Raw genomic sequence first — 138,651 nt, 5'->3', positions numbered from 1 at the left:
GGAGAGGAGAGGCACCAGGGCTGCTCCATTACCCTTGGACATCAATATGTCCTGCTAGTCCCCAGATACCCACCCACCTGCTGCTGCTGCTAGGAGAAAGGCATTTAAAGGAGGGGAAAAAAGACCTAAAAATACCTGCCTCTGCCCTGATCTGCCCGGGGCACCCTCATCACCGTGGCACAGCAGCGACAGCAGTGAGCTGCTTTGCTTTGGTCCCCATCAGTGACTTTTCCCTTATCCCCGTACCCTGAGATGTGGGGATGTGGGGATATCGGGTCCTCTCTGAGCTGCCCTGTTGCAGGGACGGGGGTTGTGGGGGTGCCACAGTGATGCTGAAGGTGACAAGGGGATCCCCCACAGGCAAGGGCGCCCCAGGGATGAGCGGTCTGTGGTGGGGTTATCCCTTCAGGCCCCAGGCGCTGAGCCAGCCAGCCGCCCTGTAAAACTCCAGTGAGCTGTTTGTCCACTCAGTTATGTCATAAAATTTCTGTTAGCCGAGAAGAATTTGTCGGGCTTGGTGTTCCCAGCTGGTCTCACCCATTGTTCCTGGTCCTTGGATGGGTTCTTGGGATGGATCAAGAATATTTATCCCAAAGAAGGAAAATGGAACATGGAATAAGTGGTGGATTGGTGCCGATGTCTGAAGGAGAGCCGCAGCTGGGGTGCAAGCCTTCTCCTGGGTGCCTGGTGTCCCTATTCCTCAACCCCAAGTTGGGGGGAGCTTATAGCTCCGTGGCCCAAGGACAAACCCATGCTCCCGGACTAAAGCACTTCTCCCACAGAGGCAGCAAGTGAGTGCCTTTGGGATCTTTGTCTATAATGAAGAGCTATTGTCCCTTCCTGGGCCTGTAACTTCATTTTGGCCTTGTGGAAGGCAATTGCTGTCCCCACAAGCAAGATACCCACCTGCTGGTCTAATTTTACAGCGTGGATGCGCATGTTTATATCAATAGCTGTCTCTAGAAATGCTCTGGTTTGGATTCTGTTGCCTCATGTTTCTGCACAAGCACGGCTGCTCACAAGGAGAGCGTTGCATCTCCTGCTCCATCCCAGCAGCTGGTCCCGAGCGCGCCATGTGCTGCCTCCTCCACTTTCTCTCTACGCCAAGTACTGGCAGGGAATATCAAAAGACAGAGTTAAAAAATAATCCTAATTACACACTGAAATATCAGCTACCTTGAACAATGCGGCTGTTGATTTATAATCAACACTTTTAACAGGCTGGTGCAGTTTGTACCAGCCAAATCTTTCCTTTTGTAAAAGTGCATCAGGAGGGTACCGACCGCCCAAAGAACCGGCTGGGTGCTCCCATCATTAAAGGTCTCATCAGCATGTTTCTATAAGCTAATCAATTTAATAAATTCCATTAATTCCTTGGCACGTTTGTCTCAGCCACACGTGAAGCATTCTCACTAGCACGGGTAGAGAGCTCTGCCCTCTTCTTTTTCTCATAGATCTGGGTTTGAGCAAAGAGCTTGTCTTCTGGGATGCAGCCTTGCCATTCCCCATGCAGAAGTGCCGGCCACTCCTTGTAAAGGAGGAACTAAAAGAAAGTCTTGTCTGTCTCCATAAGGAAAGGGGTCAGCCTCTCCCCTCTCTTTTTAGAAAGCTTTTTGTCCAGGCAGGTTCTACCTTTTGGCCTCACATCGCTTTTACAGGGCTGGACACCTACTGCTGGTCCAGAGCTGACCTCCTGCCAAAGGAAGACATGGACCCCATTCCTGCCTCGCCGGGTAGCACATCTATCCAGCACCCCTTTACTCTCCCCATTGCTAGCGCGTGGCCTGGGGGAGGTGTGAAGTCCCTTTCCTGGTGTGGGATAATGAAATGAATGACAAAAGTACCTCTTCTTGCCTTCACTTCTGCTCCCTGAAAGGTTTTAATCCATATTCCCCTTCCAGCAAAAGCAGAGCCGGAGATGCACTGCTCCCTTCTTGTGCGCCACAGCCTCCAACCTAAATCCCCGCTGTTTGTTTCTGAACTAGCCGACCTTTTAGCTAAGCTGGGCTCGTTTTAATATATTTTGTATGTGTGTGTCTGTGGCTTAAAAAGGGAAAGAATCATGGAAACCAAGAGACGCCTGATCTCAAATGTTACAGCAAGGCATTTACTTAAAATCTTGCAGGAAAATGTCACCCAAAGTCCTCATCTATTTAAACTGCCTGGACTTTGAGCTGAGGGTCCCACAGTGCCCACGATGCGAGGCCTGCAAGTTGCCTCACTCCCTTTTATGTTGACCCAAGTGTTTTTCATCTTTGCTTTTTCCAGTTGCAATTGGGGACCGCGAGGAATTTTTCATATTAATCCTATTCCCGTCTGATTTTGCCGGGTGGGATTTTTCTGAAGGGCATAGAAAGCAGCAGAGAGAAACCTCTGCAAGAGGCAGGTGCTACGAGACAGCATCAACCTTTTTCCCGTTGAGGTCCGAGCACCCACCCCAAATACCTGTTAGAGCAGGTTCCCGAGTCAGGTAACGCTGGGCTGATTCAAGCCTTTAAAATCAATTCCCCGTGGACTCGCTATAGCCAGGCTCTCCCTAAAAGTCAGGAGTGTCTAAAGTGGGTTTGGAAGGTAAAATCCTGGGGTGTACAGGGCTTTTTTAAGGATGCTGCGCTTGAAAAACAAGGAAGTGAGGGAGAAAGGGGTGATAGAAAAAGGGATATAGATCAGCTTTGTTGATGACAATATTGACCGTATCATTACTTACAGGCATGGAAGTGCATCCCTTCCTACGCTCAACATACTGCAAAATAGAGTATTGCTGGTTTGGGTGAGCAATAAAAGATTCCCAACGGCTGCATATTATTTACTGCCTTTGGCTGAACTGATTTCAGGAGAGTATTTTAAATCAAAACAGTGGATACATGGGATATTTATTGCCTCTGATTTTCATAGCAGAGGAACCTGCTGGGACTCCGCAGTGTGAGCACGTTGGTGTGTGGGTTGGCAAAGCGGACAGACCGTACCCAGAGCAGCGCAAGGATCACGCACCCCAGCGTTTGTGTCCCTGGGCAGGTTTTAAAAAAAAAAGGCAACCCAAACATCAGAACACACCGGGATGTGTATGATGATATTGGTAAGAGAATTACCCTGAAGAAGGATCAATCTCTGGGAAGGGACAGCTGGGAAATGAGGTGTCCGGACACCTTTTACAGGTCCTGTCTTCTGTGTGCTGCATGTTCAAATTCAGTCCTTTACTTTGGCAAAACTACTTTACAGTTAACACATGTACTGGCTGATAGACCCCGAAATATTTGTCTCAAACAAACAGAGACTGATACATTAACTGGACACACAGAGGAGATATCAACTGCTTTAGTTTAGTGATAAAAGTAGTTTTTGGATCCCCTGAGTTGTTACTGCAACAAACCCAAATCAGATTCCTCATGGCAATAAAGGCACTTTTATCTTTATATAGGCAATATAAGTTTTCAAGACATAGGCATTCATGCTCACACTGCACATGGGGTTTCCCTTCAGAAATCCTGTTTTATTCCAGGAACAAATACAAAGAGTAGGGACAGAGGAGTCCAAAGGGAGAGTTTGCACTTGCTGCCACTGAGAGCCTCCAAGCACGGTGCTGGCACCCGCGGTGCACATGCAGACAGGCAGTTACTCTATTTCTAAAGGATTTAATCTGCTTTTGCAGCCCTGGCTCTCCGCAGCTGCAGCGGCTTTGCCAGTGGCGCTTCCAACAGCTCCGCTCAGCGGTGCCGGCTCGGAGCACAGGCCTCGCTGCCAGGGATCGCTCCAGCTCCAGCTCCAGCTCCAGCTCCAGCTCCAGCTCCAGCTCCAGCTCCCAGCTCAGCACCGTCCCTTCCCCCCGTACACCGCACCAACATTTTCTAGGAGATCTCAGGAGGCACAGATTAACCTCATTTTCTCATACCCCCCAAATAATTCCTGTTGTTTTGCAAAATTTCAGCATGCCTGGCATTTTTAAAATGCAAATGAAAAAGCAGCACAGTAAAAATCCCTGGCAGCCAAACACTCTTTACCACCTTTTCCCAGTGACCTTCCCATACGTTTGAAATGCTCCCAAATCCTTATTAAATGCCTTGGATTTCAGGAAACACACAAAGCGCCAGGCATGCTTTGTGCTCTTTCCTAGTGTGAGCCTTTTTATTAAATGCTGGAAATACCATACGCTGGTAGGGCTTTCTCCTTGGCCATATGTCACGGAACAACCTGACGTTTGTTCAGACACTCCTCTCTGCCTTGGTCCCTTACCCCCAGGAAGGCCTTTCCCTTATGCCAGGGAGACCGGGGCTGCAGGAGGCAGCAGGGTCAGCCCCAGAGAGGTTCCCAGTGGAAATTTTCCCGGGACACCCTACACTGGCTTCAAGTCACTCTGTGCTGCTTCAGCAGACTCAAAAACTTGGCACTTTGTGTCTTCCAAAGCACGCTGTGACCTGCTCTAAATACATATTATTTGTACTCTGCAATGTGGCTCGTTCCTGCTATTCTTCCCTTTAAGAGCCCACATCCTCCCATTTTTCCCAGCACCCTGGATTTGCCCGAGCCTGGGCTCCTCCCGAGCCCACGCTGGCATTCCTCTCGCTGTGCAAGGAGAGGATGCTAACACTGGTCTGCAGCCTCTGCGAGTGATGAGAAGGTTCCTCCAGATTATTACCAGGAGGAGGAATGAGAGGCTGCAGAAGACATTTGGTCCCTGAGCTCCATCCCTGCCATCACAGGCGAGGGCATTGCGCAGCCGCCGGGGCACAGCCTGACCTCAGCACAGAAAAGTCCCATTTCTGTCCTGCTGCTCCCTCGGTAACGTTGCTGCAGGACCTGCTGCTCCGATGGCGAATGTCAGCCTAAGAGGAAGGGTTTATTCGCACCCCTGTGGGCCAGGGAACTGTTGGGAATGCTTCTCCGTGGGCTCACCTGGGACATTTCTTTCCTACGGCACTGGCTCAGTTGTCTCGCGGACCCTTGCACGGCTCACAGCCCTGTGCACGCTGGCCCAGCCTAACGTCCCCGAACCACAATCTCACAGCTCAGGCTTTGCTGATATTTGTCCTCCTCTTGGCCAGACTTACCCAGGCGATTTCACAGTTAGAGCATCTTGGCTCGGAGACGACAAAAGTAGTTTTAACCCTGATAGAGTGGGCAGAGAGGGATTTTCTTTTCCTTCTTCTGTTATGGCTCAGTGGTTGTTGCAACCACCCCAAGGGAAAAGGCTCCCATGCTTAGAGAACACCCCCTGCCCCAGGCTGCAATGTAGAGCAGCCCTGGGACTGCTCTAAATTAAATGGTAAGAAAAGAGCCAAAGGAGGCAGGAGATGAAAAGAGAAAAAAGATGAAAAAAGAAAAAAACCCTACAAAAAACAGTCAGGGAAGAATTCAGTTCTGCCTGCATTAGAGAGGGAGCTCATTCCGTGCTTTTCGGGATGTTAGGGGGGGCTTGATTGTAGTTGCATTCAGTACCTGAGATTTTCTGTAAATCTGATCAGAGCTGTTCGGGGAACTGCAGGTACTGAAGAAATTTGGAAAAAAAAAGCCCAGCTTGTGTGAAATAAATCTTTGGTTGATTTAGTGGAAAGATGTTTACCGAGAAGGGGAAATCCCTGGACAACAGCTATCTTTCTAAACTTTCTCATAAATCACAAACAAACTGTTCTGACTCCAAGGACAAATATTTCCCACTGTTTCATTGTTAAAAAAGAACTTATTTTTGCATCTGACAGAAAACAATGTCTGCTCTTGCAGCATGTGCTCCTTTTTGCTTCTAGAGAGTTCCTCGCTCTGCTTGTTGTCCTGTCTAAACTGCAAATATCTTTTCAAAACCTGATGCCAAAACAAAGGGGTGATCCTATGGTATCTTTGCTAGAATCGATCATTTGCTCCTCAGGGCACGCTGCTGTAGCTGTGAGACGTGGGAAGGCTTCTCTTGTGGAAGACTGTAGCAGATGGTGCAAAGAAAACATGGCACAAGCTTTTTCTCAAGTTCTTCTAGAATACTTTCTAAAGAAGACAATCCACCTCTTGTCTTCAAATAAAGAGTCCTTCGCTGGTGCAAAGGACATTTAAAATAACCGCTTGTTTCTAGCTCAGACTTTGCAGCATTTGGAGAGTCTTCATGAGGAGCTGTATCCAACCCGCCGTCTCACATAGTCTAATATCACTGAAAAGCCATGAGGATGGATTAGGCTTAATGCAGTGCACAGGCTTACTGGGGGAGGAGGAAAAGGGAAATTCATGAGCGTATTTCATCCCAAAACGTACTCTGTTAGTGGTAATTAATTACTGTGTTTATATTTCTCCAAACACATAGAAATATGGAGATCTCATACATACTGGGAGAGATTTTAAAGGGGAGCAGAGCAGAGCAGTATGGTTATAACCGAGGAAATCTTGAGTGGGTGTTACAGTGAGACACCCAACAGATGTACACGCAAGGTGTATTCCCAGCTCATGTATCTGTGCAAGAACACAGGCTGCATTGTTTCTCTTCTGCTCACAAAGCCCATGTACGGATGTTAAAACCAAAATCAGTTCTCTTTTCGTGCAGTACATGACTTTACAGCAAAATAGAAAAAGCTGCCCACCCAGCCTTGAATCCAGGGCTGAATGCTGGAGGAAAAAGTCTAGAAAATGATTTGGGAAGAAGGGTGCATTCATACAAGAAATTGCTAAACAGCAGCAAAGCCACACTGATGACAGGGTTAGAAATAGGTTAGAAAGATGAGATGGAGTCCTTCTTGCTCAGTAATGATCATTTCATCAAAGAAAGTCATATTTCACTACGTGGTAAACACAGAAGTAATAATGACGATAACTGCCACAAAAGTAGCTGCGAGATGAACTGGCAGACAGCTGAACAGAGTTCAATTAACAAAAAGATTTCTTTAAATGATTTGATTCTCCAGAATTTTCTCTCGTTCTTCAGCCAATCCTTCAGCAAATTTTGCAGCCACCGGTCGGCTTGGCACGGGTGTTGTGTAAGGCGATGGTGCAGAGAGACACTTAGAGTCGCTGCCTTTCCTGGAGCCATGCCGACAAGACAACTAGCTTGACCGCAGTGCAAGGATAAATGTTCCTCTGCCAGTGAGGAACAAGGAGGAACAGAACCCATGAAATTCAAGAATTAAAATCTGAAATCCATGCTGAATTCAGAGTGGCAGAATCTGTCCCCATTTTGTTTGCACAAGTTATAATTCTAGAGGGCAGAAGTACACAAACAGCACTTTCTTTCACCTCTACAGTTTAATTTGTAAAGCAAGGCCAATGCTTGGAAATGCTTCTCCCGTGTTTGGGGCATATAAGAATATGTGGCATATGACAAAATGTGGGGTTTGGACCAGAAATGTCAGGAGCTACTTATAAAGATTTTTAGGAGTTTTTCATTTGTTGTCTCCAAACAGCTTGTCTCCAGGGGTGTCTCGTTTGGGTGTCTTGCTGGAGAAACAGAGGCACCTGAGATGTTTCAATGGTGGATCACCACTGAGAAAATAACTTAAGCTAACAGCATTTTGTGAGCCTCTGAAACAACTGGCAAATGAGCCGAGCAAGCAGCAAGTCCTCAATGCATCTTTGTGAGGACTTATATTTGGATTCATTAGGAAGCTATGTACTTCCCACTTGCTTGTATCTATACATTAATGGAGATCTTCACTTTCCAGAAGCCCCTCCAAGGAGCTTAGAAATATGCCCCTGCCCTCTGCTAGGCTGTCTGCTTTCCTTGATAAGAGTGCAAACGCGTTTTATTATGAGCCTAATATACCAGATAGAATAAGAAATCGACAGTTTGCCATATGAAGAGATTTGAGAATATGCTTGAAAAAGGGCAGACTTATGAGAAATGAAATACACAGCTTGTTGCAGTATGAGGAGACCGCTTTATCCATTCATCTTTTATTGGAATAAAAGGGCATTTGTAGGTATTGATTTAGCTGCATGACATGTCTCAAGCTGAGCTCTAAGTAGGGTAAAGAGAAACATTTTGATCAAATGCATGCTTACTTCAAGATTTAAAAAGGATTATGTTAAGGGACAATTTTTGCATATTTAAGCAAAACTGGTTTAGAACAGATTTTGGACAGCAGATAGAGACAGCAGGCGTGCAAATCCCACCCTCACCAACCAGTCATCCCTCCACAAAACCCAACTGCAGGGGTCCTGTCACAGCTGGTGCCTTCCCTCCTGCTGCCCATGATGAGAACTGAGCCAAGACGTTTAGCACATAACTCTGCTTTAGCCTCTGCAATGGCAGCTCACAGCTTTATCTTGGCTTTGTCCAACCTCGAAGAATGGTAGAAGGAGAAGAGCTGAAGATGGGGAGTCCAAGTGGCCGCTTTCGCTTGAGGGATGAATCCTAATCCTGTTCTGTGGCTTCTGAATTTAATCACAGAGGATCTGGGAGACAGTGATGCTCGTAATCCAGGAGAGATGCGATAGTCTCATGTTCAGTTACTGATGGGGTGAGTTTCTTCTTCTAGTGCTAAAAGTCAGCTAGAGAGGTTGGAGGAAGATTTCTCTATAGATTCTTAATTTGCCTAATTGCCAGCTTCCTCACAAGTGCGATGCTCATGAAGGAAACAGAAGGCAAGAAGCTATCCTCACTCTTCATTTAACTCTTCTAAGCCATTAGCAACTGAGAAGTTGTGATTAGTGCTGTGAGTTCTCCTGTAAAACAGTTATCCAGTGAATCACTCTTCACTGAGAAGCCTCTGCCCACCTTCCCACCAGCCTCACCATGTGATAGCCTACTATTATAACTCCTCCGGGGACCACTTATTTCACAGAAACAGTCTTTTTCTTCCTCTCCTACTTAGTAGGGAGCTGCTCTGCTCGGCTCCATGGCAAAGAGCAGCTGCTGATGGAGATGTCCCTTCCGGACCGTGGTGCATCCAGGGTATCCTCACAGATGGGGCTTCCCCTGTCCCAATCAGAGAGCCATGGGGAACATTCCTGCTGGCTCCAAGGAGCTGATAAAGCTGGAAACAAAGAAATGTGCCCCTAAATTCCTGAAGATCCACTGTCCAGGACATGCAGGGTGATCTGAAGTGGTGGTTCTGGGTTGTGAAGGATGAAGATTCCCATGAGCAGAAGTGTCCCTGCTTGCCTTAGCCAGCTCCAGCTGAATCAGGACATTCCCCCAAAATGAGGACTTCTCTCCAGCGGTTGGTGAATACAGCACTCCTGTCCTCCGCTCTGCCAAAATCAATGAACAACAACGCAAAATCAATGCACGGCAACGTGCAGTGTTTCACACGTATTGTGTCTCATCAGGAGGAGAAGGGAGGAGCAGATCCAGACCTGCTCCAATGCCTTGTCCTTCCGTCCCAGTGGGTGGGCTGGCTTGGGCTCCCCAGGAGCACAGTTGTCCAGAAACACTGTTATTGATCACCATTAGATTGTGCTGGAGAGGAACTGCTAATGACAACAATAATCATCATCATTCTCGCTATCTTGTTTGATCAGGCAGACAGAGCCCCAAAATGTGCCAATAGTAACGGGAACCCGCTGTAAGCATCTTTGATTTTCTCTTCGCGAAATCACAAATTTTGCTGTTCTTCTTGAAAGACATTACATGAAACTCATCACAAGGCAAATTAGGTTCAAATATTGTCATGGAGTTCATGGAGAGGGGATGGAGACGGCCTCATTGAGCAGCTTGTCTCCGTTGTATCCAGGATCAGTGGCTGGGCTCCACAAGTGAACCCCATGCTGCCTCCCTGACTGCCCAGACCTGCTCCAGAAATCAGGAATTTCTGATTTTTTGCCACCTCTCAGCTGACTCCGGGAGCTAACGAACAAGCTGGATTTGGATATCACTACCAATGTGTTTCAACCTTCCCATGCCACCACCTAAATCAAAATGGATGGAGAAATAGCAGGGCCAAAATCCATCCCCTTCCTCTAACTCAATGTACATGTATCTTACTATCTTGAGTTAATTATTACAGCTTGTGTTTATGTGGTTTTTGCCAACCTAGAAAATAGCAGCAAATCCTCACGCTTGGTTTTGGCTTTGAGCAAACACCTCAAACACAACCTCCCTTGAAACGGTCCGGTTCCTGCAGCCCTTGGGTTTGCTGACATCAAGGCAGTGATGTTTGGTCCTAGATGGCTTAAATGGTGTTAAGTGATTTTATGACGGCTTTCTTGTGGCTCCAACAGCAACCCCCATTCTGGAGTGCAATTTCTACCCTGGCAGAGATGAGTGAAGTAAATTTTGTGTGATCATATGCAAAGAAATGCTCTTGCTTTAGAATAAAGCAAGGAGAGAACTAGCAGCTCGGTTTGCAATAAACCTGCAGGTAACCTGCTGTTACTGCTCAGAGCCACCATTACCAGCATCAGGCTCAGCACCAACAGTGCAAGAAGGCATATAATTATGGATGGTATGCATAATATATATAAATACTATATATAATATGGTTTGGCCAACATGTGTGAATTTGGGTCCATGAGAGGAACAGTAGCCTTTACTTTCCCTCCCCATTTCTGTCTGCTGAAGATTTTCTTCTTCCCTACCTTTAGAATGGATTCTGAGCATGCTGTGAGAGGATGTTAAATGTTAAACATTTAAATTAAACACAGTGACTTCTGCTATTCGGACAGGAACCCCCTCCCTTGAGATGCTTTCGGAGGTGTGTGTAATGGGACAATCTTTGTAGCAGCCAAAAGGAACGCTGAGTCTGCTACGAGACGACCCCGGAGCTGAAGCTGAAGCACGTTCGCTCACAGGTTTTGCTCTGAGGTCCCAGTTCAGCCTGTGGTGAGGTGATCTGCATCCATTCCCAGAAACTCCAAGGCAGCTTCATGGTATAGGGATTAAAATTTTCTGAAGTACTTTGTTATAATTATGTGCTTCTTTTAAAATTAGATGCTTGAATAATTCTAGAAATTCGCTTGAACTAGAAAATACTTCACCTATAACTACAATTTGCTAGGAAAAAGGGAAAAAAAGGAAGAGCTCCAGCAATAGCAACTAGTGTGAGCATAAAGAGGGTTGGGAGAGAGGAATTAAGTGTGAATATTTATCATCAATAACTTACATTTATGTTACCCTCACAGAAGGGGGAATCCTGAAAATAAAATCCATGAACAAACTAGGATAAATATTAAACTTGCATTTATGTTCACTTTCACTTTGACAGTGCAAATAGTTAAGTACATTTAAAAAGATTTAGATTTTCTAGATACTCAGAGGTTTTGTAGGCATTGCCAAATTTGATTGAAGTCGATGAACAAGTTTGAATATTATGTATACATACGCATCTTAGTAAGCCTTGTGCCCAGCCTAAAAAGCAAGCATTTTTAAGCAGCAGACTAGAAATGGGATCCATACAATCTTCTCACATTTGCTCTGGAAATTTGAAGAAAAAAGAGGTTCCCCGGGAACCTCAGGAAGGATTTGACCTGGCTGATACATCTGACCAAGGAAGGAGCTGATGGCTGGAGCAATGACATGTCTGTGTGAGGAATTTTCTTGTGGGACAGGGGCTTTGCTTTGGGGGGGGGAAAAAAAAGCCTGAAAATCTTCAGACAGGAGCAAACAAGACTTAAAATGAGGAGATACAGCCTCACGCACAGATGCACAAATCTGGTGTAAATTAAAACAGAGGTGAAAACCCAAAGCATTTTTCTTTAACCTGGAAACACGACCTCTAACATCACCACTTCTCTGGGTGTTTGTGCCTGTTGATTTACTCTCGTTGCTCCCCAATAACCTCTGCACCGTTGAAATACACTCACCTTTTGTTCATCTCAGACATGTAACCACAAAGCTGGGAAGAAACGTGCCATGTCCAGACCCACAGATCACTGAAACTTACTGCTAACACCTCAGGAAGATGCAGATAATGCAGCGGGGGCCCCTGCTCAGATGCTTCTAATGTTATTAGGGCTTTTTTATAGGATTGATGAACAGCAGCAAGACAGACTCATGGGACTGTCCATGCTGCAAACAAGAAACAATTGGTAGGAAGGGAAAAAAAACTATATCTGCATAACAGATGGTGTCCCTCTGCTTGCCATTCGTAAATGAATAAAAATACCCCTAGGCTCACAAAATCTCTTGCTTTGCTGCTGTGTCTGCCGACTGACACTTATTTGAAGCTAACATGAAGATTTTATCGTCAGCCTTGAAGAGGAGAACAGAGAGAATGGCTGAGCGAGTGAAGGGGTTGGCTTGATGAATACCTGCAAAACACCTCCCTGTGCTTGTTCCTGCCCTGGTCCAGCCCCGACGCACAGCCAGAGCCGGACCCAACACCCAGGAAAATGGCACTGGGTTATCTTCTTGCTTCTGCAGCTCCCCGTGGCTGATGGAGCCTCTGGGATGCTTTAGCCCATCTGCACAGCAGCCCAGAGGGCTGGGAACTGTGCGGTCAGGCACTGGTGGAAATGAAGCTAGTGCAGTTTCACATCTGGGACTTCTCCAGCTCTGTTCCAGGATCTGGCTGGGCCTTCCCAGCTCTCCACTGCCATCTCAGCTGCCCCTTGCTACTGGGCATCACCTCCTGCACGTAGAGAAGGGCAGGAGGATAACAGCCAGTTTCTGAAGCAGAGGCTGAGTTTGCTGCGTGATGATGAGAAGCTGCATGAGGATGTGCAGGGGGTATAACCTGTGATGAAGCAGCGGTGGGAGAACACAGCCTTCCCCAGCAGACGAGACACATTTTCGTTGCAGGAGGCTGGAGAAGAGGAGCCCAGGACCAGCCAGGTTGTTTCTGTTTAACCAAAGCCTTTGCTCCATTCTGACATGTTTCTGTGTTGATTCGTTTGAGAATTCAAGTGTGACGTGGGGCTGGAGGTACGGCGCTTGTGATGTTGTGACTGTTGAGCTGGAGAGTATTGAGAGCCCATGGGTGTCTCCTGACCTGTGGGCTGCAACCCCCAGGAGCTGCTTGGCTTTCTCCTGCCCTTCCCATGGCTGAAAGGAGATAAAACCACGGGGGGAGATAGCCAGGGCAGGAGCAGGCACCATCCCCAGCCTGGGGCAGATGTGTACGATAACTGCAAGAAAGCAAACGTGCATTTGTGCTCTTATTTAAGTGACGCTGGCTCCCCGCTGCTGGCTGCCCCTGGGCTGTCGTGGCAGTGCCGTCACCCAGCTCAGGGACCTGGTGTCCACCTGAACACTCGTCCTGTGCAAAGAACTAATGGATCAGCTAGACCCGGTGCAGGACAGCAAGGGCTGTTTGGAGCCATAGACTGCTTTTTATTTGAGAATTAGATGAGTTTAACCCATGCATGACATTGCACCATAGAAGGGATCCTGGGGCAGCTGTGCAGTGCTGCGTGCTCAGGCAGACTCGGCGCAGGGAAAGACATATGTCCACTGAGGCTTTGTCCATCATTTCTGGAGATGGGCAGATGTGACAACATCAGGATTGACCAGGATGTTGATGCTATTTAATTTTCAGACTTGTAAAAGTGGTTACAAACTTGAAACTTTGTTTGACTCATGACTAAAAGCAACATATGATTACTACAACATTTGGACCAAAGTATCAGTAAAAAAGAAAAGCAGCATATGAGGCAACATATGGTAAATATGTATTTACCACAGCAGAAAGTAGACAAACTCATTTGGGTCAAGATTTAATCAGATAATGTTTGGTTTAGACTCAGCACTAATGCTACTTAGGAAGCATATTACATTGGAATCAGTATTTAAAACTCTGTTAAAGGCAAATGAGAATAAAAACGAAGAGAAAAAAGAAAGAGTGGCAAATTTATGGCATGGTAAATTTATATTTCTTTGGCAACCAGAAGATCAAGTCTAATTAATCTGTACGCACTCTCTTTCTCCACATGGCTTGCAGAAAGGGCTAGCCTGGGTATGTGTGTGTATGTAATGCTGTTAATAACTAATTTCCTTTTGGTTTCTTCATCTTTATTCATTAGTTTCCAAATTCCAACTAGACCTATAAATATCATCTTAGATTCTGAAAAAGCTCCTGAAATGGAGAAGAAGGAAGGCTATGATAATACTGGAACCCCTTCACGTTTTAATGAAAGTCCTTGTGGCTCAAGAGGTCCTGCAGGTTTTTAAGCATAACATTTTCCCCCAAAGCCAATGAATCACAAAGCACAATCGGTACTGTCATGGCTTGGGGTAGTGCTTTAAGAGCCCCATGGCCCTGTAGGCATGATATCACCTATTGTTTCTCCAGTGCCTTTATAATTTCCCAGTTCCATCACTATATGTCCTTTGACGGTCTCCATAAGCATATGCATATTGTCATTCCAGCATGCAAACCACACTGGCCACATTCAGATCTCTCTTACTCAGGTGAAGACAATGGAGCAACACCACTGTCTGTAGGGTGTGAACTAAATCAGGATCCATCCAGTCTTTTTCTCAACCAACTAGCTATAGCTTCAAGCCATGGATAACACAAGATGTGTGGGATACAAACATGAGCATGCACGAGACTCGTGGTACATATAAACTGCCTCTGCCTCCTGATGGATGGGGTGATTCAGCTCTGTTCTCCACCACTTCTTTCCCCCCAGGACCATTGCATCGCAGATGGCCCATTGTGGTACTCAGAGCTGCAGCACTCCCTTGCTGCAACACAAGTCCAGCCACCAGCAGAGCCTCTCACGCCTGCTTTCCATCACCTCATGCTTGAAACAGTATATAGTTTGAGACTTTTCATTATTCCTCCATTTGGCCTCATCCAGGGTGTGATGAAATATTCACAAATCTCTCCCCCATTTGGCACAGGGTGCCCTACGCAGCTTGCATTAACAGGTATGATTTCAATTCATTTAGCGAGAACTCAAGTGAGGACTTAAGGACATGGTAAAGATCACGGGAGAGGGCATGGACTGCATAACAGTTAAGGCCCAGGACAAGTGACTTCTTCAAGGTTTAAGTTAGGATCAGGCATCTGATGGAGTCTCTGAATTTCCTACATATTCATGACTCTACACATGAGAAAAGTTGTCAATTTTTATCCTTAGAAATGAAATGAGAACAGTGTGAGGTTTACTCCTCTTTTAACAAAGGCACCAGGTGGCTGGCAGAGAAGCTGTATTACTTAATTAGCAGAGAGCAGAGCAGAAGGCTGCCTGTGAAGGAGCGCTAACGCAGCGGAGCTCTCGCCGAAGGAAGCCAAGCAGATGAAGCTGCGGGATGGAGCCCCTCCAAGTGCTGATAGGAGAAAGGAAGAGGGGCCAAGCCGGTGAGAAAACCTGGCACCTCTTCCTGGCAGTCACAGGGACCTTAAACGCTCCTTTCTTACAACTGTGAAACCATCTCCTGTCAAGACACATGCTTTGCCTCAGCCTCTGTATTTTCTTTCCTAACAAGGGCTGCTGTCCATAGGACAGTGATTGCAGTAACCCCCCCGGCATCCATAACGCGTTAAAACATATGGCTCTGCTCCTATACATCTGCCAGGATACGGCAGCATCAGTTCTCACACAGGATCCTCAGCAAAGATGGAGATTTGCAGTATCGTTCACGGGTACCTATGGCTTTGGAGGAAAAAGTTCCACTCTCCTCGTTTTTGAACCATCTCTCCTAATTCCATCAGATTATGGCGTTAGTGAGGGTAGGAGAGGCAATAAGCTAATGCATTAGCCTGTCAGGGATTTACTACCCTCCTTTTCCTTATATCACAGAGATGCAACATGGTTTGACATGGATATTGAGAGCCAGCCCTGAGCCTGTGTGCAAGAAGCTTCTCCTGAGTCCTGGGAGTAATTAATGTGTCCCTCCATTTTAAAAAGACAAATGAGAATAACAGACTTCTGGGGGGCTTGGAACTTCGGTTATCAAGCCTGCCAACAGGTATTAAAAAGTATATGGCTTTGCTGTCTGCCCAGGAGATCAGCCAAATGAGAAAGGAATATCTCCAATTTTAACCGAGAAGAGGACTCAGAGAAAGGATCACAAAGCTCTCAGACTGCGTGTTGCCTCAGAGACTGCTGTGAATAGCCACAAGCCAGTAACAGCAATTACTAGAACATTTTCCTTTTCCTTCTTGGTGGGGATTCAGGTGAGTCCCGGCAGCACCAGTGGTGACCGCCATTGGCATTAATAGCACGGGAAGTTCGAACACAGTTCTCAGGGCTTCAGTTTTGCTGAACACATCAGAAAGGGTAAGATTTTCCCAAGCAATTGCAACCCCCATGACCTCCACAGGAGATCCAGAAGCTGAGGTTATCCCATGATTTGTTCTAGTTTTGATCGAGTAAGGGTTGCAGCAGGCAATGTCTGGCTGCAAAGCTTTCCCTTGCCGGGCAGGTTGGGTGGCTCCCTCCCTGCAGACCCCTTGGTGCTCTCTGCTGCCAGCTTAGCGGTGATCTTCTGTTTATCCCCTGCCTGTACATCTACTGTGCTCACGCTTCAGAGCTGGCATCTCAGATGGGGTAATCCTCTTTTGGTGCCTTTAATTAAAAAGTCACCTTCGAAACGCAAGTGAGATGGAGCCCGGTGGTCCTTTCTGCTGTTCTCACAAAACAAATTAGACGTGAAGTTACGACTGGGAAATTCAGCATCTCTCAGCAACGATGATAATTAATCACCATTTCACTTTAAAGGACTCTCTCATTCACCCATGACAGCAGCAGCGAGGAAAAGGAAAAAAACTGAAGAACTGTGAATGATGATCTTCATACAACAATGCTATTCTCAAGTCAATGAAGCCTTGAGAACAAGTTAACAGACTTGAAACAAAAACAGAAAAAAAACTGAAAGAGAGGAAAGCTACATCTTCGTGGCAGTCAGGTTCTGCTGCCAGTTTGAACTGGCATGATCAAAAGGAGGAAGGACTGGGAATATTCTTCTTGCATTACAGTCCATGTAACGGTGGTTTGGGGCAGGTCACTTTGAAAGTCACTCTCTTTTTAAACGTTCACGGACCAGGTGAGCTGGCTTTGTAAGTGAACACAATGTAGATCATACATCCTTCAGCAAAACGTCTCGGTTACTCTTCTCCCCCCGTGTGCCACCAACCACAGGGTCTCATCCGTGAAGCCCTGCTCCGAGGCACAGCAAGTCAGCAAGGAGCCTTTCCTGCTGCAATGGGGAGTGATCCTTACAGCCTCTCCTTAGCAGAAATAAAACAGGCAGGGCAGGACTGCTAACGAATATGGCAAAATGAGTAGTTAATGCCACAGGGACAATTTCATGATGTCTCTGGTAATTTGTTGCTGCTAGCTAGAGTTTTCCCTCATTGCTATTTCACAATGCCAGCTGATTAAATTTTGCTGTCTGGTACTGAGTCTAAATAATAATTAATAACTTATGAGGAGGTCTTCTAATGAAGCACGCTCTGTTCCTGTGATTCACTCGGTGCAAAGCGTTGGGATTACTGCCCACCAGACCCAGGGGAGTCAGCCAGGTCTGCTGCCCATTTTCCATAAATTCGGAGGCTGGCTGGTGAGTGTCTGTAGCTGCCACCCCTGTGCCGTTCAGCTGGCTTCGAGCTACCCAGAGCTGTGGGAGAGGGGACCCCAACCATCACCCCCGCTCCCGCAGCACCGGGCATCGTGGCCAGCTCAGGAGATGAGGTGACTGATGAAATCCCCAGGGAGAATACAAAAATGAAAGCCCACCAGCCGCCTTGGAAGCATTCAGCCTGTCCCACCAGCTATTTCCTCTTACCCAGCTTTTATTAGGTTTTCCTTTTCTGCTTAAGGCACAACTCCACCAGAATGAAGCACTGGGCAAGATAATTTGAAATATTTCAAGTCCTAAGGTGAGTTTTAGCTCTCCCAGCTCCCATGCCTGATGGAGGAAGCCAGCAAGTCTGTCCAGAAATGGTGCAAAAATGTACATTGGCTTTGCCTGGTTGAGTCAGCAGGAACACCACCGCCTTGCTCCCCTTACACCCCGCATAGGGATGATGTTTAAAACAATTTGCTTCGATACAAACTGCGTAGCCAGTTCACAAAAGCAGCTCCGAGTTCCCCAAACTGAAATGCACTTAAGCAACTTTAGTGCAACTTTAGCCCTGCTGATCCATGATCAGACGGGTAATGCAAAGTGCCTGTTTCTCCTCCAGACTGGAAGGCAGCTATTTTCTCAGCTGAAGTGCCGTGTGTGTATCTGATATGCATGAAGAGCTGTTTCAGTATCAGTTGCCAGAGCCTGCCAAACAAGAAATAGATTTGCCTTCTACATTCAAGTGAATTTTTATTTTTGTCAATCTTGCCTCTCTTATAACATGCCCCCCTGTGAAATGTGTTGAACGGAGATAACCAGGCATAATGTATCCTCGGGGATTTGCAGTGGCAAGAAAACAATCTTGATATTCACAGTGAAAAATGTCAAGTAGTTTTATGCCACTTATAATATCAAATGATGATGGGTTTTATATCCTGTCCATGGAGACTATGCTTTGGAAAAAGCTAGACTATGCGAATTTATGTACGTGTGTGTTTATTTACTGCAACCACTGATCAGATCAAGAAAGCAATGAGAAATCACTAACAAGCCTCATCATTTTCCCTGCACACCCGAGGATTTCTTTTCTTTCTGTGTTTTTTTTTCCCTTCTAATTACAGTGATGATATTACCCAAATTAGCAGCTGAGAACACAGCTCACAACACCACAGGCAAACACATGGGAAACCTTTGCAGGATCAGGTGCGATGGCAGCGAGTCAAGTGCCACCAAGAACTGGTAGGGTGCTGGCACAGCCAGGAGGACGAAACACATGGGATTTGGGGAATCTCCTCTGTTCCCTGCAGCTACAGGATTCCCTAAATATGTTATTCTTTGTTTCTTTATTCTTTGTAGACCATAATCTAACCACAGCTTGGAATTCAGAGCACCTCTGAAGAGCCCCTGCATAGGGAAGACACAGTGGGAGGAAGGATTACCTGCCAAAGGGGATTAATTAGGAGAAAAGCAGCTGATGAACATTGGATCAATAGGAACTTAAGGGTGTGAATGAGTAAGAATAAGACAAGAGCATTTCTCTCTCAGCTACTGGTTTCGCTATGTGTTTTCTGGTATCTGGCATCTTCTTCAGCAGGAATAGTGCTTAAAAAACCCCAAGTTAGTAAAATGAAGGCCATTTTCCAAATATGTGTTATTGGCCCAGAGGAATGACTTGTGTTAACTCTGTCTCTCTAATGTTAACTTTTTAAAAGACAAATAAAACTTTTCAGTTCCCAGGAGATTTGTGCAGAGACTGCAATTTGGGGGGGGTGGGGTCAGCAATGGGCCTGAGCACTGAGACCCAGACCCCGCAGAGCCCATCCACGCAGGGGGGATTGAACTCAGCGAGCAATGAGATCCAAGATCTACCCCTCCTCGTGTTTTAATTCAGGCCTAATGCTCTGAAAACTAAGCAAAAGCCCAAATGTGTGCATTATCTGATCTGAATTCGAAACTGAACCTGTCAAAGTTTGGCGGCATTTGGGTCTGATACAGTTTTAACTTAATCTACCTTGTCTTCATGTTATATTGAGTAAAAATTTATTTTTGATCTCACTTTGACCTTTTCCAAAGTAACTTCCAGTCTGGGTCCCTTTAATGTCATCATCCAGGCTTTTAACACCTAATTAGCCAGTGGGATAACAAGAGGATGCAATTTCAGGCTCTTCCTATTGTCGATGGCTCTACTAAGATGGGGCTGCAGGAGATGCATTTACCCACAGAGACACTTGCGACTGCACTGTCTGAACTTCATGTTTGTAAAGGAAAAAGGCAGTGAGAAGGAGAAGGCTTGAGAGCAGAGAAAGGTAAGGAAAGCCTGTAACTTTACCACTGTCAGAGCAGTGCACAGAGAAAAGGTTAACATGAATGATTTCTCTCTGGTGTCTTATTAATTGCCTGCTTTCAATTATACCCTTTGATTAGCTGCAGGTAGGAAAGGCTATATTTTCACCACTTCTAACAGCTGTTTAGGAGTTTTAATTACATTTGGCACATTAAGAGAAGCCTAAATCAAATTTGGCATGGGGAAGGTTAAATGTTGCTCTTTTAAAACTGGGTATTGTGTTTATGTTTATCTCTATAAAGAGGATCTTATGGAAGCAAACGTGGCACTGCTTGTTGAGCCCTTCCTGCTTAATCCATTTCAGCATTTGCATGCTCTCAGTTGGATTCTACGGTAATTACATTTCCATTATCTTTAATCAATAACTTGATCTTTCATCTAAAGTGTTTCTTTCTTCCTCTATACGTGTGTATGTATATTCCTGCTCACGGTTCTTGCAACACACAATATAAAGCAAAAGCCTAATGCCAGAGGGAAAGCAAGGTGGATTTTTGCAGTGTGAAATTTCCAAAAGAGGCTGACATTTGAGGAAGGATTCAGGTGCCTGGATATACATCGTGTGCTGCTTTGGACCCCCCACCCCATGATATCTGAGATGACCCCAGAAGGGCTGGAAGACGTGACAGAAGACCTTGGGGACACCCAAGCCCTCATGGGGACCGCGACCCCCAAGGTTGGCTTAATAGAGCACACAGAAAATCACGTTGTCATGGCAATTATTCCTGCCATTGAGCAAATCCAGGAGATGATGAAAACCTCCCATCTGTCATTTCTTTCGGTGATTTCGGGAAGGTGAAGGCAAGAGCTAGTGGCCTCCTTTGCGCTGTGAGAGGGGCAGATGCTTGGGGAGCGTTGTCCCCCACCTCGGGCTGCATGAGGATGCTCTACACTCCGGGACCAGGGGCTCTGGCCCCGCAGCCTGGGGCGTATAAGCAGCTCAGACCTGGTTTTAATCTACTGACAGGATTTGTATAAGAATTCCATGAAAGCTGGTAACTAAAGCTCTCAAGAGGTATAGGATTTGCTGTGATCCCAGGCAGGATAAGCTAAGATGGTATTTGAAAAACCAAAGCTAGCATAGATGCAGGCAGGAACGCCTAAATCCTCAGAAGCTCTGTTTTAGGCTGAAAACACGCAAAAAGATGTGTTTTCAAAGAACTGAGCCTTCAGGTCTGGGGTGTTGTGCTTTCTCCTGAGTTGCAGAGACATAAAGGGAATTTGTCTGTTTTAATACGGCATTGGAGATATTGCTCCATCGCAGGCCGAGCCTCGTGGCTATGGAGAGGTGGCAGGAGGGGATGGGGATGGCAGAGACCCCCAGGGCAGCTGCTCGGACAAGGAGGGTTAATAAAGCACCTCCCAAAGCTACTGCTTGAAACCCATCTGTCCCCATCTCCTAATGCACTAACTATGCTCCTTATCCAGGTAGGAAAAACGTTTTCCCAGCTCTGGGTTTCACTGCAGTGAGCTCCATCACTGTGGGAATGATGAGCCAGGAAAAAGAAAGAATAAACTTTAATAACACACAGCTGCCTCCTGGCACCGAGCAGTGTTTGCAACAGGATCTTTCTTTAACCTGTTGAGCCTTTGGTTTATCTCTCCCGTTGAAATGAAAAGCATGGGCGATGCCAGGAAGGAAGGCGTTGAAGAGGAAATGTGCAAAATGAAAGGAAAAAAAAATAAACAAACGCCAAACTAAAATAGCAGCAGTCTGGAAAGCGAATCCATTGAGCCTTTTATCTGTGAGTCAGATCACAACGTACCCAGTCCTGGTGCCTTTCCCACTGTTTCTCCTGAGAGCCCATGAATGCAAAAATAATCCTGTAAATACAATTATTTGCAAATTCTTCTTGGAAATAACTTTTTTCTGCTCTCAAAGAAACAGAAACAAAATTCAACAACTGTTATGTAGGAAGTGAGCATAAAACTCAATGAATTGCATTAATCTCCTTTGCAATTTTTATAACGTACATTCCTGAAGAATAAAACCACTTTTCACAGCCTGAAGAGGGGCTGGCTGTGGTTGAAAGCTGAAGCAAACACAGGCTGTGCCGCTCATTTTTCACTGTCCCGGTGTGACCCAGATTCACACGGGATTTGTCACCGCTCCCAGGGACAAGACTGAACACGACCAGGGAAGGCAATGCCTGTGCCACGATTATGGAGGTTTTTGTATTGCTGGCCTTGGTCTGGGCTTTCATTTGCCCTGACTGGGCTCAGATGGGCCATGTGCAATTTGTAGACTGTTTTCTGCTGCTGGGGAAAAATGGAGCAGGTAGATATGGCTACAGTTCTCTGGGTAACAGGGCAAAGCAGTCAGAAAAAAACAGCCAGACCCATCTAATATTAAACTTATTTATAGGTAAGCTCCCTAAGAAAGTCTGAAACTCTTCATATTTTTATAACTGCTCTCATCCCGCTGGTAGGACAAGGAAAAGGGAAAGTGCAACCAGAATTTGCATTTTCTTGCTTGTAAAAGGAATAATTTGATGATCTAAATTTATTTATATTTCTACACTAAGAGCAGCTGCTGAAGCCTGGGAAATTGCTCTGGCTGGTGTGTGTCAGGCCCTGCAAGGGGCAGCTGGGCTGTGGCAAAGGCTTCACGGGATGGGCCAAGAGGTAGTGGTTTTAAACTAAAAGTGGGTTGATTCAGACTAGATATAAGGAAGACATTTTTTTACGATAAGGATGGTGAAACACTGGCACAGGTTGCCCAGATAGGTAGTAGATGCCCCATCCCTGGAAACATTCAAGGTCAGGTTGGACAGGGCTCTGGTTGAAGATGTCCCTGCTCATTGCAGGGGGCTGGACTGGATGGCCTTTAAAGGTCCCTTCCAACCCAAAGCATTCTGTGATTGATTCTATAACGCAGGTCTGGGACAGGCAGGGCAGAGCCCGCTGGTGGTAGCAATTGGGAAACCTGCTGCAAATTCCCCCATTGCCTGTGCATTTGGCATCCATGGAAACGATGGTGGAAAAGACATCAAGGAAGAAAAGCTGGGGTTATTATCAAATAGCAGTGGTATCAGTCTGATTAATCTGCTGTCTAATAACAGTCTGTCCGGCTAGAGGGGCTCATTGTGATCGGGGACAAGGAAACGTGCAAAACAGGGATGGCTGCGGCTGCTGTCTGCTGGCACAGACTCTGAATAAACCGTGGGATGGGATGAGATGGGGTGGGGTGGGGTGGGGTGGGATGGAATGGGAGAGCATCAGTGCTCTCCGCTCCAAGGTAGAAAAGGCACCTGACAGCATTGTGAAATGGCTGGGGTTATTTCACGTCAGAATTAGATCTCTGTGATGTAGAAATCTGCATGTGAACCAGTCATGTCCCTAGTCAGTGAAAAAAAAAAAGAGCATTCCTAGGATGCCGGTCATCTCGTCCTACGGCAGAAATTCATGTTGACGCCGGGCTTTGCCTGAGATGAGCCATGCCCCAGGAATACCCGCTGCCCTGCTAGCACGGAGGAGCGCAGGCTGGCACTGCAGGCGCCCATGTCTTAGACTTCAGCAAGAGACATAAATCTTGTCACACTTATCCTTTCATGAACTGCAAATTTCTGGTTTAGGCACAAAATAAATTTTCATTGAGATATTTATGAAACTAAAAAAAAAAAAGAAATGCAAAATGAAAATTTAGAAATCTGATTAATTTTGATGAAAATGAGTCACGTATTTCCAGGTTTTCAGCTCACTGAAGCCCTAAAGATGAATATTTTTTTCCATGCAAAATGGGAAATCTTTACAATTGTTATGGGATAGGCAAAAAAAAATCTCGCTCCCTTTTACTGTTAATGAGGCACAAAAAATAAACCCTCACTTTCCAAGACCCTCTGCTTATTCTGTACTTAGGGCTTTTCTCCTATCATCACCTTCATTTCCCCTCATCACTAGTAGTCATGTAAAAATGCTAAGTATTTTACAAAGACAGAAATGAGGTGCGCCTTCTAGATACGCAACATATTTGCACCTTCAGGCAAAGAGGCATTCGCAGATCCGAAGCTCCACTAATGAGAGCAACCTTGTGCTTAGTGGGAATGCTAATCAATTAGACATGCAGAGCATTAATGTTTCTTTTGCCTAATTAGCTTAGCAAAACATGAGTACAGCCACTTTTTTTCCCTTCCAGCTCTCCAGCTTGTGCCGCCCATCTGGCTCCGGGATGCTCCGGAGGGAGGTATTTCCCCAGGCACCCCCAGGGCGCAGAGCAGCTGGGTCCTGCCTGCACCCACAGCACCCATGCCCACCCTGGGGATGGGCAGGAGAGCATTGCGGCAATGATGTGGGAAGATTTCTAGTTCTCCCTACAGCTTTTAATTTTTTGAGGCTGAAGGCAGAGGTTTAGCAGCTCCTCAGCCTGCTCTGGGCTGCAGCAGGGACCCCCCGGAGCCCCAGCACCCACAGAGCTGGAGCATGTTGTTTAGGTGAATCTCAGGGAGGATCAGATGCTCTCCTGTTTCTTGAGCGTTTGCGGGATTCACAAGGAATGTAAGACCCAACTGGGCATTCCCATGAGCCATCCCACACAGAGCTACCAAGATCTCAACGATAACGATAACAACAGGGCTATGAAAAAATGAGATGAGGCTTTATCTCTAAGAGACAAAGAGCATCATTTGATTCAGAGCACAACAAAAAGCAGATAAGATGCCAGGAAGGCTCACAAGTCCAGAATAATACTGAGCTACAAGGTGTGGGATCCCTGAAAAACATTGATAAACTGTCCCAATTCTTCATCAGTTTTCCTCCTGGTTATCTGATTTATGCGGATGCAGGTAACACGCTGCTTAGTGCCCAGCTCCCCAGCACAGAGACAATATGAAAGAAATACGCTGCAATGTTTTAACAAGGGAATATTCCTAGAGCAGATCCAAATGAAGTGTTAAAAGGATTGCACAAAACCCAAATAATCTTCCCAGCTTGCTGGTTGGGAACTGTGGATTAATATGTAAAAAAAGTGGAAAATAAAGATGTAACATATTGTTAAAGAAAGACTAACCACACATCAGAAAGCCTCAGATTGGGTTTCTTTAGCAGCTTGGGCTGTTTCTCAGGAGAAGCCGCTCTTCTGCACAGGGAGCAGCAAGTCTTTAAACACCGAGTTAGACGGACAACCCCTAATTAATCCTGACTGATGTAAAAAAGCACAAACTTAACGGTGCCCAACAACCTATTGCTCCAAGTCTAAATGTTTCAGTGTAATTCACTGCATTTCCGTGCAACGCCAGCTCTCTGCCAGCAATGGCAAAGGGGCATGATTTAACCTGACTCACTTTGCTGCCTTCAGCGCGGGGTGCAGACCGTGAGTGCCTGCATTTGAGCTGCTATAGACTCCTTGCTCAGTGAAGAAAGCTAATTGCCCCCCCTAGTTATATTAATAATCCACCTTTTTCAGTGCATCGAGATCGACCCTATTGGTTTGGTTTTTTTTTTTCCCCTAGAGTAAAACAAAAATTAGTGTCTGCATCTCCCAAGGCACATCCACTGCCAATCCATCCTTAGGAATGAAGTCATGCAAAGATGATGGGTAATTTACTTTTCCTATTAAAAACGTTTTTCATAGCTATTGCTTAGGTGACAACTACCGGGCAGATTTTATCTGTAATGCCGTAAAGGCTCAGAAACCTCATAATTTTTAATTCTTACCTCTGCCGAGGTAGAAGGCTTTATCTGTGATTTCATTGACTTTCAAAGCGTTGCTCCACTTGGAACAGATTTTGTATTTTTAAACCAGATTGCTAGAATAGTAAGAGATCACATTTTTCTTATTAGTTTGAACCAGGGCACATTAATATGTCAAACATTCATGTCTAGAGCTACAGTTTCTATAGTTACTAGTGCATTAGTGTTTCACTGAACTACTGCAATATTAATTTTATAGTAGCTCTCCTTCCCCCTTACTAGAAGGGTAGGTCTGTAATGAGAGTTTTTGGTGGACTCATCCCATTGTATATACTTTTAGGAGGTTTCTCAGGACCCTGTATTAACTGACAGAGTGTTACTTGGCAATGAAGCAGGAAAGATGTAACACAATTGAAATTCTTAATTTAACATGAGATTTAGTCTTCTATGTGACTCTAGGAAATTGGATGGGGGATCCCTGGCTGGAGAAGAAACACAGTACCTCATTTGAAGGAGCAGAATGGTCTCATCTTCATCTTCTAAAATTGCTTTGTGCAGGTCAATATGAAAACTTGCAGGGAACACAAGAAAATTTTGGCATTTATTCTCTTCCAGAGGAAATTATTTTGGCCACAGAAAATGCCAGCACATTCTGCTCCCTTGAATCCCCTTGAGCTGTTTGATAGAAATCCAGTGCGTTCCCACAGCGGAGCCACAGCCACCCCACACACCTCCTGGCCACCACCGCGTTTGCTGGGTTGACTCTGCCCAGGCTGGTAAAACACATGTGCTTCCTTTAATCTGCCACTCTTCTTTATTGCTGTTAGGTTTTAAAGCAAGAAGCAAGCCAGAGAAGTTATTAATTATGAGCCTGATCCAAAGCCCACTGGGCTCAATAAAAGGTTTTCCACTGAGTTCAGCTGGACCAGAGCTCTGGGGTTATTGCTGTGCTCCAGAACGCGCGTCCCTTGTAACCACAGGAAAAGGCAGGTCAGCTTTTCTGCACAACAAAAACAAACAAGGATCTCCTGTGGGGATGTAAAGATTTTGTCCTTTTCTGTGGTTTAATTATTTTTTCACTTCTGTTCCTCACTCTGTGCTGCTTAGTTAACTTCAGTCAATACAATTTCTGTCCTAAGCAAGAGGAGAGTCAGACCCAAGAAGTCTAATACTGCACAGGCAGAATAACACCGCTTGGTCTTGGCTAGCCAAGGAAAAATTTTGCTGTGGGAAGAAGAAGCTAGGAAATCACCGGTGAATCCCTCTTTGCATCGCCCGGATTGCTCTGGTGCTGCCACGTACCCCTCCGCCAGCTCGTGGCAAGGCAGCGATGCCTTCGCTGCTCCCCTATCACAGCCTTTACTCCCCCTCACAGCCCCTTATGAGCTCTTTGCAAGTTGTGATTTGCAAAAAGCCCAGCAGCTCCACCGCCCAAAGCTTTACCAGCCAAGGGAAAGGAGCTGCACAGCACCAGCCTCCGAGGCAGGGCATTCCCCAGCGCTGGGGGGGTTGGCACCCCCTTAGCCTGCCCTTCACCCCCCAAACCCTCCTCGCTTTTGACTTCCAACACAGCAACGATGGTGTGTGAAGGTAAAGGGGGATCAGCACAGGTTACCCTCCAAACGCAGGTAGATAATCTTTTTGGGTTAAACGCAGGGCGAGTCTGGATGGCTGAGCCACGCACCGCAGAGGAGGGACAGTGCTGCTCCGGGAAGTGGAGTTGTGGGATTTATCTTCACCTCACTCAGAGCGAGGTGAAAGGCTCAAGCTAATAGCGATTGCAGTGATCACATTTGGGGGAAGAAGAATATGAAGATAAAGAGAGAAACTGCCTTTTCATTGACAGCTCAGAGCTCTCCATCCCTGCTTGGGAAAGGAAGCCTTCAAATAAGAATTTATCAACTTTCATAAAAATAATACAGCTGGTCTGTTTGGACCCTCACCTGCTGCATCACTTTCTGTTTACTAATGATATCTATTTTCCCTGGAAAGATCTGTTTCTAGATGCTAAAAGTTTCCCTTGGAACTTATTTGGATTTTATAAAATATATTTGCGGCTTTGCTGCTGCAAATCTGGAACCCAGTGCACAGGTTTGCCTTTCTCCTTTCACTAAAGCGACAAGACCTTGCTCTCAACCAGCACTTAGAGATGCTGGGACGGCCGAGCTGCCGTCTCCATTGCCATCTAGCGGCACCGCGGCCACGGTCCCCACCCGCGCCCCACGCAAAACCCCGACCCACGGCGATGGGCTGCGGCCAGGGAAAGGGTCCGGTGCTCCCTGAAAAAAGGGGGGGGGGGGGCGTGTGTGTCTTTCTTTTGATGCAATCAAAACATGCCAATAAGTTGGGTTTTTTCCTTCCTGAATTATATTAATCTGAGTATAAAAGTGAATTATCAGTGTTTGCTCCTGGTCCCCTCTACAGCACGAACGAAGGCTGGGCTGCAGGGGAGGGAGCGCGGGAAGCCGAAGGGGTGCAGGTGCCGGGACGGGGAGGCATTGAGGCTCTTCTAGAAGAGAAGAGGAGAGGAGAGGCCATAGCAGCAGGAACTGGGGAAGAAGCTCTGCAAAAGCATCTGTGCATGACAGTCAAAGCTTTTATTTGCTGTCATTTTAAAACCCCCAGGAAGCTTCCAAACAAACTCTTCACTAAAGAAAAATGGCTCATTGACTGCCTGAGTTTTTGTCTACAATAAATAACGTTCAGTTCTTCCTGCTTGGACTCCCTTCTGGGTGCTCATTTGGTTTACTTCCCTGTGGCTTTTCCTCAACACCAACCACTGTTTGTTTGTATTCTTTAACATCATAGATCACCCCTCAAACAAACCATAGGTGACGCAGGGCTTTGACCTCATTTATGTATTGTAGGTCTGGGAGAAACTCCACGGCTTTAACAGGGTTGGTCCGTGCATGAAGGAGGGCAGCGAAGGAATTACCTTGCCCTCTTCGTTCTTCTTCCCCAGCGACCAAGAACCTCATTTTGCCTTCAAAAGCAATTATGCTCTGTCTCAGGAGGAGAGGGTAAGTCAGTAGGAGACACCAACCCACAGGGTCTCGATGTCACCTGCTGTCCCACCAGTCAGAGGATGCTGCCTGCAGCTCCTGTATCCACAAGGGGCTTTATTAACTCTACAATTTAAGCACAAACCTAAATCCAAACTCTCCTCCTCGGAGACACCACAATGACCTGCAGTGAAGCCTGGACCCCCACGGAGTGGCCCTGACTCCATTAGCAGGAGGCTCTGCGGCACAGGCATCCCAGGCAGCACGGATCCAGCCCAGCGCTGCCGAGAACAGCAGCTGGGAAAGGGTGACAACTGATGAAAAACATGCACACCAGTACCTGTGAAATACTGATTATATTTCTATGCTTTTATACCAGTATAATACTTCATATGAGACTGGGAAACATACTTTCAAATATGTTAAGTTACCTGTACACCTACATAATCTGTTTATGGAACAGGAACACCTTGCTGCTGCTTACTTAAATCCATGACTTACCAGTCCCACAACATAATAAATGCCCAGAATGCCATGAGCTTTTCTTTTGCTCAGGAAATACCACAGTCAGATAAAGTTCATTTTATAAACACTAGAACTGCATTGCAAAATCCATATATATATATATTAAAAAAAACTTATACCTTTCATAAATACATCATACATAAAATATGTTCCCAAAATACATTCATGCATTTTCCCCATCTAAGATCCCTGCTTGTACCTGAAGTGTCTGCAAACGGGGAAGGGCAATCGCTGGGCAAGGCCTGGAGACAGGCTCCTGTTTGCAGGTGGCTCCAAACCCAGGTGGAGGTTGTGAAGAAGCCTTCGGTGCTTGGGTGGTGTTGGGGTTAACTCCTGCATCAGTGGGTCTAATCCTGCTTCCCTGGGAAAACAGGGCTCTCCTGCATGCTGTGCCCCATCAAAGCTGCACCAGCTGCCCATGTTCAAGTAGCCAAAAGCCACCCTCCATCTCACCCTTAGCACTTCTAGTTTTTCCAGCGGTTACTGGAGATGCTCGAGTCTTTCCCAGTGCTTGACAGAGGCTGGGAAACAAGGGCTTTGGAAGCTGGAAGGTCACCACCTGGCTTTGGTGGAAGGGGATCTGTGAATGGAAGAAGCTGCTTTCTTGACCACCATCGACCTGAAGATCAACCACGCTCCCAGCACCGCCATCCCTGTCTGCAATGGGAATGGCTTCGCCTTCGCTTGGAGCGCCGATCCTTCGCTAACGAAGGAAAAAATGCCCATCTCTATCCGTTTATGAAAGCATACACAAAATATACAAAAACATCTACAAAGTAATTGTAAGTAGCAGCTGGCACAAAAGAAGTGCCAGTTCTGCAGCTCAGCAATGTAGGTCCCATCCCTGTGAATGCGGTTTACACAGTGTAGGACTCCAGGGGCTGGCCACAGCCCTACCCCGGAGCTGTACCTGGAGCGTGTGGCTGTGCAAATACAGGCAGACTAAGCACTAACCTCTCCTGATCCGGGCTGAGAGGGAAGCCAGACATACGCCTGCCCAAATTCCACTTTTCCCCCTCAGAAAGGTCCTGGCCAATATTGCAAGTGCACATTCAAAGGTCATTTTGGGAACACTGCCCTCTCTAGTTGCAAGTGGGCCAGTTACAAGTCAGCATACCCTTTCCACAAGGCAGCCTGTCGTTAGGGCAAGCTATCCCTTATTCTAGCGGTCTAGACACAAATTAAATTCATTCTGACTTTTCTCATCCACCCAAACTCAGTGTCTTTACAGAGCAACCGAAGAGAAGCATTGCATAGATCTGTATCTCATGTCTTCTCGCACCCACCAAACAGCAAGAAGTAAGTTCAAGTTTTGCACAGTACATTACAAAGGGCATCACCTTTAAACAAGGCAAGAAAAAAAAAAAATTGAAGTGTCACCACGGTGTAAACCCTGCAATGAAATGAGGCAGTGAACGTACAGCGCTCGGCAGCTCTCGGGGAAGGCTGCTTGTAGTGTACTGATGAATTTGCTAGACAAATCTCCTCTCAAACCTATCTCCCATTGCACAGTAATATAAATTTGCATAATTAGATAACCTGCTCCGGAACAAAAGGAGCGATGCTGTGTGTCACAGGTAGGAGGTGGACACTGTCGGGGCTGTCTGCTTTGCATACAGTAGTTTAAGGGCCAGTCGTCCTCTGTGCAATGCAGACTGCAGGACTGCAGGGCTCTTTTCAGGCCTAGGAAGTCTCAACAGAAGTTTTGCTACAGTTGGCGTTACAATTGAGATATTAGGGAGCAGATCCTCTGGTGGTTTAAACCCCACGTGCTCCATTGGAGTTACTGGTGCTTATTTCCACAAGTGGAGAATGTGGTCTTTGCTTGTCACAGACATAGAATAAAGCTACAGTAGCCCTTTCTTTAAATAAAATTAAATAACTGCATATGGCATCAGCGCACAATTTTAAATGTGCTTCTGCTGTTAAGAAAATAGCAAGCACACCGGTGGTTAATTAAATTATTTCTCTTGAACTAAAAAAGTGATATTACTATCAATTTAAAAACCCCTAGAGAGACTGCATGACATCTTCTCGTTGTATTTTTTAGACTGAGAAAGTCACTTCTACTGTACAACGCTATATATCCTCTTCAGCTGGCAGCGAAGGTTTGTGTTCCTGGAGGTCACAGTTGCCATTTTTGGATGCATCCGAGCTGCCCGGAGCTGTCTCTGGTGGCGGGGGTTTGTAGAGTAAACAGGCGACTATGAAGAAGGTTGTCCCAAGCACCTGCAGCCATGAAGACATCCCGTTACTCTCTGCTCCCCCCAAAACCAAGTGCCTAGCCCTCATTTGGGATGAGATTTGCTGACCAACCTTTGGGGAGGAGATGATGCTGAAGGCCTGGGCAGCAGACCAGCGCAGAAAGCCAGAGGGGGTAAAAATTTGAATTTAGCCAGCCCCATAGCAATGGGACAGTGAGAATTTGGAAAGCTGTTCAGCCCCACACGGACACCTGGAGCATGGTGCTGTGTGGACCAACACCACCTGAGCCATTTGCTTTTGAAAGTCTCTTTATCACAGCAAGTGCTAACCACCAGTAGCTAGGGCAAGGGCTTGTTTGGGAGCAGTTAAAATTATGGTTTTCAGCTAATAAATAACAAACACACAGCTAAGCTCTCTTATTTTCTAGCAGTGATCAGGGAATAGTTATTTACAGCCTGCCCACAATGCCATCCCTCACTCTCACTAACACACTGCAGTTATATATTTTACTCCATTTCTAGCAAAAAATCGCTTCGGTAACTGTTAGGAGAAGAGGAGATATTTCATATGGTGCAACAGAAGCTGTAAGCCTAAAAAGTAATAGGAATTTAAGAGAACGATGGTTCCTGGAGCACCATTACTTGGCGAGAAGCAAACGGAGCTTTTGCCTTCCCTGAGAACATTTCCTGTGCGAAGGTCTAATTTGGGTTGGGGGGGCAGATCAGGACAACCCAATTTTATAAAATTCTCTCCCAGAGCAAAACGCTGTCTCCTAAAGACCTGCTCGCTTTATCAGAGAGTGAAGTTAACAGGCAGCATCACCTTGTAAACCAGTCCAGCGATGAGTGTGTATCGGCTCATGGCTGAGTTCTGGTAAACGTAGCAAGAACCTTGCTCACCACACTGGTCCTGCCAGAGCAGGCAGGATTTATCGATCATGGACCCAAAGGCGATGGGACCAGGGATGCCTCCTGCGGGAAGAGAGAGCGGACCTTCAGTTTGGGCAGCACCTACGCACCAGCCATGCAAGATGCAAGGTGCTTGCAGAAAAGCATCGGGCTCTGCTGCTACTGTGATTAAGCAAACTCATCCTGCAACATCTACAGCTGTGCCCAGAGCCACAAGGTACCCAAAATACACTGAATTTCAAGATCTGAGAGTCCAGCAGGTCTTTTTACCATCCTGACTCACATGTTGCACAAGAGCCAAGAGACAAACACAGGAACTTCAATGCCTCTACTCCTTTTTTCTTAAAATAAGGACATGTTGCCCAGACATTGCTCTTCAACTCCACCTGCGATATGTTACAGAATCCTTCATTCAGTTTGCAAACCATATGCAAAGGGAATTAGATTTTTCTGAATGACAGCAAAGAAGAAAAAACATCCTCCCTTCAACAGCATGTGTCCCACCCCCTTCTTTTCCAACCCAACATGTTTTAGTCTTAGGCAACAGCTTGGCACATGCTCCACAAAGCCAACAGGCCATACTGATGCAGAGATTCACTCTGTTCCATACCTAGCGTTCGTACTAAAATCCACTGGATCCCGAGTGCAAATGACCTTTGGCTGTCGGAGACACACCTGGGGAACAAAAGGGGCTTGTTTAAAAATGCTGCCAGGCTGCACGGCACCTCCCTGCCCTGTAACGCCACGCACTTGGGTCCAGCACGCTTGGGACCTCCATCCCCTCTGGAGATTGAGGTTCACCCCAGTGCAATGTTCCCCCACCACTGCTGCAAACTGTGGGACACACACGTGGGTGCCTGATGCCAGAGGATAGAGCTGGCAATGCTAAAATTTACTTTCCCAGCTGGACAGGGAAGGGAATTAGTCCTGATGTCTCCAGGCTGCCAGTAACAAGTGGCTCCCATCACACCTTCCCCATGGCTTGAGCCAGCAGGATAAAGTGGAGAGCTTGGATTCTTGCAGCACTGGCAGAGGACAAGGCGATCCCGTGCTTACCGCAGAGTGGCGGTCAGGGCAGGAATACTGCTCAGGAAGGTGAAGAGGATCACCACAAACATGAAGAACAGGAGCAGGGGCCTTTTTGCACAAGAGGAGGTGCATTTCCCTGCCTCTGCATCGCCGGGGCCAGGCAGGAGGGTTTTCTCAACGCAGCTACAGTCATGATAGACCTGGGAAAGAAAGGCTGGTGGGCACTTTGCCAGGGAGAGCACGGTGACAGTCAAAGCTTTAAAAAGAAAGGAATTCAGGGAGGGCAGAAACCAGCTGGTTTCGCTCCCAGAGCAGAGTGAAGCAGAAATTAAGCTGCATTCTCGACACACCTCTGTTTCAAAACAGGTTATTAAATACGAGAAATTAACTTTGCCAGGCAGTCCTTGAACGCTGAATGTCATCATTACCCTTCTTAAGCCTTCGCCTGTCTCTATGAGCAACATGCTGGAAGGATGAGGTGCATCATGTTCATTGAAGACCCAAAAGAAGCATTGGGACAGGAATGAGGTGCGTACCAAGCTCCCTGCCTGCCTGCCTGATTTACCACAGATTTCAGCGCAGTTCGACCCAGAGTGAGGCAAAACCGGTTGGGCACATTGAGAGAAGCAAAGCAGGGTGACCTCAGGGTACCTTCTAACTTCATCCCAGGTGGTGCCTTAGAGCATCCATCCCACACCGGGCTTTTACACTGATTTGCTGCAAAGCTCAGACCTGTGGCCACTTTTGCAGAGCCAGCCAAATCACTCCAAAGATGTGCCACCACCTTGTTAATACACAGTGCTTTCAGACGTACCTTCTTGCCTTTCTTGAGGTTTTTGGACACTTTTTTGCACCCAGCATAGCACGGAGAGTAATACATAATGTCATCGCTCCCGCAGACAGGGCTGTAGGTCTCCTGTAGACAGCCACACTGGGTGTTGCAGGCTGCTGTCAGGTTTAGGTGGCCACCAGGTAAAGCACTAAGGGAAACACAGGAGCAGTCAGTAGGGAGACACTGAACAGCATTTTCCAGGAGGAAATGGGTGGAGCAAGAGAAGGAGAAGGGGGAACGGTAGGAGATGAGGTGGATCCCCAAGTAGCATAAAGCCAGGCTTGGGAAGGGTTTCATCTCGTGCCATTTTAACCATGAACAGGAATCGCGGCCTGGAGCTGTCTCTTTCCCGCAGCTACCAAGGGAGTTTAAGTGACCAGTTCATAGGGAGACACCTCCATTTGGAGAGGAGTTTCCCACTTCTAGTCCAGTTTATCCCACTGGATAGAGATGAGGGACCCTGTGAAGGCAACTGAAGAGCGGAGCATCTCACACTCTGGCACTGCTGATCTCTCCTCCCTCACTAAAGAGGGAGCCTCTTCCATAAATTCCAACTAGATGCAAAAATTAGGATATCTATATTCTGGGTCTCACCCTCAGTATCTTCCTGTAAGACTGACTGGGCATCATCATCCATCACCAGCACATTCACACATGACTACCACCAGCACCGTGTATTTGGAGTTATCTTTCTATTCTGACCAGGGCCACGCAGCACAAGACAGATAGGATGATCGTTATTACCTTCCCTCGTACATCTGAGTTACTCCTGCCATCGGCATGTTAGGGCAGTGAATAAAAAAAATGAATATAGCCAGCAGACTCGACACTGTGCAAAGTAAACACAATTTGATGATTCCTGAACAGCGGAGTTTAAATTTATTCACAAGGAATCCTCCCAGGAATGTGCCTCCCCCTCCAGCTGGCACGACCAGATAACCTGCAAAAAAGGGAAAAAAACCCACAAGCAAGTTTAGAAATGTCAGCAAGGAGTTTTCATGTCTGAATACATTAACTGCAGTGTGTCTGCATGAGAATAACCCCTTGGTTGCTGCGTGGCTTCTTGGTGGGAGTTCAGTGGACTTTGCTACACTAGGGGGTCCTCTGTAACAGCCCAGGTAACGTGGCATGAGCCTGGTAAGGCAGCTTTTCCTATCCACAGATCTTAATATAGACTTTTTGAGGAGCACATCGCGAGTATTGATGCTTGTTGGACACCACCTCCTCGGTCTACGATACGGCAGCTAAGTGAGGATCTTCCCAGTTTCAGGATGCTGACAAAATATGGCCCCCAGTTGAGACATCCCTCATTAGACGACACAGTTAATGCTTCCTGGTAATGCACTAGAAGGAACAGACTACAATTATTTTGCCTTCCTCTAGAGGGTAACAAATGGCTACAGCAGTGACAAATTTCTGCCTGATGTCAGTAGATACAGCTCTGAAAACACACTTGGTACAGATGTGCTGACAGGGATGATGCTATCTAATAGCTGAAGACGATAACCACTCTGTAAATGAACTGCGAAGCCTCTTTGTCTCCATTCTAATGAGCTACAGTGCTCTTGTATTTGTAGGCAAAATGGGAAAACACTGCAAAAACCTGGTTTCCTTACCAAAAAAGGTAGCAGCTTCAGAGGCACTTAAACTAAACTGAGACTCCAGGAACTTCGGTCCAAATGTGGACATCCCAGCAATGAGGGTGGCTTCAGTCGCTCCTGCTAAGCAGAGGAAGATGAAGGTGGGGTTCTTCAGAAGCAGCAGTACTGATCTGGGAAGGACAAACATACTGGAACTGAAACACTGCGGCACATTTTGATTTCAGGTCTGTCCCCTGTCTTCAACTCAGAAGGACCACATGTAAGACAAGGCAGCATCCCATCATGCTGCATCAATTCCAAAGGAAAAAAAAAAAAAACCAAAACGGAGCTAACTGGAGTTTGAAAGAGCAGTGGGCTTCTTCACTTATGCTTATCGAGTTCTACGAGCCAAGGAAGGATGCTGAGGATACCCTCACCTCCCCCTACGTACCTGCACAGAGCAGACGCTGATGCTTTGCAGAGACAGTCTCCATTGCAGGTGGGGATCAACAAGTTTGCCCTCAAACTCTGCCTTTATATATAATGTCTCTCATGTGCCAACCTGCTCTGGCTCTTGTCCCTACTGGGTGTTGTCCTGACTATCTTCAGGTGCCTGACAGATGTGCTTACCCTGGCCATCTTTTATAGCCCCATTAGCTACAGTCAGCCTCCGAGGAAATCTGAGGAACGTCAACCAAACACCTAAAACAGGAGGGAATAATCTGGGACTCTTCTCTGTGGATCTCACAAGGGCACCAGATGGGTCTATCTCATGTGCATGTTCAAAATGGGGACTGGATACCAGCAGTAATTTTCCAACATTTAGGGTCAGGCTGAGTATTTTCCATTCCTAAATGGGGCATTAGTAAAAGAACACTACTCCTCACCAAATCTCAATCATTTCAAGGTTTTATTAGTCCCTGATGGCAGTTATCTTGGGACTCCCGACTCAACCAAGAGCAGGGAACAAAGTTGTGTTACATCGTCACATATGCACATGCTACTCACGTGCACCCATGTCCTCATGAGAATAACGATCTCCGATAACCATGGATGTTTTGCAGCTCAGGGGAAATACCAAGCAAGCCTTTCTATATGGAGGAAACGCCTCCAAGACACCTTATATCCCACTGGAAAACAGAAAGCAATCTTTCTCCCACCATCTAAGTGCAGTTTTACTTTAATCTTAATGTATAAGTTGAGCAAACACATTTTATTTTTGACCCACTGGGATTTAGTAGAGAGCCATAGATATGCCTGAAAAACTGCCAATTGTCATTTATATGCAGAAAGATGATCCAACAACGATTCCATCTCCGAGACACAGAAACACCCTCGGGCACATGGAATGGTCTGAATTATCTCTCACTGTCGCGGATATTGCACTAAGAGGGCTGACACTGCTTTACGGGGCGGGGGGGGGGGGAGGGGGGGGTGGTTATAACGAGCTTGAAATTCTGCCGCATGGCTTTCCCCAAGCCTAGCCCACACCAGTACCACAGATCATCCCATTTGTGAGACAGGCACTAACCCGTCACCCCGCAGCGATGGCAGCGACAGGGATGCCGTGGGATGCTCGCTGAATTGAAAGGCACAGTCACTTACCACATACTGCTTTGGAGGAAATGTGAAATGAGAGAAAACCTACTGTAGTACAACCAAGTGAGAGACGTGCTGAGGCTCAGCATCAGATTTATGCAACTTTACCCACATAGAGCAGAGAATTTCATTATACCAAAAGAACAAAGAAGCTGAAAGACAGAAATACCACACATTCTTACACCTCGATTACAGGGGGATTTATACTAACCATTGTCTAGCTGTTGCAATTAGTTTAATTTACTAAACTATTTTCCAGGAATGATCTTTTTGACTGTGCTTTATTTGGAAGCACAAAGCCTAATCTCTTAGCAAGAAAACACTTGTGGACCTTGTGGCTGATGTAGAAAATGTACAGTGCCTTCACCTTTTTACAGTTCAAGAGAAAAGAGGGGAGCTGTCCCCTGGCACTAGCGTGACTTCGTGCCTGTTGGCCAAAAGTTACAAGTTAGACTTGAAGGTAGGAAAATGCTGAGGAACTCCTTTCAGCACTAACAGTAAGGATTTACTCACGTAATTTAATCTGTTTGTAGACAGAAGATATAGTTGTGAGGAGTTATGCCACATAAAACCTTACCAAAGTCAACACAGACTTTTTCATTGCTATCAGTAGGACCTTAAACACACCCAGAAACCACCTAACATCTGAATAGTCTTGACTGTCCTCAGTTCTTGCAGCCAAAGGGATTTCAGGAGGCTCCGCACTGCCAAGAGAAGAATCCCACCATCTATAAAAGCCTGATTCTGCAAGTCTTTACTGATACGGGCACATATAGGTACTCTTTCCTCATGTAATGGTCCTGCTGCGTAGGTTGGGACCTGTACAATCAGAGCCTGCTCTTCCGAGAAACACTCTCATGCCCAGGACACCCCAGACTGGAACAGAGTACAGCCACAAGCTAATGAGTCATTAACGACAGATGGATATTTATGCAATCTTAGAGCATGTGAACAGGGACTTTTCCACACAAAATGACACCTACTGTCACCACCACCAAGGGAAGGGAGGGCAGTAGGTATGTCCCGCTGGAATGTAAACCAACCTCCCTTTACAACACATGGAAGGCATAGTAAAGCCATGAAACAAACCGAAGCCCTACCCTGCCACCTAATCCAAGAGGGATGAGTGAAATATTGACCGTAGCTTCTCATGTTGAACATCAGGGCTTGGACAGACCCATGAGTGATCCTCACAAACTCTGTCCCGTAGCTCGCTAGGACAAAGCCTCCTCTCCTGGCACAGCTCTACGTGTCTTCTGTTTGAATCCCTCTGCACTGACAGCAGGGGTTATTTCATGAGAGCAATCCTATGGAACCAGAGAAAGGAAAATGCTATTTTATCACACCTTTACAATCCAACTAAGAACTAAGACAGAAGTCTCTTCAGGGCAGAGGATTAAGCTGTATGGGCTGCATTCCTGTAAGCTCCTGCTCTCAGGCAGCACTGTGAATACAGCAATTCATTAAGCTCGCTTAGAAAGGACCTGATGGCATGGAATAGTATTTTATTTCATCAGTATTTCTGCTTATCTTTGTGAGAGTCTTACTGTCTGTACTATGAGAAAATGTGTAGCATCTGATCCCTTACTAAAACAAAAGCAACAGTGTCCTTTGGCCTCGCTCTCCAGCCTGGTCCACGTGTCCCCAAGAGCTGCACGCACGGATGTGATCTCTTTAATGCAAGTTTCTAGAATAGCAACCCTTTAAGGCACTTCCCTTTTATTAGTCAGAAGCAGGGAACACAAAAGTCTGTTGGGTTTTTGCTTTCAAACGAAAACCACAATAAGGTCTGGACTGATCTGAATTATTTCATACGAGTTGCCCACCTTCGGCTATTTGTTCTTCGGGAACGAGGGGCGAAAGAAGATGGTCCCGGAGGAGGACTGCCTCCGTACCTGCTGTCAGACAGCCTTCGCTGAGAAACAGTGGGAGCTTTGTTCCAGATAAGCAAGAAAAGCATCAACCACTGAATCTCATCCCTCTCTGCTACCCTGTTTGTGTTGGTTTTAGTCATAACCTTATCATTATTTAAATGCAGGTTTTGAATTTAATTTCCGTGCAGAGTATAAGCCGTGACCTCAGAAAATGGCACCCAGTCAAGAATGCCATTTGATAACAGTATTGAAATCCGTTCAACGTAATATTCTTTATAAAACTGCCTTAACCCCTGGTAAACTTCCTAGGAAGTCTCCAAAAACTTCAGACCAGCGTGAGTAACTGTGCTGACACAACACAGAGCGACCGCTGCTGAAAACACCTGTACTGAGCTCCGGCTTCAATCCCCCTCTGCCAGCCCAAACACAAACACCACAACTAAAGATCAGAAGCAATTGCTGGCAGCGGCACAGGGTTTGGCAACATCGAATGTTTGCCTTTGCGTGGGGAAGCCGTCACACATGAATGCAAACTCCTCCCTAAGAATGATCCTGGGAGAAAGACAAAAAAGAAAAATCCACTTATTGACTGCAAGCTCCGAAAGGAATTGATACCCAGATATCTCTGCAACATCCAGAGCTTGCACACCAGCTAAACCCAAGCTGTAAATAAAGCAGCACCTCTCCCCCGACCTCCATTTAAATAAAACTCAACACAAAAAAAAAAAAAAAAAAAAAAGCTGGCAGTGTGCCCAAGTGGCCAAGAGGGCCAATGGCACCCTGGCTTGTATCAGGACCAGTGTGGCCAGCAGGAGCAGGCCAGGGATCGTCCCCCTGTGCTGGGCACTGGTGAGGCCGCCCCTCGAATGCTGTGCTCAGCGCTGGGCCCCTCACCCCACGAAGGCCATGGAGGGGCTGGAGCGTGGCCAGAGCAGGGCAGCGAGGCTGGGGCAGGGGCTGGAGCAAGAGGCTGGGGAGGAGCGGCTGGGGGAGCTGGGGGGGCTCAGCCTGGAGAAGAGGAGGCTGAGGGGAGCCCTCATCGCTCTCTGCAGCGGCCTGAAAGGAGGCTGGAGCCGGGGGGGTCGGTCTCTTCTCCCCAGGAACAAGAGATGGGACGAGAGAGAACGGCCTCAAGCTGCGCCAGGGCAGGTTTGGGTTGGGTATTGGGAAAAACTTCTCCCCCAAAGGGCTGTCAGGCGCTGGACCAGGCTGCCCAGGGCAGTCCCCATCCCTGGGGGGATTTAAAAGCCATGTAGATGTGGTGCTTGGGGACATGGTTTAGTGGTGGGCTTGGCAGTGCTGGGTTAACAGTTGGACTTGGTGATCTTAAAGGTCTTTTCCAACCTAAACAACTCTATGATTTCAACGATCCATAGCAAATGTCTCCAAGTTAAAAGACCACATTTTATTTTGGTCACTCGCTTGCTCCCCCCCAGGATCCCTTTAAACCACTTCCTACCAAACCTCCTTTGGTGCCAGCATGCTCGCCCACACCGCAGAGCCAAGTGGTGATTAAGCACATTGTTGTGTCACTGCTTTGCAGGAGAGATAAGAAGTTGCAACACATAAAAGGTGGCTGGAAGATACAAAGGCAAAAGAAAAAAAAAAAGAAACTAAGAATAAAAGAGAAAGGGAACTGAAAGCTACAGTGCAGGATATCTTGTTCCTGGATTTGGAATGGAGCTGTAAGAGTTGGGGGGTTTGTCTCCTCTCTTTTCTCATTAAAAGGACAAAATAGGGATCTAACACAAGCAAAAGTAGAGGAAAGGAAGAAAAGCCCTGAGGGGACAGAGAGGCGGAGGTGTTGGACAACACCCAGTTGGGCCAGGTGTGGCCAGACACAAGCAGACAGGAAGAAATAACGCTGCTGGGGAGAGGGAATGAGTCAGCAATGCCTGTGCGTCTCCTATCACCTAACGGCTGGCACCAGGGCACTCTCGGTGAAACTCAGCCTGTTGCATATGACTGCAGGTGGATCTTCACACGTGGACATGAGCCTCTGAAAACCACACACAGGACCAGCCACTTGTCCCCTGCTCTCCCACATGATCCCTGGCACAATTCCTAGTTCAGCCCATTTGCTGAGAGCCCCCAGCCGCTGACGGGACCAGGTGCTTTGCAGCCTCCTCTGCGAGAAAGTGTCATTGCTATGTTTGAAGACGGGCAAAACCTTTTAACTGGCATCGCAGAAAGCAAGCTCAGTTTGGGCCCATTGCTCTCGCTTCTGGGGAGGGCTCCCTGAACTCAGGCATGGGGTGGTTTTCTCACCGAGGCAGATCTTTAACTGTTTTCCCAAAGTCCGGATCCGACGCTTTTTTGTGGCTCCCATCCTTTAGCTGATGAGCCTCTGACACCCTCATAACAACATACCGCTGGGATCCTGAAAACGAGAGGCAAACGGGAACAAGGAGCATGTGAGATACGGGATGCAGATGCTACCAAAGCAGTGGATTTGCAGGGGGAAAATGCAACGCGACATCCTCCCTCCGCCAACGGCTGCAAGGGAGGAGCAGGTAAACAGGCAGTTGGAAAGCCACAGGGTGAAATCCATGTAGGAATTACAATTTAAACACTGGAAGCTCTTCCTCTACCCCTGTGTCCCCAGCTAAATGCGTCCATAAGGATGCAAGCCCCAAGGCGAGCGTGAGCACCGTGCAGTCCCAGCCCCAATTCCCTCGAGCCGTGGTGGAGCCGCGTACCTGGGAGGCGCTGGGGGTACCCTAGGATGGGGATGGAGATGAGGAGGGAGGCTGCTCCAGCCCCGAGGAAGCCGATCCACCATGCCCCCACCCACAGCGTGTTCTCCGGGGTGATGTCGATCCTGTAAGAAACAAAGCCAAAAGGACACAAGGGAGAGAGGTGGTGGTTTGAAACGGAGCGGGACAGCTTGGCATGCCTCTTGCTGAAGCTGGCAGGGGTTGGGGGGGACACAGCAGGGATGTCAGCGAAGGAAACCAAGCTCTGGCCTCTCCCATGGCGATCTGCTGGGGGTGCCATGCCCACCATCTCTCCTGCCACCCCAGAGCGCTGCCTGCCGTACCAGAGAGCACAACACCTATCGAGCCCCGGAAGCTACATCATTTAATTCTCCTTTGATCTCTGGCTTGCACATTCACCTCTCCCCACTTAATTTGTGCTTTGGGGATTGCTATGATCCTTGTTCCACCCCAGAGCCACCCTTTGCAAGAAAACTGGTGGAAATAACCCATTCCATCCCCTGGAAACCCGCTCCCCCTTTTTAACCCATTCATCTGCCAAAGAGCCTGTAAAGAAAAAAGAATAAATGACAAATACTAGGAAGCAAGGAGGGACTAAGCATCCTGGCTGGACTACCAGGAGAACAAGCAGCACTGCTGGTAGTGTTGTCTCATCAGGGAACTCATTCAAAAACTTCACCTGCTGCCCGTAGCCTCGTTAGCGCAGGCAGTGCAGCGTGAGGAAGGATTTAAGCTGACAGGTTTGTCAGCAATTTTCTTCCAGTGACAGCACTAATGCAAGCCACCCTTCCAGCCTCAGCACCCCTGCAGAAACACTGCTGAACACCAGGGGCACGTTTCCACCCAGCTACCAGGTCATTTCTCCAGATTATTATTATATTTTTACCCCAAAGGAAACATATAGCATAAAGGAAAAGGAACAAGATTATTTTTTAGCGACTTACTCTCTGCCAATTTCAGTATAAATATTTAGAAACATTCCTCCTACCAGATAACCCGCTGCAGGCCCAAGGATTGCAGCAGTGTAGAAAACAGCTGAAAGGGAAAACAAGCCGTGTTAGACAAATAGCAGCGTTTCAGCCGGGGACGCTGCGGAGCACTGCCGGTGCCCAGCATCCCCCGCCCCACCACAGCCTGATTCCCTCCTGGATCCGGGATGCTCAGCCTCCCACCGCCTCGCACCCCACTCCCTAAGCCACCGAGAAACAAAGCCAGACAGTTTTGACAAGTTTTCATCTCACACTTAGGTCCCAAGGAAACTTTTGCATCCAACCTGGGCATTTTTATAGCACAGGGCAGGCAAAATTGGTTCACTGGAAACCCATATCTATGTAGTTACTGTTTTATTATTTAGCAGGGATGTAGCTGACCCCGCTGCCACATCCCAACTGCAGTGGTGTTGTCTCCCCACTGACAACATGCGATGTCTACGCCAAACGTGGCACCCCTGGCACTTATTTTGGTTTGCTGCTGTGGAAAGATCATCAACCTACTGATGACCTCCTTGTGATCTCCTTCTCCCCCTGCACAGCATTCTGATACAATGGTACGGGCAGACTGCTAAATTTTGATATTGCTAAAAGGTCCGCCCTTTCAGCAATTTCACCCAATAGAACTGTAAGTGTTTGGCTGTGATCAGCCACATAGAGCTGAGGAGTGAGCGGAGCCTCTTCTCTCGGTGAAGCTTGGCTGTGCTTTGCACCAGCAGTATCTGAGCAGCCCAGCGACCATCCCTGCTGTGCTGTGGCACTAAAGGGGTGATGTCGCCTCACACGGATGGTGTATGGCCTTATGGCTGTTTGACAGAGATGCTAATGCCATGCACGCACTGAGGCATGCTGGAGGGCTCTCCCCAGCTGGCCCCGTGCCGGGAGCAGAAGGCACCTCCTCATCCACAGGGCATGTGTTGCAGGAGTGAAAATACCCAGCTGCACTTACAGTTCCTGCCTGTAAATAATCAAGACCTCCCCAACAGCTGCCACTTCCCTCTGATTACCACTGTGCCTGTTATCGAGAACAAAAGACTGGGAGCACCTCTTGTGAAAATGCTCATGAGGCCTGTTGGGTGCCAAGGCAGATGGACCGGCTCTCCCGCCCATCACCCAGCTCATGGGTTCGAGCTGCTTCTCCAACTCAACTCACCAATGTACACAGGGGAGTAGTTAGTCTTGACGTTTTCATCTAAATAGGTGACGCCGAGCGTGTAGAGCGGCGTGGCTCCCATCCCGTGCAGGAACTGCCCCAGCATGAAGACGAACCTGTAGCCGGAGATGCTGGAGGCAGCCTGGGTGCAGGGCAGGCTCTGGTTCCCCCCGCAGATGCCCACCTCTGCCGCTGAATGCACCTCGTACCGTCCCGTGGTGAAATGGGGCAAGGCGAAGAGCAGGGAGCCCAAGCCCATGACCAGCACGCCCCAACCCAGCCATCGCGGTTTGTGGCCGGTGCCCCCAAAATAGCTGACAAAGGTCAAGCAGACGCACGCCGCGATGTCGTAGGAGCTGGCGATCAGCCCGCTCTGGTAGCTGTGGAGGTCGAAGCGCCGCTCGATGGAGGTGATGACTGTGTTGATGAAGCCGTTCACCGTCATGCCTTGCAGGAAGGAGGCCACACAGAGGAAGAACAAGACGCCCTTGGATGTATTAAAGGGCTGTAAGCACCCGGGGGTGAACCCCCCCCAGCCACATGCCAGTTCCTCCCCTTCGGCTGACACGTATTTAATCCCTTCATTGAATCGGGTCTCCTCCTCTCCCGGGGTGGTGGAGCAGAGGGGTTCAGCGCATGAGTCGGAGGGGCTGGGCGCAATGGAAGATGCTATGCCATTGCTCAGTGCGGTGCCGCACGGCTCCTGTCCACTCACGGCATCAAAGGTCCGGTCGGCTTCGCCGGGAAGAGGAGATGGGTGGGAGAAGTCAAGCGTCTGAGCAAAACAAAAGCCATTTTCTCCAGTTGAATTCTGGGGCATTGCCATGAACGGGAACGCAGAGTCGAGCAGCAGGTCAAGGTGGGGCTGGCGGCCGGGGCGGCTTCGTGGGGCAGCAAGGACCTGCCTATCTGGGAGATGCAACTTTCAGTGCTTACATAAGTAGGGAGATGGCGAAATTCTGAGCTAAGACCATTCTGATCTGTGAAGAGAGAATTTTTACACACACCTTTATATAAAACCGTGCTCAGAACCCTCAAATACTGTTTGGTTTTTTTTTAATAAATATTAGCATTTCACTGTGCAGTTCATCTGGATGTGTGCCCTCCACCATGGGGGGTGTTGGTACCTCAGGTATTGGGGCACCATTAATATTACAGAAAAAACCCAAAACATTCAAGAGCATTAAAAAACCAAACCAAAACAAAACTCCTCTAAAGGCAGCCTCCCAACCAGCTGAAGCCCCTTATGCCTCCTCTCAAAGAGACCCTGGTTGCCCACCAGACCCTCACTCTGCCAGCCACAACCTCTGTCCCTCTCCTTTCCCCTGCAGAGAACGGCGTGCACGGCTATAAGCTTCCCACTGTTAAGAGTCCTTTGGTCTCTCTTTCACACTCTGCCAATAAAAGTTTATAATTATCCTGAAAAGTTTCCACAGTCAGATTGATTTTATTCCAAGCCTTCAGATCTGTTTACAACTATTCAGTAAAATCCTTCCTATAATTAGACTACATCCCATTTCAGAGCGAGCTGGAGGGCAGAGGCAGCTGACTCTAACTTGATTACCGATGCAGACTGCCGCCTTTCAACTGGTTCCTGTGCATCACAGCACCTGATCATGCTGGCAACCAAGAGTATTTTTCCTTAAATGCCTTGGCTGAACTATAAATATGGAAAAAAATAAGGTTCTCCCTTGAATGCTGGTCTTAAATATGCAACAAATGCTAGGCAAGAACTGTTTTATTAGAGAGCATCTTCAAAGCATCCTGTGTTTCCTGATATTTTTTGTCAATATCTGTTCGAGAGGTTGCTATAAAAATGTTCCTCTTGAGATCACAATAAGCTTCATCAGCAGGGAATGGGAAAAAGGGGCATTTGTTTCCCCAGTAAAATGAACCATGTTCAGACTGCTGTAACCTGGGAATAGTGCAGCCTTTGGTGAATAAATTAATACTCATCTGTGTGTTGCTGGAAAAACGCCATTTGCTTGGTAGATAATGGCGTACACGAGCACTGATGTACTTCCCTGTACCAGCAGGTCTTGCAGGCAGCGGGGCAGGAGGACTTGGCAGAACATGATGCTTGGAGCAGCACCAACGTCCTGCTCCCAGCCCAGAAGGGCAGAGGACAAACCACTCAGTGCAAACAAACTTTAAACACCCAGGTCAGCAGTGCTACAACAGGTCTGGTCCTCAAGGTAAGTTAAACAAATAAGATCCACCTTTCATTTGCAAATAATTCTATCTTAATTACCCCGCCTAGGGAGCAGAGTGCACAGAATATTTCAGGGTTCAGATTTTAGTAGGAACTTGATGACAGTGCAGGGCAGGGTGAGCTTGGCAGCCAGGAGGGCACTGCTTTTCAGGTCCACGCTAGACTCCTCCGAGTAACTTCTACTTTAGCTGGCTCACTACAGTGCAGGATAACTTTGATGTGTAACGTGTAAACGCAAAAACTAACTGCAGGAGTTGAAATTTTGCTGCAGAGACAGATTGTTGTAACGTGCTGGCACAAAAAGCTAATGCCTTGGATGTAACGCTATATTTTTTCACTTTTTCATCCCTCCAATGTCCTTATGACTCTTACAGCTCTAAATCTGTTTTCTCATCTTTGGATGCAATATTGGAAACAATAAATAAGAGTACTTTAGCACTCTAACTTTATTAAAGTCAGAAATTATTATTAGGTACTGGATCAGGCTCTAAGGGGCAGAACCGGTCATGTTACCCTGATGTAAATCAGAAGTGCTTCCCCCACAGCAGCCAGCTGACTTCAGCTGCCTGTTTCCCATATCAAACATAAATCTGACCTTACATTTGACTGCACTTCTGAAGAAGATTGCTTGGCTGGGGACTGATTTTGCTGTCACTGATTTCAGGAGATTAAAAAAGCCCATCTCTGTTAGCTAGCCGATGCAACCAAGAGCCAAGAGCTCCCAAACTGGCACACCTTCACCCTGGAGGAAACGCTCCTACTGCCTGTTTACCAGCACTGGGATATCTCCTTTGATACTTCATGAATATATATTTATACTTCGATATTTCATGAGTCAGGAAAGAGATTACAGCTTTTCATTCAAGTTTTCTTTTCCTTGAAGTAGCAGAAGTCTGGGACAGCAGACCCAGGTGACCGCATCATCCTCCCCTTTGACTTTGGTTACCCTTAGTCCTACGTAGCAGTAAACACAGGGTGAAACATGTCTAAGAAAGCAACCAGTCTTTCGTCCAAGCAGCAGATGTTTCCCCACACACAGAAGCCTTCTTTGCCCCCAAAGCCCACATCATGGCCATCTCCCGACGGACCTAGGCTAACAACTTGTACCCAGGAGCTGTGGGCAGGAACCCTGTTCCTGCTCAGTGCTGTCCGCCAAGCTGCTTTTTATCTCTCGAAGTATTTATAAACTGGCAGTGACACATTCACTGGGAATATTAGCTTTCATCAGAGCCATATGCCACTTTAGAGGACGAAATATAATTTTTAGGGAAAAAAACCCAACCAACTTCACGCACTTCCTAATCATTCTTATTCATCTGAGCCATCCATTTATTGCTTCCCATTCATCTCTGTTTTTAATGACTCAGCTGGTGATTTCTTGCTTACATTGAATCAGTCCCAATGCTATTATCTCCCAGCTATAGATTTACTCATTTTGCTGCAAGATTTTAACTCAATTTTTTTCAGCTGTACAGCTGGTTCCAGACTGCCAACATTACCAAGTCAACACAACAAAAGTAGCAAGGCAATGAAAGCATATGATTTGTATTTCATGATGAAATTTGTAAAGACTGCTCCCCCCCTAATATTTAGCATTAAATCAATAGTAAAACTTACAAGCTTTTCATCAGGTGATCATTTAAAAAGTCACAGGACCAATTAAAAACATTTTGTGCCTCTGCCGAGGACTGCGATTAGATTAATATTACAAATTAACTCATAACTGACATGCAAAATAATCCCATTTGCTGAAGCATGCCCAATAATAGTTAATCTTCCCTTTCACTCTATGGTTTTTGACTTTCATAGGGTATTATTGAGGCAAGTAACATCTATTCATAACTTCTGTTTTCCATAGCTGAGCACAGTTTATGGTTTATGGGCAGACTTAATAATTTTTTCAATTCTATGGCATACATGGAGATATTTGCTAAGGAACAGGGGATTAAAAATGATCAGAAAATGTACTGCAAACCAGGGAGGAGCCGCCCCAGGTGATGCTCGGTGGCTGCGCTGGGCCATCTCAGTTATTCTCCCCAACGTGTGAGTGAGCCTGACCTTACTAAACAGATACTTCGACTTTGGGAAAGTCCACATCCAAGTACCAAGCTCATGTTACTCTAGAAAGGGACAAATTCATCTGGGTTTGTACATTTAATTTCTCTTGGTAACACATACCGAATATTTCTCGGATAGTTTGGCTTCAGAGGATTACCAGTATCACTTCTGTTGTAGCTGATAAACACCATATGGATCACGCGTAATCCACTCGCTGGTTTAGGAATGGGAAAGCCTCCCAGAAGCGAGATAAATCCACATCCTGGTCCTGGGAATGGGGCTTGTCTTCAGGGCACTGATTCAGTTAAAAGAGAGATAAAAGAAAGCACGGGGTGATCAGGTTGTTCACGTGCAACATTGAATTGTTTTCCTGGCAGCTGAGGAACTTTCCTCAGCTTACACAAAGCGTGAGCCTTGCATTTTTTAGCACACTTTTAAAAAGCATCCCTTTGGTTCAGCAACAGAGGATGCTGCTATTGCCGGGAGTGGCACTGGGACCAGCCTGGAGCTTTTCGTAAGCAATTCCTACAGGAACAGCATCGTCCTGCACACAGGGAAACAGTTCAGGAATGAGAAACACACCCAGAGAGCAGCCAGCTGACCGTATATCCAACGCTGTGCTCATCATCATTGCTGCAGGGACAGCTGAAGCGCAGGGGAGGAGGCATCTAGAAGCTGAGGGCGATAGGAATACCCTGGCCCACCCTCCTGTCAGGGACGTGTTTTTACATGATTAGTCCCACCAGAGTCTGAAGCATGGACGCGAGCAATAGAAGCTGGCTTTAAATTATCACGTGAGGAAGGACACATTTATAATTAAATAAATTCCAAATAGCAAAGCTTAGCCCTCACAAATCCTTTGTATGTTTTCCAAGTACTTTCCACTTGCTGGCAAATTAATGCAATAATATGCAAGAAATCAGGAAGGTGGCTTGGATAATTTTCAATTAGCTGCTTGAAAATGCTTTGAAGATAAATCTAGCCAGATTTTCTGAGCTTACTTATTTGTTCCAGCTTATCTGTGCAAATACAATTGGCTGCAGCTGCCTTAGACCATCTTTAAAAACTTGCAGTGCCAATGCACGAAGCAGATTTAAGCGGGCCACTATATTCTGCCATAGCCAAGATTAGACAGACAAAAGGTTCTTTTATGCTGTAACACCTAACTCCCTCTCCCTAATGTCACCCTTGCTTTAATATCTTTTTCCTACCCATCAATCTGATCAATGACGAGAAGGTTTTCATGCTGGCACCGTACTGTGCTCTCCAGCCACCGTTACTGCCCATGGCTCTTGCACACGGATACACCACGAACGTTTTCCCAATACCAAGCCCTGCCCACAGCACGGCGTTATTTCCCATCATTTGGATTCTTACAATCCATTTGAGGATGTTTAATATTCAGGATAATGTTTCTGCACGAGCCATTAGTCAGCTTTTCCCAATGATTACTGGTTAGTTCCTATAGATATCCCTTCTTTGTTTCTATGCAGAAGATGCAGATTCAGGCAAATCCTCTGGGATATGAGAAATGAAACAAAATGAGGAAAACCCAAACGAAGAACATGAGACACAACTCTTTGCTGCTTCTAAAGACAGAAGCCATAAAAATGCAAAAATGCAACATCCTATGTTACACAAGGATGCTGAGTACAGGACAAATATAATAGAATAATGCTGACATCTACCATGGTTTACAGGAACTTACTCTTTTTCTTCCTCCTGGTTTGATTAGTATGGAAGTAAAAACAAAAAGGTGAAACCAGAGGAAATGATAGCATGAAACTTTGTGGAAGCCATACCACAAAAAGAAGGATTTGGTACAAATAATGAGAGGCCCTTCTGTTGTAGGTGGTGTGTTAATATTGTACAGAATTACCACATCATCCTCAGAGGGCAACAGTCGTTGCTGGAGTAGCAAAGCCTCCAAAAGGCTTTCCACAGGCTTTTCTCTTACATGGCTGCTGGATAACAGCCTTTTCATTGAGATACCACCTTCATCTGGCTTTTTTTTTTTTTTTCCCCACTGAATGATCAATTCATGTATTACACCAGGCTGCGCTCCTCTTGCAGAGTATCAGGAATCTAATTTTGGCTTGATCGTAAGAGCAAAAGCAGAAACACAATCGTGCCTGGAGCCAGAACCGTTTATACCCTAACTCTGACCACGACCCCCCTTTCTACTGTCACCCATTCAAAAAAACCTAGAGAAATTTGCACATTTCCACAATTGTTTTTTCCCTTAAAACACCCGTCATGCCTGTGCTACTCCAGACTGTGAGCAAAGAGCTGTCAGAAGTGTGTTTCACATGAACCCTTTATGGGGTCTTAATGCCTTTTTCCTTTCAAATGGATCAAATAGATCAAAATACGGAGATGAAATACAAATCTTAAATCCCCAGTTTCTGCTGCAGCATGGGAAGAAATCTATGTGAAATCCTGAGGCATTACACAGTGCTGTAAAGGGAGAGAAGATCTGGCATGGGACATAGCCTCCATGCTGTCTCTTTTACACGCTGTGGGCAAAGGGGGTTGGAGGTCAACATCCAAATTACCTAGTACTTCACTTTTTCCTGACAAGATTACCTTCCGACCCCTATTCTCCATGGTAAGTGGACTTTCTGGGGAAAATCATGTATCAAGACATCAACGAGTCTTTAGCTTGACCTTTCTATGACAAGTTCTCCAGCTCAATCCCATGTTGGTGGGCTGGATGCCCACCCATTCCTCTCTCAAACACCGAGATGAAGAGAGCACATTAGAAGAGCTAAATGCATCACAGAAAAAGAAACTTGCTGATCATCCGCATCCCCTGCAACATTCATCGTCCTCGGTAAGCGCAAGAGCACGTGAGTCCATGAGATGGGCAGAGGGTGGAAACACGGCGTCAAATGGGAGCACGAGAGAAACACAACCTACAGGAAGGATTCAGCTGAGGGAAGAGTATTTCCCACACAAGCCCACTTTTTTTCCAGATCAGCAAGTAACAGCTTCCCCAAACAGCCCCCGGAGCATAAGCTCACTGGTGCACACCGCTTAGCCTGGATCTTGTTTAACATTCAGTGATGCTCTCTAATCCTCTTAGGTATTAGTCTTGGGATTCCTGCCAAACACGGGAACAGCACAGCTTCCCAGACAGCACTTAAATGAACTCACTGCTTGAAATGGGCCATTTCGCAAAATACAGTAGAACTCCAGCTGTTCATTTTTTGCTTAACCTCGGATTAGCACCTAGGAAGTCACAACGGCATGCAAAATGCAAAGTTAAATAACCCCAATTTCTACGTCTCAGGTGACTCCCCTAGGAAGTCACTCTGCATTAAGACTAGGATTTCTCTCTCTTAGTTACTTGTTTAAAGTTAAGTACCTAATTTGAGTTAGACATTTCTATTGTCTCTCTGTTGCCCACTGTAGATCATCAGATCCAGGTTATCTAGAGCCCTCAAGCCATGTCTCCACAACCACTATTTTGTGTGTTACTGTATCACCCATTACTGCAGATACGATCTGGAGCAGGAACAGGCACATAATCATATTTCTGTTGGATTAGCCAAGCATATTACCCTGTGCTTATTCTGGCCTCATGTTGGCTACCACAACAGAACCAATATTTGATCTAGCACAAAGCCAGATGGTGCAAAATTAACCCTTTCAGCACAAATCTGATGTGGCACAAGGGAGTTCAGACAGGATGAGTGCACAGGCTCACGTACCTGTAGGACTTCTGACTTGGTGTTCGCAGCCTCTAAGTTTCCTGATGCCAAGCGCTCCCTATCTGCCCTCCAAAGATGAGCTCAACAAAAGCATCACCCTTGATTGTATTTCATCCACTTAAAATAAACGTCAGCTTCCAGTTAATTTGCATTTGATCACGCAACACCCTAGATCTCGATACACTGCGGTATATTTGGGGATTTCTTTGAAGAGGGCACGTCCCTATTGTGCAATCGAGAGGAACTGATGACCAGTTTCAAAGGGATGACTTCACTTCATTCTCCGATTCAAAATCCCAAACCAGTACCATAACCACAAACTACAGCTACAACAACTGCAGGATGAAGGGTAGGAACCCAGACCCAAAGGGGAATGGGACAGAGCACGAGATCGGCATGCTGGCAGCGTGCAGGGCTGCTGACCAACGCCACCAAGGATAGGTAGAAGAAGCCAACCTGAAATGACACCTTTTTTAGAAACCTCAGATCCGTTTCAATGGTGAGTCCTCATGCTGCAAGTTCCTACAGTGGCTACAGCAAACGTCTAATGCAGAAAGCACTGAAAATCTCAAGGATGGCCACAAAGAACAAGGGGTTGCAAACGGGCAAGTATACCTTGGCTGTGCTGTCCTCGGCTGCCTGCTTCTTCCGTGGCTGGCTGCATCTAAATAAATAAAAATCCCTGCTGATGGGAAGAGGCGAGACTCCGCTGATTCCTTTGAGAGATGCTGATGGAAAAATGCTGAGCAATACTGTTCTGCATTAACAGGCCTCTCTAAGAAACCCGGCTCGGTATTAAACAGCAATCCCATACAAACACATACCAATATACATACTAATGTACAGAGAAAGGTGCGCACGCAGGTGTGTGCACGCTCTCCACAAGCACCACGCGGTTTGCAAGCTGCCCCTCTTGCAGGCTGGCACGTCTTTCATCTGACGATGCTCAATCAGGTCAGTAATTCGTTCTTACTGCCAGGGAACAAATTGTTGCCAAATGGTGTTTCTTCCTGAGATAAAGGAATAAACAGGCATATAATGTTCCCATTGTCAACCCAAAACATCTGCTGGAATTCAGAGGGGTTTGCTGTCCATGCGCAATGTGGAGACTGCTTCTACTTTGTACCCTCCCTTTTCTCACGCAGGAGGAATCGCAGCCTTAGACAGCAGCTCTTGGATTTACTTGGAAATCTGAAAATTGCCTTCAAGGGATTCCTGCTTCCACACAGGAGCGGAGTGGGGTTTTAATTTCTGACTCAGTAACTTGTTCATTTTCCTTGCTAAAGACCTGCTCGCATCCTACAGCCCCTGCCAAGGTGCTATGAGAAATGGATGCAGCAGGATAACCTCGTTCTTCATTATCAGCTTGAACGAGGTCACCAAGGACTGATTTTGATCAGTGTTGCCTAAGAAGTGATGGGCCTGATCCTGCCACTGCTGCTTACTCGTGAGCAGTGAGCAGGCATTCAAGCAGGGTTCCCAAGGTCTCTCACAGAAAGTAAAAGGTAATTCAAGGGAATAAAAATTGGCTGGTTTGCAGTGGTAGGCAAGGAAATTTTTTATTGCCTTTTGAAAAAAAGGCAGTATTTTAAGTTTTAAATTATTTTAAAACAAGAATATTGGAGACAGATAATCAGTGTACCATAGGCTGGATACCTCTTTTTCACTCCTTTTAATTCAGTTTCTTTAGCAGCTTAAAATACTCTTTTCAAGGTTTTCCAACAAATAAGAGGAAAATACGCACCACTAAAGGCATCACGGGTTGATCAGGGTTATAGGGGGACTCCAGAAAAGGCTGATTCTGTTGTAACCAAGCTGCACATCTAGCTCAAAGGGTCCAAATCCTCCGCGAGACTGAATCCACTCCAGCAAGACAAAGACGACCATAAAGCTGCTTTGAGAGCACTGCGAGGAATTCCTTTTTTTGAGGGAATTCTTAGGCTAACATAAAGCTCCACAGCATCTGCCCTGTCCTCGATTATGCTGAAGTGGTGCAGGATCAGGTCGGTCATGGAGGGAAGGCGCTAGCAAGCCCTTCCAGCTAAGGCAAGGTAGAGCAGCCTTGCAGCTGCTCAGACTTGTGGCTGGGACGAGGGCTGAGCTTCTGGTTTCTATGGGGTGTTTAAAGCAAAAGAAATTTTGAACAAAATTTTGTAATCTGATTTATTTGGAGTATGTTAAGCTAAAAAGACTGATGCAGTTTTCCAAGAAGAGGCTATGAGAGAACAGAAAATGTAAGAGGGCCCATGTCCTTCAAATGTTTGGGGGACGTTTTATTTCTACGCCATGGGTTGGTATCATTTGTCAGATCTCTAGAATACAAACGTATTTTTTAATCTCTTAATGCCATCTAGAAAAATAAACTCCTATCTCATAGCATACTGAAAGCACTTGTATTCACAAATATGAAACCATAGCTATAAAAATACCAAAAAGTACTTTTTCTTGGACTTTTTTCAGCCAGAACATTGCAAAGTCAAAGTAGTTTTTGGGAAAAGAAGTGTTTGGCCTTGCTTTCTCAACATGAAAACAACTCCCTAACGCCTTCATACCACTGACCGACAGTTAAACACAGCTTGTCAGCATTTCATTTTCTTTCTTGAAGCAACCAAGCCAAGCTCTGAGAATTCAAGCGACTGAAGATTATTGATGCCATCCAGCAATATACTTTATCCATTAACAATAGCAATCAAATTCAGTTTTAGTGTAACTGTACACGTCAGTGGAATAGCACAAGAGAAGAAATAGGGCTAGTGTCTTCGCTGCTCCAGGAATTTCAAAAACTGCTGGAAGGGCTCAGCACTTTGCTGAACGAGGTGAACAAGAGTAAATAGAGTATTTCCCACCGCTAACATATTCCCATTGCTCATAATAAACTCATTTACAATCTAGAAGTGCAATGACATTATTTTTCACACTAGCAACATAGTAATAGCCCAGATTTAGGGGTACTTCTGCTTGAAGAGAGATTTAAGGTTAGAATAACATTACTCTGTTAATATTAAACACTTCACTGCCTCATCTCATGCTCTCACTGTACCAACAAGAGGTCTGACGCAAAATCTATTAAAGTCAGTGGCCCTCTCTGAGTACTCGTCTACAAACACTCATCACAGCTACTGAAGTAGGATGGATGCTTTTGTCCGGGATTCATAAACCAGATGAAGTCCTTGCCCTCTCTCAGAACATTTTTTCCCAGAAACTCTTTGTTCTCAAATCCCCCAGTTCAGCATCACCACTCGTATGCCAGGAGGTCACTCAGGGCCAAGATGGAACAAACCTAATTATATCGCGGGGAGGTCTAGCAATAAATCAGTTTTGAAAAGGGAAAGGAGAGTGGCTCCAGAATAGGAGCAGCTCTTGCATCTAGAGCTCCCACAGCTAGAGAGGGCTGGGATAGCTGGGGAACCCACCGAAACACAGGCGCAGGGAGAGCCGTGCTGCCACTGACCCCGCGGGCAAAGCCCCGACCCTGCCCGTGGTGTGGTCTGGGCTATTACTGCTCCCAAATTCTGCTCCTCTGCACAAGGACCAGCCCCTTGCTGGGCCAAGATAACGCGTTTTTAAATGCAGGAGGAAAGCACAGCACATTTCAGGGCGGCCATCAAAATCAAGACCAGAACGCCTACGCATTTCAGGGCAGCCCACATCCAAAGCACCTTGTGCACGGTTAACAACGCCCGCACGTTGCTTTAACTCAGCAACCTCGGTTTATTAAGCATAAAATCCAAAGGGGAACCTTTCCCCTGAAATCATACCCAGCGTCTCACTCACCTACCAGCAACAAGCCATCAGCTCTGCTAAGTGTTTGCAGAGTCTTGCAAAGCATTTCTGCCATTCACCGTTGCATTAATGGAATTCTGTAAGATGCAAATATCCCAGGCTCTGCATAATCAACTTATGGGCAGCAGCTCAAGGAACCAGGTGAGAAAGACAAGAAACCCAAATGGTAAAGCAGAATATTTGGCAATGGGGCATACAAGCACCTTCACCTGGGGGCTGTGACCAACCCTGTAGGCAAAGGCAGGTTTCTGGGCTTGGTAGACTCAACTAAGATAAAGGAAAGCAAACCAACTGCTCAGTGATGGTTTTTTGGGGTGGACTGAGCAAAATAAGCAGAGTAAAGCAAAGCCATGGTTCACTTTTTGTGGTACTGCAGGGTGTAAAGGCCCAAATCAGAGAGCAGGATCCTCCCCAGCATGCTCCATGCCATACAGACACACACACAAAAAGATTAAAGCTGCCTCGAGGAGTTTGCAATTGGAAATCGTGAGGCACTGAGCAGCTGGATGCCGATCTCCCTAAGCCGGTGGATATTTCTTTTGTTAGTGGCTGATCCCGTCTTCCCCCTTGCCTGTAAACCTCTAATCTCTGTAAAGATTCCTACAAAATACTTGCTCGGGTAGTTCCCGGTTTCACTGGCCAGGAATATCTAACCCTCACGGGAACCGCTGCTTCCCATCTCGTCTCTCATCCCGGGGTTGCTCTTAATGTTTTTGCCACTGTCACTGTGTGGGTTGGATCTACACGTGCAGAGCAAATGAAGGCAACATCAGTGGAGCGGCTGTTTCACGGGGCTTCAGACGACGCTGGCACGCCTGAACGCGCTCATCGCACGCCGGCACGGTTTTGGCCGAGGCGTGGGAGGGCAGGTGGCCGTGGTCTGTCCCGCGCAGCCCGCCTGGCGCAGAGGGCTGCCGCTTCAGTTTCTGATCATTTTTGGTAGCCTGCAGGCTGCACCTCTTTGCATATAAATAGCTACATTTTTTTTTTCTCTTTTCATTATTTGACTAACCCTCGCTCCCCACATTTCAACCTTTTCTCACATTATGTATCGAAAGATCTCTTTTGCATTCGTTCCCCCTCAAATGCTGTTTTAACGTGTGTTTTTACAACCAACTGGCACTATAGAAAGTAGGATCCCAGAAATCAAAAAAAAAGGTGCCAGACTGGGATAACTTCACATTTGTAGTGTGTTGCCTGGTAAAACCAAACAGCCTATAAAATAGTAATATAACATTAATGCAACAAGCTCGTGATCAGTGCCCACTTGTGCCTTTTGAGCTCTCAGAACAGAAAAACACGTTTTTATTATAGCAATGCTTTTGATTCATATCATCTGAACAAACAGGTTAGTAAAAGTAATATAGGTCAGGCGATGAAAGCGCTCTGATTTCGGCTCAGCATGCTGCCTGGGACTTCCTTCTCTAACTTCAGCTACCACCCTCTTGAAACAAGGGCCGTTTTACCATTAACATACTTTTTACTTGTTCTAAGGATCATTTTGCCATGCCACCTGACTAGCTTTCCTTATGTTCCACCTTTTCTCTGCAGCTGTTTAATTTCCCACAGAAAGGCAAGGTTTTGATAAAAGGAAAAAAACGACCCAGTGAATCAGTTCTAACGAATTTCAGTTCCAAGGTGGTAATACCGGTTTTGAAGCATCACCGGAGACCGCTTGCAAATGGAAAATCTCAATGAGTTTGGCTATTTTGGCGACTTTTTCCCCTCCCTTTGAAACAAGACGGGGTTTCCCCACGCGGACCACGAGCTCTTGCCCTCAAACCACCGATCCCCACGCAAAAACCCCGCACACCCGGGGCTGGAGCGCTGCCTTCCGCCGGGCCCCCTACCGCTTACCCCGACCCCGAGCCCCCCGCCACCCCCGGGGCCGCCGCCAGCCCCATCCCGGGGTTTTTCATCCCCGGATGATCCGCGCCCATCCCCGCCTTCTCGGGGCTCCCCGCTCCGGCAGACACCGCCCGGTAGGTCCTGCCGGGGGAGGAGGGGGCAGCCCCCACCCCGCCGTGCGCCGCCCCGCGCCCCTCCATCCCTCCCGCATCCCTCCCGCATCCCTCGGTACCGGTACCTGCCGCCGCCGCTTCCCTCTCGCCGCCGCCCCCGCGCTCCCCGACTGCCGCGGCGGGGGCGGGAGCCCCGCCCTAACGGACGGGCGCTTCCTCCAATCGGCGGCGGCTGCCGGCGGCGGCCCGGCCAATGGCGGGGAAACTGAGCGCAAAGCGAAAGCGGGGTAACGCGGGCGGTGGAGGGGAGGGGAGGGGAGGGGAGGGGAGGGGAGGGGAGGGGAGGGGAGGGGAGGGGAGGAGAGGGGAGGAGAGGAGAGGAGAGGAGAGGAGAGGAGAGGAGAGGAGAGGAGAGGAGAGGAGAGGAGAGGAGAGGAGAGGGGCAGGGATAGATGGGAGCAGGGGAGGGGGAGAGGAAGGGCAGGGAGAGAATCCCACGTTGGGGGGGAGGGGAGGAAAAGGGGAGAGGGGCAGCAAGGGGAGGATGGGGGGAGAGATGGGGGAGCGAGAAGAAACGGGGTAAGGAGAGAGGAGGGGCCGGGGCAGGTGCATCTGATGCAAAAATGCCCAGTTTCCCATCCCGCTGCACACCTGGGGCCTCGCAGCCCCCAGGCGGGGCTCGGGCTGCCCCCCCCCCCCCCCGCCCCGGGGTATCCCAGCCTCCCTGCAGCCCCGGGATGCTCAGGGAGAAATTCTGGGAGACGTGCATGCACCAGACCGAGGGGAGCAACTGTGCTGAAAGGAGTCACATCCATGGCTGCGGTGACAGAGAGCAAAGGCAGGAATTTAATCTTTACCTCCAGCCGTTGCAACGAGCTGACCTCGCATAAAAGGAGGAAAAAGTGCAAGAGCAGATGCATGGCTATTATTTTATCCGGAGCATAAACGCTGCTATCGCGGCATTACATTTAGTGGTGCAATATAGTGCCAGGTGCTATCAGGCTGGGCACGGCCGGGTTAATGATTGCAGAGGGAGGACAGCTCCCATCCAGAGCCGAGCTGTGCAGGAAAGCTGCGGGAACACACCGAACCCCTTTGATTTGCATTCACACATTTGTTTGGGCCTTTTTCTCTGCTGGTTGGGGACTTGCTGTCACAGTGGTTGGTTTATAGGCACAGCGGGGGCCTTGCGCGGTTACACAGATGAGTCCCCAGAGCAGCACCCACACCTGAGCACTCCACACCCTCCGGGACATAAATCACCTGGGCAGGAGGCATCTCAGCAGATGTGCCACGTGCATCTGTGAGGGTCCGACCACGCAGCTCTTGCATGCCTACCACTGCAGCATTTGCAGCCCCTTTGCATTTCTTGTAGGAGCTATTTCACATCACTTGGGAATTTGGCCTGTTTCTGCATGTTCAAAGATAAATAATTCAGGCACTGTATGTTTAGCTCTTTACAGTGCAATCAGTTTTCCATTATCCAGAGTGCGTGGGATAACCTGGGTAAGGGAAAACCCCAGCTAGTGCTGTGCAAGGCAGCGAGGAGGGTAAAGATAGGGCCAGAAGTCTGACATCCACGCTGAGCCCTGCGGTACCCGTCTCCGCTCGGTGCAGAGGCAGCGGTGCTGCGCCTTTCCCACGGCTGCTGCCAGAGCTCAGGGACCCGCAGGTAACCGAGAGCTGGGGCAGGAGCCGAGGCAGAAGCAGACCCTGCAGCTCTCCAAGGCTCACCGCGGGCTGCAGGAACGTGCCGCTGGCATCGCTGCCTCCTCATGGTCCTCTGAAGCAGCGGCTCCGGGATGGAGCTGGAAAGTGCTGCCTTTCTGTCCCATCATTGCTGTGCTCCGTGGAGTTGGAGGTGGATGGGCTTCTTGCGGGTTTTGCTTTCACTTACTGGGCTAAATTGAGAGCTGTTGAATAAGCTTTTAAAGCAAAATTAAATGTGGGAGAGCTTGCTGTTTGCGACATGCTGTGGTCAGGAAATGCAGGAAGCATTTGCTCCATGGGCACACACTGATGTTGCTTCATTATATACGAATCGTTTCCTGCCCTGAAGTTAGGGCATTGTTTTTGCTGGTGCTGTACAATTGCTGATGAGTAAGGCACTGTTTCAAACCATTTATATTTTAAATAAACAGGGTGGAAAGGACAACAGATGTGGAAAGGTGAAGTGGTGCGTCAAAAGCCTCGGAGCTGGGGAAAGCCCCCATGTTTCCTGTTCAACCCTGCCAAGCTGCATTCGTCATGGCTCCAGCTTCAGGGTGATGCATCCCTGCTCCTCAGCTCTGCTCGCTTCTCCACATACGTTTTGGTCCAGCCTGCCTTTGGTGAGGTTGTCCTCAGAGGTGCAGAGTAATTCTTTTACTTAATTTTTGGTGATTTTTTGTACAGCATCTCAAAATATGTTACCTCTTGGGTGAGGGAGATGTAAAGATATGGAGTTTGTCCTATGGATTTGCAAGAGTTAATAGTAACTATAGTAATGGGTCCAAGGGAGAAGGTGTGACAAGGAAGGACAGAGGTCTCCTGGAAGAAATCCGTCTCCTACAAAAATCTTTAAAAGATGCTGGGCAGTGGCATGGCAAATCAGTCTTGCCATCTCTGCTGATTCACTTGTAAATGAAAAGGAGTCTGTCCCAGGGGCAAGTTTGTTTTAAACTCTGTTTTAAAGCCCACCGGGCTCAGCGTGAGCTGATGCACACCTTGCTGCGTGAGTGGCAGAACGCTCCTCCGGTGCTTGGCATCTTCCCAGGACTGGGCTCATCCGAAAGGATCTTTGTTTAGGTTTAGGGGCTAGGAGAAGCCGGAATTAATTTGCCAAAGCTATAGAAAGGCATGAAACGTGCGATGCAATGAAAGCTGGGCATGGCAGGGGGTGGAAAGGATGGGCAAGGTTTGGGCAGAGCCTGGGTGAGCACAGAGAGAGCCCTGCCCTCGCCGGGGGAGCGCGGGCAGGGTGGCAGGGACTCAAGCGTGAGGGTGCTGGGGACTTGGCATGAGCTCAGGTCGTGCCTCACTCAGTTTCTCTCCTGGCTCTGCAAACCTGTGAAGGGGAAGGATGCAACAGGAGCGAAGGTAAAGACGTACTGCAGAAGATTTAGAAAAGTACTCGCCATAGCAGAGTCCTTGTCCGGCTGCGGACACCTCCAGCAAAGGGAGGCGGGGAAGGGCGATGGGGAGGCGCAGCCCTGTCCCCCCAGCACCGCCTGGGATGCGCATCAGCTTTCCTTGGCAGCATCTGGCCTACATCTTCCCCACCTCTGCTAGTCTCTAGTCTCGGGACCATCTCTTTTCACCCCCTCACCTGTCAGGCTCAGCCAGACTGGATACAGAGCTCTGCGGGTGGCCGGCGCTGCTGCTGGCTTTTCTTTTAGAATTGAAGGGGACAAGGTTTTTCCTTGGCTGGGGCTTGGTGGTGGGCGCAAAGGTTTCTGAAAGGATGGGGCCATCTCTGCCCCTGTCTGTCATTAGAGCTGAGAATTATCAGGGCAGTGACAGTAACAAACAACGACAAGGAGACTGGTAATTGTATTAGTAGTATTATTACTAACATTATAATCATTATATTATTTTTATTATATGGGCTACTATCTCCTTGGGTTTGGGAGACTCTGATCATTTCAGTGTGACTGAAACCTTGATTTTATGGGTCATGTTAACACTTGCAGATTTACCTGCAATGATTTTAATTCAATATTTCACACCAGGATGGATTTATGATGTGTTGTACCTCTGTCAGAAGCTTTGGGAGTGTCAGGAGCTCTGGGCTGCCATTTTTTATAAATCTCCATAAATCATTAAAACTCTGGTTTTAATGAATGCAAATTTAGTGCCACAGAAGGGAAGTCAGTTGGCTGGAGGCACTCTGAGAGCTGGAATCGCTCCGTCACCAGTTTCTTCACGTTCAGTCCTGTAAGCCACGTGGGACCTGAGATGATCATGACAAATTTGGGGCTAAATCTGTGCTGACATAAACCTTATTAATGCCCATCAAATGAAACTATCCTCATTTTTCCAAGGTCCACAGAGCTGACTAGGAAAGAAGGGGAGTTGTTGTATATTCATCATATAAGTCTGGTTCTGGGAACATTTACATTTTTAATATAGTTAAGTGTGCATGTATTTACAAGATTAGGTTATCATAGTAATAAACAGCTTATTTAAAGACATAATGTCTAAGAGAGATTTCTGGTGCCTGAATGATCATTTCCTAATATCACTGTTATAAATACTTCCATGATTCACATCTCCTGTCGCAGAACAAGCAACAAATCTCCGGGAAGGAAGTACAGAACTGGATTTTTTTCTAAAAGAAGATTTTTTTAGAGTTTTGATATAACTCTAATTTCAGCCAGAAATTAATTCACAGGAAACATAATAAATAATGAATAAAGATGGGATTTTTTAAGAGTGTTGGCTAGTGCTGGCTTGCAGTGGGAAATGCACTTCTGAAAATCCCCCCTGGGATTTTTACCAGACTTTGTGTTATCCTACCTCTGTAAGACCCTGTTGGTTTTGCAAACTGGAGCATCGGAATCCATCCTGCTCAGCACTGCGAGCTGCATTTATTATTACGAGAGCAAAGGATCCTGTAAATGAAAGGATGAGGTAGGAGGTTTAAAGCAAAGTCTTGCACAGCTTCTGATTCAACAGCAACCGTTGCCAGAGGGCATTGCACAGCTGAAAGAGTAACTGTGTTGGAGGGAGGATTAGACAAATTCACGGGTGACACATGGTCTGGTGGCTGTTAAACCCAATAATCTCCGTGCAAACTTCTAGTTCAGGATGTCCCCGAGGTGCTGATGGCCGGCGGCCAGGGCAGCGTCGCGAGAGGCAGCGACCCCTCGCTGCTTGTCCTGCTCTCACCCTCTTTATAACCCAGCCAGCACCAGCACTGCAGTACTGCCCCTCTGGGTTATTGGGAAACGATATTGGGAACTTTGCTGCTGAGCATGCATAAAGTGTGATGTGTTAATTTTAAAAGAGATAAGGGAGAGCTGTAGCTTCTCTTGAAAGATTTCTGAAGGGTCTGAGCTCTTTTTTCTCAGGTCTTTTCCATTAGGTGATGTGCAGACACCGCAGCCTTTTTTTCCTAAGATAGAGAGAAATAGAAGTGATTTCTCACACTCCAATCAAGTTTTATTTGAATGAAATATGACATTACACTAGGAAGAATGATGGAAAAGTCCAAAGACGGCATCATCCGAAAAGAAAACACGCTGAAGTTCGGTGCAGCAGCTGTAGGTCTGCACCATAGGGTCTGAACAGTACGGGGCACCCGGCAGCGCTGAGTTAGCATCAAGGCCATTTCAGGCTTAGGAGTTAAAAGGGAAATTTTGACTGTGATGATGATAAGCACAATATTTTTGTAACTGTTGCTTTTTGGCTGAAAGCAGCCCGGATTAGCAAACCCACACCATGGGAATGTATGTCCTGGGTGCAGGCGAGGCAGTGCTGTTGCCATAAATGCCCCCGGCCACGCTCGGGTCCGGTGCTGCTGCTCTGGGCAGGCTGTCAGCAGCTCCAGGGGCTCCTTTCTCTGTGCTGATCTGCTCCACCGTGCACAGGAGCGCCTGAGCTGGACGTGGGAGTCCTAAGAAATGCAAATAGTATGTAATAATAACAATAATTACAATCCAGATCATTACATGGGTCATGCCCAGCTCTAAAATTTAAATTCTTTGAGCATAATTAACCTGCTAAGTTCTTACTTAGGAGAGACTAGAAATCGTGGACTATCTCCTGAGATGAGGGCTGGAACAAGGGACGCTCTGCACCTTACCTTCACAGGTTGCTAGACCCGAAGCTGTGCTCCGGGGTGAGGATCAGGCGCCTTGGAGAGCTGCGGGTGTGGGTGCAGCCGCGGGAATCCCCTGGCTTGGGGAGGGAGTGAGGGCAGAGATGTACCCCAGTCCTACTTTTTCTCTGCTCAATTCACTGGGGGAAGGAAAGCTATGAAGAAGAATCAAAGAAAAACGTGTAAAATGAGAGCAAATCTTTTGTGAGCACACGGCAGCTCAGAATTCAACGCTTGGGTGTGGCAAGTAGAGATGCAAAGGGAAGCGTGGGGAAAATCACCTGTACTGTGGTGTTTGCTTCTCCTCCCCTTGCTGTGCTTTTGGCACCGTGTCTGATGGGAATATTTACTCTTCATTTAGCAACAGCACAAACTCCACCGTCCCAAGGAAGAGCACACTGAGCTCTCGCAGGGCACGAGGGAGGTAGCAGCGTCTCAAGTAAGATCCCACAACGTCCGTGGGACGCAGGAAGTGGTGCAGAGCCTCGGCACAAAGGTTTGGGCTTTGGCTCCGGCCGAGTTGCCATGGTCAACACAGCCTGTTTGTACAGCAAGAGGAGATCATATTCATCAGAACAACACCCTTCCTCTTTACATGTGTTTTTGAAGTGTAATCACCATTGAACTACCCATTTAACACTGCTTCTCTCTTGCTAGGAGACTGGAGAAAGAGGTTATTTGCAGTCACCAAAGGTTTTACTATTTTTTTTTTTTTAATAAAAAGTCTGATGAAAAAACAACATTATAACTGAGGCATGAAGTTTTAATGACTTTGTTTCATAATCTTTTTGAAGATTCCTGTTGAACTAACTGAGTCTTTCAACTCTTTGTTGTTGGCTTAAAATGCTGGCCCTGAGTGTTGCTCCAGATCTCGTGTACTGTGCTATTCACTCTGCCCAGTCCCCCCTGCAGATTTTGGTAAATGTTGCCATTGCAGAGTAACGAAGTACAGACACTTATTGACAGTGATATCATCTGCCCATATGTTCTGGGAGATGGTCATGAGCATCATGTGTTTCTGAAGAATATATTCCAGCATGATACATAGCATGCTTAGTTAGCTGTATTGGAAAGATTTCCAGATAGCTATTGATTTTCCAGTTCTGTAATTAGTTCAGAGATTACAAACATAGAAAATATTGCTCCAGAAATTGATTTTTTTTAATTGTTCATAGCACCAAAACTATGTTGTGACTGAAGCACGTCATACGCTTTCTGCAGAGAAAGACTTTGAACTTTGGAAAAATATTGTCCCTGTAAACATGGAGAAGACGTTATGTGGCTAATTATGTTGCTATCTCAGATAAGGCCTGGATCGGACTCGTTCCGGCTGATTTTCAAAATCCATCCCCATAGTTCCTCTTGCAGGATCAAGGTCTACAGGAGAGATCGGACTCTGCGTCTGAGACTCTGGATTGTGTCCCGGCCGGGAGCTGCCCGTGCGGGTCAGGATCAGAGCAAGCGTCAGCCATCCCCCGCGGTGCAGACCCCTCCATCCAGGGACGCCCCGGTGTGCTGGGGCTGATGTTCACCCACCTGACAGTTTTCACTGCATTTGTGCTCTGTGCTTACCATCACATAACTGCATCTTGCCCCTCTAAACTGGTCACAGCCCCATGGAGCACATCCCGCGTACATCACCAGCACACGCACCCCTCTGCGCTCAGCAGGGAGCTCAAAATGCCCCTGAGGAGGAGGTAGACTCCTTTGCCCCCTTCCCAAATTCATGGAACTGCTCTTAATCACCATCACGAGGGTCCACGTGGATGCCATGAGCCAGCTACCGAAGGGCTCTGGCTGCAATCTACATCAACACAACATTTCCAACCTGCGTTTTGCTAGTCTGCTGCTCCATCCTGGTCTCTGCATTGATGCTTTATAAGTTTAAACTTTACATTCTTTATATTGCTGCTGGAGATGCCTACTAGTGCAGTAAATGCCACGCATGCACACACGTTGTGCTGGACTCTGCCCCAGCCCTGGCAGGGCTCATGTTTCGCAGGTAGCTGAGCTCTCCTGAAACAAGTCCCATCCACCACAGCTTGGGCCATGCTTAAGTCCTTTTTCCTCTCCTCCCCTGGCCCTGCAGCAGCAGGAATTCAAGTCTGTCTCGCGTACTGGAAAGGTTTACAGGATACAGCTTGAGCTTGGTGACGGCCACGTGTTTCTTGCCTGAAGCAACAGCACTTGCATGTGCCATTTCCTTGTTGTAACTAAAGTGAAACTTAATCCGCTCCACTTCTCCTTGCTGAAGTAGGCCTGACTTTGCATTTGGCATGGTGAAAGCCATTAGACAGCGACAAGCCGCAGCATCTCCTGCAGTCGGCAGAGGCCAGAAGTTGGTCTCTGTGGAGTCCTCATCCCTCTCATCCTATGTCATTGCAAGGGTCTCTTTGTAGCTCCTCTCCCCAGTTAGTGCTCTTTCTGGTTTTTAATTCTCTTCTAGAACAGTGAGGGGGAGATAAGAGAGGAAAGGGAAATAAAGACTGGGAGCACAACCAAGCAGATCAGAGTTACTGCAGCGGTCCGGAGTATTCGAGATTTTTTTTTCCCTGTTTGCTTACCCAACATTTGGCATCTGAGGATCTCGGGAAGCAGCAGGCAGTTGTTTGAGGGCAGTAACTTCTCCCATGAGTGTCCATGGCCAGAAGCAGACATATGATTAACCATCTATTAGACACCCTGTGGCTGCTCTGACCTTCATCCCCACATGTCCCAGATCCGCCCATGGACAGAGAGTGGGGTGCAGCCCAGGCCTGGCCCCAGCTGTGGCAGGGGGTGCTCCCACCCAGCTGTCCTGTTTGCTGCTGTCGCCCCAGGCTCTCCCCAGCAGCCAGAAGCTGCATTTGCACAAGCAAACGTGCTCTGGACCTGCCAGGTCTGGAATTTATTTTTTTTTTTTAAATTGCTTCCAGGCAACATTTTTTCATCTGTAATTATCAGCTGAAGAAAGATGTCTCTTCTCTTCTTCAGAGGGGATTTTGGGGCCTGCCTGGCGAGGTGCACGAGCCGGTCAGTGCTTCGTGCTGCGTGACTCAGTGGCCCTGTTGCACACACAGGGTGGGATGGCGGCTGTTTATGGAAAATAGGAGTAGTTACACCCAGTAAGAAAAACAAACTTCCCCTTCCAAACAAGCTGTTCTTCCCTCTAACAGGATAATGATAAATACGTCCTGTGAAAGCAAAGACAGGAGACCCCAACAGAGGCAGCAAGGGCACTGCAGTTAGGGAGGTTTAGAATTATTTCATTTCAGTGCCCAGCTGTGCCAAACATTAAACAAATCAGCTGAGTCACTTCTCTAAAAATCTTGCAAATTAGGGAGGTTGGGCAAACAGCAAAACCCCCCAAAAAGATAATTTCCAAGTTACAGGATTACATATTCTGCCATAGTCACACAGGCAGCTAGAGAATTTGGCTACTATGAGGTTTATTCCAGAACCTGAGAAATCTCAGGAAATAAGAGATGTTCATTTTAAAAAACCCCAAACATTATTATAAATAAAAACAGTCAAACTGGGCAATCTTTGCTTTGGTTTAGAAAGTGCTTCTGCAACTATGTAATTGCCAAACACACCCAGTCCCAGCAAAAGCTCAGGAAGCGTCCCAGGAGATGGGAAGTGCTGCAGTGAACGTAAATTTAACAAGACATTAATGAACCAGGCTCCCTCCCCTCCCTCGCCCGCAGCAGCTCCCGAGGTGAGCGGCGTCAGACCTGGGCACGAACTCTCCTCCTGCACGTGCAGTCTTTGCACCAGCCCATTTTTAATCTTTGCTGGAAAATGGTATTGCTGGGGGTATCCTTACACAAGAATCCTATAGGAGAAAGGTGTGGAAAGAAAGGAGGAGAAAAATGCTGCTTTATTCTTTCCTTCCAAAGCAATTACTGGGGTCACCTGGCTTCCCTGGAAGTGGGATTTGGGGTGTGGATGGGAGGAGTGAATTGCAAGCACTTTCCCCACCTCCCTCTGCTCTAGGACAGGTGGATATGAAAATAAAAAAAGTAGTATTTCATCCCAAGAATATATCTAGTCTTTGTGGAAGTGATTCCTCCTTGCACGAGGGCAGAGGGGCTGCTACCACTGGGATACCAGGATTGAGGGAAAGCACCAGGCAAGCATTGGTCCCCCCTCAGGGGGCACTTTTGGGCTTAGGCAATAACTGTGCATTTTGGGGGTTACCCACTCCCTTCCCAAGGTGGGAGGATTTGCAGGATGACCTGTGGGCATTTCTCAGCTCCCCTTGGAATTCCTACCGGGATGAGGATGGGAGCAGCTGAGTTAGCCCAGTCTCACTCTCCCATCTAGTGGTAAAACAAGGAAAGGTGGTCCAGACAGAAAGAAAAGAATTGTAGCTTTTGGAGGGGCTATCATTTTGGATTCAGTTAAATCCATCTTCCCCAGCAAGCTGGGGGTCGGGATGTCACTGACCTGATCCAGAGGGAAAGATGACAAAATGCAAAGGTGGCTCCGGGTCATGCCCTGGGCCCAGCGAGGTTTGAGGGATCCCTGCTCCAGGAATAAGCCAGGAAGGAGAGAGATCTGCACACTGGTGGATACACCTCAGGTAAAACAGTAACCATCTGGATCTACAAGCATGCACTTCTCGAGTGTCTTGTAAACCACTTGTGATGGGTGGGAGGCAGGAACCTGTAGAGCAGCGTGAGAACCGTGTCTTCCCACAAATAACCTCTTACCTTCAAATAGCCCTTCGCCGCTGCTCCAGCCCTGATGTGGCCACGGCTTTGCAGCTTCCCCCCAGCCCCACGGCCGCCCCGCTGCCTTCCTGGCAAGCCCTCCGCGGTCACCCAAAATAGCAGGGGGAGGCGTGACCTGCAAGGGCTGATTTGTACGGACAAGATTAGGTACCAGCAGGCGTTGTGCTCAGGAAACGCGCTGTCGGAAGTGTCAGCAATAAAAAAAGGTTAATGAAAAGACACGCTGGAAACGTGGAAGCACAGTTACTGCTACTGTTGTGATGCTTCATTTGCGCTGCACTCCCTGAGCATGGCATGCGGAGCCTGAAATTTCAGCAAAGCAACAGCCTTTAAAACCTCTCCCAGGAGGCGACTAGGGGAGGCTGAAGCAGGGCAAGGTGAGTTACTTTGAGCTGTAAAGCCGTGTTTTATTTCAGCCAGACCCACAGAGCTGGATGGGAAGAGTTTCACCTCTCCCATAAAACTTTAAGACGTTCAAGGTGATTCAGGCCCAAGAAATCCCAATTTTTCCATGAGGAACTGGTGCAAAACCAGCTCAGTCAGTGACTAACCCCATGGGGCTGTTGTTCCCTGGGCTGGAGAAGCGCAGGGCTCAGGCCCTGCTGTCCTGGCTTCAGGATACTGCAATTCCCACTCTGGTGTCCAGAACCCTGTTGCAGAGACTCGAGAGACTGACCAGAACAGACGCCCTCCTACAGAAGATTTATGTTCTCATGTCAGATGGAAGAATTGTAGCATTTCCTGAGAGGTCAGATGATGTTTCATTTTCAGCAAATAAGGTCAAAAGCACAAGAGAAAAAAAAAGTAATCACTTGTAGATCAGCTCTTTACAAACCCCGGAGGTACAAGTGCTCAGCTCACATTGCTGTGCATACAAAAAAGCTTTCCTGGACCAGCACGCTGCTAAACTTGGCCTTCCCAGGGTGTCACCCACATAGTCTGCAGTGTGAATAGCCTCAGCTGGAAAAAGGTAACTCAGATGAGCATGGTACTCACTCCCACACTGTCAGATTATTAAAAAAAAAAAAAAAGGTGTTGAGCAAGTTTGGGAGAGCAGGAATCAGCCAGGTAAGATGGAAATCTTCTGCCAGAAGGAAGGCAGTGCTCTGGGTGGTTTCCCAAGCAGCACCCACACACTGCAGGAGCGGGGGATACAGGTTGGACCCAGCCTGGGAAGGAGCCTGTGATGGGGCTGGGCCACCTCAGGGGACACGTGAGGCTGTGTTGGTCTGTGCTCACTGGGACAGGACATCGTTGGGCTGTGCTCGGTGCAGCTGGGACCGGGGTGGGTGCTGGGCCCCCAGCGCTGCTGGGGCACAGCTCAGCCACCACATCCCTCAGATACTCGGTGTGTCTGGAGAGGGCAGCCTTCGCCACAGATGGATGTGGCCGGGAGCGTGCGAGGCATCCACAACCAACCGGCCCCAGCACAGCAGGAGCTATGGCTTTTAAGAAAAGCTTAAATGAGAAAGTTTAGATGATGCCCAGTGTGGAAAAGGGGGTTGTGCAGATGAAAAAGGCACCTTTCTTTCATGAAGACACTACCAGGGGTTAAGCACTGTCCCATCTGCATCCTCGAGGATGTCCCGGGATGCGATTCATGTGTCTGAGCTGGTGGGACAAAAGAGCCCCTGGAATAAGGCTGGCCACAACTTGCTGCTCCGAAATCCACTCTCCAGCAAACTTGTAGCTATCTATCAGGTTTCCCTTCCTCACTGCAAGCTCATCTACGTGCAGCACAGACCACCAGGCACCGCATGTGCTACAGCCTGGGGACCCAGGTGGGATATCCTGGCCCTGCATCTCCAGTGATGGCCCTGCAAACCCTCCCTGGAAAGTGTGTTCCCTGCTACAGCAATAAAAAAAGGTTAATGAAAAGACATGCTGGAAACATGGAAGCACAGTTACTGCTACTTCTGTGATGCTTCATTTGAGCTGCAAAGAGAAGATAAAGTTCTACCTCCCACTAGAGGTGTCACCAGGGAAAATTATTCCTTCCTTCTCTAAATGGCATCACATTGTTTCTTCTTTTCAGCTTGCTGCCAACTTGGTGTCATGGTCTATTTTATCATGAAAATAATCTGGTTACCTGACAGCAGTGGTACCCTCCATCCAACCTCCCACCCCCCAGACAAGATCAGCACAAAAGATACTCAAAAATAGATTCACCTAGGAAAGACGACTAAATAAGGACTGCTCTTAGCATGTGAATAGCTAATGAAGACCCACTTAGCAGTCTCGGCATATTCATCAGCTTCAGCAGATGATCGTTGATTGTGTGTCTGCAGCTACTTTATTCTTCTTTGCTCATTATACCCAGGTCAAATGAAACACACACGAAACCGTGGCAGAAATTAGAAGAGCTGATGGAGATGGCCATAGTAGTGACCCATCCCAACTGGAAAATTACCGGTTAGGATGTTTTATAGCCCGTTACGTGGAGCTATTTCATCTAGCAGCAAGAGGTAGGTCACTTCTAATCGCCAAGGGTGAGATCCAGCTCATCACACCATCTCATGTCTCTCATTAACAAGAGATGAATCTGAACAGTCCTGCCTGGGAGACCCCTTGGAGAAGCACCGGGCATGCATTTTGGGGCTTGTTTAGGGTTCACCACTACGCCAATGTGCTGGGATTGCCCAAAGGACTTGGGGCTGTCTGCACCAACCTGGGTACAAAGGCTGCGGGTGAGGGTTGAACAGGGTGGCAGGTCTGCTTGGCACCCAGCTCCTGGGAGCAGCTCTGGTGACGACTGCCACCCTCACCGGTCGCTGCACCACTCTCCTCTGCCCAGAAAGGTTTTTCCCTCTTAGCAAGAGATTTTTCAACTAGCTGTTAGAGTCCTGTGAAACTTATAGTGAATACACTAAATACATAAAATGAAAACATAATAAAAACATAAATACACTATAAGCTATATATAGGGAATCCTATATTTTTAAGCACCTTACGAAACTGATTTCTCCCTTTCCTGACACCAAACCTGAAGGGCTCAGGGACTGCAAGGTGAATGAAGTTTCAATACTGTATTTGCTAAAAACCTGGGAAAGAAGAAGGAACAGAAAAGTAAGAAAAAAAAGAGCTAGCTGGATCCTGCCTCACCACAAGTACCCGTGTCTTGATTAGTTTGCCACTAAACTTGTGGCAATGGATAAAGATGGAAGAGAGGTGCTGCAACATGAAGCACCGTTGCCAGAGGACTCTGCTGAAATCTAGATTACGTTGCCGTAAAATCTGCTCTGTTTCTACTTGTCTGATCCAGCCCTGAGACCTCACTGACGGGGATTACTCCCAGACCCTTCGGTCTCCGCTCCTCTCTGTTCCTAACCCAGTAAACCATCCTCTTCTCACCAGTTCTGGGCCAGAAGAAAATGTTGTTATTAGGCTACCTCTATTTTATGGTCTTTTAATTATTTCCACCTCTGTGATTACACTAATTAGCTAACCGGTTTCCAAGAGCTGTACAGTAGCTTGCATTACACTTTCATTAATCACAGCATTAGCTAGTCTCGTTAAGAGTCCCTGATTTTTTGCATTATGATTTGAAATTATTCAGTGCAAAAGTAATCTGAAGGGGGAAAAGAAGTCAATAGGAATAGACACCGTCTTCGCCAGCAGCTTGGCTGAGAGCCTCTCTGATATATTTAGAAATGTTATGATTTACAAGAGCCCGCCAACCATTTACTTAGTGTCTATAAAAAAAGGGTAAGTTTGAAGTTTCCAAATCACAACTATTAAAGGCTCCTTCTCACTTTCTTTGATTCAAGGCAGTTGACTGACACATTCAAATGGGATCAAAAATAAAACAACTGACAACACATCTCCTTCATCCTGATAGCTGTAACCAAGCACTTGCCGCATCTCTTCATCACATGGCAAACCCAGGACAAAGCAGAAATAAAGATCTAAGAGGAGGTTAAGTTTTTGCTGCTGGAAAAACATTACTCTGACAGCTCTCAAGACCTTCCTATAAATCCTCATCTACAGAGACTATTTGATGTGCTAAAAGACTTCTTAAAATAATCAAAATTAAGAACAAAGCAGCCCACATTGGATAGCTTAAATACATGCACAGGGGAACGTTTGCCACCATGGTTATGATGGAAAATAATATAATAATAATATTTAATTCCTACTTAACAGGAGAAATTCAAACACAAATCAATTAATCCTGCCAGCCTGCTGCGTATTGGGCAGGGGAAGAATGATGGGTGAGAAGCCAGTTGCCCAGAGACCTGCAAACTGCCAGCAGAGAAGGCCAAGCTGGAGTCAGCACTTGCAGGCAGCGCTGCCCGTCCGCTCCAGCCCTGCCCAGACACGAGCCATTTGCTTTGCTTCCACTGCCGAGTGCAATCCTGGAGCTTCCCTTTTCCCTCCACCGCAGCCGCTCTGGGAGTCCCTGTAAGACATCGCTGCCTGCACCTCTGCTGCCTGCACCACCACCAGCACAAAAAATCCTCCAAGGAGAGGCGCGCGGGAAGGCACGGCTCTGTCCATCAGGGCACCCCCCTCCCAAAGCCTTTGCGAGGCAACAGAGAGACAAATTAGAAAGAAACCAAAAGTGCACTTTTATACAGACACATTTCAGCTTCTGAGAGCTGAAAATTGATCATGCTCTCTCCCACTGGAGATGCTACGGATGCACGTAACCAGTGATTCTCGCTCCCTTTCCCCATCCCAGGCCAATCCTATAGATCAGCCCTTTCTCAGGAAAGCAATCTTCACCCGCCCAGCATCCCGCAGCCTGTTCCAGCCAGGGCTCTCGCTGGAGGAGCGCATGCTGGCGGGCACCAGGAGGGCTGTGGCACCAGTGGCAATGAACTGACCTGGAAAAGCAGTTCCCAAAGAAAAGGGTGCAGGCAACGAGCCAGGGCAAACACAGGAGGCTACTGAAGCTTCTACAAGTGAACCTGGGTAAAATAAGGGCACTTAAATGCTTTTCCCCAGGCAGAAATCAGCACTTGGCTCAGCTGTTTGTGACCTTCATCAGCACAGGTGCTGTGGGTACCTTCAGTGAGTGCCTCTTTACCCGCAGTTATCCCATGCTGGTCTTTGGAACAGGAGGAGCTTTGGCCATCCTGCTTGCTCACAGTGAGGACAGGATAACAGCACTGCACGAGGATTAACTAAACCAGACCTTGAGCAGCAGCTGCAGCATCTCAGCCTCTGCAGGAGGGTAACTGTTGGCTCCTGTGGATTTTCTTAATAGCAGCAACCTCTCTATTTAGTTATTTTGCATCTCGTCAACCTCCAACCAGTAATCTTCATCTGCTGCAAAACTGAGCTCTAAAGGAAGATGTCTGGTCTGGCTGCAGTGCGTGGCCCTTCTCCCATGCCTGGGCATGCCAGTCTGGGCTCTGCATGATGATAGAGGGTGGCCAAGCTCCAGTTCAACGAGGTGCTTCAGCGCAGCATAATTTTAGTGAGCACCAAGTAAAACTTTTTTAACAGAAGGGACAAGGGTGGTGTTGCTCTTGCCTGCCAGGGCTGGCTTTGACAAGGAGGGAGAAGCAGGGAGCCTTCATTTCCTGAAACTAAGAGGCCGAAGAGCCCCCATGACAGGCAAACCATTAAAAAGAAAAAGTAACAATAATACTGAGCAAAATATTGCTTCGGGGAAAAATTTCTACTTGGTTTTAGCACAGATGTTGATATTGCACGCTCAGAAATGGCTGCATGGAAACACATTTGCAGTGTGCTATTAGATGGTGCATGAAAGCAAAGAGCTGTGCTTGCAAGGGAGAAATTAAAGCATTTAAAAATTAAAAGACATTTAAAAATTGCTTCTGAAAGGCATTTACTTCTCTGATAGAGAAGTTATGAGTAGAGAGACTGAGCCTCCCCAAATCACAGACCCTTAAAGCCAGAGTCTGTGACTACCCTGAAGCACTTGTCCAGCCCTTCACTTCTCTGCCTCTGCAGAAGGGAGCTCTGGCAGGAGCCGCTGCAAATCCCTGTGGGAGCTCCTCTGCTCGGGGAGGCTGTGCCAGGCTCATCACCTCAAACCAGCCTCGGCCGGGGGCTCCTGCCCACAGCTCCCTGCATCACCGCATTTGCAAACATGCGTTCATGTACACAGCAAATCTGGAGGGGGGGGAGCAAATCTGCACCGTGCCAAATTTCCGCAGGGCAAGCCCTTCCCACGCTGGGAGCAGACACCCATCCTGCCTGGTGCCTGCACTGCTGGAGATGCTCTGTGTCTGAATTCAGAAGAAAGCTTATCCATGCAGCGCCCTTAGTACCGCCACAGGAAGATCCCACAAAGCATAGGGGGATGCTTTTCAAATGAATGGATGTCATCATTTCAAAACCCGAAGGCTCTGGGAGGAGGGAATCCTGAGACCTGTGGGATGAGGGAGTCGCAGGCTGAGGCTGAGCGGAGTTTTTGGGGCATCGTGCACCTGAAGGTGGCACACAGCAAGGCTCATGCACAGAGGTGATTGCTCTGCACTTTGCATATTCCCTCTGTGCACCGGGCTGGGATTTTTCATTTCATCCATAATTCATATCTTGCTGCAGCGATTCTACGGAGGCAGTACAGGACCTCAGCACTGGTGATAACAAGGAAAAGAGAGAGATGCTTTTCATTGCCAGACAGCAAACTGTGGAGCTTGGGTCCAACCAGCACCTCCACTTTATCCCAGTTGCCCTGTAGGCAAAGATGCAAATAAGACAGTGAAATAAGGGCTGCGGCTGGGTTCGGGGAAGGACGAGCCGCCAGTGCGTGTACAGCCTGCTGAGGGTGCAAGAAAAACCTCCGCATCACGGGAGGGTCGGCCCGGCTCAGAGCCGTGCACCCCGGCAGACCTTTGCTCTTGGGTCGCTGGCAGCCAAAGCTGAAGATGGCAACTGCAATCCCCACATGAGCCCGCGTTCAACCCCCCAGTCTTGGCTCTGTTTGTAGCCAGGAGTGACTGTGCATGGCAGCCAGCAGCACAGGGCTGCTTATTCCTCCGACCTCGACCTCTTTTAGCCATGCAAATGCCATCGCTAACCAAGCTCAGCGCTAGATCCCTGTGCAGCCTTAGCTTTTGGGGCTAGGTTGCTTTTCTTTTTCATCTGGCTCCAGCAGTGCTGAAGGGTGACAGTCTTTGCTGTCACTGTGGATGGGGAGGTCACCGTGCTGCTCCGGCTGTATCACATATACGAAACAGCCTGTGCTCACTCCCAGGGCTATAAAGCTTTCTCCTGTAACCCCACTGCCTTTCCTCTCCATAACACACAGAGCGAAAAACCCAGTTTGTCAGAAACTAAAGTGTTTTGTGAGATTAAAATGTAAATGTTGCATTCGGCTTTTCGGAGGGGGTTTGATATTTTACTTGTGACTCTGCGAGGAAATAGATTTTTGATAACTCTGCGGAACTGCTGCTGCCCAGCCGCTGCTGCAAACAGCCAAAACCTTAATAAATAAATCCTCTGTCAGCCAGCTCTGAAAACCAACTTGCTGGTGGTTTGGAGAAATATTGGGAATTTCAAAGCAGCCCTGCACAAGGGGACGTGTAATTACAGCAGCCTCTCCTACACTGCCTGGCTTTCCCTGCGTTTGAGAGGAGAGGGGGACTGCAGAATGTCCTGTTTGACCCTGCTGGCAATAAACACTATATATTAACTTTTTACTACGTTTATTGGCTTGAAAATTTGGGGAAAGGGCTGCGTCAGGTGTCATGCTTTTCGCTAAGTGTCACCCATGGAAACCAGAATGGGGTATTGAAAATGAGCGTGAAAACAATTCACATGAAATTCCTGCCTAGCTTGGCTCCGGTTTGCAGCCTCATCCCCGCAGGACACCTGCAGAAAGGTCTGGCTGAACCCAAAACTAGGTCCCTCCCAAGGCAATGATTTTTCTTATCTTTCCATGATGGATCCAGGTCTCTTTTCCTCTGGACTCTCTGACTCTGCAGAAACTTGCACCGCGCTCAGCATTCACAGCCATGCACGGCTTTGGCTACGTGCTAACAAACACATGGGCCCATGGTTTGTGAATTATCCAGGCACCTTGTTAATCCAGACCGCTGTAAGCACTGATGAACTTAAGGAAAAAAATAATCAGGAGGAGTTTGCTGACTTTCTGCTGACAGCCAAAGCTCTCAGCCACCCGCCAGTGTGGTCAGAAGTGAGTTGCTGGGATTTTTGCATCCCCAGTTAGCACACATTTAAATGGTTGAACCTTGGTATAAGAAGCTCTTGGCTTACATCTCTCACTTGAAAACTATGACCAACATAAATATTCACAGCTTTATTACCAAAAAGCATTATGAGTTTAAATTAACCTTTCCTGCATAATACATGTAATAACCTGAATACAGCCGCTGCACAACTTGACCAGCAGTGCTCGGAAATGATCAGTAAGTCAAGAATCATTCATAGGATTAATTTGGAAAATAATTTCAAACAATTGAGATATATATGAAAATGAACAGACCACACATTAATAGAGCTTGAGCCTGATCTGTAAACGTAGCTACTCACTTTTTATCCCTTAAGTAAACTAGGAAGAGTAATGTATTTATAGCCTCTTGACGTAAGTAGCCTTGCTGAAATATTGTATGTAATAAATATTCTGCCGTCACCGAAAGCGTATAGGACAAAGCAGTACCAAGGCACTGCAAAGGCAAACTCTGCGTGGCTAACGAGTCCTGGTGAGCTGCCAGCCAGCCGAAAACATCGCAAATGAGAGAAAGCAATGAAAATACAGACTCGCTGTTAATGTAGGATAGAGTTTTATTGACACAACCACAATGCAAGGTCACTGGATAAGGTCTTTCAGCCTTTCAGCTTTGCATGACACCTTTAAATGTCCCTTCCCACCGTCACCTTGGAGTTTGGTCGGCTTTATCCCAACGTTTGTTACTTGTCAGTTATTTTCTGTACTGTTTTTTTCCCCTTACTGATGTAAAGATCATAAGATCTTGGCCCTGTTTCCCTGACCCATGCCGCCAGCATTGCTTTTTACAGAATTACAAATTACACAGTGCATCCACATTAAAACAAATGTGTTCATCACCATTTTTAAATAAGGATGTCATTTGTAAATGCTTTATTCATAATTAATGGAATTATTACTGGGTGCAGCCACATTCTTCATCCATGTACTGTAAGATATGTTGTAAAGTGCATTAGTAAAAAGCTTTATAGATGAGGATATGACAACCCGACTGTGAAGCACATTATGTGATGCACTGTAGCTATTGTTGTAACAATCTTTATGCAAGATTTTAAGCTATCAGTCAGCCAAGGGCTGATTGATAGTGTAAATGTTAATAATTAATAATAGGATAATGTTGGTAACTAATTAATAGTAAATGATGAGTATGGATTTTTTTAGTTAGTATTATGCTAATATGCATTATTCACTGAATCATAAAATCACGTTAGAGATGAGAAAGTCTCTCTAGCTTTCTCCGTCTGTATCACTGATGAGTCAATGCTGCTCTTTCCTAGCATTTCCGAAGCAGCTCTTTTCATCTGGCTTCCTGCATGAAATCTATGGGGTAAGAAGTATATTTTAAAACAAATTCAAAGCTCTGAATATGTGCTTACCGGAGTGAAGTCATGGTCTCTGGGACACGAGTACAACAAACCTGCCTGGTCTAGGCATGGCAGGCCCACGATCTGAGGGACCCTCCACTACATTTACAAGGAAATACTTTAAAATGAAGGAATTGCCACTGCAGATTTTTTTCACTTATGTGTGGCATCTTCCAGCAATTTAAAACCACCAGGCACGCTTACCTTTTACAGTGGGTACGGGAAGGTCCTTGGGCTGATGAGCAACCGGTAACGCAGGTGGGGTGTAAAGATGGAGAGAAAGTTCAGTGGAGAGCTGTGAAGGTGGCTCAACGGTGGTGTCATTTTTTTTCAGGTGACATTACCTTTTTTTATATATGCTAGACAGGATGAAAACAGCCATTACGTCATGCCGGGTGAAGTGAATGTCTGTTTGCCGCTGGGCACAGACGGCTCAGAGGACGTGAAATGCCAATAGCAGCCTCAAAAGTCAGGATTCAGAAATGGATACTGTGTAATGGCCCCCGGGACGCGCTGGATTCAAACACTCCCAGCAGGGAAATCTCCCCTTCTCCACCCCAGCAGCGGCTGTCTCCATCGACCGTCTCACGGCTGCCCTCGCAGGACCAGATATATAATTTTGCCTTCTCCGGTTTCAAAGACTAAGATGCAGGAGAGCTCCTTCCTGGTACTCAGCTGTTTTGTAGATAACCTAAGCCAAAGGCATCAAATACACCGAGCTGACTGGCATTTTCCTGCCGGCACGGTCTCCATCGAGGAGGGGTGCGCTCCACATACCCCTTGTAATGACATTTTGATTCCTTAAACCATGCTAATACCCACCCAGCTTTCTGGCAATGCATGAACGCAGCCTATTGACTAGTGTGAGAGCAATGTTTAGGGAGAACTAACAAGTGCTGGTTAGCGCAGGAGTTCTCTTCTTAAGGAAATTAATATAATGAGCTTTTTCTGAGAGACATGAGAGTCCTTGGAGCAGATCCACAGATTATCTTTTTTATCCCTCCTCCCTTCCCCGCCTCCCGGATTTTGTGTTTGGCTTTTCAATGTTTTTATTTCAGATAAATCCGCAAGCACATTTTCGGGTGGATGCCACCAGGATCCACTTCCTCCCGGCCCACAGACAGTCTGTCTCTTATCTCACTTACATTAGTATCAATTATTTACAGCAGGAATGCTAAATCATGAAAATGAAGTTGCAGCAAAGCTCTGCCTTGGCTAAGTACCCCACACTGGTTGCAGCTTCCTGAGCCCCTGTGCTATTTGTACTTGGCCTTGCAGAGCCACAGCCATGAATTTAATCCACATTTCACAGCTGCAGGTAAGAGCAGTGGCCGAACACTCGCAGTCCACGTTCTTCATGGGGGTAAAAATCATATATGGAGTGCAATGGGCAACATTTCTATAGGGAAAGCTTTTCCACGGTGACTAGGTTTTGGAGCAGCACAGCTCCTTCATGTGCTTGCCAGAAGGTTTCCTTTGCTTCTTTTTTTTCCCCCATTCCACAGAGGCTTCCTGACACTGGGCGGTGATGTTAGGAGGAAGGAGACCATCTGCCTGTCCATGCAGCCTGTTGGTGATGGAGCTGACACCCCAAAGCAGGGTGCAGCCAGCCTGCCTGGGGGCTCGCTGCCATTTTGCTGCACAGCACCAGTATTGTTGCCATTTCCCTCCTCCTCCCTCCCACAGGTATAATCTCTCTTCTGGGACACCATAATTTTGGGGGAAGAAGCTCCTTCCCCGCTCGTGGCAGCCAGTGCCGTGAGGTTTGAACAGAGCTCTCGCACTGGCACGCAATCACTGATGAGCTCCTTAAATGACTGAGTGCATAAGGGATTTTTTTTTGATGAATAGTATTTAAACATGAATAATTAAAACCTTCAGTTAAATGGGGATGTTATACAGCTTAGGACAGTATAAATACAAGTGTCTGGGCTCTGTTCATATCTTTACTCTTTGGATCCAGAACAGCAGAAGTACTTTACCTCCGCTGGTAAGTGCACCACTAAGTGAGGTGATGTTTACACCCTTGACCCTGGAACAGTGCCTATGTTTAAATTTCCAGTAATTCTCAATATTTTTCAGATAAATTCCTGCTTGCACCAGAGAAGCTGTCCTTTCCTAGTTTTGGTTTAACTGCTTACCCGGCACATTCCCACTCCGCTAAGTTACAATTCAGGAAAGTGAAAAGAAACCCCAAGAAAATAAGAAGAACAAATAAACCTTTTGAAACCTGGTTGTAGAGACTATTCAGAGAGCAAGGAGACCCCTGGAGTGCAGACCAGAGCCTGCAGATGCTGAGCAAACTGGCCTTGACCCACAGTGGGCTAGCAAGGGGGTTACCCCACAAGACCTGAGCTAGCCCTTACCTTGAAAAGCTCCAAGCCTACAACACAGCTCCTTAAAGGAAGCCTCCAACCACCAGTGACTAGTTCAGCCCTGGAGGGGTGATTTTGGGCACCTTTGAGCCTCCCTGGCAGTGTGCAGTGGCTGTGGTCCATGCCATGGTGATGGCAAGGAGCCGAAGGGCAGGGTTTGCCTCATCTGGAAGCTTCTGTCGCTCAGCCAATGCTGCTGGAGATGAAAACCTTCAGTCAAGGCAAGTCCTGCCCCCAGTCCCAAATGAGTTGGCTTGACCCTTAGTGCTCTGCTGTCACCCACGCGTGTGATTTTGGGCAGATACGGGGTCATTCACAGAGGAGAGGTATGCAAGGGAGGACAGAGAAAAGGAAGGGTGCTTTAATTTTAACCTCCTGTGAGTCACTTCATTAGCCCTGACCCTGTTTGACCCTTTTACTGTTATATCAGCCTAACTGTTTATTTTCCTCATAAAACTAAAACTAGATCGATTGCCTTTGTCTCAAAGCCCTTTATGTGTCTTGGCACCCAGGAACAGCCCTGCCGTTAGCAACAGGCCTAATGCAAATTGAATCTTTGGGAAACAGGGACAGTTTGAAGCAGACACCAAGCCAACCTCCCCATCTTCCTCCTTTTCCCTGCTTACCCTTCATCTATTGCATTTAAAAGAGAAACTATATCTATTTATTTTAAATATAAATATACAATGCTATCTATCTATATATATGCATGGCATGTCTCTGTTGTATACGCATCTATACAATCAATAACCATGTCTTGCTAGGGATTTAAATATTAGTCTTCAAAATCCAGGTCTAGAGCACCAGATTTATTTGTATGAAAATATAGTCTTTCTTGCATAAGGAAGGATATTAATTGTAGATGCAAACCCATAAATCTTCTGGCTTTAGGTGAGATATTTGCTGGATTATAAATATGAATTGGAGATGAGGGTCCTGCTCTTCCTATTATTGCTATTATTATTACTTACTGGTTATTATTTTCTATATGATCAGTATCTTCAGGTGGGTCAGACATTACTGGGGAATGAGGAGCTAAGCCTTCAAAGGGTGCACACATGTTGAATTCATTAAAAGGTTTTCTATCCCAGCCTTGCTCTCCACTGCATTTCACAGTCCGGTGAGTCATTAAACACCCTGTTCAGGTCTCTTCCTCTCCTCTCCATCCTGCTTTTGGTACCTCATTTCATTGTACTGTTTTTGCCAGATCGTATCAAGCTCCCTAATGTTTATTAATGATGTCCTGTGCATCCTATTGACAACGTGCTATTGTTTCTGAGGTTCTGCTTCAACGCCAGTCTTGGAAAGCAGCCAAACCAGGAGCCACTGGGGACCCCAGTGTCACCCAGGGCTTTGTCATAGGTGACAATTTTCTTCTCCGTCATTTATTATGGCAGATCTGGGAACATCAGTAATAAGCCACAAGGGCTTGATTGTCCAAGGAGCTGAGCACCCAGAATACCAAGTGGAGGATTTGCTTCAGGCAGGATGTGACAACTTTGATGTGACAGCTGTGGACAGTCCTGATGCTGCTCAGCGTCTCCCAGGTCAGGGCTGGTGGAGCCTCACCATACATCACCCCAGAGCTGAAGAACTGAGTGTCACTAGTTAATTCAATGCAAACCGAGACAGGAGTACATTGCGGTGGATCCCCCAGAGTTTACCAAGTGCTCCAGATCCACGAATGCCAATTAACGAGAGTTAAATTGAAGACTATTGACAACTTCAGGGCTTTAGTAGAAGCAAAAGCCATGAAGCTGGGCTGGTGTGCACCAGGAGGGATCCCTACACGCAGCCCCGGAAGATGCAGCAAGGCAGCAGGTTGCTGACCAAAGAAAAGCACGTAATGGGATCTCAAACTAAATTCATATAACACCCTACCCTGAAATTAATAGGACCTTGTATGCCAGGACTGTAAAGTTAAGGCACTGTGTAAGGTCTGCTTTTTTGAATTAGGCTCCTGTGTTTAAATAAATTAAGTGAGCTGTCAGTATATTAAATGATTTAATGCCTTCTTCGGTTTTGCAGTGGAATCCTAATGAAAATACTCTTCAATATAAAATGCTGAATAAATTAAATGGTGAAGTGTTTTAATAAACAGTCTGTTGTTACAGTGAACCACATTAAAGTGGTGTTTATCTCTATGGCAATGATGTTGCCTTAGCTTTAAAAGAGTATCTGCTGGTTCAGGTTTTTTCTGACAAAACATAAGCGTTGTGCTTAAGTTGTTCAGATCAAAAGCATCTGCACAGTTCCTGGGCCAAAACCTGAAATCAATGGAAATCTTGTTGGCTGGCTAACACGGAGCTGGATTAAATGGCATTGGGAGCAGAGGGCTCTTGCAGACTGAATTGGAGCTGCTGAAGAAGTTGCTGCCTGATGCCCTCTGCCCGGAGCAGGAGATACAGAACCGCGTGTGGGGTTAGCTGCTGCGGTCGGCAGCATCCTACAGTGCTGCCTCTTCCCCAGTAATTAATAATCTGGATTATCAACTGTGGCTCTTGGGTGCTGGTCACAGCAGGGTGGCAGGCCCTGGGGACAGCAGTGATGGCTTGAATCATGCCAGAGCTAAATCCAGCACAGCTCAGGACCCCGAGTCCTTGGTGGTGCTCAGCATGGGCAGCTAGCTCTGTGGTGTGGGCAGCAGGGGTGAGACAAGGTCCCAGCCTCCCAGCTCCAGGGATGAGGCCCTAAATTTACAGATGGATAGATTTTGCTATTGAAGAACCACAGTGAAATCACAAATAAGCTGTGGAAGGGCTTAAAAGTCTTTCTTTGCTGATCTCATTACAAGTTAAGATGACAAATTACATTTCTTTTATATCCTTTATATAAGGTAAAGACCTGCTTTTAAAGGTAAAGACCTTACCAGAAGATAAAGTCACTTATATATAAATCAATTATGAAACAACTTTAATTGTCCTGCTTTTGGACATCAGTTCTTATCTAACCCCCTCCACCCATCACAGTATTTCTTTGGAAGGAAATTTTCTTCCTGACACTGTTTTCAGAGCTTGAAAACCCAGAAATAATGTCCCAGTACCCAAAGAAAAAAAAAATTTAAATTATATATATATATATATATATATATATACCTGTTTGATCCCCAGTGCATCTGGATGCACGGTAAGATGTGAGCTGGGGCTTGCAGGCCAGTCCCAGGAGAAGTCAATGGGTGGCTCCTGGAGCTGCCCGAGCGAGGGGTCTGCAGCCAGGGCTCCTGCTGAAGAATTTCCATGAAAGGAGAAATTTTAGCAGCTCCCAAACCAGAGAGCAGAGACGTGGGGGAGCTCCTGCAGAAAGCGCCGCTGTGCAAGATCGTGGCGCTCCCTCATTCTGCAATTTCCTGGGCGTAGATGAGTGTGTTATCAAACTATGGATTTTTACTCACACTTTTAGCAACTTCTAAGGAACACAGATGTGTCATTTCCCTGAAATGTCTATCAAACTAAAGCAGCAGACAGGAATCAGCAGGATTTAACTGGACCACTGGAACACAGGTCCTTCATGTACTTGCTTTGAGCTGCTCTCTTTGGCACTGCATTTTGGATTATTTTTATAGCAGGGGGATGTAGGCTGGGTTTGTTTGGTTTGGTTTTATAGTACTTTTCCAGCCTTTCCACTGGCAAAGATGAAGTACTAATAACACTGAGGTGTCTACGTGAGTCTCCACCAAGGCCAGATCAGTAACTCTGAGAAAAGGGAATTGTCCCATTCAGTGCTCAAGGATGATGACTTAAATACTCATTATTAGGAACATCATAAAACCAAAGAAGGACCACCCCATCCATGAGGTATGGGTGTCTGCTGTATGTCGATTCGCAGGGATCTTTGGTGGATCCAGCATATGGCTTAAAACAAACAAAAAAACCCACCAGCATGATTTTGAAATGGCTGGCGATGATGAAATTGGCTGTTGGGAAGTTGTTCTGATGTTACTTCTCCCAATTAAAAAAGCAGACCCTTCCCAGTCTGAATTTAACAGCGTCAGCTTCCAGTCACCAGCTCTTTTTATAGCTCTGTCTATTAGATTGAAGAGCTCTCCCTTTCTGCATTTCTGTACCCTGTCTGAATATATCTGGATTGTCATTAAGCCATCCCTTAACCTTCTCTTTGTTAAGCTAAGCGTATTGGGGTCCTTGAATCTGTCACTATAAGGCATGTTATGCAACGCTTCAGTCATTCTCATGTGCCCTCTCCCATTCATCACCATCCTTCTTGAGTCTCAGACACCAGAAATAGCTGCAGTGTCCCACTAGATGTTACACCGGAGATATTTCACTCTGCTATTTTTTCAAGTTTCCAGCGCTGGGTAATAGGATCCCTCCTGCCCCCGGTGAAATCCTGGTTCCTAGAAGTGTGGCTTCATGTGTGCCCACATTAAACTGGCTGCTGTTTGCTTATATCTGGTTCATGAAAGATGCAGGTCTGAGGAAGAGACTGATCCACATACCAACCATGGTTGTACTCTGAGTCTCATCAGCAAACTTTGATTGGAATGAGTTTTAATTTTCTACCATTTGCTAAAAATGATGAACTGAAACACAGCCACTTGGGATGATTCTCTGATATGTTTAAACATATCAGCGGGGTTTTCATCCGTTTAGCACATGCTGTGTTGATTTTACATTGTTTTAGCTTCCTAATAAATGAGACAACATTAAGTCAAATGCCTCGCAGAAGTCAAACGTAACAGTGTTGATGAAATGTACTAAATCAATCAAATCTATAATCACATTCTTGAAAAATTATATCAATTTCATTTAATAAGATCTATTTTCCATTAACTCATGTTGATTGTAATGAATTATTCTCCTTAAATTGTTATTAATCAAGTCCCTTATCAGCTCTTTCATTATTTTTCACAAAATCAACAGCAGACAATCAGATTTATAATTACACAAGTCATCCTCCTCATCGCCGTTTATGCGTTGGCACAAAGTCAGTGCTGCTTTGGTCTTCTGGAAAACTCCTCACCTCGCATACGCTGCCGGCCTGGGGCGCTCCTGGGACAGATTTTAAAACTCTCAGGCACTGAATATTGAGGGCTGCTGATCAAAAAAATCCTCTAGCTGTAGTAGCAGCTGTTTAACATCCTGAGTTGGAACTGAAGATATTTCACATCATCATATTACACTGCTACTTCACTTAGCTTTTTCCCCCCAAAACAGAGAAATTAAATATTTAGAGTCTGCCCTTTATGCATTCTTTTTTTAATGTCTGCTATTCTGTCTAGACAACTACTTTTAGTCTCTTATATCTAAAGAGCACTTTCCTATTGCCCTCAGCTCTGCTGGCCATAGGTTTGACCTAACAGCCTTCTCCTTGGGGCTGGTTTACATTCTTCATTATCCACTTTCCCTTCCTTCCTTTGAGTGAATTTAGACCTACTCTCACTCCCCTTTGAGCTGCTCTTTTTAACCAGAATAACCTCCTCTTTCTCGATGCTGAGACTTTACTAGATTCCCTAGAAGCCAGAGTGCTTTTAGACAAAGAGTTGCCAAATATCATTCACATCTTCTGTTTAAAATCCTCCAGGTGACCTGGCTTACAACACTGAAAAGCAAAGGGACCAACTGTTGGCTCAGGCTTTCTCCTGTCTGTGCCCAGCATGTACGATAGAAATGCGGTCACCTCCGTGCCGGCTGTAGCTAGGTTTTGGATCTGTGACCAGTTCTCCAGCTATCAAGATGATCCTGTAGAGGATCCTTCTGGTTTTGGTTAGGAAATGCTCTTCTACGACATTTAGAAATTCCAAAAACCAGCAGCGTGAGCCCTGCAGCTCACATCATTCAAGCTGAGGCTCCTCAGAACAGCATAGGGAAATTTTCTTAAATATTATATAGATATTTGACTAAGGAGTCAGTGAGATTTGATGGTCTAAAGAAGCATCTTGTTTTGGCTTTTATTTTCATTTGAGGTCACTTTCACTTAAGTTTCTAGTGGTGCTTGGAACACAGCAATGTCACTTCTGATATCGATTGTCCCTCCTGCACCTTCTTTGCCCACTCAATTCTTTCTAAATAGGTTACAACTATTGATTTTAATATTCCAGCCACATGGATTTTCTCCCCAAGTTTAAGTCATGCTCTCCAGATAGAATTTGTACTCATAAATTAGTCGTTCCCACTTTTCTTTTATTACTCAGACTTGCTGCACTGCTGTACAGGCAATTAATGTTCTTCTCATTTCCCTTCATGTGTTCATTAGCTCTCTTCTCAGCATCTTCATTTTCTTCCTTGGGCCGGGAATGGGGATGGATGCCGAATGATTTCTGTGTTTCTTTGTGCTCTCCAGTGCCTGTTCCTGCCCATCCAGTCCAAGTGTCTCTTCTTCCAGAAAGGCCACCAGCCCAAAGAGCTGGCAGGAGAAATATAGCAGAAGGGAAAATCCTCAGCCCAACCACCGCCAGTTGCAGCACAGATGCATTTCAGGGTCATCATGGCAGTGGATGCAGAATGACTCAAAAAACAATCTGTTGTACGTCTGCTTCAGATGGTCTCCAACCTCCTGATTTCTTCTGGCAGCCACTTCCCATATTCAGCTCGATCTGCTGTGGCTGTTCCCCAAGCACACACAAGAGCTTTTACTGGGCTGCCACAAAAACATCACATTTGGGGACTAACCTCACTTGGCTTTTGGTCCCCAGGGGATTTCCAGCGATTTTTGCAAACCCCAGGGGCTAAGCCAAGAGAGAGGAAGAACTGTGCTGAGGGCACCTGCACGTGTGGCTTGAGATCTGAAGGTTCCCTCTCACCTGCTCATCTCCTGCCTTTGGCACGTGCTTCAAGGTTGTGTTGGCCTGAATCCAGCCCAGGCCAAGCCGTGCTGACCGCATAACACGCTTGTGCTCATTTTAACTGGCTCTGTTGGAAAGTGAGGAAAAACCAACCAACCCTTTTCTTGCAGGTCCTAAACATTTTGCAGCCAAGGGCTGGAACAGAGACTTCTGATGGTTTTGAAAAGTCTCGCATCTGGGTGATTTTATTTACAGCCGGTGCATGTTAATGTATTACAGTTAGAGAATCGCTGTTTCAGAGCAAAACCAAACCACAGCAATTCTCCAGATTCGCCCTTGCTGGGCGCAGTGACTGGGGACGGGCCTGTCCCCGCTCTTGAAAATAACCCCCTCCATCTTCTTTAATCCAGCAGAATATTTAGGGGCAAATCTGCGAGTAGAGAAGTGGAGAAGCACGAGAGAAGAGAGCAGAAAGTCTGTAAAATAAACAAGCTACAAAATGCCTCCAGGTTGCTCTAAATTATGCATCCTCACTGTTGGGAGATGTTCAAGGTTGTCTTTTTCTCTGAACAGCTCTCCTCCTGGATACTCTCCTTCATTTTCTGGGACGCCTCTGCTGTGGGTTTATGGTTGCTTTTCCTTCCCTTTCACTGCCTTTTAAACAATTTCTTTGCTACCTTTTAAAATTCAGAACATGATGAGTGAGGTCTCCCCTCGACTGAGTGGTGGGGGAATGGGAAAGGGATAAATGGTCTCTAGTAAGAGGCTGGTGCCTGCTGCAGGACAAGCATCATTGCAAGCCCCTCGCGGTGGTTTCCCCCTGTTTGAGCCCAGGACAGATGGACGGTGTGGTGTCTGCAGGGACCCTGCACAGCCCCCACTTGCTCACAGCCCTGGTCCATCACTTGTGCAGAGCCAGGAGCTTCACTGGGACAAACTGGAGCTCCCTGCCTCTTGCCAAAAACCGTGGGGGCTGCTCTGAGAAAAAGCCTGAGCTGCTTATTTCTTTAATGCGATTGGTGCTCAGTTCAGTTATGAATTTCATTTTTAAATTGTAGCTTCTACCTTTTTTTTTTTATTATTAAAACCTCTAAATTTCATTAGTTTGCACTTACAAAAATAAACCTGGCATCAACTAGTGAGCTCTCCTGTGATTGTGTCATCAATTTACCCTGCCACTGAAGCAGCCCCGTGTCACGCCTGGCACGGGGACAGCGCCCAACTTCAATACTGCGGCTGCCTGCAGTTGCCTGCCCTGCCTGGAAGCGAAGAGGAACTTTCATAGACTTTTCTGATTAGCAACTTTGGTTTCAAGGTTTCAGGGGGGGAAAAAAAAGGGAAGTTGATTGTAAATTTAGTTCCTGCATCTTAGCCATTTCTGAACCATGGGTCATTAACCACACATTAGTACTGCCAGCCATTTTTCATAGGGGACGCACCAGTGACACAAAGCGCGGCTGCTGCATCCTGGAGCATCCTGCCTGCGACCCATGGGCATCTCTGGGTGGCGGGGGGCACCCACAGCCTGTGGGCTTGGCAGTTTTTTACCAGGCAAATCCCAGAGGAGATCCAGAACAGTGGCAGTCCTGAGTGCGAGTGTGACTGATAGCATATAAACATCCCGGCAGCGGTGACTTCTCCATATTTTACATTAAAACACCTCCTTGTCTTATAAAGTATCCCAGCTCCATTTCTTATCCTCTCCCCACGCTCCTGTTCATTTTTAACGCTTGCACCTAGGCAAAGGTTAAACAGTTTCAGGCTTCAGGCGGGTGGTCAAGGACTCATCCAGCCCTAACAGAACAAGTGCTATTTGTTGCCAGAGTAAACCGAGGTTTTCTTTTAATGAAAAAGTCGCGTGTGTCTTACAGCGTGAAAGATAAATCTGTGAGCATGTGAAAGACCTGTCCCGAGATGTGCTGCGCTGCCCGTGCTCAGCACCAGCCAGGGTCACCCGAACGCTTGCGATGGCAGTCTGTCCACAGGCTTGACAAACAGCCCGAGGAAGCCGGCTCCTTTAATAGGCTTCAGGGTTTTATTTATAGCCCCTTTGAATAAGTGCAGCTGATACTTAAGATCGGCAGATTTAATGACAGCGAGCTGGCGAAAGGCCAGGTCTGCAAATAGTGCCACTAAAAGTCCTCTCCGCCATAAAATTTGTTTAATGTAAGAAATCATATCGTGCAGGGTTTTGCCTGCCATTTTTATAATTAGCAGGAGAAATCTCCATTTCGCTCCTAAGAGCAGCCAGCACTTTATGGGACGCGGCTGTCTTTCGGTGGTGGTTTTGAAATTTATCTCCACGTTCGGAGGGACTCTCGTGCTCCGCGTCCCGAGGGAAGGGAACCTTTCCCACCCCAGATCTCCTCACGCGTCCCCAGAGATGTGGGCAACAGAAAAGAGCAGCAGGACCCATGGCAGGTCCGTGTGGTGGCTGATCACAGAAGAGGAGGATCACACCCCGTATGGGCCAACCCCCTGGACTGAATCCTTGCCAAGGAGCCGCCAGCCCGTGCAGCAACATCCCTCTGAGATTTGACCAAAACCCCATCAAACTAAACAGAAAGGCAGCTGGGCAGACAGAAGCCGAGCAGTTTGTGATCTGTAGACATGCAAAATACATTGAAACCATTGCACTCTGTTCTCACTTTGTCAATGTTTGATAACTTTGTGATACTTTTCTCTAAAGGGCCATGTTAGATTTTTGCAACTATTCACACTTTTTACAGACCTCTCAATCATATACAAAATCCGCAGCAAATTACCTTGAAATGAGTTATTTTATTCTCTTTTTTTCCTTCCTGTAATAGAAACAGAAATGAGCTTGGGTGGTTTTGCTTACTAACCACAAGAAATGACTAACAACACATAGAGCAGAGTACCGTGCCTTATGGCCTGGCATTGTCCCTGGCCACGGCAGCGTGTCCCTGGAGATCTCCTCTTCCAGTCCAACCCATGGCCCACTCTGCTTCACAAAAGGCTTTTTTTTTGGTGTCGTGTGGGTTTGCCCTCTCTAGGGGAGCAGTGCCTTAAAAAACTACTTATTTAGGATAACAAAAAGCAAGCAAAATGCTAGCAAAAATCAAAGGGTTGGAAATCCCATTAGGTTTTGCATTTGTAGGTGCAGATGCATTTCAGGAGCTCTCTGTGATCTAGATACAGTGCAATAGCAAGCTCGTCACCCACTTTCTCTTCGCTGTGGTCACCCATCCAGCTTCCTCCATCAGCAGAAGAGCTGAGAAATAGGTCTTTGCTCACCTTATTTTCTGAAGGGCTCCCTCAAAATGTGTCCTCTACCTGCACACCTCCAGAGTGGCCATCACTGCTCTCCTGTGTCCCACATCTGTCCCATGGTGGCCCATGGGGCTGCAAGAGAGTCTGGAGGAGACGGGATTATTCTGGGAATCTTTATGGGAACAGCTTTCCCTGGTGTTTGCAGTGTATATACCCACTGGACCTCCTGCCACCTCAGCTATACATAGATTTTGGTCCAGCCCCCTCCCATTGTAAAGATTAACCATGGGCGAGCCCTGGCCTGCTCCGTGATTTAGATTACCCATTTCTATAACGGACCTAGCACTTGCCTGACTGCGAGATGGGCCGATATTTATAGTTACACTCTGGATCCCAGATAAAATGGTGTATCTTTAGTTGAAGATGCAAGAGATGATTAGTGTCCTTTCCATGGGATATGGTTTGAGGTTGAGGTACTTCAGGAGTACCTTAATGCCTTGCTGACCTGGGACCTACATTCAGAGGAAGCTTTAAAATTAAAAAAGGCAAGGGAAGGAAAATAATTGGGTGGATTGTACTGAAAAAGGCACTAGGTATGGCTGTTCACTCAGTCTTTTTTTAATTTTTAGGCTTTTCCTATCACATTTTGCCTCCAGGAGGATGAAAAATTGAAAGAGCCAGGCAGATGGTATCTCCTCTTCAGATACAAGTGTGAAGTACACACACGGACATTTATTTACTGGAAGGAGGATAACTCCATCACACGGAGAAGTGAGCATGTCTCCTTCAATTGCCTCTGTGCACGTGGGGCCCAGGAAGCCACAGGGGGAGCTGCCAGCGCTGGGGGAGTCAAGCATGGGGAAAATGAAGCTCGTGCCCTTACAAGACACCATGTGCCCTATTTCCAGGTAACAACCGGGTGTGAAAGAGGCACCTTCTTGGCTGTACATGTGTTTAGACCTGAATTTCACACTTTGTTAGTCTTAGGGGTCCCTGGAGGGTCCTTCATGCTGCTTGGGGGGATTTGACCTTGGGAGAGGTTTGCTGGTGCTGTGTAGGGCGGCTGCAGGCTGCGGCTCACAATGTTTCCTACGATGGCAGGATCCGTGCTGTGCCCACTGGGATGCTCAGCCCGGCTCCGCATCGGCCAGGGCGCAGCTGTGAAATCCCCTCTGGGAGAGGTTAGTGCTGCTCAGGTGCAGCCGCTTTGCGGTGGCACCTAGGAGCGATGCTCCAGCACGTCTGATAAATGAACCCTCCCCTGCTGCTGTGCAGGGAGTAGGGCCGGGCAGCTTTGCTTTTCACCAAACACCCTCCTCCCAAATACATGTTAGAGGTGTTTGTAGTGCTGTGGTTAGCAATGGAGGCTGGCAGCTGTATTTTGAGCCCCAAAAAGGTCTTTCAAGATTTTGAAATGGACTGCCAAAATCCTCCAAGAGACCTGACCCCCGAGCAACCGACAGGTAGCAGCTTCAGCAACCCTCGTTTCAGGACAGTGACTCTTTCTCCTGCTCTCAGTTAATGCTACAAATCCAGAGGCTTTTCCCCAAAAATGTATTAATTCAGCTGAGTTCCCTGCACAGTTGTCACCCAAGATCCAAACCCAGTGATCAGGAACCTGCTCTTCCCACCCCATGTACCCTGGGGCGGTGCAAACCCACCCGCAATCGCTCTGGAAGGGAGTGGGAGCTCCCAAAAGGATTTCAGAAGCTTTCTGGGGTGCAAGGACAGACCCTGCACCCAAGGAGCATGATGGCCCCTGTCCCTCTGAGCTGTCCTGCAGCCACCGTGCACCCAGCAGAGATCTCTGGTGTTTGGTTACTTGGTACATGAGGGCTTGCAGGGTGGTTTCAGCAACCGGGTATTGTACTGATGTACAAAACTTGAGAACTATTATCTATTTAATGGAGAACAGAGGGAGCAATCCAAGAGATTATTTGCAAAGACTCAGTCCTGGTTGAATTTTGACAGAGCCCTGCTGTAGCCCTGTCCCTGCACACCCGAGCACTTGTGCTACGGGAACAACTATCATAAAAATGCATCTGCAGCACAAATATGGGTATGGGCATCTGAAGTGAGCTCTGGTGGCATCACACTGCCCGGCAGAGGAGGAGGTTTGAACTCTGAGCGTTGGACACCAGTTTGAACATGCCTGAGCTCCTCATCAGTACCTGTGCCCAGGGGATTATCCCTTCGCAGACACCAGCGCATCCCATGTCCCGTGCAAGGCACCAATGCAGCCTGAGTGCTAGCCATAAACAGTTGCATTGAAATAACACATTTGCAGACCAAAAGTGCTTTTGCTACAAAATCTACAATTTCAAGCAGTGAAAGCACCTGATCAGAGCATGTTATGCTTTGCTAGCATACAAATCACGAGCAGAAGGCAGCATTTCACTCAGTAAATCTGCAAGTTTTGAAATAACCTGAATTTTTCTGTCCCAAATTACTAATTGCAAATTAGTAGAATTTCTGGTAGAATGTCCTGTTTTTGCTGAACTAAAACCAACTGCATAATACCCTCTTAGCCTACTGGGCTTATCTCCAGAGCTCAAAGCTGTTCAGCTTCCTTGTGTCTCTTCTCCCTCTCATTTATTTTCCATATGATAGATAATAAAAAAAGGATTTTTAAAACAGTATAGGACAGAAGTTTTCTTTTTTAGTGCATGGTTTGCTGGGGCGTGGGGGGAAGGCTGGAGAACCTGAACTATTATCAAAAATGCCACTCAAATTACAATATAATTGTCTGAAAAAAAAATTCTGGCAGCTAATTCTGATTGCAGTGCACATTTCTGTGCCTGTGACAAATGATTTCTAAAGTTAGACTCAAGGACACCAAGCTTCCAAGAGGTCACTCATCTGCGGTGTTTATTTTATTTGCCATACCAAAAGAAGTTTTAAAACAATTAAATTAAGAGGAGTGGGGAAAAAAAAGGAAGAAAAGCATGGATGATCTGAAAAAGATGGAAGTGTTTTGTTTTAAAAGGACTGATGCTCGGAGCCATAAAGTATGAAATACAGGAGGGAAAGCAGCTTTAGGGCTAACCTACAATATCACATTAGACTTCAAAGCCGTTCCAACAGACTAAGCATTTGAGAAAGAATCGGAGCTGTTTGTGATAAGTTGCTCCTCCTATCGGCAAACTGTCATCTGTCTTGAGTGAGAACATTTTGTCCACCCTACCAAAACAAGTCAGAAAAATTGGATAAAAACAAAAATATAAATCAGAACGGTAGCTGGGAGCGGTACTGAAATGATGGCAATTTCCTGGCAAGGATCACTGTACAGCTAAATGTCAGACATGGCAGAAAGAATTATACTTTCGACTTGAGGTCAGGAATTATATGTGGGCATGTGGTGGCCAGACCCCCAGCCAGCGCAGCCACCGCAGGACCTGCATGGCCTCCAGTGACTGCCACCGTGGCTCCGTGGGCAGCGGTGCCGGTGCCTGTCCTGGCTGCAAACTGGCCGGGAGCACCGCAGCTATCTCTCATCGCTGTCCCGCCGGAGGCTTTGCTCCTTCCCTGCCCAGCTCCACAGCACGAACCTCCCATTGATTTCAGCAGAGTCCATGGTGCTGGGTCAGACCCTTTCTGCTCACAGCCAGAAGCAGGAGGTCGTGGTGCCTGCAGCTTGCTGGGGGTCTCAAGGCAATCTTTGTGACTGGAGCTCAGTGTTGCCAGAGCCACCCAGCCCTGTGCCTGGCTCCCTGCAGACGCCTTTCCATGGGATAAGTGGCTTGCAGATAATCACGAATTAAGTGCTTCCCAGGCTAAATCTAATCATCTCACTGCATTCCCAAAGCACCCCTGGAGCTACGGCAGGAGATGGAGAACAGAGATGCACCCTCTCCCTGGGTGTGTGCACGTGTGCAGGGACCAGCTGCACCCAAAGTGCTGGGCTCCCCGTCTCCTTCAGGTCTCCTGCAGGGAAACCCTGCTCAGGTCGGGGGAAAGCAACAGGGTATGACCCGCTCCTGGGCAGTGATGACTATGGACAGCCCCTCTGTCTCCCCTCCCCTTCTCAGCCCTGCATGGGGAGGCATTTAGCTGCACCCACGGTTCTTAGCGCTTCATGTCCTCAGGCCAAGGGGATGGTGCATGGGCACATGTGTGCTTCTGGAGCATGGAACAATATCTAGGCACGTGGGCACGATATCACGGCAGCACCTTGGCATTTGAGCTGGAGGCAAAGCAGGGTGTCCATAACACCACTGGGGATCAGCCATGTTCATCATCTCCCAGACAGAAGCTCGGCAGCCCAGGAGAGCAGACATTGCTTCGTGCTCGAGGCATGCACCAAATTTAGACGGGGAGCAGCAGGAGGCCCAGGGACCTCGATGTCCAGGGCAGGACGGGTGGAGGGGAGCCACAGTGCAGCCTGCCAGCGCCTTCCCCACACAGCACCTGACGTTCCCAAGTGTTTTTCTCCTTCACTTCAACCGATTTAACACCGTGTTCCTACTGCAGCAGCCAAGCTGATATCACTGGAGGCAAGACCTGAATCAGATCCTGAAAAAATCAGCTATTTAGATGCACCAGAGCTGCTGCGCTTTCAGCAGCAGTTAAACCACAAGATACCCAATTGCACTTTGGAAACAGGTACAACGAGGGGAGATTTGGAGGCACCCTTTTACAGAATCACCGAATGGGAAAAGACAGATGCTAGGCAGAAATGAGGTGTGTGGTCTGTCCATGTCAGTGGACATGTCAGGCCGTGAGTGGTAAAGACATGGCAATGTCAAGGGCTTGGGCAGCCTGGGGAGGGGAGCAGCACCTTCAAAAGCAGGCGAGGGAGGAGACTCTCTGCCCCTAGTAAATGAGTAGCCAAGGGGAATCACTGGAAAACTCCTTCAAACCCTTTGCAGGTGGGGAAGGGGGAGTGGGAGTTGCTACAACGTCTCACAGCCCCCAGCACCAGCTCCCTGCCCAACCTGCCCCAAGGTCACTGCACCCCAGCACCCAGAAAACCCCTTACCCGGCCCCCGGCACTGCAAGAGTGGAGCGTCTGATACAGCAGGGTTGTTGGGGCTGTGTTATGGTGAAGTGCTCTGCTTTAATTTGGATTTGAAAAATTTTTTTACTATTATTCATTTTGCAACAGTTTGGTGCTCAGGGCACTGCAAGTGCTTGTGTAAATCCAGATGACTGAACAATATCTGAGCCTTTGCTTCAACCCAACTGGGAGCAAAACGTTCTAACACATGAAGGCTGGATTGCCAGGCACTGCAAAGCCCTGGTACAAGTGCCGACAGCAAGTGCCCATCTCAGAAAGATTAAGCAGTTTGTAACAGGGAGACTGGGATAAGGGACAACAATTTATTCCCTTTTGGAAATATCCCAACAGCAAGGACATCAGAGCTGCCCTTTAAGCAGAAGCTGCTGAGAGGCTGCTGCAAACTCATCTTTTAAGAGTATCATTTAATGCACATTTTGTTGCAAGAGGAGGGTTGACACAGACAAGGGTTAATCAAGGCTGTGCTGTGCACCTAGCACATATACACCACATTTGCAGCAGGGTGGGTGCATATATATATGTACTGCACATAAACAGGTATTTAGTTATCTATGGCATGTGGGCTGGGGAGCAGACAGGCTCTCCTCTCACCACGGTGGGGTGTGGGATGCCACACAAATTCTCTCCTTCGCTTCTCTGGAAATCCTGGCAAGCCCGGGGGAGCCTGCAGTTAATCAGCGCCGTGTCGCTGCGCACTGCTGCGGGCAGCAGGACTTCACTGCGGTGTTTCGGGAAGCCCTGGAGCAGCCATAGCCCAGAAGACCACATTCCTCCCACAATCCCAGGGATGGCTGAGTGCTCAGCCCCTCATGGGCTTCGTCTGTGGGGTCCCAGGTTTGCTGATGAGACCTTCCAGCCCCATTTAGAAGAACTTTATTGTCTTTTTTTTTTTGCATTGTAATGCCCTAACATCATGGTTTGTACAAAAGAGCTGGAAGATCAGCCAGGTCATGGCCAGTCCCTCTCTGCTGTCAGACACATAGCAGAGCTCAACTTCTGCTTTGGTTGCTTTTGGTTGTGCTGTTTGTTTGCTTGCAAGGTTTATCATATTCCCTGCCTGTATTGCACCACTGACAATAAACCCAAAGCAACCAGGGCCCGAATTGAAGAGGTTTCCCAAAGGGAATGTCAATTACATTTCCCTTCCAGCACCGCCGACGTCCTCCGGCACTTACAAATCCCAATTTTATTTTGAGAAATGCAGCCACTTGCTCTAATTATTCAGCCTGCACTCTAAGGCGAGCAAAAAAAAATATTTAGTAGGTAAACTTGAAAAGGCAAGGGGTGGCTTAAGTTTGTACGGCTCTGCGACTCCAGGCATGAAGAAATACAGCCCCTAACAAAGACAGTCTGTGTGTACGCAATGGTTTGTGTGGAAGGGGTGGGACAACATTGTAGACTAACTCTTGAGGCCTCATTTAGGGTGAAATTCCCATCTGAGGCAGCTGGGATTGCTTTTGCTGCTGGGGATTTGGTTAGAGAAAATAGTACCATGACCTGGATTGGTATTTCTCTCTCTGCCAAGCAGAGTTACTATATTCAAGCCCACCGAGAGCTTTCCCGCACTGGTGGATGTGGCATCATCAGCTTTGGAAGGGGAAACTCAAGAGCCTTTGGGTCCAGAGAGGATGGAGGAGACACTTCCTTCCCCTGATCTGCCACCACCACTGGGATGAAGGGGTCCTCCTGGGGCTGCTATGGGAAGGCAGGGAATTCCCCAGGGAGGAACTGCCCTCCTCGGCCCTTGGGTGACGTGTTCCCCTCTCAGCACTTGTCCTCCAGGTGCTTCGTCTCACTCCATCCCACCCCTGCTCCAGCTCTCTCTTCATGGGCTGCCAGACTCCGCCACATTTAGATGCCAGTCTGTCCTTGCTCATTGCTATTCTCCATCCATCTCCTTAGCTCAGCCTAGTTTCAAACGCAGATGCTTTGTCAGGGTGCCAGGATCCCCCGGCGGAGGTGAAGGTTGGTAGATCAATGCCATGAATGCCTCCCAGAGCATGAGCATCTCCGCACATCTTGTGCCTGGTGAGAGGGACCAGCCCCGGGGCTTGGAGGTGCTGAGGACCCTCCCTGCAGCAGCACTTGCAGATTTGCTGCCAGCTTTTCCCAGCACTTGGCTTTTCCCTGGGCTAACTAGCCCAGCTATGAGCACTGTGGTATTTGGGAACCAACAGCCTTAATTATCTTTTAAATCTCATTATCCTCTTTCCTATGATCCCCTTTGTCTCTCCCTGCAATTCCTTGTAGCACCACCATGTTCCTGCACAACTTGCACACAAGCCACATGGGATTTTCATCTAAATCACCCCAAAAGCAAGGACAAAATCCAAGGTTCACCACTCCTGAATCACAACCAGACCACAGGCAGTGGCACCAACTCAAGAAGATGCAAATGTTTTTGTAGAAATGCCTCTGCCAAGAACATGTCCCATTGCTGACAGAGGGGCTCAAAGTTTTCCCAGGGATTTCCAGCCTGGTCCCATAGGAGAAAGAAGTGCTATCATCTTTCACACAGAGTCTGGCTTTTGTGGTTTGTGTTATTTGTAAGGAAAATAACCCTGTTTGTCTCAGACCAGCTCGTTCTGAAATCTCAGAAATTAGGTGTCATTACTAGGTGTCATTACTCTGTGGGCGTAAAGTCATACCTAGCCAGCAATCCAGCTATCTGCAGATAGATGAGGAGGATAATTTGATTCCATCTTTGGAAATGTCAGACTTTATGGGTGAATAAAATACATTCCATTTTCTTCTGTTTATCAATATTGGGTGAAAACAGACTAGAAATTGCCTATCAATGGGTAGTGTCAAGAGAGAGGCAATCTATTTGTTACCCCTAGCATATGCCCAGCACTGCCGTGGCAGCCACAGACACCTCTGCATAGTGTGTGAGAACCAAATAAAGGAACACAACAAGGCTCAAATGGAAGAAAGAGTAAGCCCTGATACCTTGCCATTTACAGCTATCGCTGTACAAGTAGGTCCAGGTCCTGCGGTCAATAATCCTGGTCACACAAAATAAGATGGTCTCAAAGCCACTGCAAATTCTTGGTTTTGAAGGGAAATTTTAAAGAACCTTCTAAGGATGTGCTCACCTGAGCTCTGAGCCAAAGGCAAAGCAGAGACCTGAGGCTGAATAAAAGGAGCCCCATGCCCTGCAGAGCAGCCAAGCCCCCGGCCAGAGCAAGACAGGGCAGATGGGGCTGGTCCAGTGAAATGCTGGTTGTTCACGTGCTTGAACTGCTGAGCCCAAGCCAGGTCAAAATCTGGGCACACAGAAAGGATGCAGTCCCTGACAGCACGGTAATGGTAAAGGGAGAGATTTCAGGAAGAATAGAATAGCGGTGAACGAACTTTTCAGATAAATTATAGCTAAAGAGGAATGAAACATTATAGTTTCAATTACCGCTGTGCCCAGCCACGCAGGTAGTAATTCAAACAAGAAACAATTGGTGGATTGTCACCCTCAAATCAGACACATACCATTTAACTCCATTTACTGAGGGTTCACTGACTGTATTTTGAATCAAATACAGCCATTAATGTGCAAAGATCTGAAAAATGCATGTGTCCCTTTTACAAATGTGACAGCGAGACACTAATTCCTGTAAAACCCTTTTTCTTCAGGTTGGGCTGTTCCTATTGCCTTAAGTTATGCAGATATTACTTATTAAAAGTTTCAGTATGCCAAGCTAGTTCTTTTGAAATGGCTTGTGCCTTTTCGTTCAGGGCACACAAAAAGCACAGCCAAATCCAGTCTTATATTCCATCATCCAAACTTAGCAAATTGATTCGAATGCAGAAAAAGCTACTTTCATTAAAACAATTAAATCCTTACTATTATTGCAGTATCTGGCTCTTACAGCACAAATGTAAATCATCAATTACAGGAGCTAAAAGCTTTCAGATAGAATTGCTCTAGCATCTGCCCCATAAGCAATGGGTAGAGGAAGGACGATGCACACCGGGCTTCTTTGTGGGCAATACTACTGCCTAAATAAAAACCTGTCATGTTCAGAAAGTGAATATTATTGTGCTGCCCTGTTTTGCTCCAGCAGGAAAGCAACGCATGCCTATGGGCAGAGTGAGTGGGAGGAACAGTGCTTGGGATGGGAAGAGCTGGCACCTTCCCCAGGTGATGCCTCCTCCCCTGCACGGCCGTCACGGGATGCGTGTGTACCTGGCTGGGTTTTGCATCGTTTGACCCATGCAGTGGCACTACACAAACCTAAATCTATGCCCTCCCTCATCCAAGAAACAATTTCATGGGTGAAAATGTCCTGTTCAGTGAGAGATGGTGGAATGGTTTTGGCACAAAGATTTTGGGAATCATCTGCAGAGTGCTTTTGCTTTCCTGTTAAAAATAATACCTACATGTATCCCATGTGTCTGCACCATCACACGCTCTCCATGGGGCCTCAAAGTGTGTTGCCTAATAAAAACAGACCTTTCCATGAAACTGCACTTGCCCTTCTGATCTGATTGAGATCGTATCAAAAGGTAGATTGTTTAAATATAATTTTACTGGTTATCAAGTGGGTCATCAGAACGGGATATGAAATGTCAAAGGCTTTTCTCCTCCTGCTCTTCCCATCATTCCAGGTCACACCTCCCTACAGGTGTTCCCTTTTGACTCAAGGACACTTCCAGGCAGCAGAATATCAAAGGAGCAGGGATGGACAGGCCAGCTCATCCTGCACATTTTAAATTTCTTAAAAAGACCCAGAAGCCTTTTTGCAAAGGGAGTCTGTGGCAGGGACTGAAATCAGTGCTCAGCATGTGGCTTAGACAAACAGAGTGGTCATTAGTGACTGTTGTCATTGTCACACCGGTGTAGACTGTTAATTCAGCACAGGAGTCATTAAAAACAAGCCTCAGTGGAGAGAGGGGGTTTTGTAAATGCTAGATGACTTAGCAAAAAATGAAGACGACCCTCAATATCCTACGTTGCTCTGCTTGTAAATTCAGAACGAAAACTCCCAGGAATTTGATGGGGACAGGATTAGGCACTAATGATTTTCTTATACTGAAAACTGTTAAAACCCAACCCTGCTTTTCCTCACCCCATAACCAAGCTAAGCTCACCGGTCATCCAAGATGTCCCTCTCTTCCCGGAGGATGTCCCCACTTCCAAAGCTTGCACCCTGCCTTTGCTCCTGGGTTGAGAAGGTGACATCGCTGTCCCCAGTGCTTCTGCCAACCTGTGCCATCAGCTCGGGGGGACGTTTGGCTCCATCGAGCTCCCACTTTGTGACTACTCCCATGTGTCTGAGAGCGAAGGGCTCACCCTGGTCCCACTCCTGCTCCAGCCCAAGCCCCAGAACTTTAATTGCCTCTGAGCTCGCAATTAAGGAGCAGCATCCGCTATGCTGCATGGGTGTTCCTCCATTAGAGTCCCTCCTACCAGGTGCTTTTAATTTATTTGTATTTCCAGCAGCGATAATTGAGTTATCAATTTTGTGCTCTTTGGGGCCAGAAGCAAAGAGATCAGAGAGATATTTTATCCACCTAATTATACATTATTTCCCATAGCTATAAAGCCACAGAGAAACAGATCCAGAAAACGTGTCGTGAGGTGCTCTGTGTCCTTTTCATCTCTGCTGGCTTCTCCCTATTGCTCCCTTAGACTCCAGGCTGAACATCCTCCAGACAAAACAGTTGTCAAAAGCAAGGGATACCTATTTCCCCACAGGACAAAATCTCTCCCCACCCCAGCAGAGAGCTGCTTAAAAATCAAATTCAACTTATGCTTAAACGATCTGTTTAAGCCTTTAGCACCTCGTAGTCAGGATGAGATTTATTCCGTTTCTGTGCAGTTTGGCTATAATTTGGCTCATAACAGTGTCCCAGGGTGCTGCTGAGGAGTGAAAAATTTGATTTTTTCCCCCACTTTTTTTTTGGGGGGGGCTTGCATTTGGTGTGACCCTTCATGCCCCCATTAGCTCCCCACTCCCCGAGTCCGGCTGCAGTGCTGCAGAGCCACTCTCCATCCCATGTGGGTCCGAGCTGCCTTCAGCATCCCTGCAGATCAGCCAGAGCTGCTTGGAGCGCGCTGCAGTGCAGAGCAAGTGCTGAAGTCCAGCAGATCCTATTTTTATATTTACGGAAAGAGATGAGAATCGTCTGTGTGTCGGTATTAGGTTTCTGGTGGTGACATGAAGAGGCCATCCAAGATGTATGACCTAGCAAATGTACTGTAATGCACACATCACATTTGTTCTCTGAGTAAATAGATATTGTCTAGGGTACATTACATCCGTGCTTTCATGTTTAATTTAATGTAAGTGAACTGTCTTAATTTCTCTAAATTGTAGTAATAAACATAATGCTAACAGTGATATTGCTAATAATTTATTTCACAAGTGATTAATCAACAATGAACTATTTTAATTACCTGTTCTGAAATGCCAAACTCTAAATTAATTATGTGTCATTATATGAATTCATATGTGTATGTATATATATATACACACACATATGTATGAATTCCAAGGCTAATTAAAATGAATAAGCCATCGGACTTGGTGAATTCATAGAGCTGAGGGGGCATCTGCTCTCCCCTGCTCTTCTGCCTTTTTGCATTTCATCCTCAGCACAAAGAGAATTAGGTTCTAGTGCTTTAAGCAAGTCATTTGTGCTCCTGAAAAATATATTACCCGGAGAAAGGAGCAAACTCCTTGGGCCCCACACTGCAAACAGAAGTGCTGCTGCATGGCGTGGGCAGGGCATGGCTGGTGGGAGCAGCGGGGGGAAGCGCGGGCTGCAGCAGTGAGATGCAGAGCGAGACTCTTTCGAGTGGTCTCTGTGCCAGACCTCGGAGCTCCCTGGAAATAAAACCAAATGGGGACTCAAATGGGGGAGAAGGAGATGATGCAGATTCTGTGTCCTCAGTCATTATCAATTTGCAACATCAAAATTGGTATCAAATTGCAACAATTTTGGGAGGGAAATTGGGGATGAAATTAACAGGTTTGGGGCACAACCAAAGAGTTTTCCTTTTGGCTTGGGACTGAGGCTTCATCTAGAGATGCTACAAGGCACAAAGCTGACAACACTGGGGTATTTAGCAGGAGGAGCATCCCCAGGTGCCCTGAGACAAGGCTGGGCAGAAAGGGGAGACCATCTCTTTGCATTAAGACTCAAGTCCAGAGCTCACAGCCAAGAGGTCCCCAGCCACCTAGCACTGGCCCGACCAGCAACGGTGGTCCCCAGTGGGCTGGTGCTCCCGTGGCACGTGCAGCACGAAGGGGCAGGGAAGCGAGACAGTCCTAAGGGCTTGTAGCACCAGCTTGAAGAACAGGGTGATTAACGAGAGCAATGGCACAAAGGAGCCAGAAACTAAGTAATGAGACCTTTATTTGATACAAAATACCACTGGGACCTTCTATAAAGAGAATACCAGGAGTAAAGCTAAGTAAGTTTTGCCAGTTTGGGAATGCATCAGAAAGGGGGAAAGTATTGCTGACTTTGCAGTCAAACGCCTGGGCTGTGCATGACTGGGGCTGCGCTGTTGTTCAAAGTAAGCCTGGGACATGTTAATTTGGTCATATATTTTCAGATGGTGGAAAGACACCCTGACTTTTGATTTACTGTGCTGCGCGGATCTATGCAATGTTCTGGGTTTAAAATGCAGTGTCCAGAGCCCGATTCTGTCACCTGATGGTTGAATTCCAGCTGGGAGATGAAGAAGCCATTATATACACAACAAGAACTTCCAGCCAAGAATTACTTATGGTTTCAATTGAAGGAGAAGAAGTTGCTGATAGTTTAGGCATGGATGTCAGAAACACAGCAGTTAACAGCGGAGATGAATGAGAGATTGGGAGGTGATAACTTAGATAAATTGGTGTCTCATCCATATTAAGGAGACAGCTCATCCTTGGTTGCTGCCGGATGACATGAACAGTGGAGCGTATATGGATACTAAAATACATTGGTCTTAAAGTTAAATCCCCAAGAACCATCAGAAATAAGTCTCAGAAGCCAAAGTGAGATCTGATGCACACTGCAAAAATATGCAGTCTGTCAGAGCACACTGCTCTCTCCATATAACTTCCACCGTTTGTGGGACAATTATAGAGAAAATGATACTGTGATCTGTAAAGCAGTTCCTGGAGTGGTTTTATTCACTAACTCAATGCTATGCATAATCATTGCCAGCAACATCTCCAGAGGTGTGCGCATAATAGAGAGACATCAAGTCAATGAGTCAAAACATCAGAAAATAAAATTCAGATGAACATCGCATTCAAATATTATATCATCTGTCATTTAACACTGTCTGAAGACCTCCTTATTGAAATAATACATCTAAACCAAAAGTTACCCCAGGCAGTAATACTGTTATCGCGCTGTGTTTAGGATCTACCAGGAATCGGGGTTTTCTGCAACTTGAGCTGGCTGCCCAAGAAGGCAAGCAAGGGTTATAAGCCCTAAGGGGATCTTCAAATTGAAGCACCCAAAAGACTTGTAGAGGGGAAATGCAGGGCACTAAGAGGGTCTGTTCCTCTTGTGTGCCCTCTTCAAAAGCTGCCAAGGCCAGTAGTGACCCCGCAGTGTCACCCATTTCCTTTGTTGTATATAAGTGTATAGTTATTAAACATTTTAAGACCCAAATTAGCTTCTAAAAAAGGCATTGTATCCAAATGCAAAATTAATTTGCCCAAGCTGACATTACACTTCACTGAATTAGACCCTTCATTCCTCCTGTTCCAAAACACCCATTGAGATAAGAAGTTTCCCTTTTTGAAAATGCAGATCTGGAAGACCTTTAAATCCCCTAACTAAATTCTTATCATGCCGTTTTCCCAAAGCACCATGTATAGCATCATCTCTGCAGTACAGCTTGAAAGGAACAATTCCCTGCAGATGCATGCATCCGAGGCCAGGAATATCTGCTCCAGGATGCTTTGGCAGGGATATCACAGCATGGGCCATAAGGAAGTGTATATATATATGTATATATGTACATACATACGCATATTTTTTCTAATATATATTCACACACATGTATTTCTTAAAAAACAAGGCTTTTATTCTAGACTTGATTTTCTCTTAAACCATATGAAATCATAGTCTATCCTGTTGTAGTAAAGGATAATAAAAAATTGCCAAGTTGCTTATAATTTCCCGCAAGTTCCTAGTTGCAGGTACAGGGAGAATGACAGTTTTGCTCCCCCCTTTTTGCTAGCTGCCTGGACCTCCGCACCAGGAGCGAGCGCAGGTCCCCGCTGCGGCGGTGGTGGTCCCACCCCGCGTGCAGGCGGGTGTGGGTGGGAAGATTGAGCGCCGCGTAATGCGTCCGAGTTGCTCCAGGGTGTGAGAATGAGCAATGAGCATCTCTGCTGGAAGCAAAATCAGGAACTTGGGTGAGCTTTGCCACTTAGACAACAAATCACTGGGTGCGCTTGAGGGTTCATTTTTCATTGGACAACACTGGTGAAACGAGTACTTTGCTGCTTATCTCTCTATTGCTCATCAGTGCTTCTTTGCCCTTCATTTCTTGGAAAAGGCATGGTGCTTAAATGGGTTGAAGGGTGGACTCTGTGAAAGAACTAAGCCACCTCTTTAATCCCAAAGGCTTCGTAAAGGGTTCATTTTGCTCTCCGGGAAAATCTCTGTCTTCCCAGTTCACTCGCCTCCCTCTCTCCCCCATCCATCTAGGTTGCCTCGTCTGTATCTGAAGGCATGCTTGCCATCCTTTGAAGAGGTAGTCTCCTCTAAAAAATCAATAGTTAACATTATCGTTAAATAGTCTGACATTTACCTTTACTGCAGTTTTCATTTCTTTCCGGGATTGCTCAGACATTTGTATTACCCATGTACATTCCTTATTTCTCTGCCTGTAGCCACCGACCAGGAGCTTTGCAAGGATGGCAATCCTGGTGTCGTAGCTCACGGCCACAAATAAGGAGACTTTAGCAAGATAATTGAGAGGACTGGAACTCACTAATAGAAGCATCTTTAATTTATGGAAGACATCAAGTGAGAATAATTGCAAGCAAAAGGGTAGTGTAAATCCCTGAAGAAAATACATCCTGAATGCAGTTTTCCCAACAAGCAAATCTGAATGCTGGCCCAAAGGTCAAAAATAAAAGACTCTGAGCTTCAACCTCCTGAGCCATCCACCTTTCCTTCCCCTCTTGTCAAGAAATTGTCTAGGGGTTCATTTACAAAGCTGCTTGTTCAAGTAGGGCTGTTTGCAATCTGGGAAAGTTAAGCAAATTAGCAGAATTATTAGGTAAGAGGCAATTCTCCACAGCCTGCAAAGCAACCACTTGTTAAATTAGTTCACACAAGAGAGTTGCACTGATCGAATGATGGTTGCAGTGTTTGCAGAGAGAAGGCTGTGCAGGCATTTTCTTTGAAATAACACTGCTGTACTCCAGCTGAAAAATAAAAAAGGGGAGTTTGTGCAGATTCCCTGGCAGGCTGGGACAGGCTCCTTGCACAAATGTACGGGAAGATCCCTTTGTCTTTTGCACACATTCCTACTACCCAGTTCCTTCTGCAATAATAATAATAATAAAACTAATAAAGAAAACCCCAACACCTTCAAACTAGCTACTTCTAAAAACGGGGAGGGCTGCAGGAGAGCCGATGCCACGAGACCCCTGGAAGCAGGTGGCCTGTTGCACCCGCTCCCCTCTGGGGCTTGCAGGGACACCTGGGGTTTTGCAGCCTCGCCCTCCCAGGGCGACTTTGGGAATGGATCTTTCGGCAGCAGAAACAGAAATTGGAGTCCTCCGAGAAGCAAAGGAGAGGGTGGCTCACACATGGTTTCTGGACACTCAGTCTCATTTTTATATACTCTGGCTATTGATTTGATATTTTTATACCTTATGTAGTGCACTTAGTACAGAAAAAAATGGATTAACCAAGTAAATGTGCTTTATTAGCAGGTCTCTGATGGAAAATTATGTCAGTTTTCCATTTAAAAGATGCATCAGATTAATCCACTCATGAATCAATTTGTCCATGCTTGAAAACCTACTAATACCCTACGTAAAAATTTCCAGTGTCAAACTGCATGCTGGATATAAAAATCAAAGTTTTTAAATGAAGAAAAGGTATTATTGTGAAGTCTTTAGCACTTCCACCACAGCTGAGAATGAAATACTTATCCCCAAAGTGAGGGTGTTACACCGGGCTTAACTCCAGCTTCACTTACAGGAGATGAAGTTGCCTTTAGCAAAGTCATGGAATCTCATCCACCAACATCAGCGCAAGCAGCAAACCGCTGGGCACGTCCAGCCTCACCCTGCCTATTCAGAAGTGCAAAAAGCACCCGCAGCTGCAAGCAGAAGAGCTCTGGTGACCAACAGTGTTTAAAACAAGGGCCAAGACACCTGACAAATCCTTCCTCACTGCACCACGTAGTCTGATTACCCGTTACGAGCCCAGCAGTGAACGTTGGCTGGATCCTGCAACAACTCTGCCGGCAGGTCGATGCGGAGGCTTCAGCGAGCACTGGCTTCTCTGCAGCCCTGACACAGGCGAGGCTCCCGCAGACGTCAAGGCGGGCATTTGCCCATGGGGAATCTGCAAAGTCAGGCTGGGTGTATTCACCTGATAAATCCTCTGCAGTTGCCGGTGATGGACCTGAGCCATGATGCAGAAGCTCTGGATCCAGATTTAGCTTTTCTCCCAGGTTTAAGATGTATGGGGTCTGGAGTCGGTTTAAGTCTCTGCCCAGCTGTTAGTTAACAGCTACTTTCTGGCTGTTCCCTGGTTTCCTAAAATCACCTTTTTTTTATTGACTGCTGCATGCTGCATCGTCTGCTTTAAAATGAAGAAGGACACAACTCTTAAGCCTCTACAAATGGTAGTTTTGGGGTCAGGATCATTGGACTTGGGAACTGCCGACTGTTGAACACTCTCCTACGGCATAAATGATGCGAGGTTTTGTGGTTTTTTTTTCTTTACCTGCTTCTTTCTATGACTGACAGATGTCCCAGCCCAAAGGGTTGTCCCAGGTTTTGTCTTTCCCAGGCTTTTTTGGCTCATTGGGCCATGCTCCTCACCATGGAAGGACAGACCATGCCTTTACTTTCCAAGTGATTGACTTTTCCCCCTAAATACTTAACAACCAACATGTTTCCCCCACTCTTTTCTTCGTGTAAAAACCTCAAACTCTCTTGCAAAGATAGATGGAGCAAACTAGCTATAATGACTGTCCATCTGGGAATAATGCTGCCATGGTATTAGACAAAAGTCTACTTATATTTCATTGCTGTGTTTCATTACTAAAGCACGGAGCATGCTGGAATTTCACAAAAGAGGAGTTTTAACACAGGAAGGGAGAAGAGGGTTCAGGGGTGGAAATTCCCCTTAAATTCTGCGGGAGTCCTTGTAATGGAAAATTACTTCATTAGACATTTCCCAGCCATCAGCACTCAGAGCCAAAGGATGAGCACACCTCACTACAGCAAACGGGCAGATCAGCTCAGTGCAGGGCACGGCCAGCCACGGAAGCCACCCCGTGATGGACACAGCTCTTTTTCCTACTCTTTCAGTAAAACTATGGCGGCACAAAATCGGGACCTTTGGCAGCCAGTCTGGGGAGCAAAAGAGATTGAAAGGAGGGCTATCATCTTTAGAGCGGGTGTTCAGGGAAACACAGACCTCTTTCCATCCACGGTCGTGGGCAGGAGCAGCCAGTATGAGCTAATTCTCCTACAGTAAATTGTCCAGCAACCAAGTGTCCTCCTTAGCAAGGGGGTGGCAGAGGCTGCGGAAGAGGAGCCCAGCAGCAGGAGAATGAGCTGCTGTATGAAAGGGGGATAGAAATTAATTCCTTTCACAACGCCGAGGAGGGACTGCAGGATAATTCATTATTTGTTCCCGAGCTAGTGCAGCACGGGGCCACCTCTCACCCCTGGCAGGATATCAGCTCATGGCTGAACACTTGCATGTTTAGGAAATAGTTTCAAATCTCTCCCCCTCTCTCACTCTCACTCTTTTTCCCCCCCATAGAGATAAAAGGAGAAAGCAGAGCTATTTGTCATGCACAGCACAAAATTATTTATAGGAGGGGGAGGGCAGAAAGAGCTAGAGGCAAATGTTATAAGAGGGCAGTGCAAAGTGATGTGAAATACCTGTCCCACACGGAGGTGGAAAAGAAGTCCTTGGTGTTCAGTGTCTTGTACCTTCAAGAGAAAGACTGGCCATGCTCTGCCTCCATCACTCAGGTATTCAGCTCGTTGTAGCCCACCTGTAGGCATAGCAGCTCAGACGGGGCTTCTGTGCTCAGCCCCGGCTCTGTGGTGCAACCCTACCTTGCAGCCCTGGGACTACATGGAACATCGCAGTGTTTATTTTTGGTGTTGTACAATAAAAGACAACTACCTATAGCTCGCTGAGATGCCTGGGCATACATTAATATCAAAAGCATAAAGTAAGAAAAGATGAACACTAAAATATGGAGCCTGTTCAATCCAGGCAGACCAATTGCATAAGAAAATAATTTGCGTGGGGCCCTGAAAAGCTATTTTCTGCTGTAATTCTGTTTGCTGAATACCCCCAAATGAAGGATTTCATTTCTTGGGAGAAAAAGGAGGACTTATCCACACCCCAGGCTGGGGTGTTACTACAGCTCAGCACTGCCGCAGTAACTGAGGTAATGCATGAACCCGCCAAGCTGCTATGACCGGCCATGCACGTGCCGTCTGTCCACGTCGAACACGAAGTAAAGGACGTTTGCTTAAACCTCAGCCAAAGAAGTACATGTGGACACGTTTTATCTCGCAGTTGCACATAGCTCAGGCTGCGCAGGCAGTCGCTGTTGCAGAGCTCACCGGGGCTGGGCGGCAGAGGAGCAGCCCATGCGTAGGAGCCGAGGCATCCTTCTTCTGTTCTTGCTTGGCTGTACAGACAATACCACCATCCAGCCCTTTATTCCTTTAGAAAACATGTGCAGCCCATCTTGCTGTTTACATTTAATCCAAACTAATGTCCTACGGCTATCATATGCATGATTATGGCAGTCATTTTTAATTAGGGATTGTGTCAATAGTATTGACATTTTCATCGCATTTGGGGGAAGTAGAGGATATTTTCCTGCAGGTTAAGTCCCCTCTTTGCAGTTCTCTATCCCTCCAGCTGCACCCACTGTACAGAAGGGCTGTGCAGCTTATTAAAAAAATGCAAGAGTATTAAGCCCATTCTCTGTGCAAGTAAATTACAGCGACTTACACAACACCAAATTCAAGGAATGCAGAAATGCAAATTCCCTCCATCCTATGGAAAGACTTACAATCTTATTCTGAGTGCAATATTTATTATTAACAGAAACCCTGGCAGGACCTGGGAAACGCTGGTGGCCCTGTGACGAAGAGGATGCATTCAATAGCTGGCTGGGAAGTGGAGTCAGACATGAACGGCTCAAGCCAGTCATTGCACTCAGTGATCAACACCTTGCAGGAGCTATCATTCACGCGGAAAGAAAGGGGAAGGCAGATCATCGTATATATTGGTCATAGTTTTTCAAGAGTCAATAAAGACCCACTAGAAAAGGAATGGTTAGTAGCAGGATTACATATATTTTTTGTCTATCTCAAAAATACCTTTGGCTCAATAGCTCTACATAACACCAGTAGAAGGACTGTCTTCTGCCCAATACGTCAGGATGAAACTTCCTCCTAGATGATGGTCCTGGTGTAGATGGTGCTCACATTGTACAGTTTTTAATGTCTTTAACCATCTTTAGCTTTGTATCCTGATAGCCCCTTCAGGCTATATGTCAATGCCATCTGGGAGGAAAAGAAGAGACTTCTGCTCAAGCGGTAACGTAGATCTCTTGACTAAAATTGTGCTTCCTTCACTTGACAAACTGTCAGCACAGAACAATTATCTGCCTGTTGGTTTGCTTGCCCCTTCCTTTCTCTCCTCTCAGAAAAAAACAAACGAAGGAAAAGGATGCACTTAATAAAACGCCATGGACAGAATCCAGCTGAGCTGATTGCTCCACCCAGAGATGCACTTGCAGATGTATCAAAGGTAAAAGTGAGTCCCTTCTTTACCACCTCGTTTGCCACCTTCTCTTCCTAAACTTGACTGATGAATGCTCTCAGGTCTTTGGGACAGATAATGTGTCTGGTTTTATCTGTCTTAAGTCCTGTATAAATACGGTGGATATTAGAGTATTAGTGTATTTAGGCTGATGTATTTAGCAGATCTAGATTATGAATTGCTCCTCAACATAACGTTTGCATTTGCCGACAAAGGTCTTTATTATAGAAGAGGGTCAAGCAAAAAAGGATTATTCCTGCTAATTATTCACTGTTATTTAATATTTGCACAAAAGGTTTGCAGGACTGAGTCCTCAGGATTGCCTTGTTTGAGAAGCTAATAGGGTTTCCAGGAAAGCAGCAGTGTCTGGTGGGCCATCAGAGCAGCCTCTTAGTGGATATGGAGGACAATTAGATTTGATGTAGTTAAGGGTGGTTGGCTAAAGGCTTATAATGGCTTAGCCAGGACCTGATCCTGGGGGTTTCAAAGTCAGTGGTAAAATGTCCACTCAGAGCTGTGCTTTATGGGAAACCGACTGAAGCAGATCCAATTTTCAGACCGTGGGCAGATTCACGACCTGGGCAGCTCCTGACTGAAATGGGCAGACGTGAGCCAGCTCCGTTTGCTCTGGAACACCGCTGTTGCATCAGAAGGGACTGGGGAGTAAGCAGGGCTGAAACACAAACTGTTGGGAGGGATATTTGTAATTTTTTTGGCCGATGCTTTAGGTTTGTCCCTATATATTAGCAATCCCTAGAGAGTTCCCCTGAAGTCTACCAGCTACCTTCTGCTTGGGCCTCATATTTCCTCAATCAGACCATAATAGGCTGTATTGTTGTAGAAATTCCTTGCTAAGTTAATTGAATTTCTCATTCCATAAAGATATAATTAGGCAACAAAAATACTGGCAGAAATCTTCAGGCATGGGTGCCTAAAGATGGGGTCCATGTTTAAGTATCTAAATACATGGCCCAACTTTTGTAGCCCCTGTGTATTCATATGTTCTCTAGCTTCAAGAGAACTGGAAGCTTTCCTGCTATTTGAGGCTCAGGTGGCTTTGGTGGTACCTAAATATGGACCACACTTGTTTAAGGAGAAAACATTTTCATTTACATTCCATGGTTTTGTTTAAATCGCGATGCCTCCAGCTTCCCCATTTGACATTTTTTAGTAGCTTAATTGTCATTACCAAGGAAGAATTTTAATAATGGTGGTGTTTACATTGGATGCAGCCCTGGGGAATGAGAGAGAATAACCCAGATTGCGGGAGCGGGAGGGAAGAGCGTGGTATTTTGGAAACCCAGGCCACAGCCTGCTGGAAGCATCTGTTTCTACTCAACATTTTCCTCTAGAATCCCGATATCATTCACAGCCCAGACTGCCAGCAATTAGGGACTTGTGCTGAGGATTCCCCTTCCCTTGTGCTTTTGTCCCCATCCTTGCTTGTTCGTGAGTCTAGGGACTGACAGCGACAGCGTTAAGGTAATGTTTGCTCAGCGATTGCTACTCACGCAGTCTTGCCTGTATCAGTGGATGCCTTCACTTGATGTTTCAGAGATGGAACTAGGAGGTGGGATTGGGTAGTGCTCGGAAACCAGCACTGCTAATTGCAAAGCAAATAACTGGCTTGGAAAGACAACGTGCCCAGATGTGACTTGGAGCTACAGAGGTGGTGGCCACTTGGCTATTTTGCCAAGGGCAGAGCTGTACCATGTGGCTGCAGCTGGAAAACCACGAGCATTCTTACTACCCACGGCCGCAAACTGGCTTCAAGCTAATGTGGGGATTTGTTGGAACTGCTCATTTTCCTCTGTTTGCAGGCACAAATATCAGCAAATGCATATTGCAAAGGCTTGGGTCTCTTCTAGGCCAGGTCAAAGCCCTTTTGGATGCATTGTTGGGTGCTTAGAAAGATGTTGCATTTGTGAAAAATAAATAAATTTAAAAAATGGTAGTTTCTTTTACACATTTCCAAGAAAACAGCTGGTGGCATGAAGGAAAACATTCTTCTCCAGGAGTTCATGTGTTGCTTCCCACTTTTGCATTTTTCACAAAAAAAAAGAAAAGCAGAAAATATTTCCGATCGGTTCTGATACAACCACTTCTCCTCGCTGGTGTATTTACGCTTCAGTACTGATGAACCACAGAAAGGGAAGAAAGTAACAGAACAACTTAGTACCTACATCTTCCCAGCAGCTCCCTGGAAAAGTATCTGTCATCACTGTTGTACAGATCCGGGCTCTAGCAAAAGGGGGTTGCATCACGGAAGATGGACTCACTGCGTGGCAGCTACAGAGGCACTAGTCACAGCCAGTGAAGTTTTGACATCTTAGCAGTCTTTTCAGTATAAGAATTGATCACTGCATCCCGAAAGAGAGAGCTGGAGACCTGAGCTCTTAGCTCTGCGCGTGCTCTTCAATCTGAACTTGTTCTCGAGCAGAAATACCGGGTACGTGCCTGATCTAATTGAAGTATGTGGAAAAAAAACCATCCATGTAGACTTCGTAGGATTTCAGCATGGATGTTTAGGCACTGTTAAGGTGCAGAAAAATGAGCTAGCAGAAGCGGGTAAGCACAGTTTTCCTTTTATCTGAGGAATGGTGTCCTGCAGTAGCATTGCTCCTGATGTCTTTGCCTTTTAAATATCCAGTGACATAAATATTAGATGCATGTTAAGCCTCAGATACAGCAAATAGTTCCTTATCTTGAAGCACGCGAATACTCTTGGCCATAGTAAGAACATTTGAATTTAACATTTAAATGTTCTAAAGGACCAGAGACATGGAATCAAGTGAACCAAATTTCTGGAGTGTGAAAAGAGACAAATCTCTGCACCCTCTCATGCCAGGGGTTAACTTGGGCCAGGTGTTGTTAAGAAGTAAGGAAATGAATAATCTCACATCAGACTTTTGCATCCAAATGGCTCATTATACCAGCAATATTCATAGCTTGTGATAGTCCTATAGATTTACGATGGTTAGGAAAAGATGACGCCCAGCTTACTTTCCCACCAATCATTATTACATGGGAAAGTGAGCGATTTTCTTTAAGTCCATTAGCATAACATTAGTGCTTATAAGGACCAGACTGGGGTAGACACTTTACAAGTCTTTTAGGTCAACAAAGTCAAACTGGGGACCCTTTTTAGGAGCATAGCTTTTATCTCCCAAATAAAAAAACATTGTTGGCTAGTACAGGCTGTGGATGTTTGCAATTTGGGGCTGGTATTCCCAACTCGTTCCCAGCTCTGTTAGCCCCGTAACAACCCGTTTCTTCACTAGAGCCTATTGAAGGAGCAACTCGGCGCGTGGTACAAAACACAAGGAGGGAACTTCAGATCAACACATTTATTCTTCGTTGCAGCAGATGAAACACTGAGGCACGGGGCTGCCGGGTGGGCATGAGCAAATACATATGAAAATGCACAGCATTTGCAGTTGAAATACACAGTCCTGAATTACAGCTGAGATCAATATAGGAGGACGATAGAGATTATCAATCTTGAGTGGTCTCCGTTAGGCAGAATTGACTGGCAACCACATAATGACTCAGGCTCAGCCCACCAGTTTAGAGCCCGAGTGATAGATCTGCAGATGCCCGTCATCATAATTTCCTTATTGGCAGCGTTCACGTGGCCATTTGTCTTCTGCTACCTGAGTTGCCTTGGTCCGGTTCAAGTGTTTTATCCTTCAAGGTGCGTCTGAGAGATCAATGCACAGCTACAGCTGGTTGAAGGGGACCAAATCCATTGAACAGTTGATTTGGTTCCATTTTACCAGCTTTAGCAAAGCATTTGGCCCCACGGGCTGTGGCCAGCAAAGAGGGGAATTCCTCGGGGTCTTTTCTTTCCCAGCTGCCTGGACCTCTTCTGAACTTGCTGCCTGATATTGCACTGGTTCAAATGGCTTCACTTTCAGGCAGTCAGGATTTATTTAAGCTTCTTAGCAGCTACGGCTGAAGAGCGGGTCTGAATTAAAGAGGTAGGTTTAATAGCAGTGGAATAGTTTGCAGCAGTAACCACCAGCCTGGAGCATTTTTAAACCCGATATTTGGCTCCATCTGTTTTGAGAGCCACATTCCTATTACAGAGCGACATAAGTAAAGGCTATTGTTTTAATCCAGGTACTTGAATTGTCACCTCCTGCCTTTCAGTGTTTTATAGTCTGCTGTCCTCCTCCGTGCCCTGTGTTTCAGTGTCCAAAGTGCCGCCTAGCATGTCTTTCAAGGTCCCTTCCATCCCAAAGCATTCTATGATTCTGTGCAGCAGCAAGTAAAGCAGAGAAGTGTCCCTTGCTACGGCCAGCCCAGCCCGCAGCCAGGTAACTCAGGGCTGCAGAGCTCTTCTCCCCTCGGGGCTCTCCTTGGCAAATGGGAAGGAAAAGGCTAAAATACCTGAAATCTTTTCTAGAGGTTAGCAGACTCTGCCTCTCTACCCTGCAGCTCCCCATGTTTTCTCATCTGGCATTAAAATCAGTGGTTTCAGCGGTTTTAAGATCTGCTTGAGACAAGCAACGGTTGTGTTTGCCATCACCAGAAACCAACAGGAAAGGGGTGGAAAGGAAAAGAAAGAGGGGTGAAATGGAAAAAAAAAAAAAAAAAAGGCTTTTCTTTCTCGCAATTTCATAAGCAGGCAATTTGCCCCCGAACAGCAAAAGCGAGCCCCTGCCAGGCAGCCCTGCCACACCGCCGCTGCCCAAGCCACTCGCGCCGTGGTTCATGTTGCAGCGCTGGGGAGTTGATTTCTCCGGGAGAGCCCTGCAGCATGACCACCCCACTGCTAAAAATAACTCGGTAAATCAAATTTAAAAATCACAGCAGCTCCGATCATTTCTGCAGTGGGAGCCAATAAAGTCAGGTCTTTCCTTCTTAACCTAGAGCCACGCGCAGATATTGCACATTGCCATGTGCATAACCTATTTAAAGAATTTATATGCGTCATAAGGCAAAGGTGACTTTTCCCCCCTCTTCCTCGCAGCCCACCATGCTGCTAGATGATACTAGGAAAAAGCACCTGTGCTTATAACCACTGCATGCAGAAATATTGCAAGTGGGCCAGCATTATAGCTCCCCAAGAAATACAGGCTTTGCATTGTAACAGTAAGTACTGCAGATCACTTAACTGCCCAAACCCATTACTCTAAGCTGCCTATAAATAAATGGAGAGAGAGACAGAGAGAGGGGGAGAGAGAGAGAGAGAGAATAGCTTTTTAAAAAGAGCTCTACAATTAATTTAATCGAGTTATCTCTAGGTACCTTTTCAAGAGACAATCAAGCCAAGGAACTAAATGGAAACTTAGACAGTGAAGACCTGGAAGTATTAAATTCATCCTTTGGTGAGTTAGAGGAGGGAAAGGAAAGTAATTATTTACCGGTGACTGGGGGGAGGTGGAAGTGCCACTGGTGACCAATGCTGCACTGAGCCTGCAAGCTAAACCCTGATGGGCACACGGATTTTGGGTTAGCGTGCACCAAGCTGTCTGAGCATCACCACCACGCACTTAAAACACGCTCTGCTCCCCAGGTATGCTTGCTCTGTCCTGGTCCCGTTGATTTGGGGAGAGTCATTTGAAAGCGGCGCTGTGGGAGAGCGGTGGGGGGGTTACTCTGACCATCTTCTGTCAGGGACAAGTGCTGTCCCCACTCCTCCCCTGGCTTTGCTTCAGGGAGGGCCCAGGAACACATTTGAAATCAATGTGAGCCGGCGTAGATGCTCTATAACGTTTTGTTTAAATTCTCTGCAGTGAGTTATGGGTGAGGTTTTCCTTTTTAGAAAATTAGTTTTTCTCTTCTGGCTGCCATTAATCAAAACTAATATGATGTCTCTCTGGTGGTGAGGCTTTCCCAGCAGCTGAGAAAGAGTAGCCCACGTTAGCGGCTGGAGAGGGCTGCAACACACAGGGGATTGTAGCCTCCCGGCAGGTAAAGCACAGCTCTCCTCCAGCCTGGGTACCACCAGGCTGGGCTCCGAGGCTGTACAAGCCAGCTGAGCAAGATGAATTACAGAGGCTTCGCTCAGATGTGTTCAAAGGTCTGAGCTCTGTTGAAGCTTCTGATCTCTCCTGCCAGGCAATGCTCATACCCTGAATGCCTGTGGGCACCCGCCCCTGTGAAACAGGGGGGTACGGGGCTCACCTCTGCCTGCTCAGTGCTGCCAGGTTCAGCAGGCAGGGTCTGGCAGGAGAGCCTCGCCCAGCCCTAACAGCCAGGCAGGGGTCTGGGGTCACTCTCCCTTCCCGCCTGTGCTGATGTTGCAAGCGCAGTCTGCGACTGCACCATGTGTCGGGTTCAAAACCTCAACCACCCAACACCACCAAATTTGCTGTCCATAGTGAATCTGGTCCAGCCATTTCCTCATGAAATTGGGTCTCACACTGGAAAGGTCCTTTCTGGCTGCTCTGTCCCCCAGGGCCAGGATCGGGTGCTGGTGCCACCCTTCGCGGGACCCTGCTCCAAGCCCTGCCTGCCCATCGCACCGGCACGTCCCTGAGCTGCGCAAAGTCCACGCACGCTGCAGGATGGCATCGGAGAGCCATGGGCACACTGAGCAAGCAACACTTGTCAGAGACAAATCAAAGCCAAAAACACAATAAACCTGTGCATCTCTTTTCTCTCTCTGCCGACCATTGCGTAGTGCCTCTGTTTTGCTTTTGGCCTAGTTGTCAGCTCCGCTGTTAAGGATTACAGGCCTGAGAACAGACAAAATCCCCACATTACCAAACCCCTGCCATGACAAGTAGGATCAGTAGTAGGCAACATAAGAGGATCTGATCTATTGAAGACCCTTCCACTTTAGCCTCAATATTGTAATAAAGACGTGTTATAGACAGTAGAGAAAAGCCAAAGAATTTATCAGCATTTGTCGATATTCCTAATGAAGCAGAAGATTCAACATGCAATAGAATTAGCCTACAACGAACCCCTGCATAGGGCCCATCCTTCTGAGTCCAGAAATCTCCTGCCTATTCCAGTCCGATACCCTTTTGAGAAATGAGCATCCCTCGAAGCCATTATCATTATAAGCTAAAAGGCCAAATGAGACAAAGTACTGTTGCTCTTCATCTGAATAAACAAATCATTTTTAGATCAAATGCATTAACAATTTATCATCCTAAAATCCAATCAAAAGGAAAAAACAACAATACAGAACATTGATTTCCTACTGCTTTATCTTAATGAAGTGCACATTCCCTTCGTAATTAGCTTTGGAAGGTTTTTTTTCCCCTTCCTCAAGCTAATGTGTTATTTGATTTCCATCCAAACATTACTAAATTGGAGGAAATTTCCCCCAAATGAAGTGGCTTTTGATAATACAGGAAAATGTCTGCTCTCTCACTTTGCTATTTTTCTCCACCAAACAGCCATACTTGTACTGCAGATGATTCAACTTTATTGCATGGTGTCTTTGCAAGGATGCTTAAATCAATGCCACAGTTGCTGTATTCTGCACAATGTGCCATTTGTAAACCAGAAAATACAACCTCTCTGCTTTTATCCTTTTCCTTACAGACATAAAATATTAATTTAACTTGTATTATTACAGGGAAAAAGTGGACTGTGTTTTATTAACATTTCTAAAATTATAGATGTTCAACCCAAAAAGTAGACTCCAGACAAGGCTTGGGAGTCTTCTGCTTGGATTTTATTTGACTTAATTAAAAAGCACTCAGTTCCTTTGTGCACTAAAGTAGTTGCTGACATTGCAGTAGCCACTCAGTCTTTCAAACCAAAACTATTACCTGAACTTAATAAAGTGTCTATTTAATTTATACACCCACCCCCATGAACTCACCTGTCTCCCACAGACACAACGCGGTTCTTGCTAATGGCTAGCGAAGGCAGCACACTGATGGCAAACTCACCAGCACCCCAGGGTAACTCAGCTGCCCCGTAACATAATTTCCATCACCTTTTATCTGCCTTCTCTGCCGTTAATACCATTATCCAATATCCATGATCCAATGATCCACTGCGCGTTGCTGGAAACACTTTTTGCCAGGCCACGTCTCCGTTCCTCCCCTAAATCTCTCTTTTAAATCTTTTCTTCTTTAAATGATGCTGAACAGAGGACTATTGCTCTCATCCTGCTTCACTGAGTATTTGCTGAAATGCAATGGCTAATTTGGTAGCCCGGTTTTATTTGGATGTATTGCCGATGCACATGGCAGTATCTATGACAGAGAATAAAACCCCAATCCCTACAATTATCACCTTATTCCTTAGTTATACAGAAAGTCAAAAGTGACCTTATCAAAATCTTGGCTCTCAATATGAGAATCTTTGTCTTAATGCAAATTTTGGTCCTAGGCCTCTTGTAAAAATAAAGGTCCTATTTCAAGGACAGACCTGATCTGTTCTGGCAATGCAGAGCATCGATACCTGGAGCTGCAAATGCTCTGGCTCCACGCGGGACCGCGACGGACCCTGCAAAGCTGTTTGCCTGAAACGCAAGGCTCTGAGCGGGTCTCTGGGAGCTGCATCTCCTGAAACCGGCAATGGAAATAGTTGTGGGGTTGGATTTTTTTTTTTTCCAGCTCACACACTCAAAAGAGAACAAAGCCGTTCCCTAATACAGTTTGTGCATTTTATGGACCAAACAATTAAATAGGTTTTAAAACATCTGCTGACTGCATAATTCCATACAGAGGAGTGTACTCAGCATTTTTAAACAGCAACTGATACGAGATACCACTTAATAGTACAAAACACCAGCAGTCCTGTTAAAATCAATAGAAAATTAGATGCTATGAAAATGCAATATGTGTCCAATTAGTTATAATTGGAGCAAATGGTGATGCAGATAAACTCCTGGAGAAAGACGTATTTGTCCAGAACGCTCCCTGCCTGCTTTCGGCACGGCACAGTATCGGCAGTGGCGGGCTCTGCTGTATCCTATAGCATGAATGATGATCTATCTAATACACGTATGTTAACTGTTATCTAATTATGGAGTTGCTCAGAGCTTGCAGGACTGCTTTGGTGCACCACTGTGCATGGTGAAAAATGATCCTCTGTCACACGGAAACCTCCCTGTTGGACTTGACAAATTATGCCAGCAAACCTGTTTAAGAACTAAAAAATCCTTGGACACGGTGACAGGCAGAGAAAGACGCTGTTTGGGAACAGTTATTTATTTATTTATCCGTCAGAGTTTAAGAATTGCAGCTCAGTCCCATGGATGCTCACTTTTTCCCCTGCCTGTCTGCTGTTATATCAGTTCAAACTCCTTCTCACCGATTATTTTTCAGGCTTCTTTCAACTCCTAAAAACTCAGCTGCATGGCAAAACGGGAACTAGGTTATGCGATTCTAACGCTTTATTTTTAACATCTTTGGTGCAACATATTGGCCTCCTCTTTGTTTCATCTTATGACTAAAGAAAAAGAGCAAGGATCCCATATTGCAGCGGCACAGAAGGTACATCCCCATCCAAGCATCGCTCCAACCCCTTCATGGCCTCTCAGTGGATGGAAGCACATCACTTGTGGTACAACAAACGTTATTAATTTGGGGGGCATTTTTTTACATAAACACTACAAAGTATCAGTTATTTTACCAAAACTATTGGCTCAGAGCTAAGAAGCAATAACTTTCTCCAGGGTTCATATTTTATTTCCGTTTTAAGTTAATAATTCAAATTTTTAAAGATTTACAGCCACAAAAGGAAAACAACTCATGTTTACCCAGACTCAAAACCTTTTTGCATTATTGGACACTCTGTTACTTACACTGTTAAGGGAACTGTCTCTCGAGAAAGGGAAAAAAAAATGAAGTGGCAGCTTTTATTTGTTACGCTGACTCAGCTGAATGGTGGAACAAGAAACGTTAAGACCCAATCCATAACTTTTGTGGCCGCTCAAAGGACGTATTCTTCCTCGACACTGATAAAAGTTTAATATGTAGTTGCCCAGGTTTTTAATAAACTTGTCAACAAAAGAGCAAGGCAAATTGATGGGGACCTTCCCAGGAATAAATTCAGCTTCAAATAGGCCAAATGAGCGTGGAGGACAGGGAGGGGACGGCACACGAGCAACTTCTGCTGGTCTTTGCAAAAATGGCACAATAGATTTTAGCGTGTGCGTCTTATTGTCTCAAAGACAAGGCTTTAGGACAAAGCTGGCTTAATTTAAAGAAAGCAAGGTGGTACAGCTCCCCATGCATCACAGCCCTGACACTGGTGAGGAGGGGAAGGGACAAAGCCCGGGTACAGATATATAAATATAAATAATGCTCGTGCATCCCGGTCCCCATCCCGCAGCAGACCCGCTCAGGGACAAGCTGCAGCATCACTCCCTGCTTGCTATCCCGAATCCCCACTGCACATATTTCAGGACATCCCCTCCGGGTATCGCCCGCACAGCCATATCCCCGGCTCGGCCAAACCATCCCTGTTCCCCGCTCCATCTTCTCCCTTCAAATACTCAAGGCTGAGCCTAATTCAAGCAAAACACAGTCCTTTTCCACTGCTGTTACAGGAGATGGATCAGGCTCCTGCAGCCTTTAACTACCCGTACCCCTCACATAAAGGGACCAGTTATATTGCATCCATGTGGGCATAAGCTACACGCACCGTCCACCTTCTGCAAGGTTAGGAGTGAAATCATTGCGTGAGATTCATTATTTTCTACTACCCTCAATCAAGCTGGTGCCTTAAATTATTAAGACTTGGGGTTTTTTTTGTTAATTTGTTTACCCAAAGTAAACACAAATATTAAATCAAAGCTTCCAATAATCTCACTGCCAGCAAATTAACCCATGGCATCCCAGAAGGGGACACCAGTCTCTTCATCTTAGCAACTCCTTGCAACACTTTGCTTCCCACATTGCCAGACGCCTTCCTTCTCTTGCACCAAACAGCTTCAGCAGCCCAAGGCCAAGTCCTGCCTCCGACATTGGGTCACTTCCCAGATTGGAAGTGCTACCCCAGCCATCGCGATGAACTTTATTCTTGATTGCTCTTAGGTCATTGGATTCCTGCTCCCATAGCTTTATCCAACTCCCCAAATGCCAGGGTTGACTTGCCTATGTAAGGGCTTTGCAGGGATGGCTCCCGTCCTTACAGCTGCTGGGTCACTTCTGCGGTCGGTGGTCACGAGTCCTGCGCCTCTTGGCTGCCCAGATGCCACCTAATCCGGTCCCACCAGAAGGGCAGCTGAGAATGAGCACTATTTATAGCAGCTGTTCCCCGGTCCCCTCGGGCTCATCAGTCTGCCCAGGGCATTTTTAGATAGCGGCACAGGTCCCAGCGCAGGCCATATCTGGGCATGGCAAGGCATTTACAGGCATGGCCCTGTGCTTCATGAAAAAAAAAAAAGAAGGAAAAAAAAAAAGGAAAACCCAGCATCTGTTTGAGATGTCAGTCGCTCTCCTTCCCCCAAGCCTCAGCGCGTAGCTTGCCTCCTGAGCACCACCACCAACGGCTCCAGCTGCTAAAACCTTTGGCTATTAAATTCTGCCTTTTTCAAGACATATCTGTGTCTGAAAGCCTTCCGCGTGTACAGACGGATATCCACAAGGATATCCATCACCTCCTCCATACAGACCACTTTGCAAAAACACAAACTGAACCCGGGATGCATGCTGATGCTGGTTAAACAGTGCAAGCAAAAATGCCTACAGGGCGCAGCAGTTGGTCAGGAGGAGGCAACCCACGGGGACGCTGCTCTGCCTGCACCTGCGGGTACCCACCAATGCACTCACGGCCGGGCAGGCCTGGGGGCTGTGCTGGCATTGCACAACCTCCCCGGCGCCAGCAGAGCCAGCCGGCAATGCGGCATTGTGCCGTATTGTGCCCAGACTGGCCACCAGCATCCGTGAGGCGGTGAGCAGCCCTGCAGTGCTGGAGCATCTCATAGGCCACACTGCCAGCTCCTCGGCGAGGCAACGGGGCCCCTTCTCACTCCCACTTGGAAAACCCCCAGGCAGTCACGGCCCCGCGGGGTCCCAGTTAAGGTCCAGCGATGGCACCTTGCATCCTGCAAGATGACGGGGGTCCGGACAGGTCTTTGCATTTGGGCGTGAGGGCAGAGGGGGCACAGTCCAGCCAGGCTGTGCTGTCTCTCCAAAACACGTGCTGGGCATCACTGTGCAAGCCAACACCAAAGCAGGGAAATCCTTACAAACCCACAACAAGCTCATCCTTGGGTAGATGCATCAACCTTCCTTGGCCTTCTCCAGCCTGAGCCCTGAGGTGCAAGCAATGGCTTCAACAACTCCATGGTGAGCACCTACTCTGTCTCTGGGGGAAACTGAGGCAAGGGAGCTACATGACTCATCTGCAAGCCCAATGAGCCGACAGTGGAGCCCATGCCCTTGGCTCCCATCCTTGGAGCGCTGGGCTGCTCTTGACATGACCCCCCGCATCCCAGCGGGAAAGCATCTCGCAGCATCGCTGCCTGCTTGGCTGAGGTCAAGAGCAACTTCAGAGTCAACTGTCAAACATTAAACCTAGCATCTTCTCTGCAAGGGAATTGCAAGTGCGGTACTTAAATCAGCTCTGGGCTTTCAGGGGAGGGATCTGAGCTGAGGAGCGAGGATATTTCTCTTGCAAGGAACACACCACCCCCTCGCCCACAGTCACTGCTAAGTGCAAGATGTGGTGAAAGTCTTTAAAAATAGATATATTCCCAAGCAATTCATGCCGCTTGCATCTGGCAGGGCAAACCTAGCGTGGAAGCTCTTGCTTACTGACTAAAAAGGATCGTTAGCAGCTTGAGGCTCGTGCAACCTTGACTCTCCTCCTCTCTTCAAGGCCTTCTCTTGTTCTTGGCCTAAACCAGTCCTGGGAAACACAAGGGAAGCCCTGCCCAGCTAGGCTGGTGTCAAAGGCAGGGAAAGATACTGCAGTGCAGTGCTGATCTCTTCTGCAATCGGACGTGCAGACTAGCCCGAATGCTGAGTCAGCACAATTTCTTTTTTGATTGGTTGATCTGAGTAACATACTTTCAATGTATGCTAAAGGGGCAGCAATTAATACATTTTCCCCCTTTCCGCACCTTTCCAAACCGCTTCGAATCGAATGCACGAATCTCACCCCCAAAGTCACTCTCTGGTCCTAAATATTCTGAGGCTCTTTCATTTTTAATTTAGGGCATTAAAAAAAAAAAATTTGCAATCTAAGCGATGCTCACTTTGATCGACTTGTGCTGCTGCAGCTAAAATATCTGTCCTGCAGGTCAATCTAATCATGCTTAATAGCAGTTTATTCTTCAACGCAACATTTTTCACGTTGGGTCGACAGTTTTAAATGAGATTGCTGATGCACCCCTTTACTAATGCTTTTACCAGGGCCAGCACATCCCTTGAAATACTTGTGCAATAAAATGCTTTATTGCTCTTGATGAATGCACTATTAAACTTGAATTGCAAACATGCCCCCCCCCCCTTTTTTTTTTTTCAAAAGAGGGTGCTGGAATTTATGGGACCACCTGTCTTCCAATATTAAGTAATAGTAACGACAGTAATAATAGATCATCAACATAACGAACACACAAAACTAAAAAAAAAAAACCCGCCGGGGAAACCCGCATGGCACAAATTTGTCCCTGTGCTCTCGTGTGCATGTGCAAAATATCCATCTTATACCTGCCGGTAGTTCCGCTTACATGCAGAGAATTCATCTCGAGAACGGCTGGATTTTGTGAGGCATAGAATAGAAAAATTTAACTAATTTGGTCCACTGGATTTATGGCTTTTACAATTCTCAAAGCTCCTGTTTCCGCGCCTGGCACTGCACAGTCCTCGGTTTGCAGGATGGATGGGCGCAACTGAGCATCCCGGCGCTGCGCACGCAGCAGGTCCAGCACCGAGGCTCCTCACAGCGCGCCCGCGACGGCGCTCAAGGCTGGGAGTTGCTCACCAGTTTATAAAGAGCGAAAAGGGAACTGGCTTAATTTTAGCTACCAAATAGAGTGGACTTAGTGCAACGTAACGGTCACCGTTTTAATCCAAATAGGTAGAAAAGGAAGAGGAGCTGCCATGAAGCGAAAGAACGGCGCAAACTGGTTGCTGAAGGCCTGCAGCCATCATCTGCTTCCATCGACGCCAACAGTAAGGGGCTGCCGCAGCTCTGCGGGGGCCACGCATAAACTCCCCATTTCATTTTTAACATCATCCAAGCCCAGGTGCCTGGGGACATGTGCCACGGCAAAGCCTCCCCTGCCACCTCCGCTCCCATGCTGCGAGACAGTGCTCAGAATTATAGCTTTGAAAATATTTACATAAAAAATAAATCTGAGCACTTAGTGACTTCCTAAAGTTAGCAATTCCATGTGATTAACAAGCGTATTAATTCAGAGATGGGGGGAAGGAGATAAAAATTGCATTAGGAATGCAGGTATCTACTGTAAATCAGACCACGAGCACCTTCGCGAGAGCAATGCACAGCGGCACAGGAGTTTCAGTAAAACCTGCGCTGAGGAAAGAAAGAAAGGGAAGAAGAGGAAAAAGGAAAGAGGAAAAAAGAAAAAAGAAAGAGGAAAAAGAAAATAAAAGAAAATTAAAAGCAAGCAAGCAAGAAAAAGACAAGGAAAGAAGGAAGGAGAAGGAAAGGGAGAAGAGGTGGGGCAAAGGGTCAGCAGGGAAAGGAGGGAATTTTGTGTTCTATCCGGAATGGCAAGAACCATCCTCATTTTTCATCCAGAGACTCAGGCTAACATCAGTGATTTACAAGGGAGCGAAACTGCAACCCCACTTAGGCACCAGAGCTTTCCTGCTTGGGCTCAGCTCATTTCCCAGCACCCAACAGCATTTTATTTAAATCTGCCCCCCAAATGGGGCTGGATTCCAGCAGCGGCCAGGGCCCATCTTCATGAGGACCTGGTGGTTGGGGACTGTCCCCACAGAGAGCGGCTGCTGGCGGGGCTGAGCCCAGGGAGTGCTGCATTCCTGCAGCAAGGCCCCAAGGGACCCCTCCATGGCCAGCCAGGAAAGCCCCAGCTTTCCAGGCCCCGGCATAACCAGAACGTCCTGAAATGCAAACAGGATGATGTGCAGATCAGCCATCCTCCCGCGCAAACCCAGCCTTCCCAAAGCCACCTGGTAAAGAAAAGGCTCCTCCTCTGCTAGGAAGGGGCTCAGCGCTTCCCACACCTCCATCAGCCATGGTATTTACTTTAAACAAAATAAAAAAGCTCTTAATAAACCCCACCAAACCCTATACGTAGGAAATCTCCCCAATAGCCCAGCCTGCCTTTTCTAACCCACTATTCACGAGCACCTGCTTACAGTTAAATCCGCTTCGGTGTATGTGTAACAAGTGCCGACGGCACTCACCATGCATAGAGATGGATAAAGATTCTGCAAAATCCAAACCCCGAGTCTCACCTGCTCCCCGTGCCCAGGAGAGGATGCTGCGAGGGGTGAGACTTGATTAACCGCGGTGCGGGATGCCGAGGCACCACACCTACCGAACGATGCTTGAGGAGCCCCTTAGCCAAGCGAAGAGGGGTGTTGAGATTGCAAGGAAATCACTCAAAAGCAAAATGTTGCCGGGTTTTCAGCTGCCCCGCGGAGATGGGAACGTAAGTTTGGGTAGCTGGGGAGCGGCTTTCCGAGGAATTTGGCTTTGCCCATCATTACAAGCATCACAGAAGGACATTTGGGGCTGAAAGCTTTACACCCTCCGACGCAACTCCCACCTAGGCAGAACGTTAAACTTGTATTTAAACCGCGTGTCTTTCATCTTCCCTTATTATTGTAGGATCCTGGAAAAATAGCCAACTATTTTACATTGGAAAAGGTTAAAAAGGAAAGGTGAAAGCCAGTGAAAGGTTCCAGAATTAAAGGACCTAATTTTCTTATTTTCCTTTGGGAAAATATTACTTTTTTTTTTCTTAATTTCCTTTGGGAAAATAAGACCCCTATATTCACAGCACTCTCTGGCTTTAGCTGTGATCTGCTGACTTGATGGCTCATCCCACCGACAAGGAAGATCTCCCCCTCTCCAGTTTTAAGCACAAAAAGTTTTAACGTGGGAAAGAGTCGAAAAGTGGAGTTTGCACATTAATATAAAGCTAAAACACTGCATGCCCGGGTCACAAGTGTTCTATCCTTTTTCTCTCTCTCCTTCTCCCCGCCTCCATCTCCTTTTGTTTTTCCTAGGTTTAAAGATCAGCCAGCTCTGGTTTATATCTAGCCTTATTTTCGGGAAAAAAGGGTTGATGGGGAAGCAGGGAAAAAGGAGCGCTTGGCCTGCATCCCTGTTAAAACCCAGGAGTGGACAGCCAGCTTTCCTCTGGCATCGCCTTTCAAAGCCCATGCCGCAGTCAGCATATTGAATATTTAATGTCCTGATGAGCATTTCCACCTGCTGACACAGGCAAAGTGACAGAACAATACACGCGCTGGAACAAGATCATCAATTGACTCCCCAGTCGGTCTGCCAGGTCGGGCAGTTAAAAAAAATAATAATATAAAATAATCTGTCTTTCTCCCCCGCTTTGCCCGGGGTCACACATTGCTCCTCTGAGAAGGGTTCCCACCTGAAATACATACTTCTTTACATTCCATAGCTTGCCAGGTTCATATGGGCATATAAAGAAGTATGTCTCTCAAGCAGGTAGTTTCAATATGCGCATTTATATGGTCACAGGAGGAAAAATAACGCTGATTTACAAATTACATCCTGAGAGTGAGTTACGGCTCAGTTTAAACCAGCAGACTTTCCTCCTGCCCAGCCCATGTGCAGAGATGCACACACACCCCCCAGCTCCCGCTCCCCGACGGTAATCCCGGGCATTGCCCTCGGCAGGTGATGGATTTTGGTCCCTGGGAAGAGGAACTGGATAATTCACCGGACACAAAGCGGCAGCGATCCGGTGGCTGCCCTGGCAGGGGCTCTTTGTCACGTAAACGGCACAGAGTAAAAGCCAACCTCCCACTCCACCTAAAAAGTAGGTGTTTCATTCGAAATCATAAACTTTCAGCAATTAAAAAGACCAAAATGTGGTTTAATGGAAGGGATTTGCTTTATATGCATATAGATATAATTTTAGACAAAGCCATGGGAGGGGGGAAGTTAAATATATATTATTTCCCGATTGCCTCCATCCTGCAATTTGGAAACAAAAAGCCAATTTGTTTTCAGAAAGCCAAAAATCAAATGGCCATCTACTGATTTACAAACTGACAGCGGGAAGAACTGCTCCATTTGCCAGAGTAAGAAAACTCATCAGCTCCAGACAAGCAATTGCTTTCATCAGTGAGTAGAGATTAAAGCATAGGAAGAAGAAAGCATCTTACCTAGTGAATCCAATGATTTTTCCTCTGCTGGTCACTGTGAGCGAGACACTACCTCGCAGATAAGCAAACCCCAAAAGACAGCACACACCTTTTGGGGAGTTCAGGGTATTTAAAAAAAAAAAATAATTAAAAATTGCTTCTAATAAGTCATCCAGTTGAGTTCCACGCCAGCTAAGGGTTTTTCGGGAGACACCTGCAGATATGCAACATAAAAGGCAGCCAAAGCCAGGTGCCAGGAGCTCGGGCCAAAGTCTTTTTGAGTTATTCCTGCAGCCCCCGTGGGATGCTCTCCCGTGCACGCCGCCGTGCTCCTGTGCACCCATGGGGCTCGGTCCCGCGTGCAGCTGCTGGCTCTCCCCCTCTCCCTCGCCTCCTCGCAGCCGCGCTGAGCTTTAAAGCTCCCCGAACAATGTGGGCCGAGTGGCAGGGCTGCAAATGCCGCCTGGGCTGAATAGGAGACTATTATAGGCAGGATTTAGGCAGGGAGCAACGGCGGAGGTCACGCCGGGCGCTGCCTGCTCGCTGCCTGCACGCTCAGCAGGGTGGGCAGGGCGCGCTCACCTGCGCCTGCCGCCCCTCGCCCCGCTGCTGCCGATCGATGCCAATTTACAGGCAAATGCAGAATGGCTGCCTTCATGTTAATGAATTTTACCGTTTCTCACAGCCTTCTAATGAACCCTTTAAACAGGGTTTAAGTAAACTTAGCAAGTGGCAAACTAAGCACTTTGGACTACCTAATTGCATCGATGCTTTTCCACTGCTTTTCAAAATATCACTGCCAGCTGGGGAGTAAATATTTCCCTGCTCCCTGTCGACTTCCAGCACCACCAAAAAGCAAAGGCCGCACGGAGCCGGGGTGTAAATCCGCTGTGCTCAGCCCCCAGCCCCCAAAATAGCTTTACACCCCTCGTGCAACACCAGCAAATGCCTTGGTCCTGGCCCTGTGCAGCTCCCCTCCTCGCTCCCCTAGGTTTGTTGGCCCTTTTAACCATCATTATTTGTCTCGTTTCAAGGCAAATTTCAACCTTTAGTTTGGATTAAGGGGAAGAGAGATGGAGCTGTGGCACCATTGTAATGCATGACTGCAGTGAAATTAAAGCAAAGGGAGAGCTGAGGAGTGTGAGGGAAAGTCTGAGTGCTTAAGATTCAAAAAAGAAAAAAACCCAGCAAAAATCAAAGTGCTGGTGGGGGGTTCTGCACAGCCAAGGCACTCCATGGTATTGAATTTCCTTCAGACCGACAACAGTAGGGCAGCTACTGGACTGCTTGGGCCATTAAACACCTGCAACTCATACCCAATTTGCTTTCTTCAAATGCATTTGACATAGGCTGTCCTGAACGGTCCCCAACTTCTGCAGATGAGCGGGACAGCAACTGCTGGCCACTAAAGAGAGCACTATGTCAGAGCTAAAATAATGACTCTTTAAATCTTTACTAAAACTGAAGACCATGGCACAACCACAGCAGCAAAGTTCATCCTGGAGACTGAAATTTGCTTTGAGGTTCTGTGTGGAAGCTCACGCTTTCCAGGGTTGTGCCTTTTGGTGGAGGAGCAGTTAAACGGCGTGACGGCGCTTTTAACGGTGACGCCAGAGGCACCCTGTGGTTCCCATCCTGCAGCTACCACCAAGAGTAAGTGGTGCTGGGTGAGCGTCATCCAACATCCTCGACCCACCTAGGCTCGCTGAGCTCCTGGGCTTGCTCTTAGCAGAAAAACGTGCAATAAAATCGTGGCTGTTCTGGGGAGAAAAATGGATGGAAAGCTGGATAGTGCAGAGGCCAAGGGGCAGATAAAAGGGAAGGGAAGAGCTTGAGATATTGCCTGGGGGCGGAGGGAGAAGGAGGATGGTGGGAGGGATGGAAAGCAAGGCGCTGTATATTATATCGCTGCTCTGCCCCAGGCTCAAGGTGCTGCTCAGGTCCAGGTGGCAAAGGCGAGCTGGAGCTGTGCAGCACAAAACTTTGGGGACTTTGGAGACAGCCTGTATTTAGGGCTGGGCGCCGGAGAAGGGAGAGGCAAGCGGGGCCGAGGCAGCGGCAAGCGCTCGCCCCAGCGCTGCCCACGGCGGGCTGGGCTGGGCGTGGGGCTCAGTCCCTGGCAGACACAGGCACAACCATCAGCTCGAGAGAAACCCAGCAATTAAACTGACAGCACAAATCACAGATTTCTGCCTATACCATTACACACGATTGCTGAGCGTACCCTCTCTCCGGCACCAACATATACATATATCCATACTCTAAACACAACCTGGAGATGCATTGTATTTGGATGATATGTTACACCTGCTTATACATAGCATTTATATACCTGTGTATAAAGATGTGTAAAATATACATATGCATGCTACAAAACATACATAAATTTGTGTGCGTGTGTGTATGTAGCACAGTATCCATCTCACAATACTGATGTCTATATATTTATGTGGCTAGGTATCACCACTATCATATAAGATATAACGACCACAGTCAACTCTGAGCTGCAGAAGCAATAACAGTCAATTCATGTATGAAGTGTAACCTGAATTCCAAACCCTTGCAGGGAAAACCTAACTTCTCCTCCTCCTATTTCCTTCCTGATCGTCCACAAACCATGCGCCCGCAATTAATGCTCATTTCTCGGCATTTTAACAGTTAATCACCGCAGCATTGAGATCACTGCAAGTTAGGCTAAGTTTAACCACATTTCACCCTTTTGCTCTGGCTGGTATCAGCTCATAGCACGAGTTTGTTGCAAATAACTAAATAAAGCCCCAATCCCCCCAGGTGTCATTAGCCAGCCTGTGTCTGAATTAGGCATTTAAAGGCCGGTTTAACCTTGCAGAATGGTTGCATGTCAAAGTTCTAACATTTCAGTTCAGATTATTCTAGTGCACTGCTTGCTCTGCAGTTTGTTAGGGTTTTTTTTTTTTTTTTTAAATGCGGAGTATGCCACAGCAGAACAAAAAAAAAAAAAAAAAGCTGGGGGGGGGGGGGAAGGTCTCCTAGCCCATCCACAGCTTAAACACACACCCAGCGCATCCCCGCACAGGCACACACACGCGGCACACACACACACATACATTTGCCAGATGCAAAAGCCCACATTTAAGTCCCCGGGTAAGTTGGATGGGCACTCAGTCCTGCATTGGCCAGAAAAAGTGTTTAAAAACAAGCTGAGCTGGTAGCAGTTAAAGGCAAGGCAGGGAGCAGAAGAGGGGAAGGGGAAAAAAAAAAAAAAAAAAAAAGACATACCAGTTAGGAGCTTCTGTTGCAGCAGAGGACTCACCAGAGCACTAGCTGAAAGCTGAATCAGCTTTCGAGAGTTAGGGATGCATAGAGGAGGGTCATGGAATCACAAGGTAATAATGCGCTTCATGCTGCAGCCGTCAGCCTTCTCCTTATAGCCAATCTCTAATGCAGGAAGGGAAAAAGAGAGCAGGCCCAGGAATGGTATTAGTCCTCACTTGGAGAAAAAAAAAAAAAAATTTAAAAAAAAAAATCATCAGGCAAACCCTCCCCTCCCCATCCACCCTTACCTCACCCCCTCCACCCAGCACCACTACAACTCCGTCCCCGCTGCTGCATCGCGGCGGGGTGGGTGGGGGGAGGCAGGCGGGAGGCAGCGCGGTACCGCGGGGGCCGAGCGGCGCCGGGCGGGGGCGCGGGGCGCGGGGCGCGGGGCTCCGGGCAGCGCTGCCGGCGGCCGGCGAGGCAGGAGTTAAGGAGAAGCAACCTTGCCCGCCCGGATTGCAGCACACCTTGATGCGAAAGGGCTGCGCCTGCAGAAGTGCCCGCGTCCCCCCCACCCCCCCCCCCACCCCCGGCTTCTCCTCCTCGCCCCCCCCCCCGGGGGTCAGCCCGGGCTGGGGGTCAGGCTGCCACAGGGATGCACACACGCACACCCCGGGGGGGGCTGGCGGAGGGGAGGGGGGGAACGCTGGTCAGAAAGCGAGTCCACCTTTCCAGTGCTTATATACCCAGCGAAGCATCCGAAACACGCACTCCCGGGCCAGTGGCCCCTTCTCCTGCTCTTCCCTCCCTGACCATATTTAGTCAACCACGGCAAAAAATAGCCTGTCAGCTGGAGGCTGCTGAGCAGTATTTGGAGTTCAATCGCTCCTCGCAGCCCATTGACTACTGGTCCTGCAGGGTCCTGACTCTGCCTTTTTTTTCCCCTCTGCTATTTTTAGCTAGGCCAAATAAAGAGGGAGCTCATCTTACTACTCTCCGCCGGCCCAAGGTTTCGCGGGGCCCTGGCTATGTTTGGTAAGCGCCGGCGGTGGGAGACACGGAGTAGAGACCTTGTCCGTGCCGGAAGACCTTTGGCTCCCTCCGGTATTTATTCTTTTCCTCTCCTTTTCTTTCTTTCATTTGTATTTCTTCCTCCATGGTAGAAAGGTATCCAGGCGAGAAGGTGGGGAAGAAGCTCAAGGGATCCTGATTTTCACCTTATGGATGGAAGAACCGAGATTCAAAGACCTCATGCTGGAGCCAAATCCCTCACCACAAGGTCCTGGGCACCTCGTTGTCCAGCCGCGTCTGTCCTCCTCTGTCTCCAAAGGCACTGAAGGCTGGGAAGGTATTGGACCTTCTGACCTCCATGGGGAGCACCGGGGAGCCCCACTGCCAGCCAGGGCACCCCTCCGCCATGGTGGGTTAATGTGAGTCACCAACACAGCGGTGTCTCCTGGGCCTTGAGGTCATGGGAGCTTTCCAGCCTCCAAAGCTTCACCCAGCGGTACACCGAGGAGGGGCGATTTTGGCAGCACAGGCACTGCCCTTGGCTTGCACCTGGAGAAGCAGGTGAACACCTCTAGAAACTCGAGTTAGACCCAGCTTCAAAGTAAAGATGTCCAGGACAGCAGAGCCCTGGGGAGGTCACCTTGGGAGAGCGGATAAATGATGACAGACGTGGCATTGGCTGCATTCAGCCAGCCTGTCCTGCTTCTTTGCAGCAGACCCCCATCCTGGAGCACCTCCTGAATCCAATGGCCCCCCCTACCCTGCCCACATCAGGTCTCTACACCGTGCAGCCTCATCAAGGCTCATCCAGAAGGACCACAACATCTCCTCACACCCCAAGGGCACCTCATGCTGCTGACGGACCACCGCCGTGGGCAGGCTTTGGGGGATTGGGGCTGGAGGGACTGGTATCTGCCAACACATGCTTGAGTGGTGGTGGCTGGATGTGGAGCTGGGGTTGGAAGTTTGCATAAACCCCAGTGAGGTGCCCAACACCCTCTGCTCCCATCAGTGATCAATGAACGTGGAGTCACGGAGACGCCCACCCACGGGGTCTATGCACTTCTGCGCAGAGACCCGGCAGTGCCGATCCCAACGGATACCTCCACTTAGGACACCCCTGTGAGACTGTCAGGCAACACTCATCTGAGGTTGTTGTACTTGTTGGGAGCTGATAGCAAGTCATCTAAGGATGGGAAATGCCTGCCGGAACCACCCCATAGTGCCACGAGGTGGGAAGGGCTCCCAGGAGGTCCCAGCGGTGCTTCCCCGTGCCCTGATGTCTGAGCTCCCCAGCTCGGAGGACGATACCAGAAATAGCTGCTACGGCTGACGCATCTGCTCTCTGTCCTGGTCTGCTTTGACTCTTTTTCTGTCTCAGCCAAGGGCTCTCCTGAGCCCACGCTGGGAACTTGGATTTCCCTCTGCCCCCTGGTCCCAAGGACAGGCTGTTCCACACTGTCACTGTTCGGATAGCACAGGACGGGGTGTGTGGCAGCAAAACCATGAAGTCTAGTGTCCCTGAGGTGTCAGAGCCATCTCTGCGGTGGACACAACACAGAGCAGCCCTCAGGCAGCTCTATCTGACCCCAGGGACCAAACCTGCCACCCGCCATGGGACTGGCAGTGGGGAGAGAGCCTGTAGGAGTGCTTCTCCTCCCTCCCCACTCCTCTGCCCCAACGTGGTCCTGGTGACCACCAATGTCCCCTTCGCACCTTCGGCTCATTTCCCTGCAGAACAGCTGGGAATTTCCTGCAGTGGCGTAAGCCGCATCCATTGGTTTTTTCTCCTTCTCTTTTCCATCGTTGCAGGGGTGTCCAAGCTGCTCCCCCTCAGGCATCAGCCAGGACTTTCAATGCTTTCCCAGCTTGTGCCCTTTCAATAACTGAAGCTGTGGAAACCCTTCTCCTCCCTGGTTCACCCCAGGGCCACCCCAAATTCATCCTGGAAGGCCTTTACCCAAAATACTGGCCCAGCCAGCACATGGGGAATTCATTGCCTGTTACCCTCTTGGGAGTATCTTGGGGTTTTTGAGAAGCCGAGTGCCAAAAGCGACAGGTTCTCATGCTATTTTCAGCCCCATCCGAAATCACAAAGTCCCTGGGAGGAGCAGCTCCCTGTGCCCCGGCGGGACCCTGCACCGGCGGCAGGGGAGCTGTTAAGAGCCGCTCGCTATCGCAGGCGCAATCGTGCCCTTCTTTGGATTGAGTGAGTTGTTATCACATCCCTGACAGGTTCCCCGGGGTTGAGAATCCATCCCGACACCAAGATATGTTGGGAACAGGAGCAAACTATAAACGGAGATGAACCAAAAGCAAATCTCTGAGATGTGAATTAAGAGATTGTTTAAAACCCAAACCTGCTTTTTGCACACAGATTTCTTTCCTTCACTAATTGATTTACACCACACTCACCCTTGAGCTCGCAGGGACTAAAATATCTGCGTTCCTCTCCAAAATGCATGGCATCTTTTTATCAGGACTTGGTCTGGAGCTTGCTCTGTGCGCCGATAACGCTGGGAGTTTGGCATGCAGAGAGTGCCAGGAGAGACAGGTCCTGAATGTGCAACCACCACAGCCTGCTAGACTTTATATATATATATATATACATTTGCATACAGCCATAAATATATACATATATGTGTATGTAATAATAATGTATGTATGTGTGCATGTAATAATTCTGCATTAAAGCTCCTTTAACCAAAGAAACCTGAGGAAGATGCACGGCAGACTGTAAAACTGAACCAGTTCAAAATGTTATGTGAGAGATTGCAACACTCCAAACAAAATGCAAGATGTTACTTTAAAAGAAGCAGGCCTGGGCTTTTGAATTTATGTAACCTAAACTGATTTTGTCTGTTTGAAATTGTTGTTGCGTGTTGGGAATCTCAAAGAGGCGAGGAGCAAAGCTGCAGACGTTTCCTTTGGAGTCCAAGATTACAAGCCCCTTTACTTCTCCTCGCAGCTCCAAAGCTGTTAATGGTTTGCTTCATTTTATTAACAACAGACAAGGAAAAAAAATTCCTCCTTGGAGCATGTGTGAGGTGACAAGTTGGATAATAACAGCTCCTTTGGAAGCTTTTATAGTACATTAGGCAAACATAGTGGATGTTTATAGACTTTTAAAAATGCTGATTATATAAAAATGCATTTATAGCCTTCTAAAATACCAAGCTACTGTAATATGAATATTTCTAATAATAAAAAACTAAAAATGCAGATTATTGACCCAATTGGAGCATTTTTTGTATTGATTTCTGGTTTTCTACAGGCCAAAATTTGGCTCAAACCAAAAGACTGGACAGCGCGCTGTGATAAGAGTCAGGTCACTCAGGTTTTCACATCCCACAGAAGATGCTGCACTTTCCTGGGATGAAGCCACACTGCCCGAACCATCCACCCTGTCCCCTCTCCCAGCACCCCCAACACCTCCAGTTCAAGGGAGCTCCTGGAAAAGCTGGGCATCTCCCAGCAACCTGCTGGCCCAGCCACCTTCCCACCTCGCCGGTGGCGAGGAGGCTCTTGGTCACCCAGTGGTTGGTCTTCCTCTGTTCTCCGTAAGAACTTGTATGAATAATTTTTTATTGGCACAGAAGCTTGAATGTGGCTCTGTTCTGTTCCTAGCTGATAAGGTTGCCGGGGATGTGTCTTCTCTCTTTTTTGTCTCTTTTTCTTACTTTGACCCAAAATTCCATCAGTAGGTGGAATTAGCTTTTGCCAATGGCAGTTGTCTCAACACAGATAAGTTCTTTCCAAAAATTAAGGTCTTGACAAATTGGTGCATCCCTACCAAAACCAAAATACTCCAAACACCTAGTGAAAAGACGAGTTATTCTTTACTTTATAAAAGCAAATCTTTTCTTGGCTTTGTCTTTTATTGAAGACTGGGGAAGACCAACTCTGGGCTTTGGAGCTGCCTGCAAAGTCCCCTAAGTCAGCATGAGATCTGGCTCTCACACCACACGACTATAACACCTGATATATAGTTTGACCCAAAAGAAGAGTGTTTATTTCCATTCCATCTTCCTGAAGCCAATTTTCTTCCTTTTGCTAATTTAAGTTCATTATTTTAATAAAAAGCACCTTTTTTTTTGCGCAGGGTCCCACCTCTCCATTTACTGAACCCCTTGCAAAATTTCACATCACTTGAGAAAATTTCAGCCCCGCCAGCGAAGACAGACCGAGGGAAGCTGCTGCCTGCGACTCTCCCACCAGATGAAAGCAGCAATTGCATCACCATTCTGCAACGTAATGGTGCTTAAAAACACATGTCTACTAACTTCTCCCAGAGGCCAGCTCCAGCCTTTTCCAATGTACATGGATAGAACATGTCTGTGCGACATACAATTCATGTGGATATGATGCAAAAGGTACTTCTTCCCCCTCCGCCCCCCCAGGCTTTTTCCTTTCATTTGGTGTTTCTGGCCAGACAAAGGAAATAAAATTGTTTTCAAAACTAATGACAAACAGAAGCGGTGTTCATTGATAGCACACTACTAACGCCCTTCCCTCTCAAAATCCTAATGTGGGAGACAGCAGTGTGATGCTCTCCTTTTTTTAATTGGGAAACTGAGGCAGGAGAAGGGGTTGCTTTGCCTGGGGAGCGAGGGCATGGCTGGGGGTGCCGAGGCAGCCCAGGCTGCTTCCCCGCGTCCTCCTGGTGAGCTCAGCCACCTCCGGGGCTTATCAGCGTCTCGCTGTTGGTGGATGAAACCATGACATTCGAGATAACTTTGCCAATTACCCACCAGCTGACTTGAGTTCATTCACATGTTGAGGGCTTTTTTGTTCAGCAAGATGTAAGGGTTGGGTTTTTCTCTGACTTTTCAGAAGTTGTGAAATACAGCCGTCGGATGCTATCGTAATGATGAAATACGGCTGTTTCACTGGCTGGCTGGGAGATTTTCGGTATCTCTGTATGCACATATATGCAAAACCAGCACGTTGCTTCTGCAGTTTGTGTGTGTAATGTAATGCTCTTTGTTTTGGCAGATATTTCTCTGAAGACACTAACCATCTCACCTCCAAACACAAATGTTTTTCGGTTATTAGAGGGGTTTTTTTCCTGCATTGTTGGAGCAATATTAACAATGGGCAAAAATGCAGCAGAACAAAAGATTTTCATAGCGGTCTATCTGTTTAAGTATTTATAAAGCACCAATCTCTCAGGTACCTGGCTCTTACTGTGGTTTTAAAAAATTATTATGCTATCATACTATAAAGGAAAGAACAAAGGACCACTCATAAATTTAACCAGAAAAACTGTTTTTTCCAATCTGTGTGATCTCTTTGAAACCTGGGATCTTCTTTTGTGTCAGGGACATTTATGTCTTCTCCGATGTCCTTCCAACAGTAAGCATTCCAGCAACAGAGATCACATTATATACTGTGGTTTTGTTTGTGGCAGAACAAAATTAAATGAGTACATAAATTACTCTGCTCCTGGAATAAAGAAACAAGCAAGATAGCATTTTTTAAAGTGGCTTTTTTTTTCTGATAGGATGAGTTAGATTTCCTGAAACCATGTGCAAATTAAAAAGTTCACAGTTCAGGCTTATTGTGAAAGCTAAATCTCAGCCTCATTTTGAGAGGCGGCGTATTTAGGAAGAGACATTTGGATTTCTATAAGAACTTGTAATTGGTTTCCCACATCTTCCTTGAGCGAGCACGCCTCCCGCTCCCTCCCAGATTAACATTGGTGGTGCTTAACAGCAAAAAGGACACTCGTGGCTTGGTGCACGCTACAGAAATATCTCCTGACGTTAATGCATTCCTCTGCAAAGACCCGCTACCTCGAATAACTCACGCCCAAAACGCAGCCGTGCCCTTTGCACCCCCAAATGCAGCCGGCTGCGGGGTACCATCCTCAGCGAGGTTTTGAGGTGCAAGAAGAGCGTCCTTGGAGGGATGAGGGCTGGGGCAGGGGCACCAGTGGAGATGGTCCAAGTCCCCTTGAGCACCTCCACATCACCCCACTGAGCATGAACCTGCTCTCAGGTTTCTTATCAGGCTCCTCCACGGCAAATCTCGGGACAGGAGTGCCTGGGGTCACTGCTGATGGCTGGCCAGAGCCAGAGTTGGATCAGACTGGTTTGGGAGCAGAGAAACTGGGGGAGGATGGGAGAGAAATGATATCAGGAACTGACACGAGAGGCGCAGGCTGGTGGGAAAAACAAAGTGCTGGAAGGGCCCTGCTCTTTTTTGCTCAAACACATCTTTTCCATGCATACAGGATAAGGTAACAAGATGCATGATTTATTTAGCACAGAGAAAGCAGCTGTTCGGAGGAAGTGTGGGAGTTTTTAGGCAATCATGTTCAATTCCTGAGGAGTCCCATTTACAAATGCTCACCGCTTCATTTTACCCCCCTCCCTGCCTCTCATTTCCCTACAGTTATCTCCCCATCAGGCTGTGCTGTGCAGATGCTTTAGGCTCTCACTCAGACTTTACTTCTGGCTTCACTTCAATTCCCTGAAGTCATCGGGACTGCCTGGCTTTGAGGGTCATCCCACCACCTTTATCTCATCTGTGAGACTGTTTCTGAGTTTCTGACAACGTCTGAGCCAAGGAAATCCTGCAGCACTGTGCCGAGGGTGTTAAAGACGAGCAACCCACTGCAGCCAGGGGCATCGGTGAGGTTCTGCTGCCTGCCCAGGAGAAGGCAAGACATCCTCTGAGGGACCTGTGTCGGTGGCTTTGTGCCTGATGCTCTGCTGAGCCAAGCCCTTGCTCAGGTCAACCACTCTCTACAAGTTCAGCTTTCCTATGGGGGTCTGTGTTTCCCCCCCAAAATGCATTAGACAGGACTTGTGCTACTGGCTGGGGTCAACCTCATCCATAAGATTAATTTCTCCTCTTTTGTCCAAGGCTGGGAATGAAACCGCATCACTTCTAGATTCAGTCTCGGTGGTGCAGAGTTCACCAGCTCACCAGGGCTCAAGGCTTGGGAGTCGCCCTGGGAAGCATGGCACGTACCCACAGCCCGTCTGCAGAATTTCTAAGCGGTCTGGAATTAACTGTTCTCCTGCAAGTAACTCACTAATAGATGTGATTAGCAATTAAGAAAAACATTATTATCTGTCACATGGGATTGAGGAAATATTTATTGCAAGCCTGTGCATGACAGCAGTAGGGAAAGGGTCCAGGAAGGCTAAGAAAATATCGGTAAGACAATGTCAAAGAGGTTATCATAGGCAAAGACATAATGATGGGAGAGGAAGCCAACAAGATGACCCACGAAAGATGGTAATGAACAGCAATGCCAGCCAGCAGAATATGCCCCATGTTGCATTTACA

The 138,651-nt window shown here is 47.1% G+C and overlaps 1 protein-coding gene and 1 long non-coding RNA gene across 9 annotated transcripts; both read right to left on the bottom strand.

Annotated features, from left to right (window-relative positions):
- Nucleotides 1–28,742: 28,742 nt before the first annotated feature.
- On the bottom strand, nt 28,743–57,660 carry SLCO4A1 (solute carrier organic anion transporter family member 4A1). 3 transcript variants are annotated; one of them, XM_087749801.1, is made up of 13 exons: nt 57,597–57,660; nt 48,135–48,309; nt 43,745–44,724; nt 42,547–42,637; nt 41,585–41,706; nt 41,154–41,265; nt 35,449–35,603; nt 34,577–34,772; nt 33,815–33,980; nt 33,028–33,200; nt 32,582–32,646; nt 31,886–32,034; nt 28,743–31,087 (listed from the first exon to the last, which is right to left on the bottom strand). In XM_087749801.1, exons 3-13 carry the CDS (start codon nt 44,568–44,570, stop codon nt 30,938–30,940), a joined length of 2,205 nt encoding a protein of 734 aa, XP_087605927.1. In that variant the 5' UTR covers nt 44,571–44,724; nt 48,135–48,309; nt 57,597–57,660; the 3' UTR covers nt 28,743–30,937. The 3 variants fall into 3 exon arrangements, with proteins under 3 accessions (XP_087605927.1, XP_087605929.1, XP_087605930.1); XM_087749803.1 differs by lacking the exon at nt 57,597–57,660 and adding an exon at nt 48,597–48,647; XM_087749804.1 differs by lacking the exon at nt 48,135–48,309 and having other exon boundaries at nt 57,597–57,632.
- Nucleotides 57,661–62,700: 5,040 nt separating this feature from the next.
- Nucleotides 62,701–130,898, bottom strand: LOC148056553 (uncharacterized). 6 transcript variants are annotated; one of them, XR_015703083.1, is made up of 6 exons: nt 130,647–130,898; nt 130,363–130,521; nt 67,966–68,110; nt 66,985–67,085; nt 63,257–66,343; nt 62,701–63,067 (listed from the first exon to the last, which is right to left on the bottom strand). It is a non-coding gene; the product is annotated as an uncharacterized LOC148056553 (long non-coding RNA). The 6 variants fall into 6 exon arrangements; XR_015703081.1 differs by having other exon boundaries at nt 62,701–63,426; nt 63,553–66,343; XR_015703084.1 differs by having other exon boundaries at nt 62,701–65,713; nt 65,836–66,343.
- Between the last annotated feature and the right edge of the window lie 7,753 nt (nt 130,899–138,651).

Source organism: Nipponia nippon, unplaced genomic scaffold (assembly GCF_047370975.1).
Source record: "Nipponia nippon isolate SJK-2023a ecotype South Korea unplaced genomic scaffold, ASM4737097v1 scaffold_13, whole genome shotgun sequence".
NCBI classification, from domain to species: domain Eukaryota; kingdom Metazoa; phylum Chordata; class Aves; order Pelecaniformes; family Threskiornithidae; genus Nipponia; species Nipponia nippon.
Note: the sequence above shows the minus strand (reverse complement) of the source record. Positions and strands in the feature narration are given on the sequence as shown.

What these genes read in the sequence shown, in the direction of transcription:
- SLCO4A1 (XM_087749801.1), bottom strand. Translation starts at nt 44,570, where the DNA reads ATGGCAATGCCCCAGAATTCAACTGGAGAAAATGGCTTTTGTTTTGCT. An exon ending in GTACCCCCAGCGCCTCCCAG is followed by an intron (nt 41,266 to 41,584) that starts GTACGCGGCTCC and finishes TCTCGTTTTCAG; the next exon opens with GATCCCAGCGGTATGTTGTT. An exon ending in ACAGTTAAAGATCTGCCTCG is followed by an intron (nt 35,604 to 41,153) that starts GTGAGAAAACCA and finishes TGTCCTTCCCAG; the next exon opens with ATCAGTACTGCTGCTTCTGA.